Source organism: Pleurodeles waltl, chromosome 6 (genome assembly GCF_031143425.1).
Source record: "Pleurodeles waltl isolate 20211129_DDA chromosome 6, aPleWal1.hap1.20221129, whole genome shotgun sequence".
NCBI lineage: Eukaryota > Metazoa > Chordata > Amphibia > Caudata > Salamandridae > Pleurodeles > Pleurodeles waltl.
Window position 1 is genome coordinate 1,426,566,656 of NC_090445.1, and position 144,179 is coordinate 1,426,710,834.

The following is a 144,179-nucleotide window of genomic DNA, read 5'->3' on the forward strand; positions in this document are numbered from 1 at the left end:
CGCATCTACAGGTACAGCCGCCACCCCCCCATACCAGCACCGCCCTCCCAGCAGCCCCTCAGCCTTTGCCCCGTGCCCGCTCACCCAGGAGGGTGGGCATCACCTTTGCCCCAGGCACCTCAGGCCCTGCCCCAGTCACCCCTGCTGCCCTCAGTGAGGAGGCCATTGACCTCCTCATGTCCCTCACTGTTGGTTAGTCTACCTTTTTGAATGCCATCCAGGGTGGAGAGAGGCAGCTGCAACAGACCAGTGCATTTCTGGAGGGCATTCATTCTGGTCAGGCCGCCCTTCAGTGAGCTTTTCAGACTCTGGCCTCAGCACTGATGGCAGCCATTGTCCCCGTCTCTAGCCCCCCGCCAACTTCCTCCACCCAGACCCAATCCCCTGTACCTCAGCCTATCCCAAGCACACCTACAGACCAGCATGCACACACGTCAACACACAAGGGAAGCTCTGGCAAACATAAGCACCACACATCCCACAGGCACTCACGCAAGCATCACACACATGCAGACACACCAACATCCACTGGCTCCACTGTGTCCCCCTCCTCCTCGTCTCCCTCCTCCCTCCCAGCCTCGTCTACACTCACACCTGCACGCACTACCTCTACAGCCACTACGTCCCTCTCCAGCACGCCCACCACCACACCCCGCTCACGTGCAGTCACCACCCCCACTACCATTCACACGTCGCCTGTGTCCTCTCCCAGTGTGTCTGTGACGCCCCCTCCCAAGATACACAAACGCAGGCACACACCCACCCAACAGCTATCCACCTCACGACAGCCTCCAGCGCATGCACCTTCACCCAAAGTCACCAAACGTACACCTCCTACAACCACCACCTCTTCCTCAACTCCCAATCCCCCTCCAGCTACCCGTCCCAGTGTGTCCCAAAAACTTTTCCTGTCCACCCTTGACCTCTTTCCCACACCTCACCCATCCCGTCCGTTTCCTAGGTCCCGAACTAGCACCTCAGCCACAACATCTCCCGGACCAGTGGTGCCTGTAGTCACCGGAATCTGGAGTGCACTGCCCACCAGGGCAGCCAGTGTGGCACGGAGCCACAGCACAGACAGTCCCCCACCTGTGAAGCATCAGAAGTTGGCCAGTACCCTGTGGGAGTGGGGAAAGACTCCAGCCACCAAAGCCCCTCCCAGGGGTCCCAGTGGGAGTGTGGAGTCAGCTGTGACACCTTCCAAGGTGGGGAAGGGCCACAAGAAACCCGGCAAGTCTGGAAAGAGCAGCACGGCGGAGAAGACCGCCATCATCCCCGATGCCAAGGAGCCCACCTCCAGCACAAGCCCAGCTGCCTAGGACAGGACCGCCAGCACTAGCACACCTGCCCAGGAGAGGCCCGCCAGCACCAGCCCAGCTGCCCAGGAGGCCAGCACCAGCCCAGCTGCCCAGGAGGCCAGCACCAGCCCAGCTGCCCAGGAGGCCACTGCCAGCACCAGCCCACCTGCCCAGGAGGCCACCGCCAGCACCAGCCCACCTGCCCAGGAGGCCACCGCCAGCACCAGCCCACCTTCCCAGGAGGCCACCGCCAGCACCAGCCCAGCTGCCCAGGAGGCCACCGCCAGCACCAGCCCACCTGCCCAGGAGGCCCCCGCCACCACCAGCCCAGCTGGGCCATGAATGACTGCCACCAAAAGCCCCGCTGGGCCATGAAGGACCGCCAGCATAAGCCCCGCTGGGCCATGAAGGACCGCCAGCACAAGCCCCGCTGAGCCCCGCTGGGCCATGAAGGACCGCCAGCACAAGCCCCGCTGGGCCATGAAGGACTGCCAGCACAAGCCCTGCTAGGCCATGAAGGACCGCCAGCACAAGCCCCGCTGGGCCATGAAGGACCGCCAGCAGCTGAGACCCTGCAATGGAGACCGCCATCTCAAGCACCGCTGCACAGGGCACCGCCAAATCAAGCACCGCTGAACAGGGCACCGCCTGCTCAAGCACAGCTGAACAGGGCACTGCCAACTCAAGCACCGCTGAACAGGGCACCGCCGTCTCAAACACCGTTGAACAGGGCACCGCCAAATCAAGCACCGCTGAACAGGGCACCACCGTCTCAAGCACCGCTGAACAGGGCACCGCCGTCTCAAGCACCGCTGAACAGGGCACCCCCAACTCAAGCACCGCTGAACAGGGCACCGCCAACTCAAGCACTGCTGAACAGGGCACCGCCAACTCAAGCACGGCTGGCCCATGAGCGGCAAGAGCACTGACGCAACTGAGTCCGTCACGGGGTGAATGATGCACTCTGGGCACCATGCCCCCTCCAGAACCAGTGGAGACTGTCATCCACTGCCTCTGTCCTTAGCAGGATGAAGCACTCTGGGCACCATGCCCCCTCCAGAACCAGTGGAGAAAAGCATCCACTACCTCTGTCCTTAGCAGGATGAAGCACTCTGGGCACCATGCCCCCTCCAGAACTAGTGGAGACTGTTATCCACTTGTGAGACTGTGGCTTTGCACTCCCTAGGAAATGGCAGTGGGCAACCCACCCACTGTAGAGACTTGAGAGACTGTGGCTTTGCACTCCCCAGGATATGGCAGTGGGCAACCCACCCACTGTATAGACTTGAGAGACTGTGGCCTGGCACTCCCCAGGATGAAGCAGTGGGCAACCCACCCACTGTATAGACTTGAGAGACTGTGGCTTTGCACTCCCCAGGATTGAACAGTGGGCAACCCACCCACTGTATAGACTTGAGAGACTGTGGCTTTGCACTCCCCAGGATTGAACAGTGGACAAACCACCCACTTGTGAGACTTGAGAGACTGTGGCTTTGCACTCCCCAGGATGGAACAGTGAGCATGTGGCCCCCTCGTGGATTTGGCGTTGTGCACTCATCCGGCTGAGGTGCCCCCCCTTTCCCTCCCCCTGAGGTGCCTTTTTAGTTGCTGGCTGATGCCCCTGCAGTGTTCTCTCCATCATGGTCGGGGATCTTGTGTGGGCCTCGCCCATACCGTGGGGTCCTAGTGTTCCACGGACTTTCTTAGAGCACTACCTGGACTACTATGCTTGGTATATATTATGTACATGGTGTATATATATATTTCTGCCTACTTGCTTTTAATATATTACAATGGTTACACTAATTTTCTATTGTCTCTGCATCCTTCCGTGGGGTTTGGGGGGGTGTAACTGTGATGTATTGATATGCATTAGTGTGTGTTTTGTAGTGGGTGAGGGTGGGGTGTTGCGTGTGTGTGTCCCTGTTTTTTGCCTCCCCTGTGTCGTAGGTGCAGTACTCACCATGGTCTTCGCCGCCGGCGTTCGTGCTCCTTTTAGAGGAGCAGGCAGACTATTGCAGGTAGAATTTGGAGTTCCGGGTCCATGGCATCCTCGTTCCTCGTGGGGTGTGTAGAGGTGAGCGTTTTCCTTTCGGGATTCCTGTTTCCGCCGTGTTTTTATCTGCGGTGAATCCTCCCCGGAAAAGATGGCGGATTGGCCTGTCATAATAGTGTGGGCGGTACATTGTCTCCCGCCTGTCTGTTGGCAGTGACCGCCAAGCTGTTTGTTTGTACCGCCGTGGCGGTCTGAGTGTTAAAGTGGCTGTAATTGCAAATTTTTTGCTGCCGGCCTGTTGGCGGTCTTACCACCGCTTTAACATCGACCGCCAGGGTTGTAATGACCACCATAGAGTTATAAAATTGCAAATGCATACAAAATCTTTTCTAACTGGGCTTAAAGATTCTCAGGGCAAATGTATTCTTAATTGATGGTTTGTTAGAGGGTGTAACCAATACCAAAACCCTTGCCTACTAAAGAAATCTATGAGATTGCATGTAACAAAACCTATATGTAGGCTTTCATTGTTAAATGATAGCAAACCTCCCTTATATGATGATTAACGTAAACATATGCTTTTCACAATGAATATGCAAGGCCTAGTGCCTTTATCATAGCTTTCCATAAAATCATTCTGGCCTATAGCCTTCATCATTGACTTGTCACCATAACCAACTCAAGCCTCCTATACTGAGCGTAAACCTTCCACAAGGCAACCATCTGACATACAGACATAAAAGTACAAATTTATACAAAATTAAACTTGGCAAACAAAATACTCCTTCTTCTAAGAGAGCTCAACAAGGATTATTACAGTGCATATCTGTTATTCCTCACAGTTTGTTTGGGTGAATTGCCAACACCCAAACATGTGCTTAACACAGTAAACTGTGGAATTAATTGCAGCAACATATCAATCTCCAGGCTTTAGCAGAGCATAACAACAGCCCACTCTTAAAAGGCTAATGTGTTTAACACATGCTTTTCACAATAAGTAGGCCAGGCCTATTGGCTTTGTTAAAATGTTTCATAATAAACAAATCAAACCTATGAAATCTGGTATGGCTTTTTTCAGTGAACCGATGAAGCCTTTACCCTCTACCCTTGGCTTTACACAGGAGTGTAGATTAATCAGTAAGATTACCCCAACTCTAGCCTATTCAAATGCATATATAAACTGACAAGCATCATGCATACAATTATGAAGTTACAAATATGTAGAATAATACAGCTTGCAAAACAATATACAACCCCTCTAAACATGGACAAGAATCATCACAGTGAAAATCCCCAGGGTTTATCAGTGTGTGGCCAATGCAAAAACTCTTGCTTGCTACAATAATTTGTGATATTAAGTTGCAAAATACCTGTCTATAGCTTGTAAAACAATGTGATAAGAACCATCTGTTAAAGGCTTACTGGCTTTAACAAATGATGTTCACAGTTAATATGTTAGACCAACTGCCTTTGTCATAACATTTCATAATAAGCAGACCAGACCTATGGCTACAGACATAATGTTTCCCAGCGCACCAACAGAGTTTATAGTTTGTCACTATAACCAATTCAGGTCTGCAGTTTGGAGCTTTTCCACAATTGTACCAACAGACACACACTCACAAAAAGGGAAAGGTCTACAAAAGGGTTACAGTTGGTTAGCCTAAAATTCCCTCCTAAAATGGCCTAACAAGAATTCTCACAGAGCAAATCTTCTCTATCTATTGTTTGTCACACAAGGTAGTTAACACCAAAACTGTTACCTACTATAGTATTCTGTGGGATTTCACACAATAAAATACCTATCTAAAGTCTTTAGTACAGAGGAACAACAATGCCCACTTAAATGCCTGTTAACCTTAGCATGTTTTCACTGTAAATGTATCAGACTTAGGCCCTCATTATGACCTTGGCGGGCGGCTTCAGCAGCCCGCCAAGATCTGACCGCCGGGCGGCCGCCAATGCAGCTGCACTCCCGCCACAGTCATTATGAGATCCCCGCTGGGCCGCAACACAGGAGTGCAGACAGTGAAAAGCTATATAGGGCCCTGTCAGGGGGCCCCTGCACTGCCCATGCCAGCGGCATGGGCAGTGCAGGGGCCCCGTGACTCACGGTACCGCCAGCCGAAAAGGCTGGCGGTCGGCGACTCGTAATCCCCTGGGCAGCGCTGCAAGCAGCGCTGCCAAGGCGGATTACCACCGCCGGGGCAAATGTAGCGGGAAACCGCCGGCCCCGGCGGTGCGACTCCAGCGCTTCCGCCGTGGTCATAATTCCCTGGATTGTACCGCCAGCCTGTTGGCGGTGCAATCGCCACAACAGCCCTGCCTGTCTTTGACCGCCAGGGTTGTAATGACCCCCCTTAGTTCCTTTGTTGTAACACATAACATTTTCATAACAGATCAGGCCTAGTGCTATGAATATTGGCTTGCGATCATAACCCGCTCAGTTCTGATGTATCAAGTATAAGCTTTAGCACAAGCCAAAAAGTGTAAAACAAGCAGTCTTTTAGTTGAAGCACCCACATTTGGTCCAATCAAATCCTCCACTCAAGGAAAACAACAAATCGGTGAAGCCTATACGCCGTTCTCAGTAGTATGCTGATAGCTATTTTTTGTTGATCACATAAGGGCAGGCAAAATCTGCACTGTCAAAGCAGGCTTAAAAATCCATGTAGGTTAGTGTAGCTCTGGGCATCCCCTACTGCTCTGAAAACCCAGAACTGCACTCTGAAGTTTAACGTTAATTATGGAATGAGCGGCTAGGACTGCAATGCATTCTTCATTACTGTCTCACTCCCATCTGTGTTGCTGCTTGAGAAAATCATGCATCATAAATTATCTACTTGTATAAGACAATTTAACAGTTCAAGTTCAAACTCAGGAAGCCATACTGTTGCCTGCTCAGGTAGCTAGATAAATAAAATAATCCTAGCTGTGTGGTTGGGCAGCACTTTTTTTCAGTGGAAGCAGACAACCTCTGCCCAATGAAAATGTGTACTTCTGGCTATCAACATGTGGGCGGAGCAAAATCCCCTCTCTGTAGTACTCCTGAAAGCTTATTGTTATGATAATCAAATTATACCTGGTGAGAGCTGTGCTATCAAATAGTGTATCATAGTGTATTTGGTGGTGATGGGTAGGGTGTTGGGTATTGTAGTGGTAGGGCCATGGTAGGGCGGTGTTGATCGGGTTGTGTGGTGGTAGTGTTAGGGAGGTGTGGTGGCAGTAGGAGGGTGGTGGTGGTAGGAGGTGGTGATTTTGGTGGTAGGGAAGGGCTTGTGGTACAGCAGTTGTGGTGGTAGGGTTGTGGTGGTGATAGAGTGGTGTGGTGGTAGGATAGTATTGATGGTAGGATGTTCATAGGGAGGTCATGGTAGGTGGTGGGTGGGTTTTGGTAGGGTAGTAGCAGGTTGAGGTGGTAGGGTAATGGGTGGGTGGGAGGGGGGTTACACTAAGGAGGAGGTTGTGGGATGGTAATCAGGTGATAGGGTGTTGGTGGTGGTGGTAGAGTGATGGTGTTGGGGTAATGGTTGTTAGGTAGTGGGTGGTGGGTGGTGGGTGTAAGGTGATGGGTGGAGGTGGGGCTTGTGTTTGGTCGGCTTGCATGTGTCTGAATGGGTGTGTGTGTGTGTGAGAGAGTTTGTTTAGATTTTTATGATTCCCTATTTCCCCAAACAAATATAATTTAATCAATATTTTTCCAAAAGTGTACATGTAATATCATTTGAAACAAGCAAAAGAACATACTGAAAAAATGGCAGCCTAAAAGATGGGGTAATTCACAGAAGATGAAATTCCCTTATAATTTTTTGTGTGTTGAGACAGGAAGCGCTACAATGCCCCGTTAATGACAGATATTCCATATAGAAAAATCAATAATATAAAAACTATTTATATTGAGATCAATATGCATAACTGCTCTTCTTTGTAAAAACATATTGTGCCACTGGAAACAGGATCCTGCTCTCTATCCACCTAAGTGATGCAAGGGAGCTTTTATCTCAGACCCTATTTGCCTCGCCAGCCCAGCTCCAGCATGCATGCAACATGCATCAGCATCATGTTGCATTGCAGCATTAGCAGTGTTGCTTGTACCTTTTCAATGTGCTGCTTATTAAAATGGCAGTTATATCTCAATAAACCACACATTTTGGCCCATATTTATACTTTTTGACGCTAAACTGCGCTAACGCAGTTTAGCGTCAAAAAATGTTGCGCCGTCTAACGCCATTCTGAAGCGCCATGCGGGCGCCGTATTTATGGAATGGCGTTAGACGGCGCAATCAGACCGGCGCTGCCTGGTTTGCGTGGGAAAAAACCACGTAGACCAGACAGCGCCGGCGTAGGGGGAAAATGGCATATGGGCGTCTTAAAATGGGGCAAGTCAGGTTACGTCGAAAAAATCGTCGTAACCCGACTTGCGCCATTTATTTTCGACGCCCATCCCCCATCAACATGACTCCTATCATTGTAAAGATAGGAGTCATGCCCCCTTGCCCAATGGCCATGCCCAGGGGACTTCTGTCCCCTGGGCATGGTCATTGGGCATAGTGGCATGTAGGGGGGCACAAATCAGGCCCCCCTATGCCACAAAAAAAAAAAAAAAAAATACTTACCTGAACTTACCTGAATGTCCCTGGGGTGGGTCCCTCCAGCCTTGGGTGTCCTCCTGGGGTGGGCAAGGGTGGCAGGGGGGGTCCCTGGGGGCAGGGGAGGGCACTCTGGGCTCATTTTGAGCCCACTTGTCCCTTAACGCCATCCCTGACCCAGGCGTTAAAAAGCGGCGCAAATGCGCCGTTTTTAGCCACGCCCACTCCCGGGCGTCTCTTTTGCCCGGGAGTATAAATACCACGTAAAGGCCTGGGAGTCATTTTTTAGACGGGAACGCCTCCCTTGCATATCATTAACGCAAGGAAGGGGTTCACGCTAAAAAATGACGCACATTCCGGGAACTTTGGCGCTATACGCCTCTAACGCCATAGTATAAATATGGCGTTAGTTGGCGTTAGTTTAGCGTCGAATTTGCGTCGAAAAAAACGACGCAAATTCGGCGCAAACGGAGTATAAATACGGCCCTTTATGTCCCTACTTGGCAACTACAGGCCCGGTACATGAACGTCTTGGGAGTTGTGAAATCTTACCCTTGTGTTAGTGGTGGTTGTAGTATCTTAGAACTATACGTGTTAGGACCCCGTATTTAGGGGCAGATTTATGAAGGAAATTATGTAATTGATCTGGGAGAAGTCAGGCCCATATTTATACTTTTTGACGCTAAACTGCGCTAACGCAGTTTAGCGTCAAAAAGTTTTGCGCCGGCTAACGCCATTCTGAAGCGCCATGCGGGCGCCGTATTTATTGAATGGCGTTAGCCGGCGCAAGCAGACCGGCGCTGCCTGGTGTGCGCGAGAAAAACCACGTACACCAGGCAGCGCCGGCGTAGGGGGAAAATGGCGCATGGGCGTCTTAAAATGGGGCAAGTCAGGTTACGTCGAAAAAATCGTCGTAACCCGACTTGCGCCATTTTTTTTCGACGCCCATCCCCCATCAACATAACTCCTATCATTGTAAAGATAGGAGTCATGCCCCCTTGCCCAATGGCCATGCCCAGGGGACTTCTGTCCCCTGGGCATGGTCATTGGGCATAGTGGCATGTAGGGGGGCACAAATCAGGCCCCCCTATGCCAAAAAAAATTATTAAAAAAAAATAAAAAAATACTTACCTGAACTTACCTGAATGTCCCTGGGGTGGGTCCCTCCAGCCTTGGGTGTCCTCCTGGGGTGGGCAAGGGTGGCAGGGGGGGTCCCTGGGGGCAGGGGAGGGCACTCTGGGCTCATTTTGAGCCCACTTGTCCCTTAACGCCATGCCTGACCCAGGCGTTAAAAAGCGGCGCAAATGCGCCGTTTTTAGCCACGCCCACTCCCGGGCGTCTCTTATGCCCGGGAGTATAAATACCACGTAAAGGCCTGGGAGTCATTTTTTAGACGGGAACGCCTCCCTTGCATATCATTAACGCAAGGAAGGGGTTCACGCTAAAAAATGACGCACATTCCGGGAACTTTGGCGCTATACGCCTCTAACGCCATAGTATAAATATGGCGTTAGTTGGCGTTAGTTTAGCGTTGAATTTGCGTCGAAAAAAACGACGCAAATTCGGCGCAAACGGAGTATAAATACGGCCCTCAGTGTGTGGTCCTAACAGTTATTGGGATACTGTGAGTTAGTTATATGTAGAACGCTGATGAATAAACACGTTAACTACGAGCTCCATGTGTGGTGTGTTCCTATGTCTGCTACTGGGCTGGGGAGGACACAGCAAGTGCCAATGAGTAGAGGATACATGCCCGAAGAGACAGAAGTGCTTGCTCTGAGAGTTTGCAAGAAATAGCATAGGTCTTCATGCTCCCAAACTGAAACGAATAAGCCTGCAATTGTCATAGGCAGCCTGCAAGCACCACTGCAGCTTATATGAGGCCTTGTGGAGAAGTTGAAGGCCCATCAAGGGAGCACCGTTGTAAGACTACACCAAGACTTGCCAGCCAGGCTAAGAAAAAAAAGAAGGTGCTGGGCCACAATGCCGAGCCATCAATCTTACAAATAAAACAATAAATGCAGTGACAACCAGGTACAACATGAAAGTCAGTGGCAATCAAAGTTAACGCTATAAGGCAGCGACAACCCGGTATGAGAAGGGAACTTACTAACCATTCATTCAAGACCTCACAATTGGGCGAGGTGACTCAAGAAAAAACACAGGAGTTGTACTCACAAGGTTGTCTGTCCCCCGGCGAAGCCACCAAAGACAGAAGGAGTCGGCAGTCAGTAGCCTTCAGCACAACTCAAAACATCTACAAGACAGTGATGGCTCCCATAAGCTGCCGCAAGAGATTTGGAGTACGTTGCTGCTGCATTTTTTAAACCTCCATCACCACCCGATACAGCCAGAAGAAGAAAATGATGAGAAAATCATTAAATACTTAAAGAATCACGCTGATGAAGGAGTGAAAGGAGTGATAAAGAAACTCCCACAGATTGAGACAAAGTCTTACTGTCAAATCAAAGAAACGTTAGGAGTCATGTTTAACCTGATGCAAATGTCAACTATGAAAGGTAAATTTTCAATCAAGCAAGAGAACAAGTTAGTGAAACAATGGATGAGTTTGTTGAAAGAGTTGATGTGCTCATCAGACACTGCACATTTTGTGAAGTTAATGATGAAGAAGCAATAAGCCTCAGAGCCATTAAATGTTGTTTGTCAGACTTATTCAGGGGACACATGTTACGAGAGACCCTCAGTTTAGAAATGGTATTGATGGCCACTAGAGCTGAGAAAGAAGCAGATCACAAGACTCTGACATGGAAGCGGGAAAAGCAAAAGGTGAATAAGAGTTGGTCATAAAGAGTAGCTACCCATAAGCTGACATTCTCAAATAAAGAAAGACTGTGTTTCAGATGTGGATTTTAATTTCCACATGAGAATAAATGTCCAGGCACTGGACAAGCATGTAAAGGGTGCGGAAAGAAGAACACTTTGTAATTATTTGTAAGGCAAAGAAAAACCCAAGTGCGTCCTGGCAGGAGGAGAAGATTGATGCCAGAATGTTCCAGAAGCAGTCTCGCCACATCCACAAAGACAAAAAATGACATCAATGGTGGAAGGTCAAAACTAAACAAAGTTGATTGCCATCAAGTTCATCCTGCAAGAGTTCTTTAACATCACCATTGAGCGACAATAAATAGGGTGAATGTGTGATGATCATAGACAACAGGGAACAACATGCACAAGTGGGCTTTGCCACTTGCAAGGAAGGTGAAAGAAGGGCATAAACAAGTGAGCTGACAAAACAAAAAAAACTCGTATGAATATTGCTCAAAAATCAAACTGAAAGTCGATGGTAACTTTTGTAATCAATAGTGATGCATTGATCAACATCATGCCAGTTGACCAATTTTACTGTCTATTGCCTGTAACCATAACTCAAAGCCTTAAATACGAAGGTGTACAAATGGGCTGCTTCCAAATCGACGCATGGTCAAGGATCACTTATAGCGACAATGTGACATAAGAAGGCCCCAATTCACGTTCTTCAAGGAACTCCATCTACTGCATGCCTACATAGCTTTACAACTGCTGTTGACATGGGGCTGATATTCATCAATTACAACTTAAATACACAACTTGAAATTGTGAGTCAGTTCCTGTCACTGTTTCATTGTCTAGGAAGACTCAAAACAATGAAAGTGAAACTTCATATCAATGAAGACGTTGGGTCTGCTACACAGTGACACCGCAGGATAGCAGTTCCCCTATAAGAAGTGGTTGAGAAGGAACTAGAAGCTCTACTGAAACATGACAATATTATGAGCGCTTTACTGGTACCACATCATAGGTGTCGCCCATTGTGATAGTACCAAAAAAGGACAGTGGAGGTGCAGTGCACATCTGCGTGGATATGCGCCAAGCCCACAAAGCAATCGAAAGAGAGAGAGAGAGACATCCTGGTCTGCACATTGCAGATATTATCATCCAGTTGAATTGAGCCAAAGTTTTCTCCAGTCTTGATATGAACAAGGGCTACCATCAGCTCAAACTACAGTAAAACTGCAGGTACATTACCACTTTTTCAATTCATGTGGCTTATTTAAGTACAAAAGCTTAAGCTTTGGGGTGTCCTCTGCTGCATAAATATTCCAACATGTTATACATAGGATTATCCAGCCTGTGACACATGCCTTTAATTAGACTGATGATGTACTGGTATTTGGTGCAACACAGAAGAAGCATGATAAAGCCCTCAAACAAGTTTGTCAATTACTTACAGATGTAAGCCTCACCTTAAATCCCCAAAAGTATGAATTTCACAAAGCGAAGCTCAAATTCTTTGGACGTGTATTTTCTGATTAAGGCATGACTCTGGATCCTGACAAGTGAGGAGCACTATCAGCCACCAGTCCTCCACAAGATGTCACCACTGGCACAAACTTTCTTGGGCATGGCCAGCTGTTGATCAAGATACATTCATGAATTTACCACAGTGAGTGCCCTTTTGCCTGACCTAACAAAATAAACGTCCTATTCTGATAATCCGCTGAATGTGACAGTAGTGTCAAAAATATAAAACATGCAAATGAAAATGCAACTGAAATGGCTTACTTTGATCCTAAATGGCACACTGAGATCACTGTTGATGCAAGCTTGGTGGGGTTGGGAGCAATCTTTGCTCAGCATAGCGGACATCCGAGTGCTCAGACATGCACTGTGGCATGCACCAGTCAAAATTTGCCTATTCCCAGCCGAAAAAGGAGAGGGCCTGTGAACATTTTCTTGTGTTTCTGTATGGAAATTTTATGATCCCCACTGACCACCAAGCATTACTCATCATTTTGGGCAATCTGAAAGCCGAGATGCACCCTTGCTTTGAGAGGTGGGGGTTGCATCTACAAGAGTACAACTATAAATTGTGCACAAGCCAGGCAAAAATTAAAACCTTGCTGATTATTTCTCACAAGTACCCCTAAACCGGCACAGTTCAATGAGGAGTACATCAACTTCATTGTAAAGTCCAGCACACCTGCAGTTCTGTCCAATGACCAGATCATTGCCACTACCAATGTGGATAAGGACATATATGCTGCATAAAGACATTATTGTAGCCCAGTCCTGGACACAGAGGGGCATATTTATACTCTGTTTGCGCCAAATTTGCATCGTTTTTATCGACGCAAATTCGGCGCAAAACTAACGCCATATTTATACTTTGGCGTTAGACGCGTCTAGCGCCAAAGTATGAGTAAAGAGCGTCATTTTTTTGCGTGAACGCCTTCCTTGCGTTAATGAGATGCAAGGTAGGCGTTCCCGTCCAAAAAACTGACTGCGACGCAAATGCGTCGCATTTATACTCCCGGGCAAAAATCACGCCCGGGAGTGGGCGGACCAAAAAACCCCGCATTTGCGCCGGATTTTAGCGCCTGGGTCAGGGCAGGCGTTAAGGGACCTGTGGGCTCAAAATGAGCCCACAGCTGCCCTCCCATGCCCCCAGGGACCCCCCCTGTCACCCTTGCCCACCCCAGGAGGACACCCAAGGATGGAGGGACCCATCCCAGGGACATTCAGGTAAGTTCAGGTAAGTATAAATATTTTTTTTTAAAATATTTTTTTGGGGCATAGGGGGGCCTGATTTGTGCCCCCCTACATGCCTCAATGCCCAATGATCATGCCCAGGGGACATAAGTCCCCTGGGCATGGCCATTGGGCAAGGGGGCATAACTCCTGTCTTTACTAAGACAGGAGTCATATAAATGGCATCTGGGCGTCGTAAAAAATGGCGCAAATCGGGTGGAGGCGATTTTTTTGCGTCAACCTGACTTGCACCATTTTTAAGACGCCCTAACGCCATTTTTCCCTACGCCGGCGCTGCCTGGTGTACGTGATTTTTTTCCACGCACACCAGGCAGCGCCGGTCTGCTTGCACCGGCTAACGCCATTCAATAAATACGGCGCCCGCATGGTGCTTCAGAATGGCGTTAGCCGGCGCAAACATTTTTGACACTAAACTGCGTTAGCGCAGTTTAGCATCAAAAAGTATAAATACGGGCCAGAGTGTTTGACCTTTAAGTGACGAAGTCTAATTTTAAAAATACTGCAATGTCCAAGATGAACTATCACCAAAGAAGGGATTGTGCTAAGAGGATCCAGGTTTGCTATAGCTTCTACTTTGAGACAGAAAGTGATTGTACTCGCCAATGAAGGCCATCATGGCATTGTGGCCACAAAGATGGCATTAAGGGATCGCGTTTGGTTTTCTCACTTGGACAAAAAAGTGGAGAGCGAAAGTGGTGATCATTGACAATCATTCCCTGTTTCCTCTGGTAGAAGATATGTCATCCGCAATCCACAAAAAAGTAATTGAACGGTTAGGTAACATCTTTGTAGCGTGGACCATCACATACATTCTTAAATCTGTCAATGATCCACCGTTCAACAGCAAGAAGTTCACAGAATTTCTAGCTGGTCTAAACATCAGAAAAACACACCTTACATGATGATGTGATTTGTGGTACTGATGCTGCTTAGAAGCATCAGATAAAGACGTATGCTGATCAACGTTGTCAAACTCGAGATGTGTTCAGTGAGGGTGATTTAGTCCTCATCAAACAAATGCAAAAGACAGATCCTCCATTTGACGTTGCACCTTTAAAAGTTGTGAAACGAAAGGGATATATGATAACAGCACATTGTCCCGGCAACTCCATCACAAGGGAGTCATCCCAATTCAGACATCTGTCTCGTTGATCATCAGTCCCTAATGATTCAGAGGAAACTGCCCCACCTGAAGACTCCGATCAAACATTAGACCCAGTACTCCTGGGGTCCACCTCTGGTACAGGTCAACTACCTCATACTACGTGGTCTGGCCAAACAATGCAAGCACCTAGATGGCTGGTCGAAGAAATGTTATGCTATTTATTTATATCTTTTGTTTGTGTCTTTTTATTTAACAGAGGAGGAGACATAATGTCTTTGAACTGTACATGTTAGGACCCAGTAACTAAGGGGGGACTTATGAAGGAAATTACATAATCAATCTGGAAGGTGTCAGGGTGTGGTCCTAACGGTTATTAGGCTATTGTGAGATAGTTACATGTTGAATGCTGATGAGTAAAGATGTTAACTATGAGCTCCGTGTATGGTGTGTTCTTGTGCATGCTACTGGGCTGGGGGGGGTGGAGGCAACAGTTGTGAGCCAGATGGATTATTAAGGGGTGTCACCGGTGCCTTGGGGGCACATAGTCACCTTAATTGTTCCTCTTCTTTCTGATCCTAACAATTACAAATGACATTATGTGGCAAGCTTGGTTGCCATAACCTTCACATAATGTGCTTGTTTTATCTAAAATGGGATTATTGTGGTATGGTAACTCTGTGACTTTTTCCCACAGCATGTTTTGTACAATACGGAGAGGGACGGGAGGGTGGAAAGGGGCAAGCAACAACACAGAGAGAAACAGGGAGGAGGGAGATGGCATGTAAACACATGCAGTCTCATGAAGTGCTCCAACTAAAATAAAAAAAACAAGAATTGGCAAAGCTGATAGGTCTTGGGTACATGAACTATTGGCATTCTCAATGTCTTTTTGTCAGCTTGTAAAGCAGCACGGTTGAAAGTTAGAAAAAAAGTGCTATGACAAAGCTGGTCACGTCATAGTACTTTATTTTCTAACTTTCGGCCATGCTGCGCTAAAGTACAACATGGCTAAAAGACATTGACAAAGCCAATAACTTTTGTAGGCAAGAACTGTTGGCTTTGCCGGTGCTTGTTTGGAAAGGATCGCGTTCCCCTTTGTAGGAGTCTCGCAGTGCACATTGTCTCTTTACTTAACTCTCATTTTCAACATAGGGGCAACTACAGCCGCTCACATGTGCTGAGCAATTTTTTTGTCTGCTCTCGAAAGCTGACACAGGCCCCCAGCCTCAGGGCCTGGTCACATAGAAGTCATCATTGCCTAAATAATCATATACAAATAATTACTGGGCGGTCACAACGATAAACATTATTTTGACATTAGAGTGCATTGAAAGTGAAAACATAAGCAAATCACAAATTACTTAGGCTATTTTATATAGGACCTACTCTTAATAATTTTCTATAACGTAGGGTGTTATCACTGATATGCAATGGATTGCCCCTGGGCTCGTCAGCAGGACTTCTGTCATTTTAACTGTGCTGGCACTCCAAAATAAATGGACACTGTTTGCAATTCTCAGCATAACTGCAGCACTTTCAATCGGACAATAACAGTGTTTCCCACCTAACGGGACTGCAGCGCTTTCACTGGGACAAAAGCAGTCGCAGCACTTCTGGACAGTATTGGCATTTCTTAGCAGGAATGCGATACTTTACAGGACAGAGCTGACACTTTGCAGAACTGCAGTACTCTTGATTTTACAGTCCAGTCGCATCTTGCTAGAAGGGCTTTTCACTGGGAAAGAACACACATTTATAGGCATTCATTGAACAACTTTGAACTTCTTATCAAGGCTGTTATCTTTTCAGTGGAATGAACAGCAGTACAGTTCTTTGAATGAGACAGTAATGGTATTCTCAAAAGGACTGCTGGTCATTAGGGTAGGACAGACATCCCTTGGAAAGGCTGCAGCATTGAAGCACACTTGCAATAGAACCACATGAACACCTCTGAGCATGGCTGTGCAGTTGGGACAGAGAAGGCACCTCTAAGCATGACTGCAGAACTTTGAATGGAATAGTACATACAGAGTACGTTTATCTTCTTACAAAACGGAAAGTTTTGGCAACTCTTCTTATCTGTGTGATGATTTGTAGCGAACAAGGAAGGGGAATTGTAAAGCATGCACAGCCGATTCTCTGCACTGCTTTGGAATGTGTCTGTAGAATCTAAAGACGATGACACCAAAAGCCTCCTAAAGCAGTATAATAGCGAGGTCGCAAATATGAAACCAGCTGGCACTGCCACAATAAAAAGAAAAGAAGCCAAAAATGGGAAATTATTGGCAGGATTTAAACCATGTTTTGGATAACAAAAGATTTCACAAGTGCCAGTCCATGTGATGACTTAGGTGAGACCTAAAATGTACCTTGGAATCACCCCAGCAGTGGAAGGACACACTGGGCCGTCCAGTGAAACAGTACTTGAGCCATGCACCAGAGGGGAGCTGTGTGTCCTAGTTTTACGGAGAACCACGAAAACCAGTTGGAGCTATGCACAATATAGTGAGACTTGACTGATGGTGGGACACATAGGCCTGCACGCACACGTCGTAGGGTGACATAGTAACTTATCATATTATCTGCACACTGAATCAGGATGTGAACCTACACAGGTATAGAGTACTGTCAACCCAACATTTCTCCTGAGTTGAAGGGTGTCACTGCTAAAGAAGAAATCACAGCTAGAATGTTATTTACCTCAACTGTTCTGGGGCCTCTTAATCATTGCACTTGAACTTGATAACGCAGATATAGCCTTTGAAATCATAAGAGCAACATGCTGAACAGTCAAGGCCTGCTTAAAGAGGTGGTGAAGACACTGTATTACCCTCAATAATCACATTTTCTAGTAAGGGTTAGGGTTTTGGAAATAATAAGCTTTTCTTTTACTTCGGTGGTGAATCAGGGCAATGACAACTATGAACATTAAAAACAGAAGGTAATTGTGCCATCTGTGGTTATGATGCTACTGCAAACACATGTAGTCAGTAATGTGCAACAAATCAAAACAGCATGACGCTTAATGGCCAAAATAATCCCAGCAGAAGATATTTACGTGTTTTATCCAGTTAAACTAAGATTCTTCTTAACTATATCTTGTCAATGGGTCACAGGACTAACAAAATGCTACAATCTGTCAAGGTACCTGTCATATTTCTGCTGTGGCCTGGTTTCTGAACTGCCTTAGGTACAAAGTTTAACATCTCAGATGGTTTGGGCATAGGCAGTGAGAATCTAGCAAACTGATTAAAAAATCTAAGTAACCCATAAGCATAGCATTAAAAAATGTACAGAGACTCACTCATTGTCCAATGTATAGAGACTGTGCAGATTGGCCATTTTGCAGAGGTCTGGTGTCCTGTTAACAAGCTACTACCAGTTTTGTAATTGCTATACACCGTGGTACACAGTTGAAGCCAAACTGGTCTTAAGGTTTTATTTCAAGAGATGGGGAACATTGGCGCTTGAGATGCCCTAGGATCCAAAGTATTTCCTCTGGGGTTACCACGCTTCGGGGGCCTGTATTTCAAAATTAGCAGTTATGGTCCAGCTTTTTCAGTTGTGGGAGTGAACTCTGACCGCATGCTTATCAAGGAACTGAGATATATTGTAGGCTCCAACTTTGGCATCAAAATTACACTTTTTACAGAACAGCAAAGGCTAGAAAAGATACTTCAAATGATTCCAGCACGGGGATGACCAACAGCAGCAATTGCAACACTTCTGCAGGACTTAGGATGATGAGGCAACAACTGGTGGACCCCTCTGAACTGGTTAAGGCGCAGATTCAGGCTTCCACATAGTCACAGATGATACAGAGTGGATTGGAATAATGCAGCTGATTGCACTCGCAGTCCCAGAATGAGTCTCTGCAAATTATCACCTTCTTGTAATTCTGTTGTTCTTCTGCCTGTTCCAGCCAGCAAGCCTGCAAGGTTCTTGTTGCTCCTGGTGGCTTAACCTTTACAGAAATGTGTTCACAGGACAGGCTCCTCTTCCCCCTTTGGCAGGTTACAGTAGCAAATGTTGTTCAATGCCCTAGGACAGTTTCATAGCCCGACACAGCGCATCTACAGAGAAAGTCCGATTCCTGGCAAATATCTCTGTGGGTCGGTGCAGCAAGTCTTCTTTGGAGTCCCGATTTATATTGGCTGGATGGGAACAATATTTTTCCTCTTTGGGTTACTAGAGTTAAGCCATGGCTAAACAAAGCCTATGCTTTCATCAAATTTTTAACTTCTAACCTAGTCTAGCCTACTTTGTATTTTAAGAGTAGGGACATTGGTCTGGCATTAAATGGTCTGTAAAATGTGGGCTCCTTCCAGTCTCCCTCAGCGGAGGTTTTCTCTTTACTAGACGATACCCAGCACAATTCTGAGTCCAGGTAGTATTACAGGTTAGAGGTTAAGCTTAGAACAGAAGGGATATCTATCTCCCTCGACCAGAACATGTATACCATGGCTATGGGTCAGTGCTTCAGGGAGTGCAACATATAGGTTACACATAATAAGAACAGGAAAAGGACAGTGTGCACAGGAACTACCATTTTGTAAAGCCATCACTTCACAATCTTGATATGATGTCACATGTTCTGCACATGGCTCCACAACCAAACACCAAATTTGCAACATGCCACCCACAAAACACACAGCACATCAGAACACACCACATATGTGTGCGATGTAAAGGGCCCCATGTGGTGTGGGGTAATAGAGATTTTACAGAGGAGATGCTGTAGGCCCTCCTCTTACAACGTTTCATTTGACAAGTCCTGGCCCTTAAACAGTAGTCATCTTGCAACAACGTACCAGTACCTCCATTGCCTTCCATGCTATTCAGGATCTTGACAAGGGGTGCATTGCAGTTTGGAGAGGCCCACTCTGCCAACAACTGCTTGCCTAACACGTTGACCTCCAAAAAAACAAGCATTTACAATGCAATAGGTCTAGCATATTTCAAACAAGTTCATTGTCATCTTTTGACAACAGCGCCCACAAGCAAAAATAAGACATGAGAAGAAACTATGAAAGGATGACTTCGCAAAATAAAATTAAGTTAGTTTAAAAAAATAAAACTTTGCAAATTAGTGCCTGTTGGGCATGTTTTTGCCAGTCGCCAGCCTTCTGTTTGTGGGGCACTTGAAGTGAAAAACAACAAATAGTACCTCAATCACATCCTGCGCAGCAGACGGGCTCTAATAAAAAGCCCTGATTTCTACTTTTTGGTGCAAAACTGCACTAACGCAGTTTTGCACTAAAACGTTTAGCACCAGCTTGCACCATTTCTGTGCACCAACCGGGCACCATATTTATGGAATGGTGCAAGCCGGTGCAAAGGGTAGACTAGCGTTAAAAAAAGTGAAGTTAGTCAGGTGGGGCTGGTGGTGTGGAAGAAGGGGGCTTTGCACCAAAAAATGACGTTAGGCAGGTTAGAGTAAAAAAATGACTCTAACCTGCCGAGAGTCATTTTCTGATGCAAAACCATCCATACAACATGACTCCTGTCTTAGAAAAGATAGGATTCATGCCCACCACCCCAATGGCCAGCACAGGGGACCAGGGTCTCCTGGGTATGGCCACTGCACCCAGTGCCATGTAGGGGGGACCATTTCAGGGCCCCCAATGGCACTTAAAAAATACTTACCTGTACTGACCTATACTTACCTGGGTTGGGGTCCCACATCATCCGCTGTCCCTCTGGTGTGGGTGGGGGTGTCCCTGGGGCCTGGGGAGGGCACCTGTGGGCTTAGTCCATGGTGTTCCACCATGGAAATAGGCCCACGCGTCCCCTAACGCCTGCCCTGACCCAGGCACTAAAAAATGGTGCAAAGCAAGCTTTGCACCATTTTTTGACCCCTCTTCCCTCCCGTGCATGATTTTAGTATGGTGGTGAATATGGCGCTAAGGCCATAGAGCCATTTTTTGCACGGGAGCGCCTACTTTGCATCTCATTGACGCAAAGTAGGTTTCCCCATCCAAAAAATGACTTTAACTCCATAAATTTGGCAAAAGACGGGTGTACCTCCAAAGTATAAATGTGGAGTTAGTTTTGCACCAAATTTACGTAAAAATAAATTACGCAAATTCGGCGCAAAACAAGTATAAATATGTCCCTAAATTGCATCAATTAGTGCTTAATCCTCCTCAACACAGAGAAACGGAAGTGATGCCAGGCGTGCCTTGACGAATTAAGAGGCAGTAAAGAAGAGTGCCACGCAAACCAGCAAATAGTGAGCGACAGGTGGGCTCCGAGCCCTGTCCTGAGCACAACAGAGTCTCGCAAGCGAGGCACATGCGCTGGCGCATGCACTTGCAGGCACGACCCTAAAAACGCATTTTCGGATCCAGGCCAACACTATTATGATCCCCAGTATTTGATATGGAGGCTTCACCTGCTTTCTGCAGGCACGGTCCTAAACTAAAATGCACCAGACACCTCATAGTTATAGTGCAGGGGTCTTCAAACTGAGTGGTTGGCCCCCGTAGCGGGCCTCAAGTGGTCCCAGGGGGGGCGCCAGGCTCTGGCCAAAAGAAGCACTATGCAATTAAATGTGCTTTATTTTAAGCAGGAAACAATTTATTTCAATTTGTTAAATGTAACATAACTTAACTGTAATGTTTAAATACGTTTAGACATGTTTAAACATTGCCATCTTATTAGACTAAGGGCCTTATTTATACTTTTTGGTGCAAAACTGCACTAAGGCAGTTTTGCCCCAAAAAGTTTTGCACCGGCTTGCACCATTTTTTAGCACCAGCTGGGCACCATATTTATGGAATGGTGCAAGCCGGTGCAAAGGGTAGGCTAGCTTAAAAAAAAAATTACGTTAGGCAGTTTTGAGTCAAAATAAATGATTCTGACCAGATTAGCATCATTTTTTGACGCTAAGGGGCGTATTTATACTCTGTTTGCAATGAATTAGCGTCATTTTTTTTTTACTCTAATTCAGTGCAAAACTAACTCCATATTTATACTTTGGTGCTAGACCCGTCTAGCACCAAATTTATGGAGTTAAAGTCATTTTTTGGAAGTGGAAACCTACCTTGCCTTAATGAGATGCAAGGTAGGCGTTCCCGTGCAAAAAAATGACTCTATGGCCTTAACACCATGGCCCATATTTATACTTTTTGACGCTAAACTGCGCTAACGCAGTTTAGCGTCAAAAAGTTTTGCGCCGTCTAACGCCATTCTGAAGCGCCATGCGGGCGCCGTATTTATGGAATGGCGTTAGACGGCGCAATCAGACCGGCGCTGCCTGGTTTGCGTGGGAAAAAACCACGTAGACCAGACAGCGCCGGCGTAGGGGGAAGATGGCGCATGGGCGTCTTAAAATGGGGCAAGTCAGGTTACGTCGAAAAAATCGTCTTAACCCGACTTGCGCCATTTATTTTCGACGCCCATCCCCCATCAACATGACTCCTATCATTGTAAAGATAGGAGTCATGCCCCCTTGCCCAATGGCCATGCCCAGGGGACTTCTGTCCCCTGGGCATGGTCATTGGGCATAGTGGCATGTAGGGGGGCACAAATAAGGCCCCCCTATGCCACCAAAACAAAATATAAAAAAAAAAAAATCATACTTACCTGAACTTACCTGAATGTCCCTGGGGTGGGTCCCTCCATCCTTGGGGGTCCTCCTGGGGTGGGCAAGGGTGGCAGGGGGGGTCCCTGGGGGCATGGGAGGGCACCTGTGGGCTCATTTTGAGCCCACAGGCCCCTTAACGCCTGCCCTGAGCAGGCGTTAAAAAGTGGCGCAAATGCGCCGTTTTTTGTCACGCCAACTCCCGGGCGTCTCTTTTGCCCGGGAGTATAAATACCACGTAAAGGCCTGGGAGTCATTTTTTAGACGGGAACGCCTCCCTTGCATATCATTAACGCAAGGAAGGGGTTCACGCTAAAAAATGACGCACATTCCGGGAACTTTGGCGCTATTCGCCTCTAACGCCATAGTATAAATATGGCGTTAGTTGGCGTTAGTTTTGCGTCGAAATTGCGTCAAAAAAAACGACGCAATTTCGGCGCAAACGGAGTATAAATATGGCCCCATATTTATACTCCCATGTAAAAATGGTGCAAAGGAGGGAGGAAGGGTCAAAAAATGGGGCAAAGCTTGCTTTGCCCCATTTTTTAAGACCTGGGTCAGGGCAGGTCTTAGGGGACCTGTGGCCCTATGTCCATGGTGGAACACCATGGAATAAGCCCAGAGGTGCCCTTCCTAGGCCCTAGGGGCACCCCCACCCACACTAGAGGGACTGCGAGGATGGGGGACCCCATCCCAGGTAAGTACAGGTAAGTGCATTTTATTTTTGAAAGTGCCATAGGGGGCCCTGAAATGGGCCCCCATATATGGCACCGGGTGCAATGGCCATGCCCAGGGGACCCCTGTCCTCTGTGCTGGCCACTGGGGTGGTGGGCATGACTCCTGCCTTTCCTAAGGCAGGAGTCATGTGGCATGGTAGGTTTAGCACCATAAAATGACGCTAATCTGGTTAGAGTCATTTATTTTTACTCTAACCTGCCTAAAGCCATTTTTTGGTGCTAAACCCTCTTCTTCATTACTGCCAGCCCCACCCGACTAAAGTCATTTTTTTAAACTCTAGCCTACCCTTTGCACCGGCTTGCACCATTCCATAAATATGGTGCCCGGCTGGTGCACAGAAATGGTGCAAGCCGGTGCTCAACTTTTTGGTGCAAAACTGAGTTAGTGCAGTTTTGCAGCAAAAAGTATAAATAAGGGCCAATATTTTGTAAGTTTGCGCCACTTTTGTGTCATAAAATGACGTTAATGCAGTGCAAAAAAAGTTTAAATCAGGGCCTTGGTGCTAGATGGGTCTAGCACCAAAGTATAAATATGGAGTTAGTTTTGCACCGAATTAGAGTTAAAAAAAATGACACTAATTCGGTGCAAGCAGAGTATAAATACGCCGCAGAGTATAAATATGCCCCTAAATATGGTGTTAAGGCCATAGAGTCATTTTTTGCACGGGAACGCCTACCTTGCATCTCATTAAGGCAAAGTAGGACTCCACTTTCAAAAAATGACTTTAACTCCATAAATTTGGTGCTAGAGGGGTCTAGCACCAAAGTATAAATATGGAGTTAGTTTTGCACTGAATTAGAGTAAAAAAAAATGACACTAATTTGGTGCAAACAGAGTATAAATATGCCCCTAAGTCTGAAAAATTCTGAGGGGGGCCCTGATGATTTTTATATTTTCACTGGCGGGGCGCGGCATTAAAAAGTTTGAAAACCACTGTTCTAGTGGCTCCTGTAACTCCCGTTAACAGCCCCTTCTCCTAAAGAAGGCACTCACAAAGAGGCTCATAGTCTTACGACTTGACATTTCTGGCAGACGCTGTGCAAGAGATCACACAACCCTTAGTAAATAACCACAAGATCTTTACATGCTTCACCCCATGGCTAAAGGGTCACTGTTAATATTTTCAATGTTCTTCAGTACCTTTCTCTCTGGTGACTGGACGTGGCTTCACGCACATCAACAAAGGATGCAGAGAAGCCTGTTTACCTTTAGATCTGGTCCCTAGTTCTGGTCTTAAACATAAACAAGCATTGGCAAAGCCAAAAGGTTTCACCTATGAAAAATCTATTGGCTTTATCAGTTGTTTTTTTTTACATGTTGTACAGCAGTTGTGCTGCTGTGCAATATGGCTAAAAGTAAAAAGAAAAAAAGCACTATGACGCGGCGAGTAGTGTTGACCTCATCATAGCACTTTTTTTTTTAACTTTTAAGACGCTGCGCAACTGTCAGGGCTGCTGTGCAACATGTAAGAAAACAGTACAGTGATGTTTGGGAGAAAGAACACATTGGAGACCAGGAGAATGGTGGGGTGGGTGAAAATCAATGGAGGTTGAGAGTGGTGATGGAAAGTTACTTCTGGAGCAGGAGGAGGACAGGGATGAAGGACAGGCTACAACACATGCGCTCCCTGAGTGTATGCCAGTAAGTAAAAAATAAATAAAATAAAGAGTCCCTGCTGGCAGTACTTGGTTAGTGCTCCACGGCATGGACAAAGACCCCAAAGGCTCAAAGTTCAGGAGGAAGCTGGATGCCAGGAGGAGCAGCCGACCAATGGGAAGCAAGGAGGCAAGAGCGATGTGGGAGCCAACCAATGGTAAGTAAAAATAAATAATGAGCAGGCTCTAAGCCCCCTTTAAGATTTTGTGGTTTTTAAGGACAATAGCTTTTACTGACAATGCATGCCATTGGAATTGTGCGGCAGGAGAATTCCAAATAATGTGTCGGGTTGAGTAAATTATGTGGTAATAAAAGGCATATAATGCGGCATAAATTCTCACATTTTGTAATAGTATTATTTCATTATTTCACCATTTTTAAACTTGGTGACACTGTCTGGGCATTGTTTGCACCCCATTACTACTAGTTTAATACCCAAGAATAGCAATAAGCAACATAATCGTGACCAGTCCAGCTTTGCAAAGGGCCTTCCACCGTACAGCAAAATATGTCGCTGCATTTTTAGTAACTTTTGAAACGTTTGAGCAAGAAACAATTTTTTTGTTAAAATCTGTGGATTATGTGGGAGGTGATGGATTGTGTATCAAAGGCGGCAAATGTATAATTATGCGAAAATCACTTCGGACACACATCACAGAATTCCAGCCGTGGTTTCTTTTTGTTCGACTATGCCGATGGTTCTTACAAGATTTGTTGCAAAACTAAGGTCTGGTGTTGAATTTGTGGTGGAAGACAGCCATCAGGGGGGAACTAAGTGGACAGTCTATGATTATCTGTGAGATAAGGGAGGTGCCACACATCATTTGGTGTTAAGCCCCTGGCTGGAGCGCAGACTATGGCCCTGATTAACAAAGTAAACTTACATTTCTGTATGTCTACTACTTGTGGGTATCCACCTACTACTTATTGAGTTCTATGACTCCACAATCACTATAGTCGTGAGTGTGGAGTTCTCTGTCCCAATTGAGTGTCTCCTGGTGCGTAGAGCTCTGCACAGGATTATGGAGTCCGACAAATCTGTGCTTAGTTTGTGAAGATTTAAAAGTAGTAAAATAACAGAAAAGCGTAAATTTACCTTTCAGACTTGCACTTCAAGAAACAACTGTCAAAGAGAGCGAGAAAACTGTGGTGGGGTGTTTTGAGGCAGGGTTGATAGATGAAGGAGCCGCCTGGAGGTGAGAAACACAGCAGGGCCCCAAGACTGGGAGCCTAGCAACACAAGTGCCAATGCACAATTTCAGTGTTTATACCCCCCAAAAATCCTAAAACATACCTCCAAAGGTCAGTCTGAGGACCACTATTTCTCCCCCAAATGCTTAGTCCTCCGTCCGTCTTTACTTCAGTTGCAGACACTGCTCTCTTCAGAATCTGCATCTGTTTCATGTTGTTTGCATAGCGCTTTTTGTCATCCCTTCGTAGCGCTTACTATAGCACCAGGGACGTGCTCAACCCAGTGTCCTTGCAGCTTAAGCTAATGCAGTGTCGGTGCGAATATTACCATCAATCAGCACAGGTCTGACTGAGGGGCACTGCTGTAAGTGAGGGAAGGGGGTGAAACGTGCTTTTAACTGGGATGAAGGGTTAGAGGGATTTGCCATCTTGTTCAACAAGTACGGAGAAAAGGCGGGGAGGAGGAGGATGCAGTATCTTCCATGTTCGCCCCGACGGAAAAGACAAGGAATACTGTATTCAGCAGACAAGAGTTTTAAAATCCAGTGTTCCCGCTTGCTACACTGTGTGATCATGGCAAGTTACCCCCTGATAAACAAAAAGTACCATCAGAAGCATTCAACAGCCGTGAGTGGAAGGATACGGGTACCAGAAGCAGGACTTGGACTCCTTTCCAGTCTCCACAGCACAATGACAGAGGCGAGGAGGAGCTGTTGACCAGCAAAGAGCCTCGGGGGAGCCAGCCAATGGTAAGCAGAGCAATGTGTAACTATGTGGGAGCCAGCCAATGGTAACTAATGGACATAGGAGGCATGTGGGAGCCAGCCAATAGTAAGTAATTAGTGGGCTCTAAGCCACTTTTTTAAATACAAAAGATTGCACAGGCGCAGCACAAGCACAGTACAAGCGAAACCTTAAAATGAAGTACTCTCATGACAGTGCAATAACATTCTGTAAAACCCTCATATCTGGCGAATTTGGTCCAGTACAGCTAGCATATGCCCAAATCTCAGCTCCATATTGATTACTGATAGAATTAGCTCAGTAAGTTTTCTAGGCCTGATCAATGGCCCACTCTAAAATTGTGATTATGGTGTAAAACTGCTTGCTCCATCAGCAATAATTTATTCTAATTTTTTAATGATGCCCAAGCTAAGAGAGGTTTGTAGTACACCAGAACCCTAGTAGTGGTAGAACAGCAAATTAACCAATGGCTGATTAATTTTCTAACTTTACAGTAATGTGTAGTAGTATCTACACCTACCCGTTTCACAAGTCATCTTCCCTTAAACTCACTCACAAGCTCCTTAATCTCTGAGAACAGTCAGAGTATCTGCATCACAAAATATATAACCTATATAACGAGAAAACATACATTTCCCTTCTGATTCAAGAATATATCTAATTTGATAATTAACCTTAAAAGGTTTCAGGCTTCCTTGGCAGTAATGCCTGTTTTAAGACAAGGATGACCAGGAGTGTGAAGAGTGGTGAAGGGGCTTTTACACCTGCTAAATGAGAACCCGGTTTTAATTAATTCCCTAACTTCCCTAACCAGGGCTTGGGCCCTAAGTCAAGTAACGAATAGGCTTTCTACAAGACTCTTGGACAGTAAAATACATCAATAATTGAGGTGTAATGGCCCCTCACACTCTTGGGTGCCACCGCCTCTGCCACACTATTGATAGCTACACCTTTGTAGAAGGTGGATATCCATTACCTTGCCTCTTGCATATACCAAAGAAATTCAAACAGCATGTTTTATTAACAAAACACAAAGGAGCTTTAAACGTCATTCATTATTTACAAAACATGAACCGAGGATTGAGGAGATCCGGCATTGTATTGTACCAGAATATTGGGTTGGAAATATTGTTCTTCTATCAAAATATCCTAGACAAAATATAGAAAACCACAATATGGTAAAATGAGAACATAAAGGCAAATGTATATTGTATAACCTTAATAATCAGTCTGCCTTCAGATTAGGTGGATGCCGGCTTTTTGATGCCACCGTGTGAATGGAACACATCGGTCTGAAACTAAAATATGTTGTGTGGATGGTAGACTCATCCTGAGGTGAAAAGATGCAGTGTGTGGTGCGTGTTCGTGGCTGTCTGTCTGTGTGTATGTATGCATGCATTGCATGCATGTATGTATATATGTATGTATATCCAGGGCATAGACAACCCTTTTTGTCCAATCCAAATCTGCAGTGATTGAAATACATCCTCACTTATGTCCATACAGGTGACTGGCAGGTCCTCATTTCAGAGCTTCCGGGTTGACCACAGTCAATATTCCACGGGATATAAAATGTTGCAGGTGTTTGCTCTGGAGACTGGGGTGTTTGAAGAGTAAGCATTCAAGATGCTTCCCTAAGGCTAGGTTCCTTTAATGAAGTCTTGGGGGTTTCATTGACCATACTGGATAGGTCCCAGATATATGTTTGCTCTCTGGAGGTTCCACTGTCCATTCATAGAATCTGAAGATTAGATCTTTTTAGTAAAGGATTGGGAGATCTGCATATTTTTCTCTACTGTGGCCAGGTTTATGGACGCCCCAGTGCTTTAATGTTGTACACTAAAGGGAAAGTGGCCTACAGGTACTTGCTCCTTACCTGCCGCTAACACTGCTTGAGATACGTATTGAAGGTAGGCTTTATGAGTGTGCTGATCTGCAGCTGATACACGGATGCAAAACACGTCTCCAGGGCTCCCGTTGCAAAGTAAACAGCCAATAGGGTGGAGTGGGTTGCAGTGGAATGAGATAGTCTAGTAGATTGGACTGGAGTTGGGAGGGGTGGATTGGATTGTGGTAGAGTGGGGCGGATTGGCTGGAGTGGGGTAATTTGGGTGGGTGGACCAGATGGGGTGGATTGGAGTAGAGTGGATTGAAATGGGGTGATGTGGAGTGGATTGTTGCAGGATGGATTAGATTGGATTTAGGTGGGTGGATTGAATTGAACTGGAATGATAGCACTGGGTGAGGTGGGGTGGATTGGATTGGGGAGGGGTGGATTGGATTGGGGTGGAGTCGAGTGGATTGGAATGGGGTGGTTTGGAGTGGGGTGAGTTTAAGTGGGGTGGATGAGATTGGACTGGAGTGGGTTGGACTAGATTGAACTGGAATGGGGTGGATTGGATTGGACTGGAGTGGGGTAGATTGGGGTGGGGTGGATGGGATTCACTGGATTGGGGTGGAATGGCTTGAAAAGGAGTAGGGTGGATTGGATTAAAGTAGAGTGGATTAGAGTGGGGTGGATTGAAGAAGGGTGGGCTGAATGGACTGGATTGTAGTTGGGTGGTCTGAACTGGGGTAGGGTGGGTTGGTTTGGGCTAGAGTGGGGTGGACTGGAGTAGATTGGATTGGAGTGGGGTGGATTTTAGTGTTGTGGGTAGATTGGAGTGGGGTAGACTGGATGGGTGAATTGGATTGGAGTGGGGTGGACTGAAATGGGCTGGGGTGGATAGAATAGAAGTGTGTTCAGCAGGGGTGTATTGGATTGGGGTAGGGTGAATTGGAGTGAGGTAGATTAGAGTGGGCTGTGGATTGAAGTGGATTGGGGTGAATCAGATTGAGTGGGGTGGATTAGATTGGGTGGGGTGGACAAGAATGGGCTGGAGTGTGGTGGATTGGAGTGGAGTGGATTGGAATGCAGTGGGGTGGATTGGTTTAGAATGAGGTGGATTAAATTGAGGGGCAATGGATTGGGGTGGGGTGGATTATATTGGGGTGGATTAGGGTGGAGTGAATTGGAGTGGGGTGGAATAGGTGGACAGGATTGGGGTGGACTGAATTGGGGTGGAGTGGACTAGATTTGAGGCGACTATATTTGAGTGGGGTGGATTGTGGTGAAGTGCGCTGGAGTGTAGTGGGGAGGATTGGAGTGAAATGAATTGGTGTGGGGTTCGATTCGATTGGTGTGGGGTGGACTGGATTGGAGTGGGTGGATTGGATTGAGGTGGACTTTTTAGAGTGGGATGTATTTGAGTGGAGCGGACTGGAGTGGGGTGAATTGGATTGGTGTGTGGTGGATTGGCTTGAAGTGTGGTGGATTGGACTAGGGTAGGGTGGATTAACATGGTTTGGAGTGGTGTGGATTGGGGTGGATTAAGGTGGGCTGGAATGGGATGGAATGGAGTGGGTGGATAAAGGGGAATTGGAGTGGAATGGATTGGAGTGGGATGGACTGGGTTGCAATGAATTGAATTGGAGTGAGGTGGATTGGATTGGAATGGGGTGGAATGGATTTGAGTGGGTGGATTGGGCTGGACTGGGTTTTATTGGTGTGGGGTGGATTGGACTTGAGTTGGGTGGATTGAAGTGAGGTGGATTGGAGTGGGATGAAATGGGATGGAGTGGGGTAGATTAAATTGGGGTGAGGTGGATTGGAGTAGGGCAGATTTGAGTGGGGGTTGGAGTGGGGCAGATTGTAGTGAGGCAGATTGTTTTGGATTGCAGTGGAGCAGATTGTTTTGGATTGCAGTGGGAAAGTTTTGAGCTGGGTAGATTGTTTTCGATTGGAGGGGGGAAGATTATTTTTGATTGCAGTGGGGCAGTTTGGAGCGGGTTATGTTGTTTTGGATTGGAGTGGGGCATATTGTTTTAGATTGGAGTGGGACTGATTGTTTTGGATTGGAGTGGTGTAAATTGGAGTCTTGCTGAATGTTTAGGATTGGAGTGGGACAGACTGGAGTGGGGTGGGTTGTTTTAGATTGGAGAAGGGTGGAGTGGGGTAGATTGTGGTGGAGTGGGTTTCCTGGATTGGGGTGAGATGGACTGAATTTGATTGGGATAGACTGAATTGGGGTGGATTGGACTGGCTCAGATTGTGGTGGAGCAGATTTCTTTGGATTGGAGTAGGTGCATTGGAATGAGGCAGATTGGAGTGGGGCAGATGGGAGTGCGGCAGATTATTTGGATTCGAGTTGGTCAGATTGGAGTGGACCAAATTGGATTTAGGCAGATTGTATTGGATTCAAGTGAGGATTGTTTTGGATTAGAGTGGGGTAGACTGGATTGGGGTGTATTTAAGTGGGTTGCATTGGACTGGGGCAGATTGTTTTCAGGCAGATTTTTTTGAATTGTAGTGGTCGGATTGGAAGGGGACAGATTGGAGCGGGGCATATTGTTTTTGATTGAAGTAGCACAGACTGGAGTGGGGTAGCTTGGAGTACAAGCCCGCCAAGGTTGCAATGAGGGCCAATGTGCGTTCAAAATAACCAAGCATATCAATGTCTTGACCTAGGGGTGTTCTGGGGTGAACAATCAACTCAATCAACTCCTTGCCAAACTTATTGTTGTAATAGGTGACATCAGACTCAATAGTTACGGGTGATCCAGAATCAGTCATAACCTCTAAACAAACTTCACCTATTTGTGCTCTGAAGGACATAGCTGTATTCTCAGCACCCGTGGTGAACACCAAATTGTTAATCATACCATCCTGCAATTCATCTGCATTGCATTCACTCTGATAGGTGTATTATGAGATTTAACAAATGATCTGCACACACTCTGAAAATGGCCTTGCTTTTTATATTTGTTGAATTTCCTACCAATGGCAGGACAGTTTGGATTATTTCCAAAATGCAATTTAGATCCATATCTATAACGTGAGTTTTTTTTGGATGCCTAATAGTAAAGGTACTCATTTGTTTCAAATAGCACACACAGAGTCACTGCTAAAATATTCACCAGTAATAGCTTTAGCAGACATAGAAGAATGTTCTATGCTCTTAGAGGTATCAAATACTTCATTTAGTGTAGGATTCCTGCAAGCTATCAAAGGTTCTTGAATTTTCTTGGGGTGACAACTGAACACAAATTGATCACACATGTAAGTGTCTAAATTCTCACTAAACTCTCACTTTGAAGCTAATATGTGCAAATTAGAAAGGCATTCCTCAGTGCTCTCCTCTGCATATTCGTTTATTTGACAGAAACTGTGCTTTTCAACTATTTTATTTGGTTATTCAGTAAATCTTCTTTCCAGTTGCTTCACAGCTTCAGTGTACACATCCCATGGTATGAATTGCCCTGATGGAGGTTCACTTTCTAGGAGATTATCAAACATCTCTTGTCCAGTATCTCAATGTAACCCAAACAACATGTTGTTTCTTTCAGATGAATAATCCTTTCAATCAATGGAAATAATATAATTTTCAAATGCTCTGAACCACTGTTGCCATTCAACAATTGATTTCCCTGGATTAAGTAGAAATGTATTTATTTGGGAATGCTGTAGATGACTTGCCTTACTGTTATAGTGAAAAATAGAGAAGAGAGAGAAAAAGTGAAAAAATAAAAAGCACCGCACCCACCCCTGTCTGCAGACAACCATTGTTAACCCCTTTGCTGCTAAGCCTTTTTCCCCTCCTGTGCTGTCTTCTTTTGGCAATTTGCGGTAGTTTGCGTTTAGGCACCTATACCTTTTTGTCCACATAAGCTATCCATGCCAAATATGCGTCCTTTTTTAACAACATCCTGGGGGTTCCAAAGATAGCCAGGGATTGTGGACCCTTGGTGGGGACTGCGAATTTAGCCAAAACACAGCTAAAATGTGAGGGTTTTCGGAAAAATGGGAAAAAGTGCTGCAGAAGAAAGCATCTGTGTTTTCCCTGCAAATGGCATCAACAAAGGGCTTGTGGTGCTAAAATCACCATCTTCCCAGCTTACAGGCAGACTTGAATCAGAAAACCAAGAGGCAGATTTAAGGAAAGTGGCAATGCACCCAGTGCAGCGCCACTTTCCTTGTGCCCCTTAGTGTTCCCCTACCGCCACCATGTGTGTGTTGTATTTAAAATACGGCGCACCATGGCGCAGAGTAGGGGCAATAACATCATTTTTTGTGACGCTATTGATGTACTCTGCAGGAGTAGTGCCAAAATGTTGGCGCTACTCCTGCAGAGTATATAGGGGCCCATTATAATTAATGGAATGCCCCCTTCAACGCCTGCTCTGAGCAGACATTGGAAGTAACAAGAAAATGGTGCAAGGAAATCTTTTAGATTTCCTTGCACCATTTTTTCGGCCCCCCTAATGAGGGAACGTGCCCCTTCCGTACATTATGCCTGGTACAGGCATAATGTGGCACAAGGGTTTACAAAGTGGCACAATGCATGCATTACGGCACTTTGTAAACATGTGGGGAAAATGCTCCTTAAACGCCAACTTAGTTTTAAAAAATTGACACTATGGTGGTACTAAGATGGCCCTAGAGGCTCCTAAATCTGCTCCCAAGTTTTTCAACTCAGTTTTGGCATTTTACTGGAACATACCCCATTTCTCCTATTTTTTGTGCTTTCATCCTCCTTCCAGTTAGTGACAGAAATGGATGTGAAACCCATGATGGATCCTGAAAAGCTATGCATTTCTGAAAAGTAGACAACATTCTTAACTCAGCAAGGGGTCATTTGTGTAGCTCCTTCAAGGTTTTCCTAGAGAAAGTAACAGTTGAAATAAAGAAATATTGAAATTGAGTTTAAAAAAAGCCATTTCTGTTCACATTTTCATCGGTAACTTTTACCAGCTATGGTAGATTTTCAAAAGCAATATACTGCTACATCAGTTGGACCCATCTGGTTGTGGGTATATATAGAACTTGTATGTTCACTAAGAATCAAAGGTATCCAGAGCCAATAAATGAGCTGCACCTTGCAATGAGTTTTCATTGTGTACAGGATATACAGCAATTCATTTGGTAAATTATAAAGAGGAAAATATTGGTATCAAGTAAACCTATGTATTTCTGAAATGGGTACAAGATATGGAGTTTAGAAGCGGTGGTTATTTGCACATCTCGGAATTCGGGGTAACCATACTAGCATGTGTATTATAGGGCATTTCTCAAAATGGCTTCTCTCTTACACACTGTCTAACATTTGGCAGGTGCAAATGCAGAGAAAGACAATTGTCTGCTATTCTGTGTTCCCCCAAGTCTCCCGATAAAAATGGTATCTCACTAGAGTGGACAGGCCTAGTGACTGAGACAGGAAGCAGCCCAAAATGCAATGTGGACAAATCAAATTTTTCTACAGAAAATTGACACATATTTTGCAAAGTGCCCAACTGTGGATTTTGAGCTCTAGCTCAGCCGGCACCTAGGGACACCTAGTAAACCTGTACATTTTTGAACACCAGATACTTAGAGGAATCTAGGATGGGATGACCAGTTGGGTTCGCACCAGGTTCTGTCACCCAGAATTGTTTGAAAACCTCAAAGTTTATCTTAAACAAAACACATTTTCCTCACAGTTTGGTGATGACAAGTTCTGGAATTTAAGAGAAGCCACAAACTTTCTTCCACTCAGCGTTCCCCCAAGTCTCCCAATAAAAATCATACCTCACTTGTGTGGATAGGCCTACGGCCTGCGACAGGAAACACCAGAAAATGTAGCATGAATACATCCCACTTTCCACTGAAAGCTGACACTTTTTTTGTAAAGTGCCTAGCTGTGGATTCTGGGCTTTAGCTCAGCCAGCACCTAGGGAAACCAACAACCTGTACATTTTTGGATACTAGACACCCAGGGAAATCCAGCATGGGGTGACTTGTAGGACTCTCACCAGATTCTGACATCCAGAATCCACCATAAACCTCAAAATGTGTCTAAAAAACATATTTTCCTCACATTTCTGTGATGCAAAGTTTTGGGATCTGAGGGGAGTCACAAACATTCTTCTACCCAGCATTCCCCGAAGACTCCTGATGAAAATGCTACCTCACTTGTGTGGGTAGTCCTCTTGCCTGTGTCAGGAAATGCCTCAAAACACAGCACAGACACATCATGTTTTTCCACTGAAAACTGACATGTTTTTTGCACAGTGCCTAGCTGTTGATTTTGGGCTCTAGCTCACCCGGCACCTAGGGAAACCTAGCACACCTGTACATTTTTCAAAACTAGACATCTAGGAGAATCCTGGATGGGGTGACTTGTTGGTCTCTCACCAGGTTCTGTTACCCAGAATACTTTGAAAACCCCAAAGTTTGTCTAAAAAACACATTTTCCTCAAGTTTTGGTGATTCCAAGCTCTGGAATCTGAGGGAAGCAGCAAACTTCCTTCCACCCAGCATTCCCCCTATTCTCTCGATAAAAATGGTACCTCACTTGTGTGGATAGGCTTAGAGCCCGCGACAGGAAACGCCCCAAAATGCAGCATGAATAAATCACATTTTTCCACTGAAAACGGATGCGTTTTTTTGCAAAGTGCCTAGCTGTGGATTTTGGGCTCTAGCTGAGCCGGCACCTAGGAGAAACCTAGCACACCTGTACATTTTTAAAAACTAGACTTCTAGGAGTATCCATGATGGGGTGACTTGTTGGGCTCTCACCAGGTTCTGTCACCCAGAATCGTTTGCAAACCTAAAAATGTGTCTAAAAAACACATTTTCCTCACATTTCCGTGATGCAAAGTTCTGGAATCTGAGGGAAGCCACAAACTTCCTTCCACCCGGTATTTCCCCAAGTCTCCTGATAAAAATGCTACCCCACTTGTGTGGGTGGGCCAACTGCCTGAGACAGGGAAGTGCCCAAAACACAACGTGGACACATCAAAATGAACTATTACAAAACTACCTGTTTTTGCAAGGGGGCACCTGAATTTTCGGTCCTGGGCTAGGTGGCCCTCTAGGGAAACCTACCAAGCCCAGACATTTCTGAAAACTAGATACCTGGGGGAGTCCACAGAGTTGAGGCTTGTGTGGATCCCCCAATGTTTTCTTGCCCGTAATCCCCTGCAAACTTCAAATGTAGCTTACAAAAAAATCAAATTTTCACCACATTTCTGTGTGGGATCAGAGCACCAGCACACATTTCCTACCACCCAGTGTTCCCTGATCTCTCAATAAAAATGATACTTCACTTGTGTGGATGCCCAAAGGTGAGTCAGCCTAAAAACGTATTTAAACAAATGTGCTTATCAACACGCCCTGGTGCCCCCTCAGTCTCTACACGTTTTTGGCCCTTCCCTGTCACAGGCACTTGGCCCATCCACATAAGTGAAGTATCATTTTTATCAGGAGTTTAAGGGAAACTCTAGGTGGTAGGAAACTTGTGCCGGCAAGCTGATCCCACACAGAAATGTGAGGAAAATGTTATTTTTTAGCTACATTTGAGGTGTGCAGGGTGTACTGAGTAAGAAAACATTTTGGGATCCATGCATGCCAGCCTCCCTGGACTGTCTCGGGTGTCTAGTTTTCGGGAAATGTTTGGGTTTTGTAGATTTCCCTAGAATGCAGGTGCCCCTTTGCAAAAAAAAGGTCATTTTGTGAAAAATAATTCTGATGTGTCCATGTTGTGGGTGGGCCCATCCCTGTTGTTAGCACTTGACCCACCCACACAAATGTGGTAGCATTTTTATCAGGAGGCCAAGGAGAACATTGGGTGTTGGAACATTTCTGGTTTAATTCAGTTTCCGAAAGAATATGGCACAGAAATGCAAGGAAAATGTGTGAATTTAGTTAACTTTTGAGGTTTGCAGGGCATTGTGGGTAAGAAATCTTGTTGGGATCCTCAGGAGGCACACCACCCTGCACTCCCCTGGGTGTCTAGTTGTCAAACATATCTAGAGTTGGTAGATTTTACCTAGACAAGAAGCAAGCATGCTACCAAGTCCATTACTTCTGTGATGTCCCAAACACTCATATTGTGAAAAAACACACCCTTAGGTTTTGTTAAAAAAAAAACTCACCCACCAACCTTGTTGGTGGCGTGCTTCATCATTGGGGTCCCACCCGAGACACCTAGTGTGCCATGGGTGTGCTTCGATGCCTGATTACATAACAAGAGATGTCACCAAAATGAAATGCACTGTTAAAAACTGATAGCTCAAAAACTGAACCAATGACTCACAGCTTGTGAGCTTTAAAGCCATGACAAGGCACCAACCTCTTTACAGTGACACACACAAGATCATTCTCACCACCAGCCGAGGGTCCAACACATCACAACATTCACAACAAGAAACAAAGTGGAGAGAATCTACACCCTGGCAGAGAATGACAGAAAAGACAATTAGTTTTGCACAACCATATGTTCATCAAGTATACACACACACACTGGTTGTATTTGGCACGAGGGTGAGTGATGGTTCAATAGATCAAATCTTATTAACAAGAGATTTCACAAAAATGAAATGCACTGTTAATAATTCAAAAGTAAAAAACTGAACCAATGACTCATAGCTTGTGAGCTGTAAAGCTGTGTCACGGCACCAACCGCTTTACAGTGCATTCACACACGTTTCAGATGTGACGCACACAAGACCATCCACGTCGCCAGCCGCCGGACCAGCATGTTACAACACTCACATCAACAGACAGCACCATTCAAGGGCCCATCACTTTCATATGCACACGTATGATACAACAATCACACCAGCTGATGGAGTGTGTGGACAGGCGTTTGGCTAGCAGTATGTTGTAGTGACCAGCAGAAAGCCACTACTCACACACTGCCAGCCAAGCATCAGCTCACACACACCACCAGCTAAGCGCCAGCTCACACACACAGTCAGCAAGCACCAGCTCACTCACACCGCCAGCCAAGAATCAGACCCATGCACACCACCGGCCATGCGCCACTTCACACCGCCAGCAAAGCACCAGTCCATGCACACCACCATCACATTTTGTTTAACAAAAATAAAATGCAATCAAACTTTAAATAAATACAAAACTGCAAACACACCAACCTAACTAAATACATCACACTAGTGTCAACCGTGAAACTGAACAAAAAATATAAAACGATACAGACCAGGCAACGCTCACAGGTGCTCCCAAAAAAGTATTTTTCATGTGATACTGACAAAAACAAGCAGGCACACACAGCCTGGTTTAGAAGGGCAATCAGGGAAGTGCATACGACTTTCCTTCCACATGCCTCTTCGCATGCAGACTCTACATCGCTTACAGAGATTGTTTGTTTTGGGTGTGGGAGGAATGTGATCAGGAAAGTGGTGATCTTTCAATCTAGCCTCATCCCCCACCACTTCAACTCTAGGAACACTTGCCTGTTCCACTACAAGACTGCGGTTCACAGATTCCTGAAACTGAGCACAAGACATCTTTGACTCTGGTAAACAATCCTTGAACACAATAAAGGCCTTAAAGTTGGTAAATGGAAGAGATGGATAGCCAACTTCATATGCCAAGCCTTATGAACAGCAGTGTAAGGTTTCAAACTCTGATCTACTCTAGCTACACCATCCATGTGCTTATTGTAGTCTAAAATACACACAGGTTTGCGCATGTAAGCAACCTAACCCCAAACAGTCACAGGCAAAGTACTTTCATCATGGATGGTAGTCAGCATGTAAACATACCTCCTGTCTGCAAATTTCACATTCAGCAGTTCATCGTTACGCAAGGCACTGCACTGCCCCTCTAATGTTTTTTACACAGAAGCTCCTTTGGATAACCTTTACGGTTAGAGTGGAGTGTGCCACAGGCAACAGTGTCCACTTTGAACAATTCCCTGAACAACTGCACACCAGGGTAAGAGTTATCTAGGTACAAATGGTGACCTTTGTTAGTTGTCTACCAAGTCCCCACACACATTTCTCACTAACTCCATAAGTGGATGGACAACTGGGGGGTCAATAGTGGATTCCCTACCAGTGTATACCAAGAAACTATAAGCATATTGTGTACTACTCACAGGCAGCAAATACATCTTAATTCCATAAAGTGCCCTCTTGCTAGGAATCTACTGCTTAAAAACCAAATGGCCCTTGAACAGGACCAAAGCCTTTCTTTCCCTGGAACATAGGTCTCTGAAAGTCCATCTACAAAGTGATCAAGGACACACCGAATTTTAAAGAGGCGGTCACAATCAGGATGATCTCATGATAATGCTATAGCATTATCAACAAAATGCAGCATCTGAAGCAGAGGCAAATACCGATCACGACTCATGATTATATAAAATATGACCAGTGCCATCAAGGGATTGGTAATCCAATATGAATACAGCAATGGCTTCCCTATCAAGCCCATCAAAAAAGATAAACCCAAGAACTTCTTCAGGTCTTCTGGATTTGTGGGAGTCCACCAGGTAGCTCTAGAGTGGGGCCCAAGTCTGACACTGTTGTCCCTCAAATTCTGTTCAGCATACAAAAATAGTCTTCTCAACAATCTCACTCAAAAATAAATTGTCCATGAACAAACTCAAAGAAATTTACAGGCAAAACGTTTTCAGTATTCACTCTACACCCTGCGGCACCAGTAAAGGCAGGCAACGCCAGAAGCACCATATTTGGGGCAACCCAGAGAGCAGATCCTCCAATGGGAAACCTTTCAGCCCCAGGCTGCTGCACTATCGCCACATCAGTGTCCTCGTCTAAAACAGGCACTTCATCTGCACTGAGAGTGGCTTCATCATCAGATGACTCCTCTTGGACAGTACATTTACTGGCAGGATCTTGCACTTCCTCTTCTGCCTCAAAAGGTGAGTCAGTGTCATAATCGGAGGAAGATTCAAAAAGTATACCAGCAACCTGCTGAGTGGTCATCCTGCAGCTAGCCCTGATCCTTCCTACTAAAAGTAACTCAATAATACGTCAACAACAAACAATAATGTATAAATGAGTAATAAACAAAGGGCCGTATTTATACTTTTGGGCACACAACTGCGCCAACGCAGTTGTGCATCAAAAAATTTAACGCCGGCTAACGCCATTCCAAAGCGCCATGCGGGCGCCTTATTTATGGAATGACGATAGCCGGAGGAGCTGCCTGGTGTGTGTAAAAAAAAATGACTTACACCAGGCAGCGCCGGCGTAGGGGAAAATGGAGCTCGGATGCCATTAAATGGGGCAAGTCAGGCTGAGGCAAAATTTTCGCCTCAACCCGATTAGCGCCATTTTTTTTTACTCCCAACCCCCATTTAAATGACTCCTGTCTTAGCAAAGACAGGAGTCATGCCCCCTTGCCCAATGGCCATGCCCAGGGGACTTATGTCCCCTGGGCATGGTCGTGGGCATAGTGGCCACCTGGCCACCCACCCTATGCCACCCAAAAAAAAAAAAAAAAACATACTTACCTGAACTTACCTTCAGTTCCCTGGAATGGGTCCCTCCATCCATGGGCGTCCTCCTGGGGTGGGCAGAGGTGGCAGGGGGTGTCCCTGGGGGCATGGGAGGGCACCTCTGGGCTCCTTCCGAGCCCACAGGTCCCTTAACGCCTGCCCTGACCAGGCGTTAAAAAATGACGCTAAAGCGGCTGGGCGTCATTTTTTTTGACCCGCCCACTCCCGGGCGTCATTTTTGCCCGGGAGTGTAAATACGGCGCACATGCCTCGGAGTAATTTTTTAGACGGGAACGCCTACCTTGCATATGATTAACGCAAGGAAGGTCCCCACGCTAAAAAATGACGCAAACTCCAAGATCTTTGGCGCTAGACGGGTCTAACGCCAAAGTATAAATATGGAGTTAGTTTTGCGTCGGATTTGCGTAAAAAAAAAACGACGCAAATCCGCCGCAAACAGAGTATAAATATGCCCCAAAGTGTGGCTTTATCACAAAGACCTGTATACTCAAAAATGATACCACTCACTTGACAGCTATACTCACCATCACCTACTCTGCACACCCACAGCAAGCACCAAAAATGTCCCACTAAAAATGAAAAACAATATAAAATTACGCATAGTACAACACAATTCACATCGTGCATAAATCTAAGGAGAACTTCACACACAATAAAACATAAGCTAAGTATGCTGCTATTATTACATCATCTACAAAAAACTCATTTGTGCATGGGAACGATACTCATTTGGAGTAAACAGTACATAAAAACGTTTTTCTAACCAAACACGTGCAACTATGCAAACTGTACGTCTTCCACTTCCCAAAACCGCAAGCAGGAGTCACAGCAAAGGAATCAAAAGCTTTGAACTCAAATAAAAAGAAGAAATACATGATTACGCTCATGAATGCAAATAATGCGCCAATCCACAAACATCCCACCCCCAAACGTTCAGAAACTTTCTCTAGTGTCTAGTGATTTTGTGCACCCTTTGGCAGCAGACAGGCCTAAAAAAGGCCGATCTGTCGCAAAGGGGGGCAGAAAGGGGCAAAATATGTGCTCCCCAAAGGGAAGCAACCCTTCCTCAAGGGGAAGCTCCCCAAACACAAAAATAATGCTCCATTTGAAATCCCTGGTGACTAGTGGTTCCTGCCTCTACTGGGGGCAAATGGGCCCAAAATAAAGACCTTGATCTGCCCTCAAGAGGGGCAGAAATGGCCAAAATACATCTCCTCCAAAGGGGAGCAACCCTTTCTCAAGGAGCCGCTCCACAAACAAACAAAGCACTGAAAATAATCCCTGGTGTCCAGTGGTTTCAACGGCCTAAAAAAAAAGAGGCCGATGGGGCAGAAATGGTCAAAATACATTTCCCCCAAAGGGGCGCGACCCTTGCCCAAGGGACCATTCCCCAAACAAACAAAACATGTGCCACAAATCATCCCTGGTGCTTTATGGTTTCTGTCCTCCTTGGGGGCAGATGGACTTAACATAAACAGGCCGATCTGTCCCAAAGAGAGGCATAAACAGTCAAAATTAATTACCCCCCCCCCCTTGTCCAAGGGTCTGCTCCCTAAACAAAAAGATAAACATGTGCCACAAATCATCCCTGGTGCCTAGTGCATTCTGCTCCCCTTGGAAGCAGATGGGCCTAACATTAAGAGGCCAAAATTAATGCCACCCCAAAAGGGAGTGACCCCTGCAGAAGGGGTCGCTTCCCAAACAAAAAATAAACATGCAATAAATAAACCTTGATGCCTAGTGGTTTCTGTCCCGCTTGGGACCAGATCAGCCTCTTTATATTAGGCCCATCATGCAAGAAATAATCCATGGTGCCTATTGTTTTCTGCACCCCTTGTCGCCAATTTATGTTGTAATTGCCTTGTAAGAAGAAACAATCAACAGACCAGACAAAGGGGGTTATTACAACTTTGGAGGAGGTGTTAATCCGTCCCAAAAGTGACGGTAAAGTGACGGATATACCACCAGCCGTATTACGAGTCCATTATATCCTATGGTACGAAGTTGTAATAACCCCCAAAGTCTTTAAGAATAGGCTTATTCCAAATAAGCCGATCAAAATGATAAGCCCACGAAGAGCAGGCAGGAGACACTGCTGGAGACACTGCTGTCCAGTCAGGCATCCAAGGTCTGAATGCCCACTGGACAACAGTAGAGGCCAGGGTAACAGAATGCAAGCATTCATGCCATTCAAAATAATACATGCCATTAAATAAATACAACATATTTAAATACAATATATTTCAAATAATACAAGGGGAAACCATGGGTGTCTCTACACCCTGGAACAATCAGGACTACATAGGCGCTGGTCAGACCCACGGGACAGTGCTAAATGACAGCACCCAGCTCCCTTAAAGGAACCGAGTGCTATCTCATAGCACAGAGGGGGCCGACCAGCACCCTCGGAATGAGCACTGTCGGTAAAACAGACAGTGCGCACTTCAGTGGTCCTGGGCAGGGACTCTTGCACTGCTCATGCCATGGGCAGCCTGAATCCCTGCCACTCCATTCATCAATTAAGAAAGTTATGGAGAACGAATGGAAAGAGGTGGACTGAACTCTGGAAACTCCAGGTTTTGCGTAATGTGTTGCAGGACTTCTTTCAAATCTTGGCCTTGCACATATCTCCCTTTTATTTCATGCTCCTCTGTGTTAGACTCTGCAGGGACCGCATTCTCCAAATGAGGTCTCTTAGGAGAAGGCACTACCTCCCTTTCTTGAAAAGCAGCAGCCACTGCTGCCAAGATCATCTGCTGTATTACAGCCACCTTTTGAGCTCCAGGCTCCTCCACAATGTGAGTCTTCTCAGTAACTTTACATCCAGTCTCCTTTTATGGTTGCTACGAGATTCTCATGACAACTGCAGAAAGCATCATAAGGTCCTAATAATCACAGAAACACATATCCAAAATGCAATGCACCCCTTCACCGAGGTGTCTAAATCAATAAACACTTAGGGCCTACAGTAGTAATATTTATAGCCCTCTCACCCTAATTAGGGTATTATTTGGAATTATCTAGCCCTGCAGAAAAAATGCCTAACAGTTGTTGGGGGGACTTGTTGGAGGTAAGCTATTTTTGTGCATGATACGCTTATGGGGGAGGTTAAATAGGGAGTAATTGAGGCTTAGAAATGCACTCACAAAAGTCCTCAGGTCCTTTGGTGGAGCAGAGGGTGAAGAGATACTTTCTTTATCCAAGGGGGAGTTGGTATACCTCATTAAGGAGACAGTGAGTTCTGCATTAGCTTTGCCTTAGGATACACTACAAAAGTTGGACTCTGATGAGGTCAGTGAGGATGGTCCTAAAGGGAAATATATTAAAGGGAATCAGAAGTTCTTAGAAGTGACAGTCCATATGAGAGTTATTCTAAAGTTGGGCGATTAGCCCTTAATGCACTGCTCATGCAGGGCAGTTCCTCAGTGGAGACCGATCAACACGCTCCTGCCAAGCGGTTATCCTCATGCTGACATGATCTGCCAGAAATGTGCTTGCTTATGCAGAGCTCTTTCTCGTGGCAGCCCGGTCAATGCACTCCTGCCGGGTGCCTCAGTCCCAGCAATTTTCCTCACTATGCTTGTTCCCGCTTAGCACTTCCTTACAAACTGGCCAGTACAGAGGCTAGTGCCCCCAAGTCCGCTAAGCCCGCTAAGCAGGACCTCAATCAGGTAATGGGAGAACTGGGGCCATGCACTTTGCTGTACAGTAGGAAATGACTCTTGAACAACTCCGCTACAAACAAATAACAACTTTGTTTAATAATTAGTGCTGGGCCTGCTAGTTCTAGTCCTCAATTTGCTGGGCATAAATGAGTCTGCTAAAGCTAGACCTCTGCCCCTATACACTTACCTGCTTAACTTGTTTAAAGAATCACTTGAGTTGATATTTCGCATAAATTAAAAAACTGGATGCTGGTGGGGTTGGCTTTCTTTTTATATAATGAAGGGGAAAGGGAAATCAGCCATATTGGAGGGATGTGAAGCTAGTAAGCTAACTTTTGACTTTGAAGTTTTCTCTCAGGGAGGCTAAAGCTCATTGAATAATTACTAGGGAGAGAAAGACGGATGAGAAGGTAATGAATACAGGCGAACCAAAGCTAGAAACACCTTTTCATTGTATGGTAACGTTGAGTGGCACGTTTTCTATCAAATAAAAACTTTAATTTCACAGACTCCACCTATCTTGCAACTTTGAAGACCTGAGTAATCTTGCTGTGTTGGGGGTTGCCACTATCAACATATTACGATAATACTCTGCATTATTTACCCATTAAGAAGTTGACCAACCTGGCTCATGTGAATGATAAGGGCCTTGATTCCCTGCAGACTCTGACTCAATAGTTCTTGAACCTTCACCTATGAGAGGACAATATCTCCTCATTATCGCTTCTCGTCCCAGTTCTATTGAAGCATTGTCTACCAACCTTCTTACTCACCAGAGATAGATATACGCCCTTTCTTAGCTTTTATGACTCCCCATAAATCTCCTACCCGCCCCAGGGCACTTCCTGCTTGAAGCTTGATGGCATCCTGTTTTTTTTTCCTAACAGGTTTATTTAAAACGAGGTCTGCAGTGCATTAACTCAGCTTGGAGGAGCCCGCCATACTCCCCACTCACGCTGGTCTGGGAATGGGGGCAGTGAGAGGGGGGCTTTGCATAAGTCTGTGGTCCTGGCTAATTTTCAGCAACTTGCATTAGGCATATGCTGGATTTGAATTTTGCACAGCCGGGGGTGGGGGAGGGTTATTACATTTTGTAGCCTATTGTGCAGTGCTTAATTTGTAAATAAAAACGTGCCGGTGCCCAATAACATGCAGATGTTACATTTAAATGTGCGAGTCTCTTTAATCCATTTACAGCCACTCGCTGCCCCTTCAGCTCACTCTTGCAGCCTTCTGCTTTCTCCCTTTGTGACGCTTTGTCGTTTTTTATTTCCTCCACCTTTCCCATTTGTGTATTTTGCTCACAGTAAATGCCTTATGCAGGCAACTAAGTGCCGGCTCTCAAAATTAAGTGCCAGTGCCCCACACCAGAAACCACCGGCTCAAATTAAGCACTGCTGTTGTGTTTTATGAAGTGTTACAGAAGGTTTTTTAAAACCTTCAACACCAGTTATTTCTGTTGTTAATTCTGCATGTTTTGTCGTGTTTTACTTACTTTTAAGACCTGTTCCTTGCTCTGAGCGCAGTGTCCAGCACTTTCTAAAAAATAAAAAGGAAGGATTTATAGACACCTCACCTAAATTACGGTGTTTCTTGTTAATATCTAGCCTTGCAGAAAAATTGCCTACCTACCTACTGCTGGGAGGACTTGTTTGAGTTCAGCTGTTATTGCGCCTATTAGCTGATGTAGAGGGAGCCTATGAAGTTAGTAATTGAGGCTTAGAAATGCATTTAAAAATAGTCCACAGGTCCTGCAGTGGAGCAGAGAGTGGAAAGATGCTTTCTATTTCCGGGGGGGGGGAGAGGGGAATGAAATCCATTATTATGGAGGTAGTGAGTTCTGCAGTATCTGAGCCTCAGAACCATCTGCAAAAGTTGGATTCTAATGCATAAAGAGTTAACACATATTCTGCTTATGTTTCCCAAGCAATGTTGAAGGATTTTCTGTTCCTTTCTGCCTCTTTAGAGGAACGAAAAGTCCCTATGGATATACTAGGAAAGATAGAACTTTCGGGACAGTTTTTTCAGATACTGTGTTTGACTCTTTGTGGGCAGATTCTACAGCATCAGGTGCCCGAGTTGCAGATAGACGATTAATGTGGAAGTTGTGAAAAGTAGATCAAGCATAATTATATTTAATCCTTCATCTTCAATTTTGTTGGGCAAGTAGTTTGACTCTCATTTGGATGATATGGTCAAAAACTCTGCAGAGGAGAGGAAGTTACTTTTCCTTTTCATGCTTCAGTGGAAAATAAACTTTTTTTCTAAAGATGCAAAATCTGGATGCCAGGAATTAAAAGTATCCTGAGGCTCGGCCCTAGGCCAGCGTGCTGGGCTTTTCTCCAAAACCCACCACAATCTGACCCTCAGCAGTGAAGTAAATCCTGACTATATGTACCTGACAATGGGTGCAAGGCTAAAGAAGTTTTATTCACAGTGGTGCCATGTGGTGACTGACAATTGGGTTCTGAAAGTCGTACAAATTCACTGCCACAGCTGAAAACCTTAAGGGCCATATTTATACTTTTTGACGCAAAACTGCGCTAACGCAGTTTTGCGTCAAAAAAATTAGCGCCGGCTGACGCCATTCTGAAGCGCCATGCGGGCGCCGTATTTAATCAATGACGTTAGCCGGCGTTAGCCGCCGGCGCTGCCTGGTGTGCGTGGAAAAAAACAACGTACACCAGGCAGCGCTGGCGTAGGGGGATATGGAGCTTGGGCGTCAAGAAATGGGGCAAGTCAGGTTGAGGCAATTTTTTCGCCTCAACCCGATTTGCGCCATTTTCTTCGACTCCCAACCCCCATAGAAATGACTCCTGTCTTAGCAAAGACAGAAGTCATGCCCCCTTGCCCAATGGCCATGCCTAGGGGACTTCTGTCCCCTGGGCATGGTCATTGGGCATAGTGGCATGTAGGGGGGCACAAATCAGGCCCCCCTATGCCAAAAAAAAAAAATGAAAAAAAACACTTACCTAAACTTACCTTAATGTCCCTGGGATGGGTCCCTCCAGCCTTGGGTGTCCTCCTGGGGTGGGCAAGGGTGACAGGGGGTGTCCCTGGGGGCATGGGAGGGCACCTCTGGGCTCCTTCAGAGCCCACAGGTCCCTTAACGCCTGCCTTTTGCAGGCGCTAAAAAACGGCGCAAAAGCGGGCGTACGTCATTTTTTTTGACCCGCCCACTCCCGGCCGTGAATTTTGCCCGGGAGTATAAATCCGACGCACATGCCTCGGAGTCGATTTTTTAGACGGGAACGCCTACCTTGCATATAATTAACGCAAAGTAGGTGTCCACGCTAAAAAATGACGCTAACTCTATGGACTTTGGCGCTAGACGCGTCTAACGCCAAAGTATAAATATGGAGTTAGTTTTGCGTCGAAATTGCGTCAAAAAAAACAACGCAATTCCGGCGCAAACGGAGTATAAATATGCCCCTAAATCTCACGGTTTGGAGACTGAAGGACAGGTTTTACTGCTTTTCTGCTGGGTGTCTTCAAACTTGTAAGAAACCACAGCTCTGGGTTATATACTGGGCATTGGAAACATTTTGGTAAATGGTACAAGGGCATGGGTGTTGATTCAAGCTTTTGTGACCAGTTTCTAGTTTTGGATTTTTTTCGTGATGGTTTTGTGTTGGGTCTGCCCCCTTCAACACTGTTAGAATGGATGGAAATGAGAGTCTGCAGAGAGCCAGTTCATGCTGTTCATCAAATTCTTCCTTTGGTTTTTAAACTCTTGAGGAGTTCTAGATTGCATTCTACCTCGGCTACATGGGATTTGTCCATAGTGCTTAAGAATTTGCAGGAGAAACCGTTTGAGCCATTGGAGTCTACAGATATGGTCTGAGTCTCTGCAAAGGTAGCTTTTCTGTTGCCAACTACTTCTGAGAAGAGATTTGGGGAACTAGGGGCGTTCGCTATTAATTTCCCACACTTGAAGTTTTTTTATTGATGGAAAAGTTGAACAGTTTTGAGAACTATCCCTAGGTTCATGCCAAGGGTGCAGAAGCGGCTTAATTGTTCACAGGAGATTGTGTTGCGAGTGGATAATGTGGAAGGGGGCTTGTCTGAATCCTGAGATGTCAAAAGACGTTTGATAATTTATGTAGCCAGGACAAAGGATACCCGATTATCTAATAATTTGCAACTGCGATTTTGACCAGTGGGTGAAACAGACCATCACTTAGGCATATGTCTCTGCTGAGTGTGAGGTTCCTTAAGGTCCCCAAGGGTGGTCTACAAGGCTAGTGTCCGCATCCAGAGCAGAATCTGCGGAAGTGTCTCTGTAAGAAATTCATAGAGCTGGTACTTGGTCCACTACTTGGTCCTCTCCTAATGCTTTGGTGACACATTATAGATTGGATGTAAATGATGCTGATTCCTTAAAATTTACCACGAGGTCCCGGCTATGCAAGAGCTATTGACTTTGCCAATGTGATTTAGCAGTGGCGGCTTGTGGTAGGGTAAAGGGGCGTGTTTTGAATCAAATAAAATAATAAAAAATATTTTCCCTGTTTTCCCCATTCCAGCTCATATATGGACCTTTTTGTTCATTGACCCTCCTTTCTCTGGTATGGCAGTGCCTTTTGTCCTTCCTTTCAGGTATCTTCTGATTCGTTTGACCACAGTGATACCATCTCTCTTGTGAAATATTATCTTTTGGGGTGAGTAAAACTCTTCTCATGCAGCCGGCATCAGGGCTATTCCCCTCTCTATGGTTCAGACAGCCGTCACCTAAAGCAGTGCTTTAGTTGAACCGGTACTGTTAGGCACTTAGGCCCATATTTATACTTTTTGACGCAAAACTGCGCCAACGCAGTTTTGCGGCAAAAAAATTTGCGTTGGCTAACGCCATTCTGAAGCGCCATGCGGGCGCCGTATTTATTGAATGACGTTAGCCGGCGTTAGCCGCCGGCGCCGTCTGGTGTGCGTTAAAAAAAACGACGTACACCAGGCAGCGTCGGCGTAGGGGGATATGGGGCTTGGGCGTCAAGAAATGGGGCAGGTCAGGTTGAGGCAATTTTTTCGCCTCAACCCGATTTGCGCAATTTTTTACGACTCCCAACCCCCATAGAAATGACTCCAGTCTTAGCAAAGACAGGAGTCATGCCCCCTTGCCCAATGGCCATGCCCAGGGGACTTCTGTCCCCTGGGCATGGTCATTGGGCATAGTGGCATGTAGGGGGGCACAAATCAGGCCCCGCTATGCCACAATTTTTTTTTTTTTTTTAACTTACCTGAACTTACCTTAATGTCCCTGGGATGGGTCCCTCCAGCCTTGGGTGTCCTCTTGTGGTGGGCAAGGGTGACAGGGGGGGCCCTGGGGGCATGGGAGGGCACCTCTGGGCTCCTTCAGAGCCCACAGGTCCCTTAACGCCTGCCTTTTGCAGGCGCTAAAAAACGGCGCAAAAGCGGGCGTACGTCATTTTTTTTGACCCGCCCACTCCCGGCCGTGAATTTTGCCCGGGAATATAAATCCGACGCACATGCCTCGGAGTCGATTTTTTAGACGGGAACGCCTACCTTGCATATAATTAACGCAAAGTAGGTGTCCACGCAAAAAAATGACGCTAACTCCATGGACTTTGGCGCTAGACGCGTCTAGCGCCAAAGTATAAATATGGAGTTAGTTGTGCGTCGAAATTGCATCAAAAAAAACAACGCAATTCCGGCGCAAACGGAGTATAAATATGCCCCTAAATCTCACGGTTTGGAGACTGAAGGACAGGTTTTTCTGCTTTTCTGCTGGGTGTCTTCAAACTTGTAAGAAACCACAGCTCTGGGTTATATACTGGGCATTGGAAACATTTTGGTAAATGGTACAAGGGCATGGGTGTTGATTCAAGCTTTTGTGACCAGTTTCTAATTTTGGATTTTTTTCGTGATGGTTTTGTGTTGGGTCTGCCCCCTTCAACACTGTTAGAATGGATGGAAACGAGAGTCTGCAGAGAGCCAGTTCATGCTGTTCATCAAATTCTTCCTTTGGTTTTTAAACTCTTGAGGAGTTCTAGATTGCATTCTACCTCGGCTACATGGGATTTGTCCATAGTGCTTAAGAATTTGCAGGAGAAACCGTTTGAGCCATTGGAGTCTACAGATATGGTCTGAGTCTCTGCAAAGGTAGCTTTTCTGTTGCCAACTACTTCTGAGAAGAGATTTGGGGAACAAGGGGCGTTCGCTATTAATTTCCCACACTTGAAGTTTTTTTATTGATGGAAAAGTTGAACAGTTTTGAGAACTATCCCTAGGTTCATGCCAAGGGTGCAGAAGCGGCTTAGTTGTTCACAGGAGATTGTGTTGCGAGTGGATAATGTGGAAGGGGGCTTGTCTGAATCCTGAGATGTCAAAAGACGTTTGATAATTTATGTAGCCAGGACAAAGGATACCCGATTATCTAATAATTTGCAACTGTGATTTTGACCAGTGGGTGAAACAGACCATCACTTAGGCATATGTCTCTGCTGAGTGTGAGGTTCCTTAAGGTCCCCCAGGGTGGTCTACAAGGCTAGTGTCCGCATCCAGAGCAGAATCTGCGGAAGTGTCTCTGTAAGAAATTCATAGAGCTGGTACTTGGTCCACTACTTGGTCCTCTCCTAATGCTTTGGTGACACATTATAGATTGGATGTAAATGATGCTGATTCCTTAAAATTTACCACGAGGTCCCGGCTATGCAAGAGCTATTGACTTTGCCAATGTGATTTAGCAGTGGCGGCTTGTGGTAGGGTAAAGGGGCGTGTTTTGAATCAAATAAAATAATAAAAAATATTTTCCCTGTTTTCCCCATTCCAGCTCATATATGGACCTTTTTGCTCATTGACCCTCCTTTCTCTGGTATGGCGGTGCCTTTTGTCCTTCCTTTCAGGTCTCTTCTGATTCGTTTGACCACAGTGATACCATCTCTCTTGTGAAATATTATCTTTTGGGGTGAGTAAAACTCTTCTCATGCATCCGGGCTATTCCCCTCTCTATGGTTCAGACAGCCGTCACCTAAAGCAGTGCTTTAGTTGAACCGGTACTGTTAGGCACTTAGGCCCATATTTATACTTTTTGACGCAAAACTGCGCCAACGCAGTTTTGCGTCAAAAAAATTAGCGCTGGCTAACGCCATTCTGAAGCGCCATGCGGGTGCCGTATTTATTGAATGACGTTAGCCGGCGTTAGCCGCCGGCGCCGTCTGGTGTGCGTTAAAAAAAACAACGTACACCAGCCAGCGCCGGCGTAGGGGGATATGGGGCTTGGGCATCAAGAAATGGGGCAAGTCAGGTTGAGGCAATTTTTTCGCCTCAACCCAATTTGCGCCATTTTTTACGACTCCCAACCCCCATAGAAATGACTCCTGTCTTAGCAAAGACAGGAGTCATGCCCCCTTGCCCAATGGCCATGCCCAGGGGACTTCTGTCCCCTGGGCATGGTCATTGGGCATAGTGGCATGTAGGGGGGCACAAATCAGGCCCCCCTATGCCACAATTTTTTTTTTTTTTAAACTTACCTGAACTTACCTTAATGTCCCTGGGATGGGTCCCTCCAGCCTTGGGTGTCCTCCTGGGGTGGGCAAGGGTGACAGGGGGGGTCCCTGGGGGCATGGGAGGGCACCTCTGGGCTCCTTCAGAGCCCACAGGTCCCTTAACGCCTGCCTTTTGCAGGCGCTAAAAAACGTCGCAAAAGCGGCCGTACGTCATTTTTTTTGACCCGCCCACTCCCGGGCGTGAATTTTGCCCGGGAGTATAAATCCGACGCACATGCCTCGGAGTCGATTTTTTAGACGGGAACGCCTACCTTGCATATAATTAACGCAAAGTAGGTGTCCACGCTAAAAAATGACGCTAACTCCATGGACTTTGGCGCTAGACGCGTCTAACGCCAAAGTATAAATATGGAGTTAGTTTTGCGTCGAAATTTCGTCAAAAAAAACGACGCAATTCCGGCGCAAACGGAGTATAAATATGCCCCTTAGTACCTGCGGTCTTTTGATTTGAAAGGCAAATTTTCTGTGCTTTTCAGCAATACATCTAACAGCAGAGTACCCGCACTGCTCTGTAGCAAGCAGGTACTATAGTGAGTACCTGCACTTTAGATTTCCCTTGACAGTGTGCCGAGAACTCATGTTTGCCAGTGAGCATCCAGAAAGCCGTTCACCCCAGTACACCAGCTATCCTTGTTACTTTGTTGGTATATATCGGAGTTATTATCAATAGGTCTGATGAGGAGCTGCTAGGTCCAGGATATGTTGACCGTAGGCCAGATGGTAGCCCTTTGCTCAAAAGAGCTTTAAACCCAACTCACAAGAGTTGATTAGATATGAAAATAGATTGCCTTGGCATGTGAGGTGTTTAGTTCCAAGGTGTTGAAGCCAAGATAATTTTGTGTTTTGCTCAAACGTAATTTTGCAAGTGAATAAAACATTATTTTTAAAACAAAAGCTGTTCCTTCCTGCTGTGTGTGCTGTAATGCCTAAAGCTGTGGAGCAAACTATTGAGATATGTATAAATAATACAGCTGTGCCCAGAGTGGTTGCGCAATGCTCGGGGTAAGGGCTCCGCCGTCCGCATCTGGCACTCGGTTCATTATTTATCTCGGGAGCGGTAGCCTGCATCTCTGTTTTCAAAGGTTGTTTTCCTCTTGGTCCACTTCACGTTGCATTAAGTTGTGTGACATTTTCCTTGCGAGTGTGGCGTGCTATAAAATACATCATTTTGTTCCATTCCGGAATGTCTTGTAACCCCATGCATTAATAACTACGCGACTTAATAATACATGCAAAAAAAATCTCACATTTGCACATTTGTCAAGAAAACCGGAAAAGAGCCTGATGCGAGGCGAGTCCTTGGTCCTGGGGGATGGTAGGCCTCAGGGAGCGTAAAATGCACAAACCCGAACTTAGTGGGGATTCTCTCCTGAAATGCATTAATTGCATTGTACATTTATAAAAGTGACCTGCATTACGCCTCTACTGCTACCCTATGCGCTAGAGCTTGGGGAGGACTGCTGCGCCTTATCCCATGGAAGTTTTGGGCCAGGTATCAGTGCCAGGGGCATAGCTTAGTCAGTGAGATTCGAGGGGCAAGTGGGTCTGAGTAACAAATTTCTCAACTAAACAAGCACTAACAAAGCCAATAGGTCTCGCCTATGCAAGAGCTATTAACTTTGCCAATGTGATTTAGCAGTGGCTGCTTGTGGGAGGGAAAAGGGGCAGGGTGGGAGAGAATAAAATAAAATAATAAAAAAATAAAAAACTTACCTTAATTCCGCGTACCGCGCTGCTCCTCTGTCGTCGCTGCAGGCACAGGCTCCCAGCCTGCCCTGCGGCCAATCCTGATGATGCTCACAGCAGCATCAGGATTGGCTGGGAGCACCCAGCCAGGGCACTCCCAGGCAGGCTTGGGAGCATGTGCAGGCTCTCCCCAGCCTGGCAACACAATGCAGTGACGGACACAGCCCTGTGCACATGTGTGTTTGGGCAGCCTGAGAAGGCCGGCCAAACATACATGCGCACTGAGGGGAGTGCTCTGTGCACTCCCCTCAGTGCTCGTCACCCCAATGCCTCCATTGTAGAATGGAATGGCAAAGAGTGGAGCAGAGTGTTGTAGAATGGAATGGCGAAGAGTGGAGCAGAGTGTTGTAGAGTGGAGTGGCAGACAGAGTCTTGTATTGTAGTGGCATAGTGTGGAGTCGTCTAGAGTGGCATACGCTGGAGTGGCACAGAGTAGAGTGGACTGGTATAATGTGCATTGGCATAGAGGTGTGCAGAGTATAGTGGTGCAGAGTGCAGTGGCATTCAATTCAGCAGAGTAGAATGCAGTGGCGTAGATTAAAGTGATGTATAGTAGAGTGGAGTTGAGTAGAGCAGAGTGGAGTGGTACAGAGTTGAGTGGTGCAGAAAAGTGTCATAGAAAGGAGTGGCGTAGAGTAGTGCAGAGTGGAATGGCATAAAGTTGAGTGATTCAGAGTGCAGTGCTGCAGAGTAGAGTCAAGAGGCAGAGAGTGCAGTGGCACAGAGTGCACAGTAGAGTCGAGTGGCATAGAGTACAATGGTGTAGAGTTGTGCAGACTAGAGTAGCTTAGAGTGGTGCACAGTAGAGTATAGTGCCATAGAGTGCATTGGCATAGAGTGGAGTAGTGCAGAGTAGAGTGGTGGAGAGCTCAGTGGTGGAGAGTGCCGTGTTGCAGAGTAGAGTGTCAGAATACAGCCATGTAGAGTGGAGTAGAGTGGCGTAGAGAGCAGTGGGGTAAAGTACAGGGATGCAGAGTGGAGTGCAGTGGAGTAGAGTGCAGTGACAGCGTGCAGTTGTGTATTGATGTAGAGTGCAGTGCTTAGGAGTAGAGTGACATTGAGTGCAGTGGCGCAAAGTGGAATAGAGTGGCATAGAGTGTAGTGGCGTAGAGTAGATTGTTTCAGACTAGAGTGAAGTGGCATAGAGTGGAGTGGTGCAGGGTAGAGTGCAGTTGCGTGGAGTGGCATAGAGTATAATGGTGTAGACTAACATGGTGTAAAGTGCAGTGGCATAGAGTGCAGTGCTGCAGAGTAGATTAGAGTGGTGTACAGTGGATTGACATAGAGTACAGGGGCATAGAGTTGAGTGTTAAGAGTACCGGGTATTGGGGAAAAGTTTATTGGCATAGAGTGCAGTGGTGTAGAGTGCAGTGTTGCAGAGTGACATAGATTGGAGTCATGCAGAGTAGATTGGTTTGGCCTAGACTGGAGTGGTGTAGAGTGCAGTGGCGAAGAGTGCAGCGGTGCAGAGAGAATGGCAAAGAGTGCATTGGCATGGGTAGAGTGGTACAGGGTGAAGACGAGAGGTGTTGCCTCAAGTGGCATAGAGTGGAGAGGTGCAGAGTGCTGTGGCATGGAATGGTGTAAAGTGGAGTAGTGCAGTGTTCTGGAGTGGCGCAGAGTAGACAGGAGTGGCGTAGAGTGGAGTATTGATGGTGTGGTAGCACACTGCCATTCCAGACAACACATTTTCAATTGAAATGACCATTACATTTGCACAGACATACAGTTGTAATAATAACTTTTTGTAATAAAAAAAATATACAGTGCATGGATGAAGATGTGTGGAAGTTGCATCACTTAATTTAATGGTTTGTTTTGATCATATTAAAGTATTTGTTTCCAACACACTTTAGAAGTAAATAAAAATGTGATTCATTTGTGCATTTATAATTCTAATATAGTCTGAAATAATTGCAGAGTTCATTTAAATGTTGTGTGCTAGAGCACAAGTATTTCCTACCGCCAGTATCCAGCAAGATTCTCACATTAATCCTTCACTTTGAAGTCAGAGGAAAGAAAAGTAAACAAGTGCCCTTGGAGGACAGCATCTGATATTTGACCTCTTTGAATGCACAGCAAATATGACAAGATCAGTCCAAGATCTGAAGGGCTATTAACAGAAAGCGAGTTTGTGGAAGAATACCTTAAAGACAGTTTAGGCAACAGAAGGGAGAAAGTGAACCTGGAGAGCCTAAAGCAAATAAAGACAGCAAATGAAAGCCAGAAAATGTGAGTTACAGAGCACAAAGCCAGTGGTAATCAATGAGTGGAATGCATTCCTACGTCAACGTTCTGAAAGCCCCTAAGATGTCTTTAGCGAACCAGACAGCTGGGTCACAGAGTGAATGTGTGTGGTGAACAAGGTTAGGGATGAACTGTTCCCATGAAGAGCAGTGATATAAATGTACATTCTCTCGCCAAAGGTGCATTTAGGTGACAGCAGGAGCCCTTGTATATGCCAAGTGTTTTTACAGCATTTTTTATGGGCGAGCTCAAAGTGCTCCGTCCATTCTGTTATCTCTCTCTGGGCTTGAAACCACACCCATGCCACAGCAGTCACCTACATTGGTTCGTGGGCTTGCCTTTTAAAATCCGCTTGCTTTCATTTGTGAAAGGCATGCATACGTCATGCCTTTTCTGGTGTTTAGCCCACCTACACAGCACTGGTAAAGTACCAAAAACATACGAGGCTCGATGTTTTCAGCCTGGAGTGTCCGGTCTACTTTATCTGTTTATTTTCCACACCGGGCGATCGCGCTGCATTTTACATAGTGCGATTGCGCTGCTTTTTTTTTTTGCTTTACAACGCTAATAGCTCTAACTCGAACAAATGCGAGACCCGTTGCACTGAAAATGCTTGTTCTAAGTTGGAAATGCCAAAAGTGATAACATATCTCACAGTTCATGCCGTGCGTGCTTTTGTTTGAATGCATTTAAGAGCCTGGGTTATGCTTAAGAATGCCACATGCTGTCTCTGTACACCCTTATTTGACACATATTATATATACCTTGTTTTATGTCAACTTAAGTAACAGGTGTATTGCTTTTATAATGGAGTTCTCCTTCTAAGGAATCTTTTACAGGGCCCGTCTGCTGTTAATTGAGTTGGGTAACACTAAACATCAGTTCCAAGATGCCCTTCGAGGTACGCAGGTGCTACATATGGCACCGGACTCTTTTTTTTATTTTGGATGGAGCACATCTTTTTCTCACACTCTGTTGGCAGCCTCAGCTTTCTGATAGCCGTCATGACCTGTGTTGCAGTTCACAGTATTTCCTTTGATGCTACTTGTCAGAAGGCCGCAGACTGGTACGTGTTCACTACTCAAGAGTCCCGCAGTTAGATTTTGAGGAAAGAGAACACTGGAAAAGTAATGGCAGTAAAACAGACTGAAGAGTGCTCATGGCCGATACAGAGTTTACAAAAAGGCCTGCTGCTTTATAAAGGACATGCCTCGTGCGGAAACTACATGCCACATCCGATCTCTTGTCACATCTCTGTTCACATCCTCTGCCGCCATTCTCACCTGAGGACCGTACCTACAGCGTGATAAGTTTGAAGTGTGCACGTTAGACTCAACTAACACAAGATAACATACAGAGCTCCCATCTCTATCGGTCTCTATAATCATTCTGTCCCCTCTCTTGAAGGCCCCGCAGACGTCTTTCCTCTGCTTCTCATCTCTGACCCTCTCCTCCTAACAGGGCCGTAGCTAGAAATAGTTATTTTGTGGAGCATCGACCCCAGTAATGGCATCTAGAAAAGGTTCCCTCTGAGTGCACAAGGAAGGTATTCTTTTGCCTGAAAGATTTTGAAAACATGCTCCAGCTACACCACTCTTAAAACGCTAAGGTGATAACTACCTGTTTGATGGGAATCTCGATTCAGGCAGGAAAAGGAGGTCTGATCAAATCAGGATGTTTCCCTATCTTATATTGCTAGTAAAATAAGCTTTTGGCTAGGGGTTTGGCATTCGCTGTCAGTCTTACAGCTTTTTCATTGCTTGTTTTGCAATTTTATTTGTAACACTTCATTGTATGGGAAACTACCAGGATAAATAAATATATATATATATATATATATATATATATATATATATATATATATATATATATATATATATATATATATATATATATATCCATAGTAGTCTCTGGTACTGAAGGAAACTACTCTGTGTGTAGATATGCTCCCTGTGAAAGTTTTTGAAACACCAGAATACGTTCACTTGCAATGAAGTTTGCCAGTGAGCTGATTTTAGTTTGTCAACAAAGAGTCTAGGAGTTAAGTGAGCATGAAAACAGTAGCCCTATACCTGCTTATCTTTCTTTCTGCCTGTTGTTAATTCTTAGTCTCCTATGTGTGACTGTTTGTGTGCTATGTGACTGTATCTGTGTTATAAGTGATCTTGTCTGTGGCTTCAGTTTTTGTGAGTAGACATAGGTAACATAATAAATCACATTCCCCCTCTTTCTCTGTGTACAGGTAACAGCATATCAGGCGAAATGTGTGTGTGTGTCAGTTGTTTTTAGTTTATTGGTGTGTTTGTCTGCTGACCTGCACAAGCGTTTGTTTGTAGCGATTTTTTTTTTTTTAGGTCTTGTGGTCTGTGCATGCTTGTATGCCTGTGTTAAATTGTTCTGTTTGCATATTTTGCATGCATCATATCTTTCTAAGTGTATGGATATTTATGCACATTCATTAATACAAAAGTCACACATATTGTCAATGTTTGTGTAAACGGCTCTCAGGACTTCAGTTTCAAATTCAATATGCTGTAAATGTCTAGTGTTACTATTACCAATTTGATAATAATGTAGATTTTCCTAGGAAATTACGAAGGAAAGTCTTAGTTTTATTAAAGACACGGAGGCGAGTATTATGCTTAGTCTTTTCTTTATTTTTAAAAGCAGCTGCAGTCAAGACTAAAACTACCGATCCCATAAGGCAAACAAAAGTGGCCAATGAGGATCAAGAGGTAGTTCAAAGTAATGGACCAATCACTAACTATTTGTTCTAATAATACCTATCTTGACTGAGAACAGCCCTCTTTTCTTGTGTGAGGTTAAACAGTAACAAACAATGGAATAATGAAACCACAAATACAAATAGCCAGACAAAGTGCTAACATTTCTTGTAGAATGAAAATAAGTCTCTGAACAAACTCCGGGAGGGAGTTCTGATCCAACAATTGAGAGTTCATGAATGCAGGTGTAGTAAAAGACGAAATAGTCGAAGAAACCAAGGAAGGAACCCTAAGAAGCAGTCTGTTGCGCTGATGTAGATGCTGAAAGGGAGGGAGACAAAATAACACTGTTAATATTTGTAGAGGCGGGATAATACTCGCCTCAGTGTCTTTAATAAAATTACGACTTTCCTTCGTAATTTGCTAGGATAATCTGCATTTTATGGCAAGACCGGAGGCTCTTACAATAGAAAACTTAAAAAACATTGTCATTAGACCAGTCAGCCGACCTGAGAATATCCTCCAAACGAGAACCGGTCCAAAAAGCCTTGGACGCCATGGCTCCGCTAGCCGAATGGGCACCGAAGGCCGAGTTATCAATGCCAGCTAGGGACATAACCCAACGGACCCAGCGAGCTAAGCTAGGAGAGGACACAGGTTTGAAAGGTTTCCTGAAAGAAATCAGGTGTTGGGTGGAGGAGGAATTCCTCAGACCGGCTGCCTGTTGTTCATAGACTTTTAAGCATTAGCCTACACAAAGCTTAGGGTGATCCGGAAAAAAGCAATAGAAAACTGAAGAAAGATTAGTCTTTGTACGCCTAAACAAATTAAACATAACTCCAGAGGGTGTAAAATGACGAGCTGTAACATCAAGAGCTCTAACATCAGATAAACGTTTGAAAGACACTAAACATAAAAGCCTGGTGAGCTTAGCAGAAAGCTGTTTTAATGATAAAAAAGTATTGTCTGGCCAAGACACAAACAATTTTAGCACAGCATTAACATCCCATAACAAACTATATTTAGGTTTCAGAGGATTGGAAAATGTTACTCCCTTTAAAAAACGGCAGACCAAGGGGTGCTCTCCAATAGTTTTTCCCTGGAAAAAAGAGTGTGAGGAAGAAATTGCGGATCTATACAGGTTAATAGTACGAAAAGATTTACCTTTGCAGGCTTCCGCCACCAGGAAGTTAATATTCATCGTTACATTTGCTGTAAAGGGATCAACTTGTTTTCCCACACACCACCTATGCCAGAGAGACCAAGCTAATCTATATGCTTTCCTTGTACCAAGTCAATGAAGTTTGAAGCTTCTGCCGAAATAGAAACGCCAGGTTGGGATTCCCCAAAATTTTCCAGGCTGAAAGGGTGAGGACATTCTGTAGTATTAGGTTGTGGCGGAGACCTTGGGGATTGGTTAAAAAATCTGGGAACGAGGGGATTAAGAACGGAGGCTCTATCGACAGTTCCAGAAGAGAGGGTAACCACACCTGGAGTGCCAGAAGGGGACTATGAGCACTACCAAGGCTTGTTGACGCCTGACCTGTGCCAGTACTCTGGAAATCAAAATGAAGGGAGGAAAAGTGTAATTGAGGGAGGATGACCAGTCCTGAGAGAAAGCATCGAAGGCAAGAGCTAGAGGATCCGTATGCCAGCTGAAGAATTGTGGGAGCTGTGCATTGAGACATGATGCAAAAAGATCTATGTCGAAGGGGCCCCATTTGCGGAGAATGTTGTTGAAGACCTGCACATTGAGCATCCAGTCGCGGAGTCCTGGAAATGTCGAGAATACCAATCCGCTACAAAGTTGAGGTTTCCCAGTAAGTACTCCACTTGAACGGAGATCCTGTTTTGGAGACAGAACTCCGAGAACCCTTTTGCCAATTCTGCTAAAGGTTTGGATTTTGTGCCTCCTAAGCGGTTGATGTAACGAACCGCGGAACTGTTGTCCATTCTGAGAAGAACTGAACAGGAAACTCTGTCTCTTGCGAGGCTCCTGATTGCAAAGGAGCCGGCAAGCATCTCTAAACAGTTTATGTGCAGTTTTGACTCCTCTCGAGACCATGAGCCTCCAGTCGAGACTGGACCATACCGGGCTCCCCAACCCAGTAGACTTGCATCTGATTCTAATGCAAGATCTGGGGCTGATGTGAAGATAGTTCTGCCGTTCCAGTCGTCTAAATGGTTAACCACCATTGAAGTTCTGAGCGAGAGTCTTGGTCTAGAACTATGGAATCTGTATAGGCTAGCCCCCTTTGGAGATGACGAATTTTCAGTCTCTGCAATGTGCGGTAGTGAAGTGGACCTGGAAAGATAGCTTGGATTGAAGAAGAGAGGAGCCCTACGACTCTTGCAAGGGATCTGAGGGAAATCCGAGAGTTGCGTAGAATGAGTAGAATTTCTAACTTGATGGATTTGATCTTTGAAGATGGAGGTAGAAGAGTAGCTGAAACCGAGTCTACCAGGAAACCTAAGATTTCGATCTTTTGGATCGGATCTAAGGAAGATTTTTCGTAGTTTATGATAAAGCCTAGATCTGAAAGAAGAGTATAAGCAAAGTGCACCTGGGAAAAAAGAGAGGAGCGATTTTGATTCATGATCAGAATTTCGTCCAAGTAGATAATTAGTCTGACGCCTCGAGCCCTGAGAAAGGCCGCTACTGGTTTCATTAGTTTTGTGAAGCACCATGGGGCGGAAGACAGACCGAAAGGAAGGGAAGTAAAACGGAAAGTCTGACCGGCCTATTGGAATTGGAGAAAGTTTGGGAAATCTGGGGGTATAGGTCCCGTAAGGTATGCGTCTTGAAGGTCTAACCTTACCATCCAATCTCCTTGGAGCAAAGTATCCCTGAGATGCAGAATGGTTTCCATCTTGAAATTACGATAAAGTACAAACTGGTTGAATTGTCTTAGGTTGATAACCGGGCGCATCTTTTTGTTCTTTTTCTGGACTAGAAAAACTGAGCTGAGAAAACCTGAAGGATCTAGAGAACAAGGGGTTATTGCCTGTTTTTGTAGAAGAGATTGAATTTCTGAAGAAATTAAGTCCTTCCTTTGAAGAGAGAAGTGAGGGGGGGGAAACTTGTTTGAAAAGGCTCTGAAAAGAGTTCTATAACATATCCCTGAATGGTATTCAGAACCCAGGGATCTATTGTGAGTTCCCTCCATTTTGACAGGCAAAGAGAAATACGACCCCCTAGAATAGGTGAAAGAAAATGCTGATTTACCGGCTTGCGTAGAGAATCTGGAATTACGGTGCCCCTTGTTCCTGAAGCCCCTGATCCTTTGGGGGTAGAATTGCGGCCTGTGATCCTGTGTTGAGGTGTTACTGTAGAAACCGCGGGAACATTGATTGGCATAGGAACGGCCGGCAAATCGGTTCCTGCCTCTGCCAGCCCTGGCAAAAACACGTGCTGAAAACATATTTTTTAAAGATTGTTGTGCTTTGTCGAGGGATGAGAAAGTTGACACATACTTGCTCAACTCTTTAATAAAAGAGTCACCAAAAAGCAGACCCTCTGCTTTGACAGCGGGATCTGATCCTGCAAGGTTGACCAGCTTAGGATCCAGTTTAAGAAGGAGTCCCTTCCTGCGTTCGTGTGTGATGGAGGAATTCGCATTCCCTAGCAAACAAATGGCTTATTGGGCCCACAAGGAAAGTTCGACAGGGTCAACAGAAGCTTGTTCCAAACGAACAGTTTCTGCCAAATCGAAAATGCGGGTTAGGGGTCCTACTATGCCCAACAGCTTATCTTGGCAAGAAGACCAAGCTTTGTCAACTCCCTTCCGTGGGTCCTTGCAATATTTAGTGAAGAAGGTAATAAGGGAAGTATCAATAGTCGAAGTTGCAGTGATTTTGGAAGAAAGGGCAGGACGAGGACATTCAGATTTGAGCTTCGCCCGCACCTGTTTATCTAAGGGAGTATGCAACCTGGCCGTCACATATTCTGCTACATTGTCAGTGGGAAACCACTCAGTAGAATTGGGATGCTGGATGTTAGTCGGATCAAACATAAGCACCCCTTAAGCATCCAGAATTGTGCAAGAAACCACAAAGTCTTGGGACCCAACTTTAAATTTTTTGTGAGGAGGAGGGGAAAGAATATCTCCAACGTCCTTGTTGGAAATATCCGAATCCGAGTTAGGGTCTTGCACCTCGTCGTCAGTGTCTAGAATTTTAGATATAGGGATAGGGGAAGATATATGTTTGGATTTTACAATGCATTTCTTAGAAGGTTTAGCAGTTAACGCCTCCTTAAGAGGAGGCCTTTGAGGAACCACGTCCTCCGCCACATGTGAACTTTTGTCACTAACCAATAGCGTCGCTTTAGTATTTTTTGATGGTCTAGGATGCTTTCTGCATTCCCCCGCAGATTGGGCCAGCATGGTTTTAGACACTAAATTGATGACAGAATTCTCCAATTTTTTTGATAATTTTTGCCAAGAAGCTGAAATAGCTTGTTCCACAGATAACTGAATAAAGTCATTAAGGTTCTTCTTAAGGACGTCTTCCTCCTCCTCCTGTGTTAAAAGTGGATGAGAAGAGCTGTCCAGGGTGTCAGCAGCAGGTTAACAATGGAACAACAAACTATCTAGGAAGGAATAGGTTAAAGTTCTCACAGAAGTGAGACTAAACAGTTGGTTCCGCCTCTGGGCGGATCAAATTGCAAGAAATTAAAGAAACCGGAAACCTCCACAGAGACGAGGAGTCCTGCACTGGGAGAAAACAAGCAGTCAAAAAGGGGAATCTCCAGAAGCGGTAAGCGTTTCCTTGAGCGTTTGATAAAGCATGTCGCTAGGCAAGTGAATCTTTTCAGCGAGCGGTAGAAAACTGCTTCCGCACGCTAAGGAGAACGAACGTCGTTGGAATGACAGTTAACAAGCGGCGCGTGCCACGAAAGGAGAGAATGGAATGCGGCTACAAGCCGACTGTATGAAAACAACCTAAAACCAAAGGCATGATAATGGCAAAATAACACAACAAACAATAGTGCATACGTTAAACACAGAAAACGTTGGTAATGTTAAATGAATATAAGAGGGAAATAATACTTATCTTGACTGCGAGCAGCAAGAAAAGAGGGCTGTTCTCAGTCAAGATGGGTATTATTAGAACGAATTGTTAGTGATTGGTCCATTACTTTGAACTACCTCTTGATCCTCATTGGCTACTTTCGTTTGCCTTATGGGATCGGTATTTTTATTCTTGACTGCAGCTGCTTTTAAAAATAAAGAAAAGACTAAGCATAATAGGAGCCTCCGGTCTTGCCATAAAATTCAATTAAGAACCAATAATGGACATGCTGACCCTTTTAGAGATTCAGAGTAACTACCTGCAGATTGCAGCAGTCTTGAATGGGTCAATAAATGCCTCATTACAAAAAGGTAATAAAAGCACAGCACTGAATCAGGGAGATAGTCTACTCAAATAGAGTTTGAATGTTTGAAAAGTGCTGATGTGGACTGCCTACCATGCACAAGTTCTCAATGATGGCAATCAAAGATGCATCTGGAACCTGTCCTCCCCTAATCATTAGAGTGGGTGAGTGTAAAGCTGATACATTCCTAACTTGGTGAATACTATGGTTCATGCAACCCATGCACATTCAGTACAACTTTCAGAACAACTGTCATGGCTTCTCAGGTACCTAGGTCTCTTGCCAAAATCATGACTCACAACCTCCAAGACCAGCAAAACGAATGGCAAGACCTTAAACCAAACATAAGCATAGCGCAAATATGGGAAGGTAATTATAAACTAGATACGGACACAGCCAAATAGAGGCAGATCTGAGGGGACTAAAGGGGAAGAGATGATCTGCAGGCAAATGTAACAAATCCTACAAGGTGAAATGAAATGTCAGAAAAAGCTGCTAAGTACATAGCACTGCATACAAATGTAAAGTAGCAAAAGGCTTAAGAATATGTAAGAATGCTTGATGTGGCTCTGACCACAAAGATTTTATGGAACATACTACACTGCTGGAGAACCACTAATGGTCCCACTTTAGCCGTTCTTCCTTCAGTAATGTCTGAATCATGTCTCAGGTTTCAAGAAATGTTGCAAGACGCAAGTGTCTAAAGTGCTATGGTGAGACCACAAACCAATCAGTATATTTTGACAGTAGTTGCTCTGCAAAACCACCATCATTGTGAGAAATACAGATGTACTAATTTGCAACACAAAATGCCATTTGTGGGAAGTAGCAAAAACTCCAGACTCATTAATGTTTATGAGGTAAGAATCTGTGACATTCTGCAAATAGATGTGAATGCATGATGGCGGCCTGCGGGGTACAGCACACTGCCATCCATCCATTTACATCCACTAAACGCTGCCCCTAAATGAACAGCAGCTGTATTTAAAAATGTGTTACTAAATTGTACAAGAAAGTGCTCACCTGTCCTCAGCCCTTCCAGACATTATCCATTATGATCTGTATGTTTTCATCCAAGGCAGGCAGATATTTGATCTGCAAGGAGAGCAGTACACCTCATTAAGAAATCCAGCAAAAAAGATGTCACTTGCCCTGTTGGCACTGGAAGCTGAGAAAGCATTTAACAGGGAAAACTAGTAGCTCTTGAAGAAAGAGATGGTGATGATGGTTCTAGGAGAGGATTATATTTGAAAAGTAAGGGCATCATATATAAATTCTATATCAAGAATCATGGTAAACAGGATATATTTATGGAAACTAAGATGTGTAGTAGCATGAGGAAGGAGTGCCCAATTTTCACTCCTGTAATTTATAGTGGCAATCTACTCTCCAGCTAACACACCTTAAAGAGATAAAAGGACTGACCTTGGGGTGATATAACACAAAATATCACTATTTGTGCCCTATGTATCGTTGATCCTGACAGATCTTGATTCCTCTGCTGTTTAAACTGCTAAAGACATTTAAAGGAACTTTATGGATACAAAGTCAATCCCGAATAGTTGGAATTAGTGATAATAGAAACACCTAGTGAAATAGAGGATGAAATCAAGAAGAGGATTCCCCTTTGAAAGTGCCACCTCTTCTTTCACTTACAGGTAGAATCACATGCCATTTTCAAAACCAATACTATCCTACTAGTGGAGGATGTTCTCGAGGCACTTCCAATGTGAACAGAACATGTCACACCCCAAAGAACTACATTAAAAGCTGGAGATCTTTGCATTGCAAGGGCAGCTCTATAGATGCCAAGGAAAGTCCTTCACAAACCTAAATAGGGGGTTTAGAATTTCTAGACATTGAAACTACAACCATGCCTCCCAGTTACGTACAGTATGGGAATGGTCCAAAGACTACAGATGCACATGGATAAGGCAACAGCAGGAAGAACATTGTTGGATATTTCTCACTGTTGAAAATAAATAGACCTTAGAGGCTATACTATAGTACAATTACGAGCACAGCCCTCTACATCTGGGACTCCAAAGGAATCAACCAATGGCTGACAACATTCCTTTCACTGCTCACTCCAATTCACAGAACAGAGATTTTTACACAAGCTAGTGAGGGCATGGCTTGCATGGTCTGGCACGAGAGGGTTTGGAAGACCCTAGCATACTTACATGAGAAATATCAGATTTAATCCTTTCAAGACTGTAAAAAGATATATGGGGTGACAAAGAAAGAACACTTTTGCTACCAGCAACTACAGCACTGGGCATACCACATACCGAACAATCTGGCAGTCACCAGACAGATGACTGGCTTCAAAAAGTAGCTAACTACAATTGGCAGAACCAAGAGACTTGTATCTAAACTGTACAAGACACTGACAGAGGGGCCCAATCTGAACAGTCAAACTATATGAAGACATAGGAGAAGATTAAAAAAAAGAATATTTCTTACATGAAAAGGGAAGAGTCTCTGGAGGGAAATGAACACATTTAACACATTTGGTCCTATATAGGGAAACCTCCAATAAGATAACAACATACAGGTATTTAACAACATACAGAATTTATATGATGTACAGTGGGGTTGATGACGCCTGATTGTGAGACTTCCGCTGTAACAATCACCTTAATCATATATGGCGGACCTGTTTGGTCCTCTCTATTTATTGGAATAAAGTAATGGTGGCTATCAAACAAACAGTAGACTTTCCAATCTTGTCTAAAATCTGAGTGACCATTCTGGAGCAGATGCAGAAAGGTATGAAGGTTTGAAAACAGGAGAATGGTCACTAATTTTCCAGCTGGTAGTAGCTAAAATGGTGATTGTGGGTTAATGTAAACAGCGAAATCCCTTCAGACTAAACTTCTAGTACGCCAGGTTATGGGATACTATGATAATGGAAAGATTGAACAGACACCTAATCAGGAACAGAGATTATTTTTTTTCTCTGTGTGGCAGCCTATGTCAGAGCATATGGACAAAGAATGTACAGAAGTCAAATGCACTCCAAGATTCAAAGCACTACAACAATATGATTGATCCACAAAATGAACCAGAAACCAATAAAGACATGAGGGCAGAAACCTGAGAATTCTGCTCGCAACCCTTTCACTCCTTAATATGGGTAAGTCATCCTGAGCCTAGGGTGGGATATGCATGGGGTAGGTGCATTACATCAAAGGGGAACTTGACACTCTTTGTAACAGCCATGAACCACTCATTACTAAGTTTTCTATATTCATTCATGTCAACAATGTTCAATAAAAACATTTTAAGTAATTAAATAATTAAATGTTACATTCAGTGAACAACATTGTGGGAAGCACTGCTTGTTTCCCCAGAGCTAAAAAGACACTATTCTGAAAGAGGGCACTGTTCCCTAGCAACGTTTTCCACTTTGAGGCACTTATCCCTTCCCTATAGTTTTGGGATTCAGTAACAGATAAAAAAATGTACATCTGCAATACCAATCATGATTCATTGATCATTTGCATAACGACAAAGGCGAAGGAGATTCCCAGTGCTCACTCTCAGCAGCAAGCAAGATGGTATTAAAGTTTGAATTAATGTCAGCCACTGGCAAACACTCAGGCTGCATTTCAGTGTACTTTTTATGAGTGTTTGGTCTGGGGAAGGATAAACTCAGGATTCAGAATGTAACACAGTGGTTAGGGTTGACTTTACTACTAACAATTTATTTCTACCCAAATGAACCTTTTTTTTTAGCAAAATTGTGATAATCAAAGACTGAAAAAACATAACTTTATAACCTGTACCATGCAGTTTGCATGCAGCTCTTTGCTGCCAGTTCATAACTCACTGTGCTAGATTATGATTGTAACTTATGAACTGCATAGTAACAAAAGGAGGTGTGTGACAAAAGCAATATCCCACTGAGCTATGCACAAAAAATATTGTTCTGTGATCTGCATGCATAGTACACGTTCTTTTCAACAGGCTTATTAGCCCTCTGCACTACATTAGATGAGTCAAAACTGCAACTAGACAAAACCCTGGTCTCTCTCCAGCGGGTACGTTCATCACTAGAGTAATCTTGGCACTTTTATTGTTGCCTGAAAACTGTTGGATATACAAGGAACTTTGTAGTGCTTTCTAAACTACTACAGTGCTACAAAACCAGACCCCAGTTACAAAAGAGGCTCTCCACCCTTTCAACCTCTCTGGGAAATGCCTGGTACCTGGTAAGGCGAGTCCGGCCTTGTGTGCACTATGCCAACCTCAAGTCAGTCTTGTTAGTTTGGGGTGGACTGGGAGTAGGATCAACGCTAATTTGTATATGGCTCTTCTTTGCAGCCCAAGTAATTTCCTATCATTTAGCCAAGCTGATAGAATGATAATGTACTACCATCTTGGATGTAGCATATCTGGTTGGCCTCAATTAACCCATGGATCACACTCGCTAGGTCTCTTTTGGATACTTCACAGTCATCCTTAAGTCGGCTCAGCAAGATAACTGTTCAGATAGAACAAATAGAATGATCATTCTAAGTCAAACTGGTTTTCATTTGACTTTCCTCTAGCAGCTTCACAACGAATCTGCTTTTGTGCATGTGAAGAGGAGACTGGAGTACATCACCGCACTGTGGCCCATATTTATACTTTTTGACGCTAAACTGCGCTAACGCAGTTTAGCGTCAAAAAATTTAGCGCCGTCTAACGCCATTCTGAAGCGCCATGCGGGCGCCGTATTTATGGAATGGCGTTAGCCAGCGCTAGCAGACCGGCGCTGCCTGATGTGCGTGGAAAAAAACCACGTAGACCAGGCAGCGCCGGCGTAGGGGGAAAATGGCGTTAGGGCGTCTTAAAATGGGGCAAGTCAGGTTGAGGCAAAAAAATCGCCTCAACCCGATTTGCGCCATTTTTTTCGACGCCCAGACGCCATTTAAATGACTCTTGTCTTAGTAAAGACAGGAGTCATGCCCCCTTGCCCAATGGCCATGCCCAGGGGACTTATGTCCCCTGGGCATGGTCATTGGGCATAGTGGCATGTAGGGGGGCACAAATAAGGCCCCCCTATGCCACCAAAAAAAATTAAAAATATAAAAAATAATACTTACCTGAACTTACCTGAATGTCCCTGGGGTGGGTCCCTCCATCCTTGGGTGTCCTCCTGGGGTGGGCAGGGGTGGCAGGGGGGGGTCCCTGGGGGCAGGGGAGGGCACCTGTGGGCTCATTTTGAGCCCACAGGCCCCTTAACGCCTACCCTGACCCAGGCGTTAAATAGTGGCGCAAATGCGGGGTTTTTTGACCCGCCAACTCCCGGGCGTGATTTTTGCCCGGGAGTATAAATACGACGCATTTGCGTCGCCGTCATTTTTTTAGACGGGAACGCCTTCCTTGCATCTCATTAACGCAAGGAAGGCGTTCACGCCAAAAAATGACGCTATTTGCCCATACTTTGGCGCTAGACGCGTCTAACGCCAAAGTATAAATATGGCGTTAGTTTTGCGCCGAATTTGCGTCGACAAAAACGACGCTAATTCGGCGCAAACGGAGTATAAATACGGGCCTGTGTATTTAAAGCTGCCTTTTCTTTCTTGTTTTTTTGTGTTGTGCAAAGGTAGCTTTGTCCCTTTATCGATATATAATTAAGTTCAGGACAGTAGTCCATCCTGCAGTCTCCGTGTGTGGTCACCGTTAGAAGGATTCTGAAAACACAGAAAGTGGATGCTTAACTTTGTGTCATGTTAACGTATTGGTTTTGGCCACTGAAGTAAACGTTATTGAGAAAACAGAGATTACGTTCCACTAGTTAATAGAAATGGAGGTCTGCTAAACACTTTGCTCATGCTCCACAGAGTCGTGGCAGCAAATCACTGGGCCAAAACACTGTTTACAGAAAATGTGAAGGTAAAGAGACAAGGATTACTCCGAAGTCTCATGCATCTGCTGCAGAGAACTTGAAGGTCACCGGTTCATGACCAAGAGGTCCAGCTAATTTTCGGAGATATTCTAGAGTCAATGCAACAATTACCAAACCTGCCACCAACTTTGTAAGATGGAAAGAAACATCAGAAGCTATAAAGATTAGTATTTTTGAGTATCAATAATATCCCTCTCTAAATTGTTTGCATTTTGTCATCTGCAAAGATGGTTCTCCTGTCTTGCTTGTTTCGCTTTTTTAATCTCTTGCCTTACTATTTTTTTTTCCACAGTTCCAAAGGACTCTCTCCTAGTTTTGCTTTCTGATTTAATTTCTAGTTTTGAGGAGTATAAGAAAAGTTTCCTGTCTGTGGCATTTGTTGTGCTTCTTCAGGGGAGTAACTGTCATTAGTGCAGCGGGTTAATGGCTCCAGGACCCAGTGGTCTGTTGGAACCACACTACTGATTATGGATGTCTTTATCACACAACGTGGAGGCACTGAGAGTTATTGACTTCCATAATGACACTTAACAGCCTTGCTACCCCACTAATATCTCTTTAAGAAGGAGAGACATTGGGAAGAGTGTGTAAGGGGGTGCAGGAATTCAGGCTTTATAACAGGGTGTGTGAGCATAGTATGGTGTGAGCACAACATAGTGACGTGTGTGCAATACCGTAGCTGATCTGAAAGATTATAGATCCGATGCATGTGAATGCATACCCTGTCTCAAAGACTGACACTTCAGACTTATGAAGAAGAATGAATTCGTCAGTTTGTGGCTCAGGTCACAGACAGTGCCAGTAACCTTGATCAGAAGGTTCAGGGTGATCCTTTGACACAGTACAGCTCACCAGAGAGTCAAGGGACTTACAGGCATCAGGGAGAGGCCGAAGATATAGGGTGGAGATAGGTGGACTTCGAGAGATTGCACCCAGGCATTCAGAACTTGGGAAACTTTTAAAAGCCAAGAGAAGTCCAGATGGGGAAAGAAGAGACATTTCAAGAGAAGCTCTTCATTGTTGGCATGGAATCATATAGCAGACACAGTGATGAAACAACTCCACCAGTCTCTCACTCCTCCCCTAATCTATCAACTAAACTCCCCCAACCCAACATCAGCTTCTGGCCTATGTCTATCTGATCTAGTCATCAGACCAACGTTTCAAATCCTGGCAGGAAAAAATAAGCACCACCAAAGTAACCAAGTAATAGCAACACCTGCAACCAGGATGAATCAGTAGACCTACAGATTCAAGCACTATGGGGGTCATTCCGACCCCGGCGAACCGCCAGAAGACCGTACCGCGGTCAAATGACCGCAGCGGTCATTCTGACTTTCCCGCTGGGCCGGCGGGCGACCGCCAGAAGGCTGCCCGCCGGCCCAGCGGGAAAGCCCCTTCAACAATGAAGCCGGCTCCGAATGGAGCCGGCAGAGTTGAAGGGGTGCGACGAGTGCAGTGGCACCCGTCGCGATTTTCAGTGTCTGCAAAGCAGACACTGAAAATCTTTATGGGGCCCTGTTAGGGGGCCCCTGCACTGCCCATGCCAGTGGCATGGGCAGTGCAGGGGCCCCCAGGGGCCCCACGACACCCGTTCCCGCCATCCTGTTCCTGGCGGTAAGAACCGCCAGGAACAGGATGGCGGAAGGGGGTCGGAATCCCCATGCCAATCCTATGGCCAGGGGAAAACTGGCGGGAAACCGCCGGTTTCCCTTTTCTGACCGCGGCTTTACCGCCGCGGTCAGAATTGGCCAGGAAGCACTGCCAGCCTGTTGGCGGTGCTTCCGCGGTCGTTGGCCCTGGCGGTCGATGATCGCCAGGGTCAGAATGACCCCTTATATGTATACATGTATCGCCATCACTGAGGCCATCCCAAGCAAGCATTATCAGATGGACACTGGAGTAAGCAAGTTGTTTTGATATATCTTCGAAGTTCCAAAGGTACCACACAGAGAGGGACTTATACCAGAATTTTAATGTCCAGGACTGCAAAATAAAATAAGAAAATCACCTAAACCTGTCATATTTTGCCCTATATGCTTTAAATAGTACCAATAATAATACATTAATTCAAATGTGTTCCGCCGCTGCCTTTGTAACCCCTGAGTGATAATTAAAGTAAACAACGAAACCAAAAGGCCATATTAAAAATGAATACAGGCGATTTCATTCATGTTCGGGCCTCTGCAGAACCTTAAAACGCGCCCCCTACTTTTCTCACTGAAATGTTGCAACCATATTTACTCACTGACGTTAAATGTTATTGCAGTAGTGTTTCAGAGTCCTCGAGGTACCTTGCAGTTGGAGGGCAGGGCCCGTACTTTGCGCAAAAACACAGTCCTGTTCCAGGAGACGGGCCACTATTCCCAACCCCAGAAGGCAGGAAGAGCTGTATGCCAGTGAGTGCCTTTATTGACAGGGTGCACAGACGAAGAAAAGTTGTATCTTCAGCAACAAGGGGTGAAAACAGCCATGGCAGCGCCAAGGGGCCTGTGATTGGGCATTGGCACGCAGGGCGAACAGCGTGCTGCGCCAAGAAGAGAATGGGCGTGAGCCAGCCCGTACTCCCTGCACAGCTTATTTCCCAGTCGGAGTAGAAACTGTGGTGTCCGGACATTAAGGGTCTGACCCTTCCCCCAACCCGGCCCATGTCAAACACACACGATGTGACCTTGGTGTAAAAATGTCACCTGTCCTGGCTGAAGAAGATGAAGGCATGTTTTGCAGCTAACCTGCTTATAGAGCAGCTGTGCTTCTATGCCATGACAGGGCAAGCTGCGCTTCCCGCTTCATGGGCACAGAATCCAAGAAACAAGCATTAGCAAAGCCAACGGGTTTCACCAACGCTAGATCTATAGGCTTTTTCAATGTTTTTTGGTTATGTTGCACAGCAGGTGCTCCTGTGCAAAATAACTAAAATTAAAAATATGAAAAAGTGCACTCTGACGCAGTCCATGCTAGCCGCGTCAAAGGGTTATTTTGTTTGTTTGTTGTTGTACAACATAGCTTAACAATCATTTTCAAAGCCAAATAAGAGAGCTATGTGGTTTTGCCAACTTTTTGGCATGCTGTCCAGCAGTGCAGCTGCTGTGAAGCATAGCTCAAAATAAAAAATAAAAATCTCGTGACGGGCGTTGACCGCTTTGTAACTCTTTTTTTTACTTTTTGCTTTCAGCTGCACTTGTGTACAAGACTAAAAGCATTGAAAAAGCCAAGATATCTCACATGGGCGCGAACTGTTGACTTTGAAAATGCTTGTTTTCTTTTTTCCTGTTCATGATCACGTTGTATATCCTGGCAGTGAGTGTGAATGAAAGAAAAAATAAAAATACAACTTTCGCTATGGGAGAAAACGGTTGTGGGGGTTATTTTAAAAAAAAATTATTTTCTAAAAATAAACTCCTGGTTTGAGAGTTAGTTTTTGAAAAATAAAAAAGCTTTGGAAAAGTTTGATGGGCAGGCGTTATGTGAGGGCGAGCCATCCGTTAAAGTTTTCCTATGATGACAGAAACCGCAGTCGTGGTGGTTCCTGTATATCTGTTGAGCTGTCTGCCGAACTGGCAGGCATACCTAGATTTGGGGGGCAGCGTAAAGGCAGTAAAATCCTCCACCACCCTGCCTGCCTTTATCATGCTTAAATCAGGCCTTCAGTCTAGTGGCACAGTAGGGGACAAACTGTGGTTTGGAATGCTACCGTGAGGGATTGCCATTTTTTAGACTATTTCCAAGGATTTGCCCCATCAGCTTTTGGGTGTTTGATTGCCTGTAGTAAGCCTGGACACCTGAGACTTGCGTAGCTTTCCAAGTCTACTACTTCCAATGTTTATGAATTTTCAAAGTAGTTAATTTGCATCCATTCAAGATGGTCTTCTATGGGTGAAGATTTGCTACTTTTTTGCAAAACCGGTCACCAAATGGCATCTTTACAAAGCAGTAGGGCAGCACAGAGCAGGAAGCAAAATTGCTGCACTGTGCTGTATTGCATCACATGAAGAGAGCAGGACTGCACCATATCTTCAAAGAAATCGTGGAGTTCTGCTCTGTTTATGCACTGGTGCACTTAAGGGCTGCCTAGTGCCAATGAGAAACCCTTGCGCCATAGTGCAAAGCTGTCTGCATTACGCTCAGGATAGTATTGGTGCACAAACGTGTACCTTCCTGCATGAAAACTATCCTTGGAGACTTTTTCCTTTTTGTATGTATGCTGCAGAATGCAGTATACATTCAAGGAGTAAAAATAAATATATTTCTCCTTGTTACACCAGCCTCAGGTAGGTGCTCCATTTTGGCGTAAACCAATGTGTAACAATCTCCTGTAAATATGGGTTTCTGTCAAAATCTATGGGTGGATGCACAGGAACTCCCATGCACCACCCATGTAACGCCTAACTGGTGCAAACTAACACAAGGCAGGGCAATACCCTGCGCTACTTTTCGTAACAAAGCCACCCAAGTCAACATTTGTGTGGCTTTGTAAATACCGACATTTATTTTGCGTCTGGGCTGTGTCAAAAAAGTGACACAACCCTGACCTAAAATTATTGATCATTTAGGCCTTAATATATTTCAGTTCCTGATAAAAAAAAGCAAGTTGAAAACTCGTAGTGAAATCAGGATGACAAGAAAAACTGACACAGACCCGACTAAGTGTCCCCAGACGCAATTATCAAGCCAAGAACCTACTTAATTGTGTGGCCTCAAACACCAAACACATCCCTTGAGGCTACACCCAGGTTAGTGCCCCGGATTTCTACCTTTTAAATCCAAACCTCCCGCCACACACTCCTAATTCTCACACCCAGAGTAACCAGTTCAGACTGGTGGGTAGTCGAAGCAACATGGGTAGTGGAGTGGGAAGAAAAATCAACGGGCGAGTGCAATTTAGGGAAGGAAAGTCACACAAAGGAGAGAGCTGGGAAACACATGCATGTTCTTGGAGTGCATTTATAAAAAAGCAGTTGCCTAAAAGCAAGAATGAGAACATTGTAAAGAGGCGATGCTCAATTGGAGAGGCAAACACAGGTTTGATGGAAATACCATCAAATAAGAAGCTAGAAAATGAGAGTGACAGTAAAGCCCAACCTGTGGTTAGGAATTGGTGGGCTCCAAGCTCTTGAATGTCGTCAATACACCCACAATATTTCTTGCAAGGAATAGCACATGTGCTGGTTAAAAGAATCGACCTAAAAAGGCGAAGTGGAAATAATAAAATAAGCATATTTGTACCCCAGTCCTGCAGTTTTAGGAGACTATTTGGATTAGAAAAATAGGAATGAGGGGCCTCAGAGTACCAATAAAGTGACGTGCCAACCTATATGCTGCTGATTGACTTCTGTCACTTTCAGTCTGTCATATTACTTACTTACACTCACCCCTCGTCCACCTTTTAAGGAACAGATGCATGGATAACCTATATATATTAATGTCAGCATAGCCAACTCTATATTATACCCTTCCGTGTTGAGAAAATGAGTACTGATGATTTTGGTCACGGTATCTCCTTACTGCTATTATGCTGCAACACCCCATCCTGTTGTGTGTGATATATAAACTGTAAACATTCACATTAAGGTCCAGTGACTATCTTGAAATTACTGCCCCCCAACAATTGTCATGTTTTTGTTTTCTGAGGCGATTAACACATCTTCACACGAAAGGTTTGCCCTGGTCTTTTGTAAAACAAACAGGAGTGATCACTCATCTTCTAAATTAAAGTCGATTTTAACTCAATTTAACTGACTATTTATAGGCCCATCACTTATCTCTCAGTAATAATCAATATTATGAACAGCATTTAAATTAGGGTCACTGCAATTATGCAGCTATGGCCTTTTCCTCAAAATATGGATTTTCTGCATCCACCACAATTTTTTTCTAGATCAAATGGATCAAAAGCTACTAAAATCCCAGCGACCTGTGTTGCCACACAGTGGAAGGCCCTGGGCAATGGTTGACTGGCCATCTTGCCCAAACAGTACTAATATGTAAATCAAATTATGAAGTAATACTACCACAAAATGTGCCATGTTAGATTGTATATTTTGCCATTTCGTACCACATAATTCAGTCAACCCTACTGCATAATTTGGTTCACCCCGTCGCAAAATTCCAGTGGCCCTGATTTAGCTACATAGCTCTCTGCCACTCTTCATGTCAAGTGTTTTCCCAGCTGTTGATGGTCCATGACCCACCAGGCTTCTCATCTCTAGCTCTCTTTCACTCTTGAATATGCCGCGTTACAGGACAGAACGCAGCAGAGACAGAGGTTGTTTTTTTAACTGGCCTGCAAAACTTGGAATTGTCTGCTCATGGACTGCCAACAGACCTCTTACTTTTAGTCGTTTCGCAAAAAATATGAAATGTTGGATATAATGCTACCTCCAACCCTCTTTCTCTCGCTTTTTTTTGGTTACAAAAAATAAATACATAAAAATTATATTTAACTCAGATGACCCGGTACCCTTCCAGATCAGAAATCAATCAGCAGTAAAAACGACAGGGAGAATAAACTTGCTGAGGTATGAGGTAAACAGAGGTGATATGGATTGGCAATAACGAAGGATGAAGATGAAACAGATTAGCGTGGTGGAGAGAATAATAATTCATGAGGCAGAAGCTGGATGATAATGAGAAACAAGCATGTGCAATGCAGTGGGTCTCACGTTTGCTGGTGTTAGAGCTATTAGGGTTGTAAATTCCTAACTAGACTTCTCTTGCCACATAAATTGAAAATGAAAAGTAAAACAGTTGACATTAGCAAGCCGATTCAAACCCCCATGGCCGCCATGAGCTTGAAGAAGAGACACAAAAGGAAAAATAATTTCGCTCGCAGTCAAATGTATCATCAAAAGTGCAATTATCCATGTAACAGGGTTGGTGTCCAAGGCAGTAACAAAACTGCCCCAAGGAGGGACAAAAGTAAAGCACTTACCAATGATAACAATGGAATTTTGAAAGTCAAGATAATGATGGGCGTGTGGTGGGTGTGGTTAAAAGCCCACAGATAGATTACAACTGGCCAGCATGCTTGAGCGCTCGACCTAAAAATGGATAAGGCAGATGATATTGAAGGGAGGAAGAAGGAAAGCATGAGTAATTGAGGTGGAGCAAAATACGGATTTGGGCATTGAAGCAAATGAATAATGGATGGAAGGGAGAGAGTGAAGATAGAAAAGAAGTTGGGATTGGAGTTTGGTGGAGAGTGTTGGAGGATAAGAAGGGGGAGAGGACTGGTAGGAGGGGTTATGATGAAAATGAGACAAGATGTAGTGGCTGAATGGGAAGTGGAGGTAGGGGCAGGGGAAAAGGGGGTATTCATGATTGAGAGGATAAAGGAAGGGAAAAGGGCAAATAGATAAAAAAGGGAACAAAAGGACGGAAGAGGGATAAAAAGGAGGATTAATTACACATAGTGGATCCAGAGTTAGAGGATGAATAATGTCGAACGAGGAGAAGCTGTTGAGATTTGGAAGCAAGGACAGTAGATTGATGGAAATGGTCTTAATTAGTAATTGTTACTTGAATAAATGAACACGTTGCTGGATCACTGTCTTGAGGCCTTTCTTAAAGATGTCTTGTGAAACAGAGAGGACACAGTGCTCTGTGATCAGTATTGGTTGTTCAGCAGCCTAACACCATGTTCTTCCTGTCTATCAGAGATATGAACTCCATTTGTATGTAATTTCACCGCTCTTGTCGGAATGCCAAGAAGGGGTAGATGAATATGGAGTGAAATTGAGGATCTGAAGGATTGTTTTAATAAGAGAAAGATAAAAACTATGCCTTGTGACACTTTTAAAATCACTGCCTACTGATCACTGATGTCTGTCACAAATGTTTTACGTAAACCCCTTGTAATCATGAACAGTAGAACGGCACACTTGCATCCAGTGGGGCATAGGGCGTGTAACAGTTGGCTATATTCCACACAAGATCACCAATCTTTCATCGCTTGTTCATTGCCAGTCTGTGCAATCACTGACTGCACAGACTGGCAATGAACAAGCATGGGTTTCTCGGAATCTTGGTTGTAAAACAAAGTGCCATGATAATATTCCATAGAATGAGTAAGGCTGCTTCATCATGTAGGTTTTCACAAGCACTAGCTTGGTACTCTTCCATAGACTGAACAGAGGCACCCAAAACCAGTGATAACACCCACCACTAGAATTATAGGGTCAGTGTGGGTGCCATAGGGCCCCTGGAGATTGCTGGCAATCACCATGAGCAAAATGTCAGTCTTCTATTGGATGACTGATAATTAGTAAGTCTGCAGATAAACACCAGCACATGAGTGTCAGTCTTCCTTTGACTGGACTTTGGAGTTTAAAACTGGTGCCAGTCACCAACACTAGTAGAACACAATTCCTTTTGATCAGTCAGGTAAATAGAGATAATTTTAACATTTTGCCAAATTATAGCAAGGCAAATTTAACATGTGAAATCGCCACTTCCTGGTCGGGGATCCATCTCTTTTCAGTCAAAGCATTGCCCACTGGTCAAGCCTCTTCTGCATGTAGTCTTGAACACTGACATATACTTTCTGGACCGGACACCTGGTCTCCGTTGTAATGCGAACCTTATGTTATAGTCCATGTTCTATGTTCTTGGAGGCTGGAGGTTCCGTCAACAATCAGTTGAAGTGGACAACTGGCTGGAGAGGGAGCACTGACAGTGCCAAGATTCACCTATCAATAAACCTTCCTATATAAAAGCAACAGCGGTGTACGACATCAAATTATTACAGTCTCCTTAACCACCAATTTGGGAGATGAGAGGCTACAGTGTGCATGGAACATCGTCAGGTAAATAATTGAGGTGGAATCTATTGTGTGACTAGCAGGATATGATAACCCTAGTGACGTTATGGTGTATGTCTATCGATTGGGCTTCCCTTCCTTAATATAAGCACCTAGCTTTATTCATGTTTACCGCCTTCATTTTAGTTCAAATGGTGCTAATACTCACTCATTCTTTTCCACTCGACCCTTCTTTTGTGGCAACTGGAGTACATATTAATCTGATTGGAATACTCTCATAACATGCACCCTATATTACTAGTATCTTAACCGACTATTGAAGAGAGACCTATGGCTATCATTTTACTCAGTCTAAATATTGTATCTAATCTACAACATATACTTCTTTTTAACACCCCCTTGAGCAAGTAACCCCTACAACCTAGGGTAAGGGATAGTTTTTAAAGTTTTCTTATGTGATTGCTTGATAGGTTCCTGCATTTTGTTATGTATCATAAATGCAGAACACAAGGCTGAGATTTGTAATTTTACACTTCCACGTCGATAGTTTAGTACCAGTAGTAATACAAGTCTGTGTAGACAGGAATGCATGTTTCCAGCTTTTGCACAAGTTGCTCACTTGGCTTGCAGTGATTTGCAGTGATTTCTCCACTTGCATGTTCATGGTTGTGGGTGTTATAGGACACAGTAGATGGAAAGTAATGAATTTGATCTAAATAACTATTTTATTTTTATTTTTATTTTTAAATAGGTCGTTGTTAGAAATGGGGTTTCTGGTTGGCTAGGGTATGCACCTCAGCCAGGCAGAACTTACCCACTCTAGTCAGGGCAAGGGAGTTACACGTCCAAGATAACCCCTGCTCACCCCCTTGGTAGCTTGGCATGAGCAGTCAGGCTTAACCAAGCGGCAATGTATAAAGCTTTTGCACAACACACACAACACACGTGACGCAATATCCCCACCACAAAGGAAACACAACACCAGATTATATGAAAATATACTGTATTGTACACAAGGCAATTATCAGACCAAACATCACATATCAGTACTATCCTGCTACCTTAGCAGTTGTCAGAGCGTTACACATTAGTTACTCTGCAACCTAGCAGTAGTCACACATTACACACAGGTTACTCAGTATTCTGCAACATAAGCAGTAGTCAGGAAAACACGTTATTACATCACAGCACTTGTCATAAGAATATCATAAAATGCCCATAGTAGGAACATTAGAAAACATATGGCAAGTTAGAAAAACATATTAGCAAGCATGTCCATAAAAGGAACATTTGCATACACATATGTAAAAACATCAAACGCAGGTAGGTAATATATGAATCAAACAAAAGTCTGTAGAAAGAACTTTGGATTGGAACTAAATTGGTCCTTTAAACAGTACCTGGTTGGATGAAAGCACCTCCAGTGCCTAGAAGGTGAACAATGGGGCCCCCGGCGCTCCTGTGCGCAAAACAGGGGCCTCCCTTATACTCTGGGGTCAGAGGAGGGCGACATGCACCTCCTCTCTTTTATAGACAGGCCCCTCTGGGGACCGTGATTACTGGGGGCCCCCCAGGGCCTCAACCGGCCCTCACGAGGGGGGCCAAAGCAAGCAAAAACAACTTAGGGCAGGAGGGGGGCACCACGCACCCCTTCTGATTTAATGACAGGCCCCTCCCGGGACCCGTGATCTCTGGGGGGCCACCCCGGGCCTCCACTGGCCCTTCCACCAAGCTGGGGGGGGCACAATAATGCCCGTTTTACCTAACAGCAGAAAAGGAGCGTCCTGCTCCTAACGCAGAGGCCAGGGGGAAGGGGGCACTCCCCGCGCCGTCCCCTGGTCCTGCCATGAAGCCACAAGAAGATCAGACCCCTCCTGGGGCCCGAGCCTGCACCCGATGCGGTGCGCGAGTGTTCTTCCAGCTTCCCGGGCTGCAGCGGTGATCTTATTTGAAGGGGCACAATGCAGCAAGGAGCCTACGAGCTCCCAACGCTCCATAAGCGCGCTGCAATCAGCGCTATGGCAGCCGCAACCACGGAGAAGCACCCCTCGTGAAGAAATGGATGCAGGGGTCAGGGGCCACAGCACCCTGCCCCTGGGGAGCAGAATCTTAAGACAAGGTCCTCAGGTGGAGGTCCCAGCTACAGGCCAGCACAAGGGAAAGGCAGCAAGTGGCAAATCCTTCACAGTGACCAGGCAGGTCACAGGTCAGCACAGCAGCAGCAGTCCATGGCGGTTCCTGGTGAGTCCTTTCAGCCTTTGGTGTCCAGTTCCAAGATGATTCCAAGAGTCTCCAAATTGTGGGGAAAATTCCCCTGTACTTATAGTCAGTTCTTACATTGTTTTACAATGGTAGGGAGAGGAGGTTCCAGCCAGTTACAACTGGTTCTGGGAGTGCCCCCTCTCTCCTTTCAGCACAGGCTCCAAACATCAGTCGGGGGTTAACGACCCTATTGTGTGAGGCCAGGGCACAGCCTTTACAAATGTAGGTGTGCCCCGCCTCTCCCTTCTCTCAGCCCAGGAAGACTATTCAGTATGCAGATGCACCTCTGTGACACTTCCACCCTCCCTGTTTACGGGCTGTCTGAAAAGTATGCACAAAGCTCCAACTGTCACTCTGCCCGGACGTGGATTGGAGTCAAGCTGCAAAACACCAGAGTCATAAGCACAGATAAATGTGCACTTTCTAGAAGTGGCATTTCATCTATAGTAATAAAAAATACACCCACACCAGTAAGCAGCATTTATTATCACCATTACAACCATACCAAACACGCCTACGCTACCCCTCATAAATCAGACAATACCCCTTACACATAAGGCAGGGCATTTCTAATGCAATCCTAAGAGAAGGCAGCACTCACAGCAGTGAGACACCAAGTTAGGCTGTTTGTCACTACTAGGACAGGCCACGCAACCTGGCACATGTTCTACCTTTCTACATACATGGCACCCTGCCCATAGGGCTAGCTAGGGCGTACCTTAGGGGTGACTTACATGTAGTAAAAGGGGAGTTCTGGGCCTGGCAAGTAAGTTTAGATGCCAGGTCCCTGTGGCAGAAAACTGCGCACACAGGCCCTGCACTAGCAGGCCTGAGACAGGTTTGAAAGTCTACTTCAGTGAGTGGAGCAAGCAGCACTGCAGGCCCACTAGTAGTATTTAATTTACAGGCCCTGGGTATAGAGATACCACTGTACAAGGGATTATAGGTAAATTAAATATGGCAATTAGGTATAAGCCAATCATACCAACTTTAGATGGGAGAGCACCTGCACTTTAGCACTGGACAGCAGTGATAAAGTGCTCAGAGTCCTAGAGCCAACAGCGAGAGGTCAGAAAAACCACGAGGAAGGAGGCAAAAAGACTGGGGATGACCCTGCATAAGGCAAAAAGTCCAACAGTCATTGTACCAGAATCATCACTATGGTAGGACTTGAGTGTGTACACACTTAATTCGTTTTCTGCATTAACACACCATTTCTGATAGGGATCTGTAGCCCTGAGGAATGCCCCAGACTTAGTTAGGCTCTTTGTGAAGGCAGAAACATGTTGGCTTCCTGAGACGGGCTGAGCCATTATTCTCAGCATGACCATCAGACTCTGGTTTTAATCGTACCTGTGGACACCGTCAATAAGGGTAAATACACCCATAGTCCTCAAAGTATTTTTAATGTATCTGGATCCCTCTCTTGTCCAGTAGCTATTATCTAAGAACTCCCTCTGGTCTAGATCAACCAGGAGGTTGAGTCTGCCCTGGTGGCACTGACCTAATAGGTTGGGGAGAGGTCGCTGATGATAAAACATGACACAAATATGTGTGTGAGGCTTCCTCTTCCATAAGGAGAATCTTTCCTTGTGTTCTGTTTGGACGGCAATTGTGTCATTTCCCACATTGGGCCATTAGACTGCTGACCCCTTCAGGGCAACAGTTTATAACATTTTTATGCTACCATACCTGTTGTGTTCAGTACATTTTAAATCCTGAGTTTTTGCTTCTCCACACCACTCATAAAATGTACAGCCTTGTAGTATGGTTGACATGTGATTCCTACACCTTGTACTCCTCATTGTTTTACATAACATTTCCTGTAGACTGATTTACACGTGTATGATACATTGTCTTAGTATAATAAGGGTGTGTGATGGGAAGTGCTCTGACACCCTACACTTGTATTTGTAGAGTTTTAAAACAAATGAAATACATGTAAGAAAGAGGCTATGGAGATATGAGGGTTACTGTTGGAGGGTGGTAGTGAGGGGAATTTTGGAGAAGGAAGTTATTGGAGGGCACCAGAAAAGATTGGCGCACTAGGTTCCTCCAGCCCTTAAACCAGCCTTTGCTGTAAGTGTGAGTTGAATCTTTGCAGACAACACATCTCTCAGTCTGGATCTTTGGATTCTTTGTATTGAACATATATAATCCCTGATCAATGGTCTAGGGTCTCTGCACCATAACCAGTAGCCACCAGGATAGGACATAAATATAAATCGGAGTGCCATTTCCTTTCTCAAGTTGATTCTACAATGTAAAATTATCTGACATAATTGTATTCAGAAAGACTTCTTATGAACTTTTTTTTTTTAAAAGAGATGGTTATGAAGCAAGGTCATCAGCATTCCACATCAACCTTCGGCTAAATAGCCCAAATCATTACCATTATTCCTTAGAATGTTTGCTTTTGTTTTACTGGAGGTTTTTATTATAGTTCTATGTAGACCAGGAGATCTTCCTTGTCTAATTTTTTCAAAACCCCTTGCCTGAGGCAGAAAGAACCTTTTGTGGGAACATTCATAGGCAACTTCAATTCTATTTAGATCTCTTAGAAAGTCAGGTCTTCTGAAAGACTGTGTCTATCAGGCCTATTTCTTCAGAAAACATTTGAAAAATGAATTGCTTAATATCCACTACCCACTCAAGATTAAGGCCCAGATTTATAAAACTGTCACGCAACGCAATGCAGCAAGACATCTTAGTGCACTGTATGAAGGGGAAGGGCAGAAATGCACCATATTTAACATTATATGGTGTACTCCTGTCCTCTCCTTGTGCTGGTGCACAATGTGCTGCCTTCCACCAATGCAGGCACCCTTGTGCCATTGTTTCCGGATGCCTGCATTGTAGACAGAATTGCTTTTGTGCAGCAAGGGACCCCTTGCTGCACAAAAGCAATCCTCCGAGACTTTTTCCTCTTTCTACGTGTCCTGCAGAAAGCAACACGCATAGAAAGAGGAAAAAGAAACGAGGAGAAATAAACATATTCTCCTCGATATGCCTCCCCTTGGAAGGCTTAGCATTGTGACTTATTCCCACGTCTCCAACTCATGGGAAATCTGGGGATGTGCCAAAATCCGTGGATAGGTACGTGGGAAAACCCATGCTTTAGCCATGGATGCATTCTCATGGCAGCATAATGCAACAGAGACTTGTGCTGCTTCTGTTACTCCAGACTTACCAAGCACCACAGGGCTATGCAAGGTGGCCTTGCTTTGCTTGGTAAACTTTATATGCACACACAGGCAGGCATCAAAGTTTGCTTTGGGACAGGGGAAAAGGTCTGTCCAAGTATTGATGAGCTAGAAATGGAGTGTTGCCACCACTGGTGACTCCTCATTTACCAGGGACAAAGATGGTAGTCTTGTGTTGCTGGAGAAGTATGCTTTGGGTGCTTCTCAGTTAATCTCAACCAGGCTCTGGGTCTCCGGGTCAGTTTCAGGCCTCGACTTCAGCATGCAAGCAGAATTTTCTGGGTGCCAGACAAAATAAACACAGGATACCAAATTCACTTGTAGTTAATTGGGTAACCCTGGGCGTCCTTTTACGGTATAGGTGAGCTTCCTGTCCCAACATCAACTGCAGTCACTGGTAATCCCCAGCACTAGTGTGTTATTTTTTTTTACACTAGTGAGTTGGTGAATTTAAAACTGATGATAGTCACCAATTCTGCATTGCCAGCCGTTTGCAAGAAGAGCTGCTTTGTTTGAAAGTACAGGTAATCACGACACAACAGGATTCCATTGAACAAGTTCAAACTCTTGGTAATAACCAGCACTGTGTTTACAGTCCTCCTTTGGCCGAGACAGATCACTGTTATTTGTCAGCACTATAGACTGGCATTCACCTATTTGATAAACCCTCTGAACTGCCCCCACCCAAGCACTCCTTTTTTGTTTTTCACACCTTCTCACACAAAGAATAAAACTGTTAAATACATCTCCCAGATGCCAATAAGAGGTGTTGTTGTGTAAGTATCGCTGGCAGTCAGACGACCCGCCACATTGATTTTGCTGTCCAATGGCTGAAAGAGATGTCTGCGTGATTAATTGGAAACCAAAGAAAAAACGAATGCGTAAAACGCGTCTGACTTTTATTAGAACTGCTGGCACTTGCTTTTCCTTTTCATGTAACTCTACATTATTCTAAGGAGCCTGGAAGGACTTCAGATAATATTTGTCACCAGGAGGCCAGTATTCCTTTTATCTCTGCTGCAGAAACGATTGTGAAAGGCCTGTTCAGACCTTCCATTATAACGATCCCAAACATCAAAGCATCTCGTTATCAGAGAATGAAAGCTCGGATGATGGGTGGACGCAGAAATAGCATCCCGCAAACTTTGACCCTTGATGACATCACCATGAACGTCACTTCGCCGAAACACCTGGGGTAGCAGAAGTGGTATCACACGCCATTTGACCTTTACTTTTATTTACACACACACGCACACAGACGCTTTTACAAATTCACACATACACACACTCTCTCACATAAACAGTCTCTCAAACCGCAAGCACGCAGTATGTCTACTTGTCTCAAATGCCAAATGCCAGTGAGGGCCATATTCCAGCTAATGTACTTCATTCTGTATTGCACCAATAGTGAATAATATATTATTATATATATATATATATATATATATATATATATATATATATATTTATATATATATATATATATATATATATATATATATTATTTTTTTCATGGGTCATAGCCACGTCCTTTGGTGACCCTTAAATGACATCCATGGACATCACCAGTCTGATAATTTGTCTCATGGTTAACCCCGCAAAGCCTCATATTTGATACTGAGGGGCTGGGAACCAGGAGAGGGTTGGAACTTCAGAAAGTAAACATAAAGCTCTCAAGTTTCCCAGTTTCTCAGGCTCCTGGGTGAGTAGTTCATGCAGCCTAGTTTTTAGGGTTGCGCCTACCTGACCCATTCGCTAGCACTTGCAAAACAATATTGTTTACAAATAGGGTTTGGAGCCTGCTCATTCCTTACTACTTGTTGGCCTACAAGGCACTCTTCTTTGTAGCCTCGTAGTTGGCCACTTCAGGCCAAGCATCATTTCTTTTCTTTCTGTGGAGCAGGGACCAAGCACAAGCTGATTCAGCATAATCAGTGCCTGACCTCTGCTCCCAAAGTGATTGAGATACTATTTTTATTATTATTTCCTCTTTCCATAAAGATTGTTTCACTCCTATCTTATTGCTTAAAGCAGTATGTGTGGTGAACACTATTATGGCTTTGCCTGAATTTATGGAACTTTTGTGCAACCATTCCACTCCACTCTAATACACTCACTCCAGGGCACTCTAATCCACTCAACTCTAATCGCCTTCACTTCACTTCACTTCATCCACTCCACTTCAGTCTACTCCAATTCACTGCATTCTAATCACCTCCATCCTACTCCACTCCAATCCACTCACTCCACTCCAATCCACTACACTCCACTCTATTCCACAATGATCCACACCAATCCTCTCCATCCACTCCACTCTAATCCACTGTAATCCAATCCACACCAGTCTATGCCACTCCACTCTTTGCCACCCCACTGCATTCCACTACACTCTATGCCACTCCCCTAAACTACACTCTACTATATGACACTCTACACCACTCTATGCCACCTTACGTCACTCTACCCCACTCCACTCCACACCCCACCACTCTATTGCACTATATGATACTGTATGCCACTCCACACTATCACACTTCTCTCTACAACACTCTATGCCACTCTATACCACTAACATTTGGCCATGCTGAACGGCAACCACACCTATGTACAACATGGGTAAAACACATTGCGAAAGTCAATAGCTCTTGCATAGGTGAGACCTATTTGCTTTGCCCATGCTTGTTTCCTTTGCTTCCTGGGACTCGTACTTCTAAATTTCTATGGTGGGGGGGGACAGGACTGTAAGTCCCTGAATGCAAAGAAAAGCCCTGAACCAAATGAACTGCTGATGCAGGAACCTGGGAAACATGACAGCTCTGTAAACAGGGTTTTATAAGCCCTATTTACTGTCTATGCCTTCATGACCCCTAAGACTCAAAGTTAGCAAGGGCAGGGCCAGGGGTACCAGTCTGCAAGCCAGGAGTAGCAGGCCAAAATCCTGGTAACGTTAATTGAGAAGTGTGGTGAACTAACTCCTACTTTCTTTTTGTTAATACTGGGATTCATTGTTTCTTCGACGCAACATTGACATCTTCGAAAGCATATCAATCAATGCCTACGTCTGCCTTAAACACGTAGGACTCATTGTTCCAATTTTAATGTGAAAATGGATGGAGCATCTGTCAACCGGCCCCCAGATATGAATGCGACCTTTAAATGGTCCCAGCTTTGTTTTAAGCGATACTTGGAGTTGTAGGCCCGTACTTATTTTGTGATTTAAAATAATATATATTATTATTATTATTATTATTAGATTTTAATGATACAACAATTTCATATAACAGCCAACAACGGTGTTTGTTGCGAGGACATGGAGTATAGACACAGATGCGAGTACGAATATATGAAATCCAAGAGCAAAATTATACAGGATTCATTATTGTCCCCCATTTACAATATCAGCATATTATTAGCATTCACCCCAAATTCCCTCCCCGAAATTTGGCATACCTCCCCACTCGATCATGGCCAATCATCCTATTATTCCTCATATCTCTCACTTTGGGCCATCCAGCATTGTTTCATTATAATATTTATCCTCTCTCGTGGTAAAAACCATTTCCTCGCCTGCATCTCTTCTGTAATTGCTTAACTATGTTCATGAAGGCCTAGTAGCTGGGTAGGGTGCAGGTATCGAATATGTCCTAGATTGTTGTTTTATAGGCAGTTAGATACGCAATACCCTATTTCGATCCTCGTGTGGTTTATCAAGGTTTTCTTTACAGTGGCCCATAGCATCAAGAGTCGCGTCCCACAACATAGTTGTGGGACCTGTGACCTCAGCCAGTGAGTAGAAATGTGTTTCTTACTCACTACCACTCACAGAGCAGCAAACTCACATTTCATTTTGCCATTTTTTCTCAGGGGCCACCTCCAGGGAGCATTGTTTCAGTATCAATGTGGGTATTACTAAGCTAATCCCCACTACCCAAGTCCAAAATGTTTGAATATAAGGGATCACAATCAAAACCAGTTGCGGGCCATCATTACTTGTATCTGGGCTCCCACCCCCCCGTTTTCCAAAACATGATAAGTGTCTGCCAGACTGAGCAAAGGTCAGTTTGACAGACATGCATCATGCCCGAGTTAGTCAGTCTGGACCCTTGCATGCGCTAACGCACAGGCACCTGATAGCCTGAGGCTGAAGAACTCACCGCCCTGAGGGTAGTCAGTCAATCAATCAGTATTTAAGGAGCGCAGCACTGTCACCCCAGGTGTATCTGAGCGCTGGGGTGTGAGGTCACTGTTGAAGAACCAGGTCATGAGTCTCTTCCTGAAATCCACAAGAGAGGGTGCTGTTTTTGGAGGGGGAGAGGGAGGTGCAGGTCATTCCTGGATTTGGCTGCGATGCTGGAGAAGGAGCGCCACTACTGTGATGGATTCGGGGTGTGTGTGTGTGAGGAACAGTGAAGAGAAGCGCAGGTGTCTGGGGCACTGGTGAAAACTCACCCGATGGTAGATGTAGACCGGTCCTAGATCATGTAAGGCTTTGTGTGCGTGCATGAGGAGCTTGAACCTGCATCTCATCTGGATGGGAGCCAGTGGAGGATTCTGTGGTGGGTGCTGATGTGGGTGCATCTAAGGAGGTTGAGGAAGAATCTGGCTGCTAGGTTCTGTATCGTCTGGAGTCTTTTGAGAAGCTGAGAGGAGATGTCAGAGTAGCGTGCATTGCCGTAGTTGAGGCGGCTGGCAACGAGGGCCTGGGTGACGGCTTTCCTGCTGTTGACTGGGACACATCAGAAGATTCTGTGGAGCATACGGAGAGTGTGGAAGCAGGAGGAGGTGACTGCATTGATCTGCTGCTACATGGTCAGTTCACTGTCGAGGATGATGTTGAGGTTGAGGGCGTGGTCTGTTGTAGTGGGAGTGGTTCCAAGTTCGGCTGCCCACCAGTTATGGTCCTGTGACAGGTTGGTCGCCCTGGAGCACTGCCAGGATGACTCCTCGAGCTTGGGAAGGCCATCCTCCTGGGCCCGCGGGGGAACTGTGGAGAGGCCGCCACCCAGATGTCCTTCTGACTTACAGGTGAATAGGCCGGGGAAAAGGCATCCGTGCAGACACGGAGCGGAGGGGAGATGCAGAGTGGAGGGGAGACACAGAGCGGAGGAGAGAAGCAGAGCCAGGGAGAGAAGCGGAGGTGGAGAAGGGCGCAGAGCAGCAGAGGACAGACTAGGAGTGAACGGAGACAGAGGAAAGGAGAGAAAAGCAGGAGACAGAGAGAGAGAGGAGACGGAGGCAAGGAGAGGCAATCTGGAGAGAGGTCCCAGAAAAGGAGACACACTGCAGAGGCCCAGCCACGTCCCAGAGGGACATGGCTATCAAAGGTTGATGACCAACCAAAAGTCAGCAGTCCAACACCTAGAAGAAGAAGAGGCACACCATAAGAAAGGAGAAGAAGACCTAAAAAAAAGAGAAGCTACCCATTAAAACTTGACAGAAAAGACAGTACAAAATAAAAGACGTTTGTGAAAAAGGTGGTAGACCTGGTATATTCCTGCTCACACAGGAAAAGTGAGTCTCTCTCCGCCTTGCACAGTGGCAACCACGAAGGGACTTGAAGAACATGGATAACCGTATCAGCTTGGACGATGTAGTGCACCAACTGGCCGAGGGGCAAAGACAGCTACAAATAGCGAAGGAAAAACAGGTTTGTACATCGCAGAGAGAACAGTTACAGGAGCCATTGAAGAACCAGCTAACACTGATTGCCAACAACCAACTGGTTCACGAGACTGCTCTACAGAAATTAACCTAGACTATTGCGAGCTCTAAAGTCCACCCCAATGTTCCTAGTTCCGTACTTCAGAAGTATCAAATGGGTGAAGATACAGATGTGTTTTTCGTCAATTTTGAGAGAGTAGCCACGTCTGCCACTTGGCCAAAAGAAAGATGGGGACAGTAAATAGCACCTTTACTGACTTGCGAGCTACAAACCACCTACCAAGCCGTTAACCAAGGAGGTGATACACCCTACCCTTAGATAAGAAAATAAGTTACTTACCTGTAACTGTGGTTCTCCAGTATTGGTATCTTTCATAGATTCACATGCTTGAATCATTCCCCGTCGTCGAAGTGGGAGTCCCACGGTACATAGAAAGCAATAAATAGATAAAGAAAAACCTTTTTTTTTTTTCATTGTAGTCAATAGGAAAAAACACATTCAGTTTTGTAACTATCAGCCTCATTAGAAAAAGCCCAAACTTCAGCCAATCAGGCGAGACCACCCCTTTAGAATCCTCAGCACAGAGGCTCAGTCTCTCAGATTTCTCTGCACTAGCGATTACAAGAAAATAAAAGAGGTGAGCCCCTATGGGGAGGAGGGTGGGTCGCATGTGAATCTATGAAAGATACAAATACTGGAGAACCACAGTTACAGGTAAGTAACTTATTTTCTTCTACAGTATTGTGGTATCTTTCATAGATTCACATGCTTAAATCAGAGTAGTCAGCAGTAAGAAAAATGGTTGAGTTCTGAACACCAGAAGCATGTCTGTTCACAATTCTTCCTATGTGGACTCATATAGGTAGTTAAATTATGCTAATCAACCTTGTAAAAGATTATATACATGAATATATACATATACAGATATATATATCTACATGAAAAATATTAGTCTGGTAATACATAGAGGATGGAGGGTAAAGAGATTATTGGCTCACCTTATGCAAATAAATTATGTAACACTGCTTGTCCTACCACGGCATCCATCCTGTCAGTAGCTTCAAGGCAGTAGTGCTGGGTGAAGGTTTGGGCACGTGTCCACGTTGCCGCTCTGCAGATCTGGTTCAGAGGGACTCCTGCGAATAGAGCTGCCGAAGTGGATACCGCTCTAGTGGAGTGCGCTCTGACACTGGACGATAACGGCTTCCCTGCTAACTGGTGGCAGAGTTGTATGGCAGAAGAGATCCAGCGTGCTATGGTCTGCTTAGTAACGGCCTTGCCTTTATTAATCCGCCCATAACTAATAAACAGTTGCTCAGATTTACGGAAACTGCTAGTCCTTTGTATATAGAATTTTAAACATCGTTTAATGTCTAGAGAATGTAATGCCCGCTCCGCTGGAGTTTGTCGATTTGGAAAAATTTTTCTCAAAACCACCGGCTCATTTAAATGAAAAGTCATTGGAACCTTGGGGATACATTTTGGATTAGTTCTTAGAATGACCACCTCTGATTTGAATTGGAGAAAAGGTGGTGAGACTGTGAAAGCCTGGATATCACTAACCCTCTTCGCTGAAGTGAGGGCCAGAAGGAGGGCTGTTTTCAAAGAAATATATTTGAGGTCTGCCTTATGAATGGGCTCAAACGGGTGCTTCATTAATTGGGAGAGCACAATATTTAAATGCCACGGAGGTGGAAGACGGTGAATCGGCGGGAACATCCTGAACAAGCCTTTTAGAAATTGCTTTATTATCCTGGATGACCATAAAGATGGTGAGTGTGATGTTTGTCGGAAACAGGATATAGCAGCGAGGTGGACCGTGATAGACGAATGGGAAAGGCCTGATTTAGCTAAATGCAACAGATATGGGAGAATCTGTTCAGGAGAGGACCTTAGAGGATGAACGTTGGAAGTTGAACACCATATTGAAAACATTTTCCACTTGAACTTATACGTCCTGTTTGTAGATTGAGCTCTGGCACAGGCAAGTACCTCCCTGCAATCTGAAGGGATATCTAGGCCGTCAAATTCATAGAATTCAGGAGCCAGGCTGATAATCGAAGAGATGTCGGGTTGGGATGACGGACCTGTCCCTGATTCGTTGTTAACAAGTCCGGCAGTATTCTCAGCCGTATGTGAGGCTGCTCCGAGAGTAATAGAAGTTCTGTGAACCAAAACTGGCATGGCCATTTGGGAGCAATTAATAGAAGCCGGCATGGCTCCCTCTTCATTTTCTGCAGAAGTCTCGGGATGAGTGGAAGCGGGGGAAAAGCGTATGCATAAATCCCTGACCATTTGATCAAAAACGCATTCCCCTTTGATCCTTTCTGCGGTCGCCAGCTTGCGAAGTGTTGGCATTTTTTGTTGTCTCTGGTCGCAAACAGATCCAGGCTGGGCTTGCCCCAACGACGAAAGAGGCGGTCGAGAACTGTCTGATTGAGCTCCCATTCGTGGCAGCTGGTTAGAGTCCTGCTTAAGGCATCTGCCCAGGTGTTGGAGATCCCCGGGAGATGTTCTGCTCCGATGGATATCTGATGCTGAATCACCCAATGCCACAGTTTCTGTGTTTCTAGCAACAATGCCTGCGATCTTGTGCCCCCCTGTTTGTTGAGGTAATGCATGACTGTGGTGTTGTCTATTCTTATCAAGACTGAGGAACCCCTGATGTTGGTGAGGAAGGACTTGAGCGCCAAGGAAACTGCTCTTAACTCCAATACGTTTATGTGAAGAGTCGACTCCTGAGTGGGCCATTTCCCTCTCACTGATAGATCTTGTAAATGTGCGCCCCATCCCTCTAAGGATGCATCTGTTGTTATAATATGCACTGGCTTGTCCTTCAGGAATGAGAGACCTTCCGAGATGAGGGGGTATCCTTCCACCATTTGAGAGCTTGTTTTGCTGATGGGGTTATTCGAACTACATAGTCGAAAGATCCTTCTATTTGTTTCCATTGATTGTCTAATTGCTGTTGTCTTCTCATGTGCAGACGACAGTTTTCTATCAATGGAATGCAAGACGAAAGCATCCCCAGAAAAGACTTTTAAGTCCGAACAGAAGGGGACCTTCTTCTGCTGAGACGTGTTGCTAGATCTTGAAGTCTCTTCCGTCTGTCGTGCGAAGCAAAGGCTCTTGCTTGGACTGTGTCCAAGACGGCTCCTAAAAAGGTGATGTTCTGGGAAGGATCTAGATGAGACTTGGGGTAATTGACTGTTAATCCTAGTGTCCCGAAGAGAGATAAACATGTCTTCGTGTCCCTGGCAGCTTTTGGCGTTGTTCGTGCTTTTTATTAGCCAGTCGTCTAAGTACGGGAACACCTGAATCCCTAGTTGCATGCAACTGGTGCCAAAACCTTGGTGAACACTCTTGGGGCCGATCTGAGGCCAAAGGGCAACACTCTGAACTGGTAATGAGTGCCTGCAACCCTGAATCACAAGAATTTCCGATGACTGGGGTGAATGGGAATGTGGAAATATGCGTCCTGGAGATCTAAGGATGTCATAAAATCACCCCGGTTGAGTAGGCGTAGGACGTCTTGAAGGGAGATCATGCGAAAAGATTGCTTCTTGAGGTATTTGTTGAGAGAACGAAGATCTAAAATAGGTCTCCAGTCTCCTGTCTTTTTCCGTATAAGGAAGAAGCGGGAGTAAAAACCTGTTCCCCTCTGGTACCTTGGTACGATCTCTATTGCTCCCTTCTCCATTAAGATAGCAATCTGCGCCAGAAGTTCGCTGAGATGGGCCGGCGGGGGACCTCTTGGTGGTACATGAGGGGGAGGCTGATTGAACTCTAGTGTATGTCCTCGGTTGACAATATCGAGCACCCATTTGTCTGAAGTAATCTGGGACCACTGGTGGAGGAACTTGGAAATTCTGCCCCCTATTAGAGTGTTGGTATAGGGGTTGGATGCAGGCATCTGATGAAGGTCAGTGCTTCCTTGCTGCCTCTTTGGCTTTATAAGTCGACTTTCCTCTCGCCTGCTGTCTGAAATTTGTGGATGACTGCTGTCGAAAGGTATGTGGTTGTTGCTGCCAAAGGTGGAACGAAACTGTCCCTGGTAAGAAGAATATTGACGGTATTGATGTGCGCCGCCTCTATAAGAAAAGCCTCCTCTCCCTCTCGCTCCCCGAAAGGGCTGTCTTTTGTATTGTAATGCTCCCAGAGATCTGGCTGTCTCGGTGTCTGTTTTAATAGATTGCAAAGCATCATCTACATGCTTTCCGAACAAGAGCTCACCATCATATGGCATGTCCAGTATCTTCAATTGTACCTCTGGTCTAAACGATGTAGCTTTCAGCCACCCTTGACGCCTGAGTACGGCTGCTCCGGCTGCTCCGGCTAACTGACGAAAACCTGTAGACGAGACGTCTATGGCGCAGTCTATAATCTCAGCCGAGATCTTCTCACCCTCCTGTAAAATCTTGCGCGCTTCTGCTCACTATCTTCCGGTAATAGATCTATAAACTGTGACATATCGGACCACATCTGACGGTCGTACCTTCCCAGGATTGCTAGGGAATTTGCTGCTCTGACTGTAGTGGCCGCCATTGTTGAGAACTTTTTCCCAATCGAATCCAACCGTCGTCCCTCTTTATCTGGGGGGGCAGTCAAAGATGAAGATGGATTTCTGGACCTTCTCTGAGCTGCCTGTGATATGACCGAGTCTGGCTTAGGGTGACTAACCAAACATGCTGGAGAATTGTCCGGTGCTTTATATTTATTTTCAAGTCTTGGTAATACTGCTGGTATAGAAGATGGGGTCTGCATGACCTTAAGCCCCTCTTCCCAAATGAAGTCAACAATGGGTATAGCTCTTACTGACTTCCTAGTATGCTCTTTAAAGTCATATAGAAAACAGTCTGACTGCTTTGATATTATTGGCAGTTGAAATCTTTTTGCAGCTCTTTTCATCACACTATGAAAACCACCAATGTCCTGCGGTGGAGAGTCGACTGGTGGAGGCGTAGAAGGAGATGGTGTTTGAATCTGATATTCATCCCATTCTGGAATGATTTAGTCAGTGTCCTGAATTTCACCTTCTTCCTGCTCATCTTCTGACGAAGGTGGATCAACATCCTGTCCAAATGAAGGACCTGGGATACGTTCCGTAGACTCAGATGGCCGAACAGGGGTGGATATTGGCGTATGCGGAGGTTGCACCGGGGTAGAGGAGCCAGGTGGAGGAAATCTAGAATAATAGTCCTGCATCATTTGCTGTAAATTAGCTATCAAAGAAACAGGCATCGGAACCGTCTGCTCCTGCTGCTCTTGAGGTTGCAGGTGACTCTGCCTCTGCTGATCTAAATAAAGCTGGTCACTTTCCTCTTCATTCTCCTCCTGACATTTAATACGTAGTTCTGAGGGGCTACGTGCCACCGGGAAAAAAACGTCATCCGAATATACATCATCCTCCTCCTCCTCGTCAGCAAAGAGATGCTGCGGAGGTACTGGTGTTACTTTACTAGGTGATGTATGGGATGGTAGTAGGACAGAAGACTTGCTTTTTATTGGTAGAATTCTCTGAGGTAGGTAAGGAGATGCTCCGAAATGCTTGGGTATAGGATCAGGAAATTGAGCCGTCGACAGAGTCGTCGTCAACGGTACGTTCGTCGATGGTGTTCTCGTCGACGGTGTAGGCGTCGACGGAGCCGTCGGTAGTGGAGCCGTCATCGGTGATGCGAGCGTCGAGGGAGTTGCCGTCGACGGTGCCAATGTCGATGAAGTTTCCGTGGACGGGGCTGCCGTCGACAGAGGTGCCGTCGACGGGTGTGTCGTCGATGGAGTAGTCGTCTCTGAGGGCAAAATGGATTGCCGCCCGTCGCTGCTTCCGTCGATGGGATCGACGACGAAGAGCCCCGGAATTTACCCGTTGATGAGTGCGTCGACGATATAGACTTCATCTTCTTACCCGTTGACGGTTTCTTTGCGATCTTCAAGGTGTGAGCAGGTGAGGGACCGTATTTTAAGCTCACCGACATTATAGTCGTAGGTGACAGTGGAGATGAGGTAACAATCATTGGCGATGACGGAGCCGTAAACGTGGCCGTCGCTGTTGTCGTCGATGAAGGAAGACCTGCCGTCGACGATGCGCTTGTCGACGGTGTCGTCGACAGTGTGGATATCCTGGACGTCGACGGTGGCAGGGAACTCGAAGATCTTTTGAGCTTCTTTGAAGAGGAAGCAGGTGTAGATGGCTCTGAACGAACCTTACCACCAAGTTCCCTGGATGTTGAAGGGTTTTCCTCAGGTCTGTCTTTAAAAAAATGCAGCTTCTTGGCTGACTTACTGCTCTTGGGGGAGAAGCTCTCCACAAACCTTTTCCCCTCTTTGAGGCCACTGATGTGTCGCTGTCCTCCTCCTCAGAAAAAGCTTCTCTGGATTTCCTTTTCTGAAGCCAAAGTAGGAGCCTGGCTTCTCTGTCTCTGAGAGTCTTGTTAGGAAAAGTCCTGCAGATTTTACAGTCTTTGACCTTATGCTCTGGATGGAGACAGTATATGCATTCCTTGTGAGGGTCCTCACAATGAAGCCTTAACTTTTAACAGGTACCACAAGGTCTAAACAAACCTTTTCTTGCTGTAGACATGATGGAAGAAGTACTACAGCAAAAAACAAAAGTAAAAGCTGAAGAATATCTCTTGAAGAGAAAGTAAACTGAGCAGAGCTCAGGGAGACTCCCTTACACACGACGTGCGGTAGAAAATCTGAGAGACTGAGCCTCTGTGCTGAGGATTCTAAAGGGGTGGTCTCGCCTGATTGGCTGAAGTTTGGGCTTTTTCTAATGAGGCTGATAGTTACAAAACTTAATGTGTTTTTTCCTATTGACTACAATGAAAAAAAAAAAAAAAGGTTTTTCTTGATCTATTTATTGCTTTCTATGTACCGTGTGACTCCCACTTCGACGACGGGGAATGATTCAAGCATGTGAATCTATGAAAGATACCACAATACTGGAGAAAGAAAGCTATCCTAGAAAGTCTTGGCTATGATAGCGAACACTATCGACTAAAGTTCAAAAAAGAAAAATGGGCTCTCACGATAACCCCCGGGTACTGTCTTATAGGATACAGGCTCTTGGTTTAAGATGGCTAAAGCCTTCTGAATCCACTGAAGGAAGAAGTATTTGAGAAAGTGCTTTTGGAGCAGGTTTTAGAGGCCCTCCCGGGAGTCACCTGAACCTGGATTTGGCAACACATGGAGGTGTCAGTCTCAAAGACCATTGACTTAGCATGTGCTTATCACCAATTGAACGAACCCCAGGGTGTTGGTCCTCAGGGAAACGCCTTTTCTTTTCCCAATGTGAAGGTCAACGCACTGACAAAACCCGCACCCACAGGAAATATGGATACCAAAAGAGTCCTTGTCTGTTAGGGAGGTAGACAAACCAGGTTCCACAGTGTTTCCATTCCAAATGTGAGTAAATGATAGACGGTTTAAAGCACTAGTAGACTCAGGGTGTAGGCACTTGGTCATGAAAGGAGAGTCAGTACCCCCAAAACAGTGGAAGGAGGCTGAGAAAGCGGCCATAACTTGTGTACATGGAGAAACCAGAATATATCCAGTTGCATTAGTGGAGGTTGATTGGAGAGGATATAAAGAACACTTACGGGTAGGTGGAATTCCCCACTTAATTGAAGACATAGTAATAGGAACAAACTATTTGGATTTTCTGCAGTTACTACAAAAGATATTTCAGGGCCACTCCTCAAGTATTCTTTCCCAGGAGACTATACTTGGGGAAGGTAAGACAAAGCAAAAACAGAGCTACAGCAACAAAAAGGCAAGAAAAGAACAAACAAAACATACAACAGACCAGGGTAATGTTCTTTCTCCCCCTCCCTTAGCCTTCTCTAAGGAGGATAATCCTGTGAGTTTCCATGTGCGTCAGAGAGAAGTCCCCACCTTAAAGCATGCCTGGGCCGAGGTTGTTCGTGACCCTCCAGATAAGGTAGGAGTTTTTTTCCCAGAGAAAAGAGAGTTGCTCTATAGGAATGTCAAAAGCCAGAATACCATTCGGTCCCAACTGGTAGTTCCACGTCCTTTCCGGACACAGGTCCTACACTTAGCCCATATCCAGACAGGAGGGGGACATTATGGGAGGGAAAAGACTGAAGAACATCTCCTGACACTCTACTATTGGCCAGGACTATATTCCGACATACAGAAACACACTGTGCCTCATGTACTCTGTATCTACTGACTAAACCCCATACTCCCCCTAAAGCACCTGTTTAACCCCCTTCCTACCATAGATGTCTCTTTTTGTGAGTTGGTATGGATTTCGTCGGCCCCTTAGTAACGTCCACAAAAGGGTACCAATAAATTTTAGTTCTTGTTGATTATGCAACCAGATATCCAGAAGCGATTCCCTTAAAAAACATGACCACTTGAACGGTGGTGCAGGCTATGCTTGAGTTCTTTTCCCAGGTCGATGTCCCCAAAAAGTTGCTAACCGACCAAGTTACCTCTTTTATGTCCAAACTCATGACGGACTTCTGTCAGATGTTAGATATAAAGCATCTACGCACATCAGTTTATCATCCACAAACGAATGGAGTAGTCAAGAGATAACCGGACAATCAAATCCCTATTGAAGATAAACATTTTGGATGCTGGGCAGGACTGGGATAGGAAACTTCCTTTAGTCCTTTAAGTCATATGCACTCAAGTGCAATCCTCAACTGGCCATAGTCGTTTCGAGTTAGTGTTTGGTAGACAACCCTGAATGCTATTGTATATGGCAGCCGAACACTGGGAAAAGGAAGAGGAGGCGAAGGAGCTGTTTGAGTAACCTGAGATCTAAAAGAAAGGCTGTCTACCCTGTGGGGGGAACTTCATCAAAAGATGGAAAAAAAATCAGGACCAACAACAGCGATACTCCTTCCTACATCAGACAATAAGTTATTGGCAAAATGGCAGTAACCAAATACAGTGACTGAACGGATTAGTCCTGTCGCCTATAGAATATCAATACTGAATACCAAAAGAGACGGCCAAATATTTCATATCGATCTGTTGAAAGAGTGGACAAAAAACAGAGGGACCATCGCTAGAAACACAACCCATCTCTTTTATTAGTCTTACACAACCCCTTGAGATTCAGTTCCCACCCCATAAAAAAGGAGACTCAGAAAACTTACCTGCTATAGACTAGAATTTAACCAAGAAAGAGAAGGGTCAAATTATGAATTCAGTAGATCAAAATCAGGATGTTTTTTCACCTGTACCGGGTTGGACAACCCATATCCAACATACAATTCAGACTCAACTCGGTAAAGTCATTAAATTACGACCTTGTAGAATACCTGAAGCCCGACGGCTCACCGTAGAAGAAGAAGTGAGAAAAATGCTCAAGGGGGACATTATTGAATCGTCCAGAAGTCCTTGGTGTTTCCCTATAGTCCTGGTACCAAAACCTAATGGGACTGTCCAGTTTTGCATCGACTTTTGCCAGCTTAATACCCTGTCTAACTTTGATGCCTCCCCGATGCCGCAAGTCGATGAGATCATAGAACAACTCGGAGTGGCCCAGTTTCTTTCAACCTTAGACCTTACAAAAGGGTACTGCCAGATACCACTGGCAGAAAAAGATAGGGAGAAAACCGCTTTTTCCACTCCTGGGTTATATCAGTTTGAGGTGATGCCCTTCGGATTACATGGCGCCACAGCAACATGCCAAAGATTAATGGATGTGCTCTTACAGAAATAAAAAACCCACGCAGCTGCATATCTTGATGATATGGTAATATATAGTCTGTCCTGGGACTCACACTTAGATCACCTAAAAACAGTATTAGCTACCATTAGGGAAGCAGGATTAACAGCTAATCCTGACAAATGTCACCTGTCCAGAAACTCCATTCATTACCCAGATTACAGTATTTCAAAGGGTACTATTAAACCTCAGGTAGAGAAAGAAAGAGCCATAAGGGATCTCCCCCACTCCACCACAAAAAGGGAAATCTGATCCTTTCTGGGCATGATAGGATATTATAGGCGCTTCATTCCACAATTCGCAGACAGGACAGCCCCTCTGACCGATCTGTTAAAAAAGACCTGTCCCAACAACGCTTACACCATCAGATTTCCCCGATATTAAGAAGGTAGGAGTGGGAGGGGGAAGGTGTGGGGAATGAAGGGCACACCAGAATAGACAATTAAGTCATCTCTAGGCTTGTAATAACAATAACTCACGGGGACCCCCTTGTATTCACACACAGCCCCCCACCCCTCTTTGCATGCACAAAAGAGTTGAAAAGACCACTTACCTGACCACGGCCTTTATCTTCTTACTCTCCATGAACCCAGATGATGAACGATTCTGAGGGTGTGAGAAGAACCTTGAGGAGAGAAGACAACAAATAAGAAAAGGACTAAAACAAGGAAGGACTACAGAGTGGACAGACCACTGACCTTTATTTTTGAAACCCTGTCAAATTAATAGAATAAATAGGCTCTTGACTATTATCACCTCCCTGACTGGACTGAATATGTAATAAAACCCTTATAAGCCTGTACCCTCCGTGGCAACCCTATCACAGAGACACACTCCAGAGACCCAGCCACCTCACAAGAAGGACACAGCTATCAAAGGTTGACGACCACCCAAGGGTGAGTAGTCTAGACACATAGAAGAAGAAGAGGCACACCATAAGAAAGGAGAAGAAGACCTAAAATGAAGAGAAGTTACACATTAAAACTTGACAGAAAACACTGTACAAAATAAAAGACGTTTGTGAAAAACACGGTAGTTCAAGTGTATTTTACTGAGCAGTGGAAAAATGAGTCACTCTCCGCCTTTCACAGGTCCCATATGGATGTGTCTCTCCCAAAGATCAGCACTTCGGTTTTGTCTGTATTGTGTTTGAGGCAGTTTGATTTCATCCAGTCAGCAACATTGGTCATGGTGTTGAGAACGTTTGTTCTGGTGGTGGAGGGGTCTTCAGTGAACCAGAGGATGAGCTGAGTATCATCTGCGTAGGAGATGATGTTGAGTCCATGGGCTCTGATGATGTGGGCCAGGTGATCATGTAGGCGTTGAACAATATGGGGCTGAGGGATGATCCTTGGGGTATGTTGCATATGATGTTCTTGGGTTCAGAGGTGAAAGTAGGCACCCAGATGCTCTGAGTGCATTCTGTCAGGAAGGAGGTGATCCATTCGAGGGCGGCTGCCAGTTTACCAATGCTGTGGAGTCTGTTGATGAGGTTGTGGTGGGAGATAGTGTCTAATGCAACTGATAGGTTAAGGAGGATCGGGGCAGCGGTTTCCCCGTGATCAAGGAATGTTCTGATGTTGTCCATGACAGAGATGAGGGCAGTCTCGGTGCTGTGATTGGTACGGAATCCTGAATGGGAGATGTCCAGTAGGTTGTTTTCTTCCAAATAGTAGGTGAGCTGCTGATTGATGGCCTTCTCAAGTACTTTAGCAGGGTAGTGGAGCAGAGAGATAGATTGCACGCATTGCGCCACTCTGTAACCCTATGCGCTACATTATGCCTGCCCCAGGCATAATATATGCAAAGGGGCTGTTCCCCCCTTAAGGAAGCTGGAAAAAGGGCACAAGGAAATCTCATAGATTTATTTATTTATTTTATTACAGCACTTTTGGCTTCCATTCTTTAGAATGGGCCTCTGTGTACTGTGCAGGAGTAGCACCAATATTTTGGTGCTACTCCTGCAGAGTACATCAATAGCGTCATAAAAAATGACACTAGTGCCCCGTACCTTGCGCCTTGGTGCACTGTAATTTAAATACGGCGCACACATGGTGGCTGTAGGGGGGTGCTAAGGGGCACAGGGAAAAGTGGCGCTGCACTCAGTGCAGCGCCACTTTCCATATATCTGCCCCTTAGAGCGATATTTATCGAAGTGCTACATTGCCCTTGTTTCACACACAGTAATGGAAGGGCAACACATCACTAAAATCAGATTTACCAAGCCATGCAAGGCCACCACGTGTGGCCTTGCGGTGCTTGGTAAATCCGGAGTAACTCATGGCAGCTCAAGTTGCTGCCTAGCGTTACTCTGTCCCAGGGAGGCATTCCATGGGTAGAGCGTGGGTGTTCCCATGCATTCATCCATGGAATTCCCAGATTTACCATTAGTGGTACACCTGTTCTACTGTTGCACACCTAGAAGAAGGAAAAATCCTCAGAGGATTTTTTTTGTGCAGGACGGTGTCCTCACCTGCACTAAAACAATCCTGCCTACAAGGCAGAAATCCAGGGTGCCCTACCTTGTTCCTAGGCAGCAGATTGTGCTCCAGCGCAGGTAGGGATTATGGAAGTGCCATATAATGTTAAATGTGGATCATTCATGCCCTCTCCCTTTCATGCAGCACAGCAAGGTGGTTTGCTGCAATGCACTGCATGAATATTTGATAAATGTGCCTCTTAGTCCATATATTAATAGGACCCCAAGATTTCTGGTCCTGCAAACCTATGACCATTTGATCGTGATGTCTAATATTTTATTATTTATGTGCATCCAAGCGTCTGCTTTGCCCAAAGAGAGATATAAAGTACTGATCACATGTCAGGCCAAAGGAGTCTCCAAGTGCTGTTCACCAGCAACCTGACATGATGAATAAACATCTGAAGCAACCAAACTGAACATCGTTGCACCCCAAATTATGAAGCACCTCTTGGAAAGAATGGAGATCTGTTTCATCCTCCCTTGGAGAGAAAAGTAAATTGATTCTAACTTAGTTCTTCCAAATATGAAGAACTGTCCATGATCATATCCAGCATGAAAAAGACAGATGTTTTTTCCCTATTCATGATCCACAAGAGATATTTCTACCCACACACAAGTAACCTTGTGTTTATGTATCAATAAGCCCCCCTGGAGTTCGAATGTTTGATACATAGGATATGATTACATCTCCAAAACCTTCTCTTGAACTTGAACCTTTCCAAATGATTGATAATTGGCTAAGAGGTCAATGAACAAATCAGTAAATTAATGTAGTTTATAAGGAGCATAGTTAGATAGGGTGTCTTGGTGCTTAGTCCAGACCAGATGCTGCACGGAGTTAGATATCAAGAGAGGGTAACCAGGTTTTGAGATCTTTGCAAAATGGAACACGATTAATTTCAAGACAGAGAGGTATAGGAAGTGAGTTCCACCGTTTAGCAACAACATAGGAAAAAGAATGAACAAGGTGCTTTAGATGTGGGAAAAAGACTGACAATTGGAAGAGTGCTGCTAGCAATGTGAACAATACGGAGTAAAGTTGCTTCTTAAAATAGAAAGGTCCCTTCTTGCAAAAAGCATTTCAATATAGGCACAGGGTAAAGCCCAAAGGTAAGGGGCTATAGAGCCGCAGCAATGTAAACCAATGATCACAACAGCAGCAATTTGTAAGACCTGACACCAGTCAATGACACCCAAATCCAACATTTTCTTGACTTCTGTTTGGAAGCTGTCCCTGACATGGTCTGACTGCAAGTAAAATTATTGTTTGACAGGCAAGCTGTCACCAGTGTCCACATCATGGGCACACCAATCAGTATTCCCAGGGGTCAGGGAGAATAACTCAGCATACTGGTTGAGGACTTGCCTGCAATCAGCCTGCTGTTATTCTGTGAGGGTGTCCATCCACAGAACCATCTTGTGGGTTGCCGCAGAGGAGATCAGGGAGAGACTCACTCTTTTCTTCCTGTCCGTCATCTTTAACCATGAGCATTATCACATCAGCTCTGCTAATAATAGGGAATTAGGCAGTTGACATGGATAATTCTCTTTTGTTTTTTTAAACTTCTTAAGTCAACCAAGTAGGTGACTTCCCCTTTCTTTTCAAGAATGAGAAAGGGCCCAGACCACTTGTCTTGGAGAGCCATAGGAGCCACAAGCTCCAACACCCACACTTTCTGCCCTGGTTGGAACTCCACCATAGCAGCTTTTTTGTCATACCAGTGCTTTTGCAGCGCCTGGCAGGCCTCAAGGTTTTGGCCTGCTTTTCTTCATGTAATCTGTTATTCTGGAACGTAGGCCAAGCACATAGTCCACTATGTCCTGCTTGGGCTCTTTGAGAGGCCTCTCCCAGCCTTCCTTTACAAACCTCAGTGGTCCCATAACAGGATGTCCAAACTAAAGTTCAAATGGAGACAATCCTACTGCCTTTGTGGTCCTTCCATGTAGGCTAAAAGCAGACATGGAAGTAAGACATCCCATCTCCTTCTGAGGTTTTCAGAGAGTCCTCCAATCATCCCTTTTAGGGCTGGTGAAATCTTTCAACCAAACCATTTGTTTGTGAATGGTATGGTACAGTTAACTTATAAGCCAATCCACACTCCTACCACATGTGTTTTAAGTATGCAGACATGAGGTTTGAGCCTCTCTCTGATACTACCGCCTTAGTGAACCTAACACTGGTTAAAATACCCAGGAGAGCTTTTGCTCCTGTGTTGGAACAAAAGGGTATAGCTTCAAGATATCTAGTGGCATGATTCACTACTACTAGGATATGTCTAGTTCTTGATGCTGTTTGAGAGTCAAGTAGGCCAACAATATCAACCCCAACCCTCTCAAAGGGTACCCCAAACACAGGTAGTGGAATTAAGAGGGCCTATAAGTAGCCACCTTCTTTGTCACTTGCTTGGCAGGTTACGCAGGACTCGCAAAAGCCCTTAACTTTCTAGGACATTCCAGGTCAGTAAAAATGATTTACTAGTCTGCTCCAAGTTTTATTTTGCCCAGATGCACAGCTAGGGGAATGTCATGGGCTAGCGTGAGGAGAAACTCTCTGAATTGCTAAGGTGCTTCTACCCTCCTGGTTGCACCAGGTTTGAGGTCTCTGGCCTCAGTGAACAGGAGGCCATCTTCTCAATAAACCCTGTGGATAATACTGACACTACCCTTGCTGCCTCAGGCCTTCAAGCAAGAATGTGACAGGTTCTTTGTCTTTGGTACAGATCCTCCCTGGATGGCCCTTCTGGGCCCAAGAACTCTGGATAGTAAGGCCCAGGCTCTGCAGGCTCAGATCCCTCTGGGACTAACAAGCCATCTTCCTGAGAAGAGGGGTTCTGACTTGGGATCTGTACTGAAGCTGGCTCCCCAATCTTCCTGCCTGTTCTCTTGCCAGGTTGGCCACTATTTCAGGATCCAACTCTACTTTTTCTCTCTGACGTTTGCACTTTGCCTTAGTCTTAACACAGGTCCATTCTGGGATCCCAAGCATGGCTTCATGGGTCTTCAGTTCTACTTCATCCCAGGGGGAATGCTTCAGGTCATTCCCAAGCAGAACAGGTCATTTCCAAGCAGGCAATCTACTAAGATGGATGGGGACACAGACATTTCTTTTTGATCCACTACTCCCCACAATCAAATGTTAACATAGCCATGGGATAGATCTTTGTCTCGTTGTAAGCACTGGTAACAGGATAACACTTCCTTAACAGGAACTGATTGGAGTAGACCAAGTGCAGGTCACCACGGTGACACTAGCTCCTGTGTCCCTTGGGGCTTCAACCTGTTCCCATTTATCAAAGGGTGCTGCCTGTATTTCCGCATATTGGTAGGCCAGGCAGAACAGGCTAACCCTACCCCTCCTACTGAGACTAGTGTTGCCTCTGTGGGTTCACTGACATGGTCAGGCAACAACTGTGATACAATCTGGAGATTAGCAACTGCATTTACTGCAGTTTGACTAGAGGTATCTTTCTTGTTTTTACTGCTACGTTCTCCAGTTAGGTGCCCTCTATTCTTGCAATCATAGCACCAAGCCTTGTTGGGAATCAAAGGTATTCCCTTTGTACCCACCCTTAGACTGTGAGGAGTCTCTGGGCCCGGCATCCTGTGAAGGTTTTTGGGGGTCTTGAGAAGACTCTATTTATGTTTTGGCTCCCATCTTTCCTTGGGGGGGGCTGTTTGGCCTATTTTGTTTCGTCTCCCCCACCAGTGGTAGTTTTGGTCACCCTTGTGACGCAATAGTCTGCTTTCTTTCCCAACTCTGGGGGAGAAAGTGAACCTAGGTTTACCAGGTTTTGATGTAGCTTCTCACTGTAACAAATACTCAGCAGATGCTTTTTCATGAATAGGTTATATAGCCTATCATAATCTTGTACCTTGTTACCAGCTAACCAACCACCCAGCATTTTTACAGAAACGTCTATAAACTCTGGGTTTTCTGAGCCTCCCTGAACTTTATGCAGTACTCTTCAGTTGTAAATTCAAAACCCTCAATCAGGGTACCCTTCATAAGGTCATAGGATTTAGAATCTGCCTCATTTAGTGTCAGGAGCCTATCCCTGCACTTTCCTGAGAATAACACCCACAGTAGTGTGCCTCAATGTTTCATTTCAATTTCCCACTCAGTGCAGGCACTTCAAAGGCAGAAAGCCATTTCACTATATCATCCCCTTCTGAGAAGGAAGGGACAACACCTTTTGGGAGTTTTAGATTGAAGAGTTTCTCTCTTAACTCTTGAATGCTGCCACCAGAGATGGGTCCTAGGCCCAACTCTTTTCTTTTTGTTTCAATCTCCAAAGGCTGAGCCTCTATGTTCCGTCTTTTGGTCAACCTGGCCAAGGCCAGGTCTTTTTCTGTGGGTGGACTAATGCTAAGGAAAGAGAAGCTACCCTGATCCCCATTGTCCACATCATCTTCCTCTCCACCAGAGGTTTCATATCAGCTTCTGCTGTGGAGTGGGCTTTCTCATGCTGAGCTTCCAGAAATCTAAGCTGATCAACTTTAGCATGTTTTCCATTAGGAATTGTGTATAGCTTAAAGAGTTTCCTTAACTGGGCATAGGCATACGCCATGTAAGGGGCCAGGTCGAGCTCATGGCTCTGGTTCTCTGAATCTGACATGGCTACTTTACTAAAGTTTGGACCTTCCTAGAAATGTGGACCCCCTTTTCGGATAAGACCAGCTAAACTAAGCACTTTTAACTCTAACTATTGTTATAGAGACTTACAGGGCGCTAGCAATTAGTTTAAAAATTTGCAAAACAAATGTAGCCAATTGGAAAAAATGCAATTAAGCTAAAAACAATTTGGAGAGTTATTCATGTGCTCACAAATTAACAAAGTAGTATCAGCAAATGCAAAGCCTTTTCCAATTGCTGAGACAACAAATGTAGGAGGCTGGCTCTTTCTGTGGTGTGCAAAACCAGACACACTATGCAGAGAGCCTGGGCAACCACCACATGTTGGCTTACAGAGTTAAAAACTAGATCACCTAATGCTCTAGTTTTATGGCAGCTTGGTTGAGCAGTTCGGCCAGTCTTGGAGAAGTGCAAAGCATTTGCTGTACTCACAGTATCAATAAAGCAAGACACATACTCAAAGGAATAACTCTCGGGCTGTGGAGTTCCTATTGCCTGATGCCCGGGACATATTGTTTGGAGTCAAGGGCAACAAGTTTTCATGTTTATGTTGTCATTGGGACAAACCCTTTGGCTGCCAGTTTACAACAAAGGGAAATGTCTGCAGTGGAGGTAATGTGTGTCCATATGTTAATACTGTTCGAACTTGTATTTATGGTTCATTAATTAAAAGCCTTCATTATTAGGGTGAGCGCCCTAAATAAACGTTTTAAGGTCACACTGCACTTCTGACAGTAGTTCCCGTAAAATAAAATAAAAGTGTAAAAACGTTTGAAAAGTTTAACAATACGAAGCTATGTATTATGCTCCCAGAATGCTCATTATATGCAAAAGCTTGTGAGCAAGAGCGATGATTCTTTGCTTTTAAAATAAAATGTTCAGAAAAAAATGCAAGTGGGGAAAAAAGTGCTTCACTACAATGAAATCTTAGGTGCTATTTCTTTATTTATTAAAATGTGTTGATGCATGCTAGTATTTCAAAAAAATATTACTGATGGAAAATCAGTGTAACCAATTTCAACAAGATTTTGGGAAGCATGAAAATAAACAAGCACTGGCAAAGCCAACCGATCTGTCATTTTTTGTGACTCTTTTGGTTTCGTCAAGGCGAGTCTTGTTTTGACATAGCTTTTGTAACAATTTATTGTTGTGGGAGCTGCCAGGCCCTCACCATTGTAACAAACAATGACAAAAATTTTAAAAAGTATTTGGCCTCAAAAAGCACACATTGCAACCAGTGGTGTAACAAAAGCCCCGCAGCCCCCCTCCAGGGAGCTCTGTCAGCATAGCACCTGCCCTGAGTGAGTTTGGAGGGCAGGAGGCCTCGGTGTTCTTTGCAGGGAGGCCCCTCCAGTTTCCTTACCCCACAGTAGTTCCTAACACTGAACAAAACGACTTTGTGTGCCAATATTCTCTCTGTGATCACTCACAGAAAAGCCACCCTATAGAGAAAGAAAGAAAAGTTGAAAGAAAACAAAATGTCTTTGTTAACGCCAGACCTATTTAGGGACCCATTTCTTAAAGAAAGTCACAAAAGTGCACCCATAGTATACATCTTTGGATTAGTGCTTTTCATTAATTCATAAGAGCGTACAGAAGCAGACCAGGAAATCATACCCCTAGAAAATATTTGTGATCTGTATTTTAGCATGAACAAATATACATGTGTAGATTTGCTCACGTGAAAATCTATTGAGTGTTTACAAGTTCACTTTCCCTCCATCCACTTTTTTCCCCACCCTGAAAGAACTTCTACTTCTGCCATTATCAGGAGTAAATTTCCAACCTTTCTCATTATGGGAAAAGATTAGAGAAGAGCTGGTGAAAATCCTTAAAACATGCAGGTTAGTAAGTTTGCAAACTCAAAGACAATCCAGCCCTAGAACTATTGCTTACTGCTTCCTTCAGCCCCATTATGTAGACCTGCGGAAAGGTGGCAAAATAAAGAAATCACTGTAGAAGGAATTGAAACTACAAGTATTCAAGTCCTACTATATTAGTAGCCCTGGCATAATCAGAGAGGCTATTATCAAGGCTCTTGCACAGAGATTGCTGCCATAATTTGTCACCATAATGAATGGCACCAAAGGAACAAGTAGATTTGTTTTACAAGACAAGTAGATTTAAGAAGCAACCTGTCCCATGGGCAAGTAGATATTTTATTAAATTCAACATAACTGAACTCGATTTACAAAAATACTTCAGCTTTTTAAAAAAAAATTAAGACTAAGCTCATCAAAATCGGGTAAGAACTTTTTAAGTTATGGTTTTTCAAAGTTTAGCAAAAATAGTATTTTTGTGCATAATTACGCACCATAGGAATCAGCAGGAGAAAACTTTAAAAATGTATATAAAATCAGGCAATATGCTTACCAATGTCTCCTTTTGTTCTTAGGTTGAGGTTGTCCAGAAGTCCTGTGGGCCAGCCGGAGGAGTTCAGGTGGTTCCCAGTTTTGGCAGGAAGAGCTGCTGAAAAGTCCTTGGAGCTGGTGCAGGACCACTTGGAAAAGCAATGCACAGGTGGACTCAAGGTGAGTCCGGTGGGTCCCCTTGGAGTGTAGAAGTTGCAAGGGGTGGGGGACCCTTAGAGCACACCTGGTTCTCCGATGCAGGGCCCAGGGAGGCCAGGTGAAGAGCATATAGATGAACCAAGAGCTGTGCACAAATGTGTCCTTGGAAGCAGGAGGGAGGTCAATTTGAGGGTCACTTGCAGGTCAACAGAGCCACTCTGGTGGGATGTTCTGGTGGTTTCTGAAGTCCCTTGAAGTCCCTTGACTAGGATTTCCTCATGGTTCTTTTGGAGTTTGGCGTGGCCTTTTCTTCTTGGTGTCCGATGTTGAGTGACCAGTACCCCGGGCTATTACACGGTTCAACCACTGGAGGTTGCAGTGCCACCAAACTTAGCAAACTTGCAGGGTTTGTCCTCCAAGTATGTTGGGTGAAACTTAGTCTGGCTGTGGTATCCGGTCCCTTGGTCAGCAGTGGGTCAGTGACCTGGACTTCACTGGTCTTTGGGTCTTTGCTGCAAAAGAGTGATGTCTTCACTCTGGAGGGAGATCTTTGGCGATTTGCAGAAGAGTGGAGGTCATCTGGAGATTTCAGAGTCCGTCTGATGTCCGAGCAACCCCTCAGCGGCGATTGTTGAGTCCAGTGTACAGCAGAAAGGTTTAGGCACTTTTTTTTCTTTGTGCAGCAGGAATGCAGTTTTCGAGCCTTGGGTCTTCACTATTGCTGGTCTTCTTGTATCCTTGTAATCCGATCTGCAGGTCTAGGGGTGCTCACTAAATACTGCATTTAATGAGCGTTTAGGGGACCACCTAGTAGAGACCAATGGGTCATCTACCTTAGGATGGCTATACCCACTATGTGACCACTTCCTGTGGGCAGAGGTCATTTCCCTACCCTGGATAGGCTATTTTGGTATTTTCCTGCCAGGCAAGATAGAGGAAAATGAAATAAAGAGGTCCCCTCGCATGCAGCACCTTACGGGTGGTGCAAGCTGGGGGTGGCCACTCCTCCTGCCCTTTGTGCATTTTCCCATCGTTGCTCCTGCCAAAGGTAGGGGTTTGCAATGGGGTAGCCATCTGCTGCTAGCAACAGGGCTGGGGATCAAGTTTCAAGAGTGGTAAGCCCTTTGAAGGTCATAGGCAGTGCTCTGCATATTCCTGGGGAAGGAGGTGTAACACCTCTGTCCAGGAAGGGCTTTGTTCTCTGGACCCAGAGAACACAGACTCTCACCCCAGAGCTCCAGAATCCTATCTGGTGGTGGCAGGCTGGTTGTGACTGGCCAGCAACCATGCCAGGTTATCTAGCTTTTGTAGGGGGCACCTCTTTGCAATAAATCCAATACTGGTTTATCATTCTGAGTTGTTTGATACCAAACAGTGCAGGGTGCAGAGTGGCCATCATGTAGCTGTGAAACCTGTACTGACCAGTCTTCAGCACATGCAAGTAAAATAGCTGCTCTGTTCACCTACCATGTCCCAGGTTTGGCAGGGACACCGTAGTGGCATATTTCACATGCATCAATGCCCACACATGCAGTATAGTGCACCCTGCCTTAGGGCTGGAAGCCCTGCCAGAGGGGTGACTTACCTATATTGCAGGGAGTGTGTAGTGAACAGGGCACACAGGCTGGATGCCATGTCAGCTTTGCATTTTAGGATTGCACCTGGACACTCAGCCTGCAATTGCAGTGCTGGGTGTACTTGAATGCATGGTCCCTGAGGGTGGCACAATCTGTGCTGCTGCCCCTAGAGGCCTACCCTCAGTATCTCATCACCAGGGTACCTTAGTACCATTTACTAGGGACTTATAGGGTTACCTAAAGGTGTTTTTAATTGTCGCAATGCATCACAACAGTTTTGGGAAAGAGATCTGGCCCAGGGAACCTGGTTAGCAGGGGCCCTGGGCACTAACAACTTTGAGACCACATCAAACAACAGGGAAAAAGTGGGGACTAACCATGTCAAAAAGAATCCCTTTCTCACAATTCCTCCGGAAAAGAACATGCACCATGCAGATCAGAGAACAGTACTCCTCTTTTTTAGTGGACCATTTCCCATAGACTGATTTGTACACAGAAGATTAATTCCCTCGTTTTAATGTGTGTGTGATATAAAGGGCTCTGACATCCTTGGTTGGTATGAGTAGCACTATGAACCAAAATAAATGCATGTGAGAGAGTGGGCCTGAATAGATGAGTGGTACTGTTGGAAGGTGGGGATGAAGGAATCTGTTGAGATTGTCACACCGGGCACCTCTAACTCTAAAGCTGGCCCTGTCTGACCATCTTAAGGGTCCCTTTCTGGAATGTTGAGTAACCTGCAGCTCAGGTAGAGCCTCTGTGTGCTCTTTCTGTGACAAAGCAGTGACAGGATCTCTGGTTGTACCGGAGTGTGCAGCGATTTTTCCAGGAATTTTTCTGGAAGGTTATCTTTGTTTCTATTGCCCTTCAGAATGTGTGAATGTTGTCTGGGATATTTTGGTGTCATCTTTAAGTGCTGGTGCTCTCTTCTATTTCAGTTACTTAATCATCAAAAGTTCATGTCTCTAACATCCTTGATCAGTATTGCCTGATGTATGGTCATGAAAATAAATTCCGCCATATCAGAGTGTATGGAGATGGGGATCTTCCAGCAAAGCCTTGAAAACCTCAGGCACAAGTGCATGTGGAATTCTAATAGGAATGCAGGATTACCTCTATCAGCAGTTGCACACCCACCATATTGCGCCACCACATCCTGGTATCCTAGACATGAGGGGTAACTTTCAGTTCATTCCAGTCATGGCACAACAAATGTCTTTAACCTCAAAAGATCACATTTTTGAGCTAAGTGAATGAAATACTGTAAACAAGATTTGGTCAAAGTCTTCACTACCCATGCCTGTTCATCCAATATTAACATTTGCCGTACCATGTATGCCAAGATAGATTATCATGCAAAGCCATGTTTCAGTGATAACGGACCAATGGGAATGAAATAACCTAACACAACTGGTTTCTGTGCCATTGGAGAGCAAGGTACTCTGGGCTATCATTCACAACAAAAATGGAGTAGGTAGCTCAGAAATACACAAAGATCTGTGCCAAAACTGTATGAATCTGGGGCTTCCAACTCAATTCTTATTCTGTGGGTTTGTGAAACCCTTCTACAGATTTGTTATAAAACAAATCATACTTCACTGTTTAAAGGACTTTACATCCTACTCACATTTAAATTATAAATCAATCAATCAATCAATCAATCAATAATATTTATAAAGCGTGCTACTCACCTGTGAGGGTCTCAAGGCGCTAGGAGAGGGGGTTAATGCTGCTCAAAGAGCCAGGTTTTGAGCTGCCTCCGGAATGTGAGGTGGTCCTGAGTGGTCCTGAGGTTGGCATGGAGGGAGTTCCATGTCTTGGCCGCCAGGTAGGAGAAGGATTTCCCACCTGCCGTTGTGCGGCGGATGCGAGGGACGGCGGCGAGTGCGAGGCTGGCGGAGCGAAGTTGACGGGTGGGCGTATAGAAACTGAGGCGACGGTTGAGGTATTCGGGTACCTACAATAGACTATACACTTAGGTCATAGCTTTACTTTCTTTAGCGGCACAACTCAAGGTATGGGAACAGACTTCCCAAGCAGAGTAATGCAGTCTTTGAGAGGACCCAGGCAAATATATTAAGAGCCCCTGACTTCCCTTCATGCTTGGCATAACCGCTAAGCTATTGATGTGTCACGCCCAGGAGCTTGCCAGTTTTAATGAGAGCATAGATTTGGACTGCAGCCAGGGCGATGGTCTCTCAGTTTTAATGACCTTGGGCTGTAGGTTGCTGTCAGTTTCTGAGGCTTATGCAAGGGCTGCAGGAGTGCATGTGACATCAATAATCCTCATACTAACATGCTCATAAGAATGCCACGACCACGTGTATTACCAAAAAGGCACTCCTCCATGACAGTTATAGCACTACTATCACAGTACTCGACCAGGCAATTACCAAACTGACAGAAAATGTGACCAAGGTCACAAATTTACCATTTTCAGTCCTGAAAGGAGAAGAGTTTCTTCTCTGGAGTAATTGGGCATCATATTTAGAAGAAAAGCGAGTATTTTCACAGCGCTGGAAAAGCATCTTGTGTAATCGAGACTTTGATAGGCTAAGGAACCCTGTCTAATCCTGCACCAAGCGTATAAAAACCTGAAATCAGTGCACCGGACAGTCTGGAAGGTCTGCATGCAAGCACAGACAGGAAAGGAAACTCTAATGTGCTGCATAATAAGCAGCAGTGGGGAGACAAGAGGCATTCCAAGTACTTACCCACACTGAGGAGATTTTGCAGTGAGTCCACAGTCGTAAAGGGGTTGCCACGTTTGAGTTGGATATTCTCCAAGTATGTCCGTGCTGGGACTGTAAAGAAAAACTGATGCTTCTCTGATGTTGGCTTGAGAAGGAAAAGAAGAGGAGTCTTCCCAATTTTACTGACTCCACCAGTCAGATCCTTGAGAAGGATTAAAGAGTTGTACCTAGAATCCCCTGAAACAGCATACCCTGAAGTATAACCTTTAACCTGACCCATCAAGCGCAACAATATAGATTTTAGCATATGGCTGGAAGATCTTGAAGAGCTGCAGGAGGCTCCAGGTCCCAGATTTACAAAGGTGGCACACAAAGCTGAGCAGAAACCTATATTGCTGGGCTGAGAGGGAGAAAGCAGGAAAGGTCCATACCTACTAAGATAAGATGGTACACAATCAGGCTGCCTAGCGCCATGCACATGCATTTGCACCATACTGCAAAGGTGTCTGCTTCATATCTACAGGGAGTGCAGAATTATTAGGCAAGTTGTATTTTTGAGGATTAATTTTATTATTGAACAACAACCATGTTCTCAATGAACCCAAAAAACTCATTAATATCAAAACTGAATATTTTTGGAAGTAGTTTTTAGTTTGTTTTTAGTTTTAGCTATGTTAGGGGGATATCTGTGTGTGCAGGTGACTATCACTGTGCATAATTATTAGGTAACTTAACAAAAAAAAATATATACCCATTTCAATTATTTTTCATTACCAGTGAAACCAATATAACATCTCAACATTCACAAATATACATTTCTGACATTCAAAAACAAAACAAAAACAAATCAGTGACCAATATAGCCACCTTTCTTTGCAAGGACACTCAAAAGCCTGCCATCCATGGATTCTGTCAGTGTTTTGATCTGTTCACCATCAACATTGCGTGCAGCAGCAACCACAACCTCCCAGACACTGTTCAGAGAGGTGTACTGTTTTCCCTCCTTGTAAATCTCACATTTGATGATGGACCACAGGTTCTCAATGGGGTTCAGATCAGGTGAACAAGGAGGCCATGTCATTAGATTTCCTTCTTTTATACCCTTTCTTGCCAGCCACGCTGTGGAGTACTTGGACGCGTGTGATGGAGCATTGTCCTGCATGAAAATCATGTTTTTCTTGAAGGATGCAGACTTCTTCCTGTACCACTGCTTGAAGAAGGTGTCTTCCAGGAACTGGCAGTAGGACTGGGAGTTGAGCTTGACTCCATCCTCAACCCGAAAAGGCCCCACAAGCTCATCTTTGATGATACCAGCCCAAACCAGTACTCCACCTCCACCTTGCTGGCGTCTGAGTCGGACTGGAGCTCTCTGCCCTTTACCAATCCAGCCACGGGCCCATCCATCTGGCCCATCAAGACTCACTCTCATTTCATCAGTCCATAAAACCTTAGAAAAATCAGTCTTGAGATATTTCTTGGCCCAGTCTTGACGTTTCAGCTTGTGTGTCTTGTTCAGTGGTGGTCGTCTTTCAGCCTTTCTTACCTTGGCCATGTCTCTGAGTATTGCACACCTTGTGCTTTTGGGCACTCCAGTGATGTTGCAGCTCTGAAATATGGCCAAACTGGTGGCAAGTGGCATCGTGGCAGCTGCACGCTTGACTTTTCTCAGTTCATGGGCAGTTATTTTGCGCCTTGGTTTTTCCACACGCTTCTTGCGACCCTGTTGACTATTTTGAATGAAACGCTTGATTGTTCGATGATCACGCTTCAGAAGCTTTGCAATTTTAAGAGTGCTGCATCCCTCCGCAAGATATCTCACTATTTTTGACTTTTCTGAGCCTGTCAAGTCCTTCTTTTGACCCATTTTGCTAAAGGAAAGGAAGTTGCCTAATAATTATGCACACCTGATATAGGGTGTTGATGTCATTAGACCACACCCCTTCTCATTACAGAGATGCACATCACCTAATATGCTTAATTGGTAGTAGGCTTTCGAGCCTATACAGCTTGGAGTAAGACAACATGCATAAAGAGGATGATGTGGTCAAAATACTCATTTGCCTAATAATTCTGCACTCCCTGTAGTATAGGTTTTGTACTGGAAGGTACCCTTCCATTACAAAATACTACACTTAGACTAACTTTGAAACTTTTCGCACTTCGGATGTGTGCTGTACAGTGCAACATACCTGCATTCCTCTTTATCTGATGCTTTAAAGTGGAATTATTTTTTGTTGCAAAACCGTGTCTAATATTGTTAGTAGATTGGATTTTGCATCTAAACCAAGAGTGCTTGCATGGGAATATCCATCCCACATACCACCCATGGAACACCCCCTTGACTCTGAGTAACACAAAAAAATGATTATTACTGGTTTGATTATCTTTGAGGCAACTTTCACTTGCAAAACTGTTTTGCCTGAAAACAAATCCCAAAATTAATTTGTGCAGGTTTGTGTCAATTTTGTGATGCATACACAACCCTATTTAAACCCAAATGTTTGTGAATCTGGGCCTATGTTTCCTACTCTTAATTCCTACCAGCACAAGGTAGAGAGGAGGGCCTAGGTAAGCCCAGTAGAATCCATGAGCTAAGAGAAAGAGCTTTCAGAAAGAAGGGCATGCCAAAACATACAAAACAGTTCCCCTTTGCTCTTTTGCTTTGAGTGTCAAGAAGATTGACTATTATGTATTTGTGCTGCAACTCAGTGAATCCCATTAGGGTAGCTTATGCCTGGTAGGTCCAGTATCCACTGGAACAACTGGAAATATCCAGAGAGTTCAAGTAGGGAAGCACCCAGAATGTCGGAACAACAACAGATGCAGCAAGTCCAAAGAAAGCACCAGGTGACCAGGTGGTCAGAAAATGTTAATGGTAAAGGCCGACTTCCTGCTCATTTTCTGCTGCAGATCTCATTCTTCGAGGATACCACTTTTTGTTTATTTTTTAATCATTTTTATATGTATTTAGAGTTTTTGTAGAGCTCTGTGTTACCTTCTAGTTTTCTTAGAGTGTTAGGGGCATATTTATTCTTGTTTTGCGCCGAATTTGCATAATTTATTTTCTCGCAAATTTGGTGCAAAACTAACTCCATATTTATACTTTGGTGATAGACCCGTCTAGTGTCAAATTTATGGAGTTAAAGTCATATTTGGGACGTGGAAACCTACTTTGCATCAATGAGATGCAAAGTAGACGTTTCCGTGCAAAAAATGACTCTATGGCCTTAGTGCCATATTTATCCCCCCATGCTAAAATCACGCACGAAAGGGAGGAGGGGTCAGAAAATGGTGCAAAGCTTGCTTTGCACCATTTTTTAACGCCTGGGTCAGGACAGGCATCAGGGGACCTGTGGGCCTATTTCCACGGTCAAACACCATGGAATAAGCCCACAGGTGCCTCCCCAGGCCCCAGGGTTACCCCTACCCATAATAGAGGGACAGCAGAGGATGGGGGACCCCATCCCAGGTAAGTATAGGTAAGTACACATAAGTATATATATTATTTAAAGTGCCATTGGGGGCCCTGAAATGGGCCACCCTACATGGCACTGGGTGCAATGGCCATGCCCAGGTGACCCTGATCCCCTATGCTGGCCATTGGGGTGGTGGGCATGACTCTTGTCTTTTCTAAGACAGGAGTCATGTGGTATGGATGGTTTTGCATCAGAAAATGACTCTAGGCAGGTTAGAGTCATTTTTTTAACTCTAACCTGCCAAACGCCATTTTTTGGTGCAAAACCCCCTTCTTCCATACCACCAGCCCCACCTGACTAACGTCATTTTTTTTTTACGCTAGCCTACCCTTTGCACCTGCTTGCACCATTCCATAAATATCGTACCCGGCTGGTGCACAGAAATGGTGCAAGCTGGTGCTAAACCGTTTGGTGCAAAACTGCGTTAGTGCAGTTGTGCACCAGAAAGTATAAATCAGGGCCTTAAAGGACTAAATTATTGTTCCAAGAGCCCCAACTAGACATGTCGGTTGGAGCACACGCCTGGCTATGATTGCCTTTATTGGGCCCAGTGATGGCATAGTGCACCGTTGCTGCATGCTTGCTTGCTGTAACCAACTTTTTGTTCTCATGTCAGTGAATAAAGGGTTGGTTTATAATAACTCATTATGTACTTTATCAGTTGCTACAGAAGTATTGCTTATGTCCCTATTTCTTCGACTTCAGGTACTCCATCAGCTACAGTAACCATCCTTTTGCTCTTACAAAGGTGCAGATCTGAGGTGAACCACACCCACTGCACAGACATTCTTCTCCAGGCTGAAGCATTCCTCATAAATCATCTGTGTTTTACTCCCTGTCCTCTCCTCAAGTCACATAGATCTGAAAGGGCCAGTCATTGTAAGAAAGTAGCAGCGGGAACTCCTGTTGATGACCAGCTTTACCACCAAATGCAAAGCATATGGAGTAAAATGTAGTCATAGGGTGCACTAGCTCAGGAATAAGGCACTTTCCCTTCACTGCATACAGGTATGCAAAAAGCAAGTGCCTTGAAGACACTGCCTGAGAGATGCACCAAATCTCACAGAGCTAATAGTGAATCATTTAGTGCAATGGATAATTTAGTGCAATAGGTGCAGTGGCACTGGTCCTAGGGGTTTTAGGGACCCAGTTCTCCCAAATAATGGCTGTGTTTTTCTGCCTAGCCAGTTGACAAACTTACCTTGCTTACCAGGGCCAGGGTACAGCTGGGATAAGAAATAAAATACAATAAAAGTGAACCAGAATAAAAGTGAATCAGCTAACTAAAAATGTGACCCACGTTTTCAAATAGGGGCAGTTTTCTGCTTGTAAAGACACGCCAAATAGGTGTATTCCAAGGTATGGAGACTGCATGCGTTTGTGCTTGAAGCAGGCAATATTTGTGCTAATATCAAGGAAAGCAACAAAAAAGAACAAGCATTTTCAATGCAATAGGCCTCACATTTGCTTGAGTTACAGCTATTGGCATTGTAAATTCATAAGTTCACTTTTCTTGCCACATAAATTGGTCAACTCCACCTCATAATTTTGTCTTTTCCTGTCATATAATTCCAGTGGCCCTGCTTATAACTAAAGCACTTCCATTTACCTTCTTCCTCTATCAGCAGCAAAAAATGTAAATGTTGCCATTTAGCATCCTAATTTAAATCTGCCATGCTAAACCCAAAAGAATACCATTTTCACCAACCCGCCATCAGAGTTGCAGGCTGGCTAACACAATTCCCCAATTCCCCAAAAAAGACACAAGAAAGCCACAGAGAAGAAATAAACTAGAAGGATGTTAAATTGGCCTAAATTATGGTCATAATTGTAATAAGGAGAGCTTATTAAAACATATACAATTATCATATGAACCTTTATCAGAAATAAACTTTTGGCATGAGACAGTAATGCTCAAAACAGCCTCTAGAGAGCACCATAACAAAAATATAATTTGTAGGAAACATGGGGTCACATGTATGAAAATCCGGTTTTGCGACTTGCAAACTGCGTGTCTTAGCGACTCTCAATTTGCGAGTCGCCAAGCCGGGTTTACAACAGTGTCGATGACACTGTCTGCGATTCACAATGGGATCGCAAATGGCCTACCTCATGAATATTCACGTGGTAGGTCAGAATCTGCAACCCCATTGGGAATGGCGCCACTCACAGGGATGGTGGCTTGCAGGTGTCAGCAGACCACCATGTCTGTGACTGCTTTTTAATAAAGCAGTATTTTTTTTAAATGCAGTCCGTTTTCCTTAAAGGAAAACAGAATGCATTTCGAAAACAAAAATGAAAAGTTTTCTTTTAATTCTTTCAGAGCAGGCAGTGGTCTGTGGGACCACTGCCTGCTCTGAAAAAATGTGTTTGTATGCATTCACAAAGGCGAAGGGGTCCCGTAGGGACCCCTTCCCTTTTGCGTATGTGTTAGAACCAATTTGAATTTGGTGCTAACTGCGATTGTTTTGCAACCACATTCGCGGTCACAAAACAATCATACATACCATTTAGATTGGTATTAGGAAGGGATGCCCTTGACACGCCCCTTCCTAATACCAAACCGCAAAACCCAAACTGCGATTCGGTAACAAGTTACAGAATCGCAGTTTGGGCTTTGTACATCCAAAAAGCATTTTTCTAGTTGTAAACGGGCCGATTCTGCGAAATCAGCCCCCTTTGCGACTACAAAAATGCTTTGTACATCTGGCTGCGTACATGTAACCATATTGTTAGCCCCTAGAGGGCATATGCCCATGTTAAAAAACCTTGAGAAAGTAATGCAGTGTAGCCTTATACTTAGCTCTTAGAGGGCCTTTTTAGGGCTAGCAGGCCTACTGCAATGATATTACAAACAAGGCCTTCAAAACAAATCTTCTCCCAGCTGTAAAACAAAGGTTCTAGCCATGAAAAAGCTTAAAAGACGCTGAATGTTGGGGAGGGGGGGGTTATTTTGGGGTCCCCACTAAGCTAGTGTGGGGACCCAGAGAGGGTGCAGACAGAAAGAGCTATTTGAAGGTGGTCCCATTGTAATAGGACCACCATATGCTGAGTTATGAGGACAAATGTTTTGTAACAGTAATGCCCTGCAAAGCATTATAGGGCACGTTTTCGTGCCACAAGCATTATAGTATGTTGGCTACAATGTTTTCCTTGAGTGCAGGGAATATTGTAGTATTGGCTGTCTCGCTGTGCTGGGACAGCTGCTTTCACTTTGAGGATTTAACCAATTAAAAGTTTTTTTTTGAGGGGAGAGCCACAAGGATTGACTGATTAGGTAACTGTGAACAACATGACCAGTGCACCAATAATGCCGATATAGTTCATTCTGTTGTGCCTGTTCACGCTGTGAGCCATGGCCGCCATGCAGCACGAAGGGGAGAGACAAAAGAAAAAATAGCTTGCCCAAGCTGAAGTACATCGACAATCATGCAATAATCCATGTAACAGGGGCAGTCTGCAAGGCGCGACAAAAACAGCCTTAAGGCAGGACAAAGATAAAGCATTTACCAATGACATCAAGTGATTTTTGAAAGGCAAGCCCAGGAACGAATGAAAGTGATGGGCAAGAGATGGGCATGGACAAAAGCAAACAATACTTACAACAGGCCAAAACAGTTGTGCGCTCGACACAAAAGGCCCACCAGACCTACAAACAAGCAAAAAGCAACCCACACACTGACCTGTCAGACCAGCCCCTCTGGCACTGTCTGATTGCCCTGTAGATCAATCCGACACTGACCAGGGCCCAAGGCATTGATGCTATTCCTCTAGGAAGGGGAGCCTCTTTGTAGAAACGCCCAGTTCAGTCAGTGGGCTTTGAAAAGGGGTGCATCAGATTAAGAAGACCCTTCTTTATATGAACTCTATATGTACATATACCTTTTTGAGACAATATTTCAAATGTACTTCTTGGGGAGACCAGGGTTTGTCACATGCAGAATTGACATTTGTGCAAAGGGCCGATGTGTGGTTTTGAATGGCTTTACATTGCAGCGTTTCTAGCACATCCTACTCCTGATGAGGCCATTGTAGTGTTGCACAAGGGAGGTAACTGGTCGCTAGGCACTACCAATAGTATTGATGTTGGAGGGGCACCAATGTGTACTGTAGCCGGTATTCCCCCTCCTGTTTGTGGTTTTTAATCCATGCCCTAGTCACGTGATCTTGTGTATAAATAAAGGTGTGGTTAAGGGTGTGGCCAGGGACGGCAAGAAAGACACATGTGAGAGCCTCGCAGCAACGTGCCACTGGTTGATCCACCCAGGGCACAAGTGACCAAACACGAAGTGCGTACTGTAGTCATTTTATGCGTCGTGCCGGCCATCGCCAACACTACAATTTGGTGATGAGGGTGCCGTTCCTGCCGTGCTATCTGCCCCTTGGAGGCCGCTTAGACTGCGGTGCTCGTGCTACGTGGGCAGCGGAGTGTGCTCGGCATCCAGGCTGCCCAACCCGCCCAAATGACGTCGCCCCCCCCCTGACCGCTCATGCCCCAGTGAGTGCTACTCCCACCTGGCCTGGAGGTCAGTGTTGGATTCCTGCCAGCTTCGCTACAGGCGTGCACGCCTCGAACTTGCAGGCACAATCCCTGAATCCTCTGCTCTGCCCCATGTACCCGGCCACGCCCCAAGGCCTGTTGGTGCCACGCTGCGGCGCGTTGGAGGCCCGTGCGAGGCTGTTTGAAGACTGCACGGTCCACGCCCAGATTCACCTATCTGCAAGCGAGTGGGGCACCATACGGACCTCAGAACTCGGATCTTCTGCCATTTACCGTTTGGGGCCTGAGAAGCTGCTCCTCCTGAGTGCATCAACGACACAGACACCATCTGATGTCCCATCATTGGCTGACTCGCCCTCTAGCAGGTACAACAGTCCATCGTGAGGTGGACCTCCTCTATCACTGTCATGTCCGTCATTCTGCCCGTTGAACCTTTCATCATGGAGGGCGCCCCTTCAGCACAAGCCCCTAAGTGGAGAGACTGGGTGGAAATGGTCCTATTGTTTTTTGAGGTGACCAAGGTGGAGGACGCTCAGAAGCGGGCCATGATCCTTCATTTAGGGGGTAAAGACATTTTCAAAGTCTCGAAAAACCTCCCGGAAGACACCCCCAAAACACACACCACCCTGATAACTGCCCTGAACAGACATTTTGAGCCCATGGCCAACACTGGTTATGAGCGATTCCTCTTCAGACAAGCCCGACAGCAAGCAGAAGAGTCCATAGACTCCTTCCACATGGATCCTCGAAGAGTCAGGAAGGTCCCTAGTTGATATCCTCATGATGGGACGCACAATAGAACTGTCAAACTCCCGGGCATCTCATATAGAGGCAGCCCTACAAAGACCTACTAAAGATGAGGCAGTCAATGCGGTGGTCATACCCACGAGCAAAGCAAAACACTGCACGTACAAACCGCCGACAAGACAATGCGGGTACTGTGGTGGGCCACCACACAGGCCAAATGAATGCCCGGCCAGGAGAAAGAAATGTGCAGGCTGCGGGCAACTATACCACTTTGTCAAAGTATGCAGGTCAAGCAAAACCTGTACTGGCAGTGCGTCCGTCAACACGACAACAAGCAAACCGGAACACGGCAGCGACCTGGACGATGATGTAGCCGAAGAGCATGTCATTCACTCCCTGTTTACAATTGGAAATACTGCCCAATCAGTAAAGAGATTACCCAGGTGTCAAATCAAAGTAAGAACCTACGAAATTCTAGTAGTTGTTGGCACAGGAGCGTCCATAAACATTCTTGCTGCCAATGAATATTGTAAGATGGTTCTGACCCCGGTTTTGGTCAAGGCCAAAGTTAGAGTATATGCCTATGGACAGAACACGCCACTGGCCTTGAAAGGTGTTTTCTAAACTACCATCACGTACGAGTCTAAAACTAGCCACACAAAGGTGTACGTGGCTGAAGAAGGGTTTGGAATGCTCTTAGGTTGCAAGACAGCGGAAGACCTAGGAGTAGTCGCGTTCGCATTTGGCATACACCGAGAGTCAGTAACAGTGCTCCCCAACCCGCACCAGGATGTTTTAGAAGGAATCAGGTGTTTGAGAAATAAAGAGGTGAAACTCCATATTGAAAGAACTGTGCAATCCGTCGCACTTCGCCACAGGCGCATCACTTCCACCTCAGACCACAGGTGGAAAAAGAACTGGACCACCTTGAAAAAGCTGGTATCATCAAAAGGGTAACAGGGCCAACGCCATGGGTGTCACCAGTAGTGGTAGCGCGTAAACCCAAACAACCCGGAGATGTCCGCATCTGCGTAGACAGGCGCCTCCCCAATGTTGCTTTCAAACGAGAAAGACACCTAACACCCACGATAGGCGACATAATTGGTGAGCTCAGTGGGTCATGTTGGTTCTCAAAGCTTGACCTATGGCCAGGATACCACCAACTTGTACTGTCTAAGGAATCATGCTTCATCACGACGTTCTCCACACACGTGGGTTTGAGGTGATACAGGCGTTTAAACTTCGCAATATCCAGTGCAGCTGAGGTGTTTAAAAATGTAATACACAAACTATTAGCGGATTTGCCAGGTACAATCAATGACAGGGATGACATCCTGATTCACGCACCAACAATAGCGGAACACCACTCACGGCTCAGGAACGTACTACGCAGGATCCAAGAGTCAGGTTTGACCCTCCATCTCCGAAAGTGTGAGTTCCTGACAGACCAAATACAATTCTTCGGCTACATCCTTTCAGCTGACGGAGTACTGCCTGACCCAGCTAAGGTGAGAGATGTCAAAGAGGCACCAACCCCTATCTGCGTGACAGAAGTCAAAAGTTTTCTACGCATGGTAAGCTACTGTGGCCGATTCATCAAAGACTTGTCACCTCTGACTCAGCCTCTTCGAAACTTGACCAACTTGTCAGATCCATGGACCTGGGGTTCAACCCAACAAACAGCATTTGAAGCTATCAAGAACGCCCTGTCCAGCGACACAACTCTGAGATACTTTGACCCAAGTAAAGAAACCAAAGTCACTGTCGCTGTTGATGCCGGACCGAAAGGGCTAGGTGCGGTGCTGTTCCGAAAGCAAAACGATGATGATTGGCCCCCAGTAGCTTTCGCAAGTAGGTCGCTAACCGAAACAGAGCAAAGATACTCACAAATGGAGAAGGAAGCAATTGCGGTGCACTGGGGCTGCAAACACTTCAACATTTATGTTTATGGCCACCCATTCCTACTCACCACCGACCATAACCCTCTTATACGGCTGTTCAATGGCACAGCATCAAAACCTCCTCCTCGATTAGAAAAATGGATGCTCCAGTTACAAGACAACCGTTGTCAGCCAGAGTATCGTCCGGGGTCAGATAATACCGCAGATTATCTGTCAAGACACCCCAGAGCAGCATCAGTCAGCGAAATCTGTGAAGTGGATGAAACAGAAGGGTACGTTAAATATATCTCCGACAGGTCCAGACAACTACCCCTGTCAGTGGGTGACATAGTCCAAGCAACAGCCAGTGACGAGTGCCTTTTAAAGGCTTTGAAAGCCGGCCAAAACAATCAGTGGTTCCTGGTGAAGAAGCAGTTAGCAACCCGGACTCCCGCCTCCCAGCGCATCCTGGGATGTTTGTACCATGTTCGAGATGAGCCAACAGTGGATACTGATGGATGCCTCCTCAGAGGATGCCAGTTGGTGAACCTGTCATCCCTCACATCTCGAGTTGTACAACTTGCTCATAATGGTCACCTAGGCATGGTCAAGACCAAACGTCGCCTGAGGTCCAAGGTATGGTCATGGATGAACAAGTGGAAAGCGTGGTGAGATCCTGTGAATGGTGTCAAGCCTCTAGAGAAACTAGCGGACCAACCCCTGTGGTAACCGAACCTAGCCCCAGATCACCCTGGGTGTCAGCCATGCTAGACTTTTGGAGCCTCCCAGACGGCCGACACACCATGATCATGATTGACAATTTTTCAAAATACCCTGAAGTAGAGATTATCCCCATTCTCACTGCTGAGGTGGTAATATTGCGCACTGAGAAGATCATGGCTACTCACGGTCTCATCTCGGAAATGAAGACTGACAACGCCCCACCTTTTCAAAGTCGAGAGTTAGCGTAATACTTCAAAAGTGCTGGCGGCCGACATCAACGGATCACCCCAATGTGGCCCCAAGCCAACGGCGAAGTCGAGCGTTTCATGAGGAGTTTAAACAAAGTAATACCCATTGCCCATGCTCATGGTCAGCCCAGTGAATATGCCCTGTACTCGTTTTTGAGAAACTACCGCCAGACCCCTCACTCCACCATGAGCCGGGCCCCTGGGCATGTGGGATTCGGGAGGGCAGTGGTTGACTCCATACCGCATCACTGATCCTGGGAGCCCGACTCCATTGATCCTGATCTGGCCAAAGAGCAACAATCTGCCACAAACCGCTATGCCAGCCGCCTCCGCCGGGCTCGACCGTCAGACTTCAAAGTTGGCGACCAAGTGTTGCTCAAAGAACTGTATCCAGGCAGCAAGTTCTGCATGCCTTTTGATCCTGCTCCTTGGATGATCGTTCAGCAGAATGGCTCTTCAGTTGTGACTCAACGTGGCACTGACATTGACACCCGTAATGTGTCTCTATTTAAGAGATTTCATCCCTCAACTAACACCCGTCAGGTGTCTGACATGCCATTTGCAGGCAGATGATCTGTCATCATTACATGATGATCAGGATGATGGCGTATCATGTCCCATTGGCCGCTCAGGCCAATGTGCCGTTGAGTAGCGTGAGCCACGATGCCGGTCCGGGCAGGTCTGGGAGCACCAGATACAATTTACGTGACAACCCTGCCCCGTCGGTGAGGCTACGTGATCACCTGGTAAATGTATGACTATTGTTTACGCAATATGTGTTTGTTGTTTTGATTCTTAGGAGGAATGTAGTGTTGCGCCAGTGAGGTAACTGGTCGCTGGGCACTACCAATAGTATTGATGTTGGAGGGGGGCCAATGTGTACTGTAGCCCTATTCCCTCCTCCTGTTTGTGGTTATTAATCCATGCCCTGGTCACATGATCATGTGTATAAATAAAGATGTGGTTAAGGGAGTGGCCAGGGATGGCAAGAAAGACGCGTGCAAGAGTCTCGCATCAACCTGCGCTGGGTGATCCACCCAGGCCACAAATGACCAAACAGGAAGTGCGTCCTGCAGTCATTTTGGCCCGAATTTATACTTTTTTTGCGCCGCATTTGCGTCGTTTTTTGACGCAAAAACGGCGCAAACTTGCAAAATACCATTGTATTTTGTAGGTTTGCGCCGTTTTGCGTCAAAAAGCGGCGCAAATGCGGCGCTAAAAAAAGTATAAATACGGTTTATGCCTGGTGCCGGCCGCCGCCGACACTACAGCCCTGAAGCGTTTACAGTGGTGGAGTAACCCAGTCAGATTATACGCAATTCATGCCCAATTTATCGACCTTGAAAGGCTGATTGGCTCCTCCATCGTTGCAACTTGCGGTTCCAAGGACACCCATAGCTTTCTTCCAAACTTCAGTTCTCCACACTGTAAGCTGTTTTGTGTTGCACGCCCACTTGCCAGGAAAGCACGGTGACGTTACTTCACTTCTGATAACGCACAGGGCTCTTTCTGGCACTTTCCACTGAAGGGAAGTATCCACGCGAGCAGGTCAAGGGCTCACGCAGTGCTGCGTGCGCGAGTGCTGGCGCCGCCTACCGGGGGGACGGAGAGGCGGTAGCTAGAGGAGCTTTTTCCTTCAAAGGCCTGCGATGAGCAGAGCTTGTCACTGGAATTGGAGAGTGTATAATTAGGTTGTCAGTCTGCTTGGCGTGGAGCAGGCTCTCTGCGCTAAGAAAGATGGACTAACTGCCAGAGCGGCTGACAGGCAGCCGATAATGCCACAATTAATGTCATAAATAATTCTACAGCCAATTATATCAAAAATGGACTCCGCGCCTGGGAAGAAAAAAGAAAGTAAGGAGCAGGAGCAGTTTTTGCTGTCTCCCCACCAGTGTCAGCGGCTCATGCCTCAGTGATGACATGTAATAGTGCAGGGCGGTCTACACCTTGTATGGCTTCAAACCCTGGCCCTGCTCCCGAGCCCTTTGTCTTGATACAGATTACAAAAAATTATGCCAGCTCCGACCTACGAGATTCCCTAATTGCTTAAAAAAATCCTCTGAATGTTTACCTTAAATCTTCCTGCAGTTCGTACTACCGTTGCGGCTATTTGTAAATACGCTTTTAATGCCATGACATTGATAATAAAAGTGACTGAATAAGCCATGTTATTGTTAACAGTTGTATTAATAAATCTACACACAGTCATTTATTACTACAGGGCAAAGGTCAAATTCCGCGTTATTTAGAATAGTGCCTGGCAAATAACTGGGGGAATAACTGCTCATTGCCAAAGAGGTAATGCCAAATGGTGTCCTAAACTGCCGAATGTGATGATAGCTCCCGAAGTATCCCACATCTCATAGATGTTCATTGATCTTGGGTCGAATACGGACCCCTAATGGTTTAAGGGCCCTCTGAAGGGTTGGCGGCCCTTGGGCTGCAAGGGCCTGTGTTTTAGCTCTGTTTGACTCTCAGACTGTACTTTGCAATCACTTTACAGATAAAATCATATAAATGTCTCATTAATTAGAAGCTAATGGGAGCACGAGCTGCTATCAATGACCTGCCTGTGACATCACTGGCACCAACCCTGCTAACCCTGATATCTGGGGTCATAGAGGTCGCATTAGTAATGAACCCGTTTACTTTTTGTAGGTTGCACCCATTGCCCTTACTCTAGTCACCCAACCGCGAATGTGAGGCAGTGGAGGGGTTAAATGTAGGACAAAGAGGCCAACTCAGAGATGCCAACAAGGCTTAAAGGGTGTGTGATGTAATTTCTTCTACACCAGGCATTTTAGTGAATTGAGGTCCATCTGCTCATACAAGGCCTATCGTATGTGATTTTTTTTTTTTGCACATTTATATCCTTGTTATGGTCAAATACCTGTGTTCATAACTTCTAAACATGCAAACACAACGTAGCATAAACATAAATGTCGAGTCATGGAACCTCTCCACGCTAAACTATGTTAATAAACAGTACATTGAACTTGGCGCATATGCTCGTACAAATATAGTGTGCTGTAGCCTTTTCAGTGTGCCTATGCACTTCCTACATTTAGTAACACAACTACTCATTCAGTAGTCACTCACTTGTGCGACCGCAGTAGGATGCCTGGACCAAAAGCATGCAAGCACCAAGTTAGTTACACTAATGGGCATACAGGTCCACAGAAAATAGATCACAATTGTAATACGTCTTTTTGAAATGGCTTAAAGTGGTCAAATTGTCTGCTACATAGAAAAATACTGAAAGTTTTAAACGCCATTCCACTACTCCTTAAAAGTGACAGTTCATTGTATTTAACCAACCCACGACATAAACGTCCAATAAATTGTAACATAATAGCTTATATTTTCCATAATGGGTGTATGATACTTGTAGGTGGTGCAGGTAGCAGTCATTGTTACCATGTAAAAGTAATAGTTCTCAAGTTACTCATCTAGGATGGATGAATCGGGCTTGTAAAGATTCGACCGCTTAACCTTACCTACACCTTCAACACCTCTCTAGACAGAAATACATAAAAAATAAATTAGAGGTTGGATCATTTTGGTACATTTGATTCTGTACAACGGTGTGCCTGAAGCCCAGGCTCCTAAACTGGACCGCTGCATCGAACAGAGTATGTAAGAAAGGATGGGAAATCTGCACAGGAGTTACGTAGATCCTACCAGAAGTGATTAGGAGACAACCTTTGGGAAAATGGCAATGAGAGGGTTGGGGGTTTTGAATGTGGTGGGAAATGAGTGGTGGGGGAGGGTGAAGCCTCCAAAAACATTTAGGAACAAAGTAATTTGTGCAATGTTCTTATTATTTTAAAGGTTGCCAGAGGCTTCCCTTACTCGCCCATTGATGTTTGTGGAAAATGTCTTTTTCATTGCAGACAAGGTGTTAAGCACGGTCAAGGTGGGGTATTGGATGGGCAGAGCTCCCGTATTGCACAATTATTACTGCACAGGCATATCAGGTTGGACAACCCAGTGCAATAATATAATACTGTCTTCATAAGAAATAGCAAAAAAGGTATGTGCACCGATGTTCACCACTGCCAGCTTATTGAAAACATTAAACTGTGCATCTATCTCTCAAATCGTTTCATCCATCACACTGCTGAGCACTGTGTCCGATAACATGATAACCTTACCTCGGTGGTCATCATACATGACATAGATCAAAAAACAAAGACAGCACTCTTCCAGCCATACTGTAAACAGCATAGCTTGCTTCTAATGAGAACAAACTCTTTAGTGACCAGCAAAGGGGTGGTAAGTGCTAACTAAATGCTGCAAAAAACTACAATGCAAAACAACTGTTCTGTGAAAAGTTAATGTTATCTGATGCAATATACTCAAATGTGTACACTGTGGCTCAGAATGACAGAAGTGAATAGCTTGCTGCAGTTCTAAGTAAACCTGAATCCCATGGATACTTCAATGTGAAGATGGATATATATGTTTAGTTTCTGGAGCTCTCAATAAACTCAAACAGGGGTATTAACTCAAACAACCATTGAGAGCCTTCGCATTGATTATATATATATATATATATATATATATATTTAGGCTTATTTATGGGGAATTGGCGTAAGGAAGCACCGGAAGCCTTCTTGCTGCGCTGCCCTATGCCAATGTGAAAGGGCAGGAAGGCACCATATTTATGAAATACAGTGCATTCCTGTCCTTTCTCCCTGCACTGCCGTAAAATTTGCTGCCTAGCGCCAACACAGGCATCCTTGCTAGATTTTACAAGGGTACCTGCGTTGCACGGAGGATAGTTTTTGTGCAGGAAGGGGCATCTTCCTGCACTCTAGAGAGACGTTTCCTCTTTCTATGTGTGCTGCTGAAAGAGGAAAAAAACAAGGAGAAAAGTAAATATTTCTCCACATTATGCCTGCTCAGGGGAGGCATAAGGGTTTGGCGCTGCCCCAGGTTTATGTGATTAAGTAAATCTGGGGCAGCAGCAAAATCCAGGGATTTTGCGTGGGAAAACCCACTGCAACTCCCATGGAACTCCTCCCTGGTGCAGAGTAAGGCAACACAGCGACTTGCACTGCTTTGTCTTACTCCATATGTAAGAGGATATTCATAGCACTCAAACTGGCTTTGCGTGGCCTCATAGATATAGTTGAGAGGCTTGCACCACCGGAGCATCAAAGAAAGTGACACTCCTGCTGCGCAAGCCTCTCACAACTATGTCCCTTTGTTTTTGGTGAATGACACAAATATTGATTAAAAATATCATGTTGGATGTGTATCGTGTCAAAAATATTGTCACTACAAAAATGTAATGGAGCCGAATATCTCAGGTAAGAATATATTTTTTGTGTAATACTTTTAAAATATTGTTGTGGTTAATATTGCTTACTTAAATGTAGTTGTATTGTTTTCAATAGTGTGATTTATATTAGTTAGTATTTGAATATTAGGTGTTAGTATTTTTAATGTTATTGTTATTTTTGCAAATATATTTAATATAGTTAGACATTTTAAATGTGTACTTTTTTAACAATACGTTATTTATAATATATTAACAGGTTGTTCAGATTGTAGATGAATAGGGTGGGAACTTAATTAAATATTTATATTTTCTAATAATGTAAACTTAATATGTAATTGATTATTAATTATGCAAATTTTGTAGTTGTTCTTTTATTTTATGTGTTTTAAATTGGTAATTTTGACAAACATTTTATTTTTTTATTTTTTATAGTTTAATTAGTAATTCATATTTTAGTAGTGTGTTGTTCAGTTTTTCAAGGTAATAGAGTGGGAAGGTATTTAAGTCATAATTATTTTTTTATGAATTAATTTTTTATGTTATTAAAACGTTTAATTGATACTTCATTATGTACATTTTTAACCTATTTTGCACAATGTTTGTGTTATTTGAATTATTTCTTCGTTTATTGATGAGACCATTTAATAATATTTGTAAATCGTATTTGTTATTATATTTGTTCATTTTATTTACTTTCAATAATTGGTATTTTAAAGTTATCATTGACTTATTTACTATTTATTTTTGGTGTATGTTTTCTTTGGGCTGTAGAGAGGGCAGTGAATTGTGTGAAATTAATTTGCATATTTTATTTATTTGATAAGTCATTTTGTATGGTTTTCTTTAAATTTACATTTTTTAATTTATGCAATATATATTTTAATTTAAATTATGATTTTATTATTTTATGTTGTTAGGTATTGCAATGTTTTTTACAAAATGATCCGGAATTGGAATGGTATGTGAAACCCCTTTGAAGTCCTACACTTTCTGTACTCTTGCTTAGATAGGAGTGAAATAGTAAATCTGACCCCCTTTGAAGTCCAATACATTCCCTACTGTTGCTTGGACTGGAGTGGGAAGGTTCATTTAGGGGTATATTTAACAATACTTCATGCAACAAAAAGCAGCAAAACAGCTTGCTGCGCTGCATTGAGTGTAAGAGAGATAGCAGAAATGCAGCACCCCAAATAAAATGATGAACGCAGTGTTGAAACTTTTCAAACACTTACTCCCAGTCACACGTCTGGGTTTAATCCATTGTTATTTTGCTCGCCACATCACCCCAGTTTGGACCCAGCCACATGCAAATCAGTCTTGACCCTCCCCTCATGGGAACAGTTCAGCCCGAACTCCCAAGCCAAGTCCTCCCAGGACCGGAAACAAGCATCCTGGAACTGGTTTCGGGGTATCACCTCTCATCAGCCAGGCTAGCTTGAATCTAGTGCAGTGAGCAAGGGACCCACGACTGGGTATACCTAGCCACTTAGGATGCACATAGCAACACCAAAAAATAAAATGGCCCCTTATTCAGTGCCACTGGATTCAAGCCAGCCTGGTTGATGAGGGGTGATAGTCTGAAACTGGTCCCTGTATTGTGGCAGTCGGACTGTCTAGAGTATGGTGATCTCACTGTCACAGCAAGTCCAGCAGTCTTTGGACTGCCAGATTTAATTCAATAGTGCTGTTGCATTTATTTTATCTATCTATCTATCTATCTATCTATCTATCTATCTATCTATCTATCTATCTATCTATCAATGTAGTATAAAATGAACCTTCATTAATATTAAACATCACATTATTTAATGTTTATTTTTTAGTTAAATACAATTTTTTATTTTTCCCTGTACTTTACCATGCAGAGATCTCCGCTCTGACTTGAGTGTAATCCAGCACATGGGAACGTACATACTTCCTATGTAAATTCCCCACCATTTCCACAGTAGTCTTTCAGAGTTTTCATCTTCCAGTACGTTGTCTTACCAGGGGCCTAATTATGAGGCTGGCGGTCTTATGACCGCCAGACTCGTCGTGGTAGTCGGACCACTGCACGCCAGGTGGTCCAACCACATAATTATGACCTTGGCGGTCGACCGCCAAAGGACCGCTGTCACCGCCAGCTACGTAGCTACGGCAGGCAATGCATATTCCGAGGGTGCTCAGAGACCCTCTCTGTGACAGCATTGACCTTGTCTTTCTTAGGTGCCGAGGCCAATGCCGCCACGCAGTTTCCAGTGGGCAGACCAGTAGAAACCTCAAAATTCTGAGGTTTCTGCCGGTCAGCCCAGTGGAAACTTTGTAATAGGGCTGGGGAGAGACTGCCAGCTCTGCGGTTGTCTTCTCTACCTGGGGCTGGCAGGCCGGCAGTCATCCTGCCAACATCGTAATGAGGCCCTAGGTCAGGATGCTGATCCACCACCACCGCTTGTGACAGATCTAGTTCCGAACCTTAGCTAATTCTCCACTGGCAGCATTTCTGCAGTCTGGATTACTCTTAATATACGAGTCTACACAGAAATATACATTTGATCTTCAAGGTATGGATATGATCAAATGTATCTTATGTATGTCTGCCCAGAATTCACAAAGGGATTCCTGGAAGTCATAAGCTAATTTACATATGGGGTGATCCCTTCCACAGGAGCAAATATCTCCATAAATTCCACTCAAAAGATAGGAAGTGGGAATTGCAGAGGTGATTACCCTCAGAAGATTTAGAACACCTACAACTATGACTTGATGGTGGCATCACAAACCACTTTCCTTTCCCTTTCCATACTGAAATGGGTTGGATATTTCCTCCAGTCATACACTAGCATAACTCCCCTTTAGGGTGAGGTGGGGAACATATCACCTCATGATTTGTAGGGCTTTCTCCCTAAGGAAAATAGTTTCTCTGGTGAATACAAAACAAAAAATATGTCTCTGCATAGAGGATGCAAGTCCCCCTGTGTGGAATTCTCCACTGTAGCTAAATCTGTGTGGCACAAATGTCATATGACCTTCCGAGAATATGTTTAGAAAACTGCTACTGGCACAGCTTTCTATATGAATTCCTGGAAATGTTTGTGAATTCCAGAAAGTCATAACTCTACACCAGGGCTGGCCTTAGGGCTGTGGCGCCCTGTGCGACAGCTTATTTTGGCACCCCCTCCATCCCATGACCTCCTCCTCGGATTCACTCACTCCATTGCTCCCCATTCACATACATTCATGTGATTTAAAGTGCTTGTAAGGGCTGGCTTTACTAATCCACTCAGCTATCCACATAAAACATAGGGGCATGTTCAAGAGCCCCTTGCATCATTCTAACGCCACATTAGCGTCATTTTGTGTACGCTAATGTGGCATTAGAAGGCCAAATATCTGCGCCATATTTACAAAGTGGCGCAGTGCATGCATTGTGCCACTTTGTAACATTTGCATTACATACATAATGTATGCAAAGGTGACATTCCCCCATTAGGGGGGCCAAAAAAATGGTGCAAATAAATCTAACAGATTTCTTTGCATCATTTTGTTCCGGCATGTTTAACACCTGCTCAGAGCAGGCATTAAAAGGAGGCTTCCATTGCTTATAATGGGCCTCTGGGTGCTTTGCAGGATTAGCATCAACATTTTTTACACTAATCCTGCAAAGCGCCCGACTAGTGTAAAAAATGTGGACGCTAGTCCCCTAGTAACCGCCATGGTGTGCCATATTTTAAATACAGCGCCCACATGGTGGCGTTAGGGGGGTGCTAAGGGGCGCAAGAAAAGTGGTGCAACACTGTGTGCAGCAACACTTTTTTAAAATATACCCCATAGGGGAATCTTTAAGAGCCCCTAGCTCAATTCTAACACCCCACTAGTGTCATTTTTGTTTACACTAATGTGGCGTTAGAAGGCCAAAAACTCCATGCCATATTTACAAAGCGGTGCAATGCATGTATTGCACCATTTGTAACCTTTTGTGCTACATAATGCCAGTGCTAGGCATAATGTTTGCAAAAGTGGCATTCCCCCGTTAGGAGGGGGCAAAAAAATGGCACAAATAATTCTGGAAGATTTCTTTATGTCATTTTTTGCCAGCACTTTTAACGCCTGCTCAGAGCAGGAGTTAATAGGAGGCCTCCGTTGGTTACAACGGGCCTCTGGGTGCTTTGCAGGATTAGCATTAATAAATTTTATGATAATCCTGCAAAGTGCCGGATTAGCGTCAACAATTCTGACGCTAGTTTCCTAACTACCGCCAGGGCACACGTATTTTAAATACAGCGTACACATGGTGGCGTTAGGGGGGCGCTAAGGGGCGCAAGAAAAGTAGAGCAGCACTGTGTGCAGCCCCACTTTTTTAAAATATGTCCCATAGGGCATATTTAAGAGCCCCTAGCGCCATTCTAACGTCACATTAGTGTAATTTTTTTATGCTAATCTGGCATTAGAAGGCCAAAAATGCCGCAACATATTTACAAAGGCATGCAATGCATGCACTGCGCCACTTTGTAACCCTTTGCACTCTATTATGCCTGTGCCAGGCATAATGTAGACAAAGGGGGCATTCCCCCATTAGGGGGCCAAAATAATGGCGCAAAGAAATCTAACAGATTTCCTTGCATCATTTTTACAGGCACTTTTAACACCGGCTCAGAGCAGGCATTAAAAGGAGGCTTCCATTGGTTAAAATGGGACTCTGGGGCCCATATTTATACTTTTTGGTGCAAAACTGCGCCAACGCAGTTTTGCGTCCAAAAAATTAGCGCCGGCTAACGCCATTCTGAAGCGCCATGCGGGCGCCGTATGGGCATGGTCATTGGGCATAGTGGCATGTAGGGGGGCACAAATCAGGCCCCCCTATGCCACAGAAAAAAATATAAAAAAATACCTACCTGGACTTACCTTAATGTCCCTGGGGTGGGTCCCTCCATCCTTGGGTGTCCTCCTGGGGTGGGCAAGGGTGGCAGGGGGTGTCCCTGGGGGCAGGGGAGGGCACCTCTGGGCTCATTCTGAGCCCACAGGTCCCTTAACGCCTGCCCTGACCCAGGCGCTAAAATCCGGCGCAAATGCGGGTTTTTTAGACCCGCCCACTCCCGGGAGTAATTTTTGCCCGGGAGTATAAATCCTACGCAATAGCATCGGAGTCATTTTTTAAGACGGGAACGCCTACCTTGCATATCATTAACGCAAGGAAGGTGTTCACGCAAAAAAATGACGCTAACTCCATGAACTTTGGCGCTAGACGCGTCTAACGCCAAACTATAAATATGGAGTTAGTTTTGCGTCAAATTTGCGTCGAAAAAAACGACGCAAATTCGGCGCAAACGGAGTATAAATATGCCCCTGTGTGTTTTGCAGGGTTAGCATCAACATTTTTGACACTAATCCTGCAAAGCGCCGGACTAGCGTCAACAATTTTGACACTAGTCCCCTATCTACCGCCATGGTGAATCTTATTTTAAATATAGCACACATGGTGGCGTTAGTGGGGCGCTAAGGGGCGCAAGAAAAGTGGTGCAGCACTGTGTGCAGCACCACTTTTTTTTAAATATGCCCCATGGTAGCATATTTAAGAGCCCCTTGCGCCATTCTAACGCCACATTGGTGTCATTTTTTACGCTAATATGGCGTTAGAAGGCCCAAAACGCCACACCATGTTTACAAAGTTGTGCAATGGATGCATTGCGCTACTTTGTTACCCTTTGTGCTACATTATGCCTACGCCAGGCATAATGTATGTAAAGGGGCCATTCTCCCGTTAGGGGGGGGCTAAAAAAATGGCACAAAGAAATCTGACAAATTTCTTTGCATCATTGTTTCCAGTACTTTTAATGCCTGCTCACAGCAGGCATTAAAAGGAGGCTTCCATTGGTTACAATGGGCCTGTGGGTGCTTTGCAAGATTAGCATCAACATTTTTTATGTTAATCCTGCAAAGCGCCGGACTAACGGAAACAATTCTGACGCTAGTCCCCTAACTACTGCCATATTTTAAATATGGCGCACACATTGTGGCGTTAGGGGGGCACTAAGGGGAGAAAGAAAAGTGGCACTGCACTGTGCGCAGCGCCACTTTTCTTAAATATGCCCCATAGCTCTGTTCTTTGCAGCAGGCATATATTAACCCTCTATGCTAATTTATGATGAGTCAACCCTGCCACTAGGCAAAACTCCCATCTCTCTTCCTAGCAGGAACATTAATCACAAGAGGTATCTTGACATTTTAATTGTTTCCTGAAGGAAGGAGCACAAGGAACTTTCCAGCAGGTGCTTTTAAATGGCAAGTTTCTGAAGTTATTGCTAAACACAGCGCTCCCCTGAGGTCAGCGTCCCCCAATCATGTCAGCGCCTGGTGCAGGCTTTTGGGCGGTGCGAGCGGTGCACCGCCCAAAAGCCGGCCCTGCTCTACACTGACAGATGTAAATCTGAAAGTGCACATTTATTGCTTACTTTGTGTATCGGGCCCAGAGTAATTCTACCACTAAATGTGGTTAATGAGAATCTGGAATGTTTTTGCAGATTCTGAAAATACCCTCTTTGTCCTCAGGCCGAACGACCTTGTAATCTTGGAATTCACCCCATATTTTAACACATATTACAATCCTGTAATTGTCTTATAAGTGAGCATGTCACGTTTACAGAAAGGTATAGAGAACAGCTAAAAATTGTCACGAGGGCTGGCATGAATTAGGCGAACGTCGCAGCTTTTAAAGTCGCTATGTACCAGCACTGCCGCTATCATGGAACCAGTCTTCCATAGACCCCAGTTCACCCATAACCCACCCTGTCTCTGCCTCCAACCCACCACTGCCACAACCCCTGACCTGCATGTGGATTTCAGCAGAGGACCCCACTTGCTCTCCAAAGACGCCCACGTAAGAGATAAGAGCCCCGAAGAGCTCCTAACAGGCCCAGCAGAGAGCATTATATGGACGGCCCCTGTGGCTCAAGGTCAGAGAAGCTGAGCCTTGCTTTCCACAATGCATAAACATGAAACTCTCCCAGACACCAATCATCTGACCTAAACCTTGGAACAAATATTTTACTAAGTAAATCAGTGAGCATGCTGGCATTTCTATTAACCTTCAATGCACTGCTGACAGAGGAGGAATAATGGTAACTAATAATTCAGCCTTGTAAATCATGCTTCGCATCAGAGGCATAAAGTAAGTACTGGTGCCCTGCCATCTGTTAGTAGTTAAAGCACATTTTTTTGTGCTAATGAAATGCGGCGCTGGCTAGTCCGTTCAGAGACGGTATGCTATATTGAAGAAATACAGCAAGCGAGCGGGAGGAGGGGGGTTTTGGGGGCCAATGAGTGTGTCACCGAAAATAGCTAAAAGGCTTGTAAATGGAGGGCTTGTTTAATTTGCTGTTTAATTTATATTTAAAGGGGCTGCCCGAGTAGACAAGCATTTGTAATGCAATGGGTCCCTCATTTGCTCGAGTTAGAGCTATTAGCATTGTAAACTCCTAACCAGACTTTTCTTGCCACATAAATTGAAAATGAAAAAACAGTTTTCCATAAGCGAGCCATTCAAAGCACCCCATCATCAGCATGAACAAGACACACAATAGGAAAAAGAAATTCGCTCTAAAACATATCGGCAAAAGTGCAATTAGCCATGTAACAGGGTCGCTGGCCAAGGCGGTAACCAAACTGCCCAGAGGAGGGACAAACTAAAGCATTTACCAATGATAACAAAGGATTTTTGAAGGGCAAGCCCATGAACGAGTGATAGAAATGGGCTTGAGGTGGGCATGGTTAAAAGCCCAAAAAGATAACACGTCAGAAAAGCAGTGCTTGCCCACTGCTATGCTCAACTTCAAAGCACTGTGCTCCTTACCCAGTCCTGCATCTGTAACTACCCTCTCACAATAGACATTCCAGAATGTTGCTTTGCTTGCTTCTAGTTGGTTCGGGTTTGAGATGTACTGTGTCATCATGAAGTGGCATCATTCATAGATGGGCCCGTTAACGGGGATACCCGATGAATGTTGTCACAGTACATCACGAAATCCAAGCTGACAACATCGGGTTTTGGAATGCCATAAAACTAGTTAGAGCATTAACTGGTATAAGCCCCTAGCTCAGCAGGAAGTGCAATGCTGCTGGATATGGGCAGTATGTATACTACTTTTTTCCTGCTGTCTTTCATCATCCAACGCCTCCTTCCCTCCATTTCCTCTTTTCCTACTAAGGCACTCAGAAGTGCTACCAGAAGGACCAGGTGCCTGATAAATTACTAAAAATAAATCTAATAATACTACGCTCTGAATCTGACTGGATGAATACTCTTGTCTTGACAATTTCTTTTTTTGCTGGAGATTCTCAGTAAGCTTCCTGGATAAACCGAAGCCAGTCAAAACTAAGAATGAATTTTGAAGAGCTATTCACCTGCCTTTCTTACGAAAAAACTGAGAGCAGTGTATGAAACAAGGCCCATATTTATACTTTTTGATGCAAAACTGCGCTGGCGCAGTTTTGCGTCAAAAATATTACCGCCGGCTAACGCCATTTCGGTGCGCTGTTTATGCAAATTTATACTTTGACGCACAGTGGCGCAAACCACAGGTGTAAGTATTTTTTTTTTACTCACCCTGCAGCGTCAAATAGTAAAGCAAAACAACGTTAACGTGGCGGAAATTACTGTGGGCCGATTTACGACCCCGCACACCGGATATGCAGTGTTTTTTGACGCAATAGCGTCAAAATTCCCCGCGAACACAGCCATTTCAGCAGAGGAGAGCCAAAACGGATCCCAAATGCCTGTTCAGACCCCAGAGAGATGACAACAGACCAGGAACCAGTCAGGAGGACCCCTACAAGAACCAGGACATTTTTAAGAAGAAAATAAAGTGTCGCTTCAGTGCTGAGGAACAGGAAATTCTGGTTAAAGAGGTGACGGAACACCAGCACCAACTGTTTGTCACCTCAAAGTTGCCAATCAGTAGGAGAGAGGCAATATGGCAACAAATTGTTGACAAGTTTAACAGTGTGGCAGAAGTACGCAGAACAGTCATCGAGTGCAAGAAACGCTGGCATGACTGCAAGCGCAGGACCAAGGAAAAGATGGCCAGGAACAGGAAGGCAGCACTGCAGACTGGAGGTGGGAGTCCAGCACACCAGGAGGCCCTGGACCACATGGAGGAGATGGTCGCAGCCGTCATCCCTGAGGAGATTGTCACAGGGATTCAAGGACAGGACAGCGCAGACTACCAGGAGACAACACACATGCACGGTAAAGTCGCATGGGGAATTATAATGCACTAATGTCAACTGTAAGCGGGGAGGATACCGACCACAAAATGCATGGAAGTCATCATATACATGGAGTGGCATGGGTAAAGGGGTATGGCATGGGGGCATGGCCTGCACAGAGCGAAGCTGGGGTACACCGTAACACTACACCAACAACAGTCCCATGGGGGCATGCTGCCATGCCAAAGATGGAGCAAAGGTAATGCCACGCCAGGAGGGAAGGGCACGACGTCAAACTGACATCCTGGCACACGTCAGCCACTATACCACCTACAATAACTAGGGCCCAATTAACAACCTCTAGTCATACCGACAACTGGAATGTAACAGTGACAACAGTTGCCCCTACCACCTCCGCTCTGTGTGCAGCTCAAGTAGCCAATGGCAGTAACACCCCCATGGATCATACACACCGAAATTTGAGGGTTGAGGATGACAACTTCAAGAATCCCCTGAAACAAGACAAAGGCTCCAGTCCTGTCAAATGTGAATGCCCATAGTTGCCGCAAACATCAGCCAATGTCATCCACATTAGGAGCTACACAGCACTAAGGTCACTGCAATGCTGCATATGTCAGGGTCCATCCTGTGCCTGGGTCACAATGCAACATCCCAAATTTCATACTGCTCAGACAACAGCATAGAGGGGGATGACACATGTAACTGGTCACTGACATACACCTGCACAATCAGTGCGGGAAATAGGACACTACTACGACTATCAGGGCAATCCAATCTTCATGCATTCCCCAACATCAGCTGTACACATTACCAATGCCAACATCCATATCGTGCCATAACAATACTATGCATAGGATACGCTACATGTCAACTACATATAAGTGGATGTGAAAGATCAGAGACTGGGGCAGGTCCAGATTGTTAAGTGTGCTGCCAGTGCCATCAGAGCACCCACAGCCAGTGAAAGGTCTCACCATGAGAATGGATGTAGACAGAGGCTTGAGTAGGACAAGAAGGTGGCAAATCATTATTTGTCCTAAAACAACACTAGAGGAGATGATGCTGACAAGTCCAATAACTTAATACAATATATGTGACATGCAGTTGGGCCGTAGGCCTGGGAGAATGCCCATCTGAAAGACTGGAGCAATGAACAGGAAACAAGATCACAATGTGAAATCATCACAAGGCAGGCATGTCACAACACAAATGCCACAACACACACACACTAATTGTACCCCATTTCATTTCAGAGGACGATGGATCTCCTGCAGATATGCCTGTCCCGGAATACCCTGATGACATGGATGATGAGCTGACAAACATTCCCCAGCAGACCATCCAAGATGTCCTTGGAACCCTCTAGACCCCACCTTCAGTCAAAAGGAGGAGCACAGAACAAGCAGCCATCGCAGAGGATCCACCCACCACCCCAATTGTAAGACCTGCCAGCTCCAATACAGCTGAGGACTCAGATGATACAGGCACCAGCTATGAGAGAACTGTAGTTGGAGTACAGCGGAGCTGGCTAATGAGGTGCGGGTGGGGATGCAAACTATGGCAGCCAGCCTAGAGGGGGTGCATTCGTGCATTATGTCATCTGCAGATCAGGCAGCAGCTATGCAAGCCCTAACATCCATCCTGCAAGGACTACAAGAAACTGTCAAGGAATTCACCACTGCAGTAAGGGAGTTGCCACAACACCTCGCACCCCAAACCTTCCACTGCATGCACAAATGCAATCATGACCCCCTCAGGGCCGACCTGGCTGCCTACCATCATGATGTGGCTGCTATTCTTAAGAATCAGCAGATCCTCCTTGCAGCATTACTGCCCTTAAGACCTTCACAGGTAGCAGCGACCGGGATGTCTGACTCAACGTCTTTTAACACTGAGGTGTGTGTTGCCTTTTCACAACCACCACCACCAAGGACAGAGGAGGCAACACACACATCAGAAGAAGAAGACATGGAACAGATCACCTTCACACGGAAAAGTACCCGGAAGCACTAGTTCCTGCCACATGGCCAGTATTACCAAGGTCCAGTGTTTTGTAACATGCCAGACTTAAAACAACTCTACTTAATGACTGTTCTGCAAACCACTGTTAATCTTGTCATCCTGCCCAGTGATTGTCTCTCACTTACTCATTGGCAAATCCTGTCCCTCTGCACTGTCTGACACATCACCCCAGCATGTCAAAAGCATTTTCCTTTACCACTTGTGTAGGATCACAATGGAAGATGTCACTATAATGGACTCACAATCATGGACAATGTACATATAGCACTACAGCACTTTTCAATAAATAGCACTTACACAACCACTTTGTCTCTGTGTAATGTGACACATCAACTGTGCAGTAGATAACTGAAATGTGACTCCTGTCAAATTATGTAGTCAGATAAATGTGCACACTGGCCAGGATTGCATCATACTCTGCCCTTCCTGAGGGTAATATCTGATGAAGTGAGAAACCATACACCATTGCGCTGTGTTGGACAGAATAATGCTTCCTCAAGGGATATCTAAGTCATCAAATAGTGGCAGCAAAATGTTGTCACCATGCAATACTAACACATATAACAGTGCCCACAAATCTAAGCAAACACTCCAAAAAAATGCATGAATGAAGGTGTCTGAGTTTACATCCAAATAAGTAATCATGCTGAACAGTGTCACAAATGATGTCTGTGAGTCATGAAGACGATACTACAAGAGTGCTTACGACAACTCACCTTATAAGGGTGTACTTGAACATCACACTGCAGTCACACCTAAAACAGTTCACCCAATACCAAATCTGGAAGCACTGTTTGTGACTTTGAAAACATACTTATTGACAAAAACACTTTGGGATCCATATTAACTGTGATTGGTGGTTGCAATGAATGGTTGAATCTTTGCAAGGTAGCTCTGGGGTAGCTGCCAATCTTACAGCTCAGTTGGGATTTGTTCGTAGCATAGGACACAAATGTAATAGAACAAAATTAGGCCCGTATTTATACTTTTTTTAGCGCCGCATTTGCGCCGCTTTTTGACGCAAAACGGCGCAAACCTACAAAATACAATGGCATTTTGCAAGTTTGCGCCGTTATTGCGTCAAAAAACGACACAAATGTGGCGCAAAAAAAGTATAAATACGGGCCTTAATGTACACTTATGCCAAGGCCCTGATCAACAAGCATTTAACACATACTGTAAAGGGTTCACTATATATTTATTAAACGGTAATAACAGAAGAGGAAACTCAGGGAAAAGTCTTACCTACCCTAACTACTCATTACCCACAACTGTCCCTAAATAACCTAACCTAAACTTACTTATCACATGTAACGACACGTTCTAAACATCAACCCCCCACCCCCCTTATGAGACGGGACACATGGAGGACAACAGATACTAACCTAAACACATACTATACTATCCTAAACAAATATATATTTTTTTGTATTTTTTTGATATTTTAATTTCTTTTTCTTTTTTCTTTTTTCTTTTTTTTTGTAAACACACAAGAACCCCAACATAGCCACCCACACACTCAAAAAGTAAAAACAGAAAGAATCAGGACCCCCCACCCACTAACACTAACTAAAATAACAGCCTATACTAACCTAACACTAGGCCCCCTAAGCCCACTAGGTATAAGAACAAGGAAAGAGTAGGGAGGGGAGGGAATCATGTCCATATTAAAAGTCTAGAGGTTGGCCCTCCGGAGGGTCCACTTTATGGACCGCACACGCCTGTTCATATGTCGAACATCCCGTTGCAGGTGACTGATTTTCCGTAGCACACAGTCCATTTTTCTTTCCATTGCCTGAAAAGCTGCAGGGTCAACTGTAGCAGCTGGGGCAGTCTGGGTACCGGCGAAGGATGTGTGTGGGCGTGTAGAATCAATGCCTGTGGGCTGCCCTGAAGGTGTTCCACTGCTGGGGCCTGGAGCAACTACAGACGTTGGGACAACAGTCCCAGCTGTGGGTGGTGCCACCTGGGTGGAAGTGGTGGTTATGCTGGTGGTGGCTCTGGTGGGCAAAGTAGGTGGTTGTGGTGGTGGTAGCTGTGGTGGGCAAAGTAGGGCCACCCTGTGGGAAAGCCCTCCATGCCCTGGAGGCCCGTTCATTCCGGTATCTTCGGGCCATCCGTCTGAACCCCAACTCGACCAACAGGATATGCTGGTACCTCATAGCCCGCCTCTGGAACTCACGGACCTGGATGGGTGTCATGTTTGCAGCTGTGAAGACAAAGGCTAACAATTTACATTAGGAACTGCATTGTGTGAAATGGCACAAGAAGTAAATCAGACAGTACATCTACTGTACTTGTACCAGCTCACATCATCATACAGATCATTGAATGTCCCTGAGGATGTACATGGCAGGGCAGCCTACAAAGTCATATCACACATAGCACATCCAAACCCTACAAGATGGGTAACAACTGGCATTAATTTGGCATCTGAGTTCTGGCAGTTGTCAGCTAACAATCATGCTGCACATCCTCCGCCAATGCAAGGGCTACAGATGTCAGTGTACGGGATGGAAATCTAAAGCCACATGATCTGGAAGTTGTAATTGGACTTGCTAGTATAGTACTCATGTGCCATACCTGAGTGTGTATACTAGGTTCCGACCAAACATTCACTTATTCACATGTCTGTGTAACATACTGGTAGCATCAGTTCTAGGTACCCTGTTCACAAACCCATGCCTGTGTTTGAGGGTGGGGGTGGAGAAACAACGAACAATTCCAAACAACCTGGACACCCAGTAGTCTATAGAAAGCTGGACATGTGTTTGGCTCTACACACACACCACAGGTAAGGTCTATCAACAAATAGGAGACAGCAAACCCTTGACCAATCCTAGCGCCACACATGTCAGGAAATGCAGACCTTTGTCCACATCATATACTTCCAGTAAGGCATGACTTACAACAGACACAGAGTTGCAAGAACATCCATGATCATGATTTGCATGCACACCTAGGCCATTGCACTCAAGTGCCATATACTTGTAGCACTACATGTGGAGCTACATGCTGCTAGGAAGTTCATCCTACATTTTAATCAGTACTTTGGTGAATAGGGAAGCAGAAGTCTGTTGGAAAGCGATTTGCAGTCCCAATCTGGGAGAATGTGGGTCTGACAGGCAGACTAAATCTGAGATGAGTTCCAGTGCGACTCTTGTTGATACAAGTGTTATCCACATGACTCACCCCAGTTCTCATTGCGGGGCCTACAGGAATGACCTACAATCCCTAGATAATACAATAGGATAAGCATTAGCCAACAAAAAAATGGTGAGAAACTGAAATCCCACTCATGGAAAAAGACAAATGATTGGCCAGCGCTTCATACCTTGCTATGTGTTCAACACACAGGAGTCCATCATACATCACCAGCAAACACAACACATAACAGACATATCAACACTTACTGGAGTGGTCGGGGTCCTCAAATGAAGCCACCTCTCCCATAGTGTAGGGTGCCAGTCCACCTGTAAGACTTGGAAGGAAGAAATGTGCTCAAACTCTGTGCACTGACCAACAATTCCAAAGACAAAAACAATGTGTAAGATGACATGAGTAATGAAAGCCATTCAGACATGATGATACTGCATCTGATATAGCACGGCTAACATGTACATAGCATGGGTCTCCTGTGACAATTACACACATATCTGCAC